Genomic DNA, 144,179 nt, shown 5'->3' on the forward strand with positions numbered 1-144,179 from the left:
CTTCGTGATACATTACCCGTGTTAAAATGGACCATTTACCAATTGCGGAAAAGGTCGGTATCGTGTTGATGTATGGCTATTGTGATCAAAATGCCCAACGGACTTGTGCTATGTATGCTGCTCGGTATCCTGGACGACATCATACAAGTGTCCGGACCGTTCACCGGACAGTTACTTTATTTAAGGAAAATGGAAGTGTTCAGCCACATGTTAAACGCCAACCACGGCCTACAACAAATGATGATGCCCAAGTTGGCGTTTTAGCTGCTCTCGCGGCCAATCCGCGCATCAGTAGCAGACAAATTGCGCTAGAATCGGTGTTGAGAGTGCTACATCAACATCGATTGCACCCGTACCATTTTTCTATGCACCAGGAATTACTTGGCGACGACTTTGGACGTCGTGTACAGTTCTGCCACTGGGCACAAGAGAAATTACTGGACGATGACAGATTTTTTGCACTCTTTCTATTTAGCTACGAAGCGTCATTCACCCACAGCGGTAACGTAAACCGGCATAATATGCACTATTGGGCAACGTAAAATCCACAATGACTGCGACAAGTGGAACAGCAGCGACCTTGGAGGGTTAATGTATGGTGTGGCATTATGGGAGGAAGTATAATTGGCCCCCACTTTATCGATGGCAATCTAATTGGTGCAGTGTAAGCTGATTTCCTACGTAATGTTCTACCGGTGTTACTACGAGATGTTTCACTGCATGACAGAATGACGATGTACTTCCCACAGCGGGCCTTTGTGGCCGAGCGGTTCTAGGCGCTTCAGTCTGGAACCGTGTGACCGCTACGGTCACAGGTTCGAATCCTGCCTCGGGCATGGATGTGTGTAATGTCCTTAGGTTACTTAGGTTTAAGTAGTTCTAAGTTCTAGGGGAATGATGAACACAGATGTTAAGTCCCATAGTGCTCAGAGCCATTTGAAACATTTGAACCTCCTACATGATGGATGTCCGACACATAGCTCGCGTGCGGTTGAAGCGGTATTGAATAGCATATTTCATGAGAGGTGATTTGGTCCGCACGTTCACCGGACCTGACGTTCCCGGATTTCTTTTTGTGGGAAAAGTTGAAGGATATTTTCTATCGTGATCCACCGACAACGGCTGACAACATAAGTCAGCGCATTGTCAATCCATGTGCAAACATTACGGAGGGCGAACTACTCGCTGTTGAGAGGAATGTCGTTACATGTATTTCCAAATGCATTGAGGTTGACGGACATTTTGAGCATTTATTGAATTAATGTGGTATTTACAGGTAATCATGCTGTAACAGCATGCGTTCTCAGAAATGATACGTACACAGGTACATGTATCACATTGGAACAACCGAAATAAAATGTTCAAACATACCTACGTTCTGTATTTTAACTTAAAAGCAACCTGTTACCAACTGTTCGTCTAAAATTGTGAGCCATATGTTTGTGTCTATTACAGCGCCATCTATCAAAAAAACCAAAAAAGTGGTCCAACAAAAACATTCATATTTATTTACGTACTACGCGATTATGTAATTAAAATGTGGCTTCCTATTTAAAAAAAAAAAAATGTTGTTGATATTCGTTTGACCTACGGCAGCGCCATCTAGCGGACCAACCGTAGCACCATCTGGTTTCCTCCTTCAAACTAGACAAGTTTCGTTTTTTGTAGTTTTTTCGTTTGACGCTTATTTCGTGAGATATTTGGTCCGGTCACGATCAACGGACCACCTTGGCATGGGCCTTGATTGGCCGCCGTATTCTCCGGATCTGAACACATGCTGAGCCATGTGCGGCTCTTGTTCATGCCGTTTATTGCTTGTCATCTTGTGTTTACGGTACTGGCAGCTTGTTTCTTATTCGATTAACTGATGTCATTAAGTTTCTGGCTTGCCTGCCCGTGAGTGGCAGCTTCAGCGCTTATCGATAAGAGCACTGTCGTATTATCTTTGGAGCGACTGCTAGTATCTTCGGGTCGCCGCGTGTCGTAGAATTGAGTTGGGACGGAGCAGCAGTGGGGTCCGGACAGCGGTGACTCTCCTGGTGGTTGCCGACACACATCACGTATGGTAGGACGACTCTGGTTGGTCGTTCGGTCGGTCGTCTCATCGGACGATGTGTATTTAGTCAGCGACCTTTTAATGCTGTCTGCATGCTGCATAGAGTCGGTCGGTTGGGACAGAGCAGCGAGGAAGTCTTTGCAGAGCAAGGGCAGCCAGGACCGCTGGCGGTGTGCACGCACGGTCGGATTTGTGAGGTGCTAGCTACTACGTTCGTCGCCCAACGAACCTGGACATTGAATTTGTATGATAAATTAACATGTTATGAAACCGCACTGCTGTGACATGTCTTCGTTCATTGCCCGTTGTTGCTTCCTGGGCCCTTCGCTCAAGTAGCAACGTAAGGTGTGTTGGAGTCGGCGAAATTTTGCAGCCGTCTTCTGTATGGTGTTTAACTTTTGAATTGTTTGTTACTTATTAGTGAAGTGCACCAGTGGTATTATCTGCCTTGTGGCCGTTAACGTTCCTGTTGCCTGCCCTGGTCGTTAGCGCAGTGTGTTACACCTCTCCATGTTGATGCTGATGCGTAGTTCGACAGCCTTGGTGTTGTTCATATTTTGAGTGGTTATTGTGTCTTGACTGTGTTTAGACACCAGTTTTCAAGATGTAGTGCTGCTGATATCTTCGTCCTCGCTGATATTTTGCGTTGTTGTGCCGTTGGTCGGGCGGAAGCGAAATGATTAGGTTGTTGGTTGGTCCTTGAGCTGTCCCTGGGTCGGGTTGCCACCCAATTCTTTAGTCTTACTCTTGGGTGACTGTCTCACCTAATCTTATATTAGACTTATCTCCTCAGGCTGACCCTTGGAACACTTCTTAGCACCCATTGTTCTGTTGTTTCTGGATTGTGATATTCTTATAGTCTCAAGTACTGTGCGAGACCTTCAGCCGTCTATTAATTTAGTTTGTTTCAATTTTAAAATAAGGCCTTTAGCCGACTTAAATAACGGTTTGAGGATTGATCTATTAAAACTTTTTTTTTAAAAAAAAAACAACGATATTTTGCTCTTTGAAATCCTTATTATCCAGGCCTTGAACCTTGAGTTGTTCTATGTTCAGTGTGTGGCCTCCAGCCAAACTTTTACATCAAATATTATAAGATAAGGCCTTTATCCGTGGCCGACCGTTGTGGCCAAGCGATTCTAGGCACTTCAGTCCGGAGCCGCGCGACTGCTACGGTCGCAGGTCCGAATCCTGCCTCGGGCATAGATATGTGTGGTGTCCTAAGGTTAGTTAGGTTTAAGTAGTTCTAAGTTCTCGGGGACTGATGACCTCAGATGTTAAGTCCCATAGTGCTCAGAGCCATTTGAACGATTTGAACCTTCAGCCGTCTCAAATTCAAATTTGAAATTTCACCTGTTTAAAACCATATAAAATTTTCTTTCTTATCCGAAATTCTTTTTATACAGGCCTTAAGTCCTTGGTTCTTCTGTTCACAGTGTGTGGCCTTCAGTCAAGTATTTATTTTCTCTTTTAAAGGCCTTCAGCTGTGTGTATTCTTTAAAGCAATTTTTAATAACTTCAGGCCTTCAGCCATTCTTGATTTTGGTGTGGTTTTGGGTCTTCAGACCAGAAGGTATCACAAATTTTCTTAACTAGGCCTTCAGCACTATTGCTTTAATTTGATCCTTTTAAGGCAATGTTTGATTAAGTCGTTCTTAGGAAAATAAAAGTTTGTGTGTTTGTGCAACTAACAGTAACTTATTACGGCCCCTTTCCACAGCCATAACCTGATCCGCTATACCCTGCGAAACCAGACTCCTTCTTGTGAGTGCTATATTAAAGACAAGGTGTACAGCAATACCCCAAAACCACTGCTGAACCATTCAGGAGGTCATCAACCTCATCGATGCTCTGACACTTCAGCGGGTCATGCAGAATTTCGCTATTCTCCAGCACCACACCATCGCCAATGACGGCAGGCATATCGAACATGTCATAACTTAAATCACAATATTTGTAGCGACGTTGACATGTTGAATAAAGTGTGTGCACGCGGTAGTTTGTAACTAATTTAGGTTTTTTTTCATGTAGTTCAATAATTGGCTACATATACTGAAGAGCCAAAGAAACTGGTACACCTGCCTAATATCCTGTACGACCCCCGCGAGCACGCAGAAATGCCGCATAACGACGTGTAAAGGACTAGAGCCGGCCGCGGTGGTCTCGCGGTTCTAGGCGCGCAGTCCGGAACCGTGCGACTGCTACGGTCGTAGGTTCGAATCCTGCCTCGGGCATGTATGTGTGTGATGTCCTTAGGTTAGTTAGGTTTAAGTAGTTCTAAGTTCTAGGGGACTGATGACCACAGCAGTTGAGTCCCATAGTGCTCAGAGCCATTTGAACCATTTTTGAAAGGACTAGACCAGGGGTGGGCGCTGGTTTTGGCCTGGGGGCCACATTATAGACACAGAGGTTAGCGGAGGGCCGCACCTTATAAACATTTCACTTCTAATGCCGTATATATACTGGCGGCATACACACACACACACACACACACACACACACACACACACACACATATATATATATATATATATATATATATATATATATATATATATATATATATATATATTTTTCGTAAACCACATCAAATACTGACGAACCGATTCCACAGACCGAACGTGAGGAGAGCGGCTAGTGTAATTGTTTAATACAAACCATACAAAAATGCACGGAAGTATCTTTTTAACACAAACCTACGGTTTTTTAAATGGAACAACGTTAGTTTTGTTAGCACATCTGAACATATAAACAAATACGTAATCAGTGCCGTTTGTTGCATTGTAAAATGTTAATTACATCCGGAGATATCGTAACCTAAAGTTGACGCTTGAAACCTCCGACGTTCAGTTGCGTGTTGTAACAAACATGGGCCACGGTCGGCGAGCAGCATCTGCGGGGACATGTTTACGATGACGACCGTGTTTACGAGTGTGGCTGTAGTGCACTGTTGTGGTTTGGTCTAGTTGTCGCAGAGTCCGCATGTAGCGCTTGCCGCTATTGTTATTCTGCATTCGTCTCCGCACGCAGATCAACTGTAGTACACCGTGTTACCAGACGTCTGTGATAGTGTAGTGTTGTAGGACCTGTAACCATGGTGTATTCGAACTCTGAAAAGGCGGAGATGATACTCATCTATGGCGATTGTCGACGAAATTCAGCTGAACCCTGCAGGGTGTATGCAGAACGGTACCCGGACAGAGAGCATCCAACGTGCCGCACATTGGAAAACATCTACCGCCAACTGTATGCAACAGGTATGGTCGTAGCACGCCAACGGGTCTGTAACAGGCCCGTCCCAGAAGAAGCGGGTGCAGTTGGTGTGTTAGCTGCTGTTGCCATGAAACCACACATGAGTACACGGGACATTGCGAGAGCCGGTGGACTGAGTCAAAGTACTGTCATGCGCATACTGCATCGTCACCGCTTTCACCCGTTTCATGTGTCGCTACATCAGCAATTACATGGTAATGACTTTAATCATCGAGTGCAATTCTGTCAATGGGCATTAACAGAGAATGCATTGCAGTTCTACCTGTTTACCGATGAAGCGGGTTTCACAAACTACGGGGCAATGAATATACGGAACATGCATTATTGGTCCGTGGACAATCCTCGCTAGCTCAGACAGGTAGAGCGACAACAACCGTGGACTGTAAATGTATGGTGCGGAATAATTAGCGACCACCTCATTGGTCCTCACTTCATTGCAGGGGCCCAAACAGCTGCAACATACATTGCGTTTCTACGGAATGATCTGCCAACGTTGCTCGAAAATGTCCCACTGGAAACGCGTTGACGTAAGTGGTATCAGCATGATGGTGCACTTGCACATTCCGCAATTAACACTAGGCTGACCCTTGACAGAATGTTCGACGGGCGTTTCATAGGATGTGGAGGACGCATAAATTGGCCAGCCCGTTCTCCTGATCTTACACCTCTGAACTTCTTTCTGTGGGGTACGTTAAAGGAGAATGTGTACCGTGATGTGCCTACAACCCCAGAGGATATGAAACAACGTATTGTGGCAGCCTGCGGCGACATTACACCCGATATACTGCGGCGTGTACGACATTCATTACGCCAGAGATTGCAATTGTGTGCAGCAAATGATGGCCACCACATCGAACATCTATTGGCCTGACATGTCGGGACACACTCTATTCCACTCCGTAATTGAAAACTGAAACCACGTGTGTACGTGTACCTCACTCCTCATGGTAATGTACATGTGCGTCAGTGAAAAAGACCAATAAAAAGATGTTAGCATTTGGACGTAATGTTCTGTTCCAGTCTCTTCTGTACCTAAGGTCCATCACAGTTCCATTTGGATCCCTACGTAATTCGGTGCTCTCCGATACACACGATCGAACAACGGAGGAGTGGTACTCAAGCGTCAACTTTAGGTTACAATATCTCCGGATGTAATTAACATTTTACAATGCAACAAACGGCACTGATTACGTATTTCTTTATATGTTCAAATGTGCTAGCAAAAATAATGGGTTTCCATTTAATAAAAAACGTAGGTTTGTGTTAAAAAACATACTTCCGTGCATTTTTTTATGGTTTGTGTTAACCAATTACACTAGCCCCTCTCCTCACGTTCGGTCTGTGGAATCGATTCGTCAGCATTTGATGTGGTTTACGAAATATATCCAGCGGTAATGTGAGGTGTGTGCAGTATTCCCAAATTTTTTATGAAAATGCAAGTTTTCTTTATCTCTAATCACATATCACGCACAGAGTTGCAATTTCGGGAGCAGCAGTGAAAGCGTTAAATGCATTGATTAGTTAGCTTCACATTTCATAAAAGGTATCATAAAAATCAATAGATATAAATGAAAGAGTGAGAAGCAAAGGGGTATAAGTATACTTCTTATAATTTTGATAAGACTAAAGTCACTTGTACCTCTTTCCTTCTGACATCCTCAAATAAGACAGTTGTATTGAATTTCATTTATTTTGCTAATTTAATAACATCTCCAAGTACATTAAATTTTAAAACAAGTTTAATGGAACAAATGCATCCTATCACAGTTTTGCACAATTTTTTTGAAATCAGGAGTCAGATTGCTAGTTGATATTTTCATCACAGCCTGCAAATTATTGTCGGTTAAACAGCTTCGGTATTTGCTCTTGTTAATTTTCAAGCAAGAAAAAACTTTGTTCACAAACATACGTCGATCCAAATATGGAGAACATTTTACCTGCAAATTTCTCGATACATGGAAATTTTTCAGCTGTCAAAGATTTATAAAATTCACCTAAAGCTAGAGCACTAAACATTTCTTTCTCTGCGTGATCTGCCCGCATGTCAATCAGTACAAGTTGCGGCTCCTGTGGTGCAGTGTCAGTATCAGCAGTGGTGGGATACGATAAAACATTAAATTGAGGCTCAATTTTCTTAAAATCCTAAAATTTTGTAGTAAACTCAGCCTCTGAACTCTGCAGATAATCCCTAATCTTAGCTGAAACATTTCCAGGTACTTTCTGCTTCCCTAGTAAAGGGAAATGACAAATTTTGCCTTCATTTGCTTGCCTTGCAAACGACCTAGTTTTGTTTTAAATGCTTTTACATGTGTCCACATTTCATGAGCAAACAACTCCTTTCCTGCAATGTCACATTCAGCTCCTTCAGGTTTTCAAAAATATCAGCTTCAAACATCATCTCATATCTCCACTCTTCACATCCTATTTTTGCAACAAAATCATGAGATATCACCTTAGTGTCCACAAATAAAACAATTTCATCCTGTAATGCCCAGGCTCTTTTTAATACTTTGCCCAAGCTCAACCACATCACACTGTTATGGTAAATTACATCTTCATGTTCTGCCCCCACCTCCTAAAGAGGAGATTGGAACTGTCTGTGATGGAGTGCCCTTGCTCTGATTGTGTTCACAACACCTACAACAGGATCTACCATATGCTTTAAGTCTTGTGCAGTCTTGCAGAGGCTTTCCTGGTGTAAAATACAATGAAAATCCAAAATGTCACTGTCTGTGTCTTCGGCTTGTAGCTTGTTTTTTAAAAGTTTCGCCATATCTATATTTGACCCACAGAAAGCTCTGGCCCCATCTGTTGTAATGCTTACTATTTTGTTCCAGGATAAGCCACTTGTTTCCACACAATTAACAACACATTCTAACAAGTCCTCAGCAGTGGTTCTATCTTTCATGGATACTATACCAAGTAATTCCTCGGTGATGACGAAATGTTCATTAATTCCACGGATAAAGATGAGTACTTGTGCAGTGTCTTCAATATCTGTGCTTTTGTCCATTGCCAGTGAAAACCAAACAAAATCTTCGGTCGGCTCTGGACTAGACCAACGTCTGAAGTAGTGCTGTAGGGAACTGACACTATGAATCCTACAGGGCAGTCCATAAATCGGCAAGAGTACGAGGGGGTATAGATTTCTTTTGAACAGCACATTGCAAGGCATCCCAGATATGCTCAATGATGTTAATTTCTGGGGAGTTTGGTGGCCATCGAAAGCTTTTAAACTTAGAAGAGTGTTCCTGGAGGCGCTCTGTAGCTATTCTCGACATGTGAGGTGTCGAATTGTCCTGCTGGAGTTGCCCAAGTCCGTCGGAATGCACGATGGACATGAATGGATGCAGGTGACCACACATGATGCTTATGTAAGTATCACCTGTCAGAGATGTGTCTAGACGTATCAGGAGTCGCATACCACCCCAACTGCACACGCCTCACTACAATGCCTCCACCAGCGAGAACAGTCCCCTGCTGACATGCAGGGTCTATGGATTCATGATCTTGTCTCGATACCCGTGCACGTACATCCGCTGGATACAATTTGAAAAGACACTTGTCCGACCAGGCAACATTTTTCGAGTCGTCAACAGTCCAAGAACGGTGTTGACGGGTGCAGGCGGGACGTAAGGCTTCGTGTGGTGGAGTCAGCAAGGGTACACGAGTGGGCCCTTGGCTCCGAAAGCCCATATCGAAGACGTTTCATTGAATGGTTCGCACGCTGACACTTTTTGATGGCCCAACACTGAAATTTGCTGCAATATGAGGAAGGCGTACACTTGTGTGACGTTGAACGATTCTCTTCAGTTGTCGTTGATCCCGTTCTTACAGGATCTGTTTTGGCTGTAACGATGACGGAGATTTGATGTTTGATATTAACGGTACACTTGTGAAATGGTCGTACGGGAAAATCCCCACTCCATCGCTACCTCGAGGATGCTGTGACCCATCGCTCGTGCGCCGACTATACCACCACGTTCAAACTCACTTAAATCTTGATAACGTGCCATTGTAGCAGCAGTAACCGATCTAACAACTGTGTCTAATACCTGTTGTCTTATACAGGCGTTGTCGATCGCAGCGCCGTATTCTGCCGGTTTACTTATCTCTGTATATGAATATGTATGTCTATACCAGTTTCTTTGGCGCTTCAGTGTATGTATTTCACATAATTTAAACAACAAAATTTTTCATTGGCATTCAGCGAAAGACTTCCCTCTACAGCGGATGTCGCTAACTCATGCCCGCGTGGTGGCACTCGTCTCGAAGGTAAGCCGGTTCAAATCCTGGTGGAGGATGAAATTTTCACTGCCGGTACCAGGCTGGGAAGGGGAGGAGAGGTGGTAGCTGAAATACCTGATTGCCAGTCTTAGCCCCAATGTCCTGGATGAAATTTCAAATCCCTTCGCAGTACCTCTTGAAGTGAAACTTCCTGGCGGATTAAAACTGTGTGCCGGACCGAGACTCGAACTCGGGACCTTTGCCTTTCGCGGGCAAGAGCACTTGCCCGCGAAAGGCAAAGGTCCCGAGTTCGAGTCTCGGTCCGGCACACAGTTTTAATCTGCCAGGAAGTTTCATATCAGAGCGCACTCTGCTGCACAGTGAAAATCTCATTCTGGAAATCTCTTGAAGTGTTGGGATGTAACACATTTGATAGTCATATGTACGTCGGATCGAGACTTTAAGCTCAGCTTTCTCCTTGGTGCTATTGGAGAGGTGTAGCCTATGTGCCGACATCTGTTTTCACCATCCCCGTTCCTTTCATCCACAACAACACAAACCCAACTCTACACACCACTCATCACAGTCATACAAAGGTCACAAATGCGTAGACTGATGTCAGAACATTAAGATCACCCACCTGCTATTGATATAAACCCTGCCGGCCGCGGTGGTCTCGCGGTTCTAGGCACGCAGTCCGGAACCGTGCGACTGCTACGGTCGCAGGTTCGATTCCTGCCTCGGGCATGGATGTGTGTGATGTCCTTAGGTTAGTTAGGTTTAAGTAGTTATAAGTTCTAGGGGACTAATGACCACAGCAGTTGAGTCCCATAGTGCTCAGAGCCATTTGAACCATTTTGATATAAACCCGTCCAGAAGGTAACAACGTCACCTGGCGATGAATAACTGCTAGTCAGACAATGACTGTCCTTGTAGAATCAGTGAGCGTGCTCTCTGAGTGGAATGGGGAAGGCGCAAGATCTACCTGAGTTTGACAGAGGGCAGACTGTGATGGCCCAGAGGCTCGGTACGAACAATTCGGAAACTACACGACTTGTCGGTTGTTGGAGGAGTGCTTGTGGTAAGTGTCTTCAAGACGTGGCGAAACCAAGGTGAAATCAAGTCCAGACGTCGGGGGTTCGGCGGCCTCCCCTCATTACAAACGTCGGACGTCGTATGCTGGGAAGACTGACAAAAATGGACAGGCGGCAAAGTGGGACGGAACTTGGTTCAAATGGCTCTGAGCAAACTGTGCAGTGGGAGAGCGTTCCATGGTCTGACGAATCCCGAGGCCTCCTTCATCATGCCGATGGGAGAGCCGAATCCGTTGTCTTTCAGGGGAACACCTCCTCGACACCTCTACTGCAGGACGGAGACAAGATGGCGGCGGCTACATTATGGATTGGGGAAGATACATAATGGATTTATGAGTAGAGTTGTAGGAACATGGTTGACGACAAATGGAAGCTTTTGTGTGGCCGTGAGTGGTGTTTGGATAGCCTAACGGTAAAGCGACCAGTCGCGATAAGCTGGAAATCTGGGTTCGAGTTCCGGTCCAGCACAAATTTTCACTGTCGTCACTCCATTGTACAGATGATGGTTGTTGTCAATTTTCGCAACTGCGAATAAATTTCTTGTATTGTAATTATTATCTTTTCTACATTTAGTCTCTTAAGAAAGACGTTTGCCAGTTGATACTAAGCGAATTTACTGACTATTCTCTTCAGGTCCCATATATTCCGGATGAGCCGTGGGGGAGTCGCTGGCGCCAGTGATTCACTTATCTAGTGGGGCCAGTAATCCCTCTCGTTCTGGCATGCGCGTTTTCTCTTTGGTTTTCCTCTTGTGGTCGCTATTTAAGCGCGGCGCTTACGGTTGTCTTGGTTTTCCGCTACGGGGCCCTAGTGTTCATTCTTACCCTTGCTTGGGCATACGTTGTGTTGACGAGTCTTGGAGTGACCGTAACGGAGTAGCGTTGGTTGCTCGTGGCGCTGTGTTATGATCTGAGGAGTGTGTCGGTTGCTGACTGGTGGTGATGGCCTCCAATGCACAAGCAAGAGTGTATATTTTACTACCTGATGCTGGATGCCTATGTACGCTATGCGGATTCTCGTCGTTTGCTGCTGTTAACGGTGGGCATCAGTTATTTCTTTGAAGTCGTGTTTGTGATCAAGCTGATCGTAATTTGTGTTCACAGCCGGAAACAGTGATTTGTATGTAATTATACCCGCCGTGGTGGGAATAAGGAATTCACTCTTGGTTCCGGTATATGTTGAGTACTGCTGTTAAGATTGTAAAAGACTGCTCAGTGACAGGAGAACTAAGTGTGAGTAGCGTGAAGGCTGCATGAGCCATTCTAGGATAGTGCGCAGGCCATGTTTAGTGTTAAGACAATGTGCTTGTAATGTTACTTGAGTACCTTATGATTTATTCTGTGGTCTCCGTCTGAAGGGGCCGTGACTTCGTAGTCTTGTATTATGGGTTTTTATACTCTTGGTTCGGCAGGCCCTTAACTTCTCCAGACTTTTGCTTGTTATTGGGGTCTGCCAGTAAGCGTACAGAATTAGGAGCTGTAAGCAGTGACTAGTTTTCCATGCTATTTGAGGTCTTGCATGTGTTAAGGGTATTAAATTTAAAGTTTTTTTTGTTGTGTCCTGGTTTCGTTTATGTCCTGTACTACGAGCGGCGGGCACCATCAGTTATGGATTGACCAGTACAGGGGGCGGCGCCTTGATCGAAATATATTCGGACGGCGTCAGCTCGGCCAGTTACGTCTTGGTGACACTCGACCCTGCTTGGCTTTATCCTATCAGAGTCGCTGATCGCTCCATTAGTTTAGTATTCTCTCGTAATTATTTGGAGATACCTATCTTTAATGTGTTGGGGTGCTCCAAGGTGCGTCCCCTGTTCCTAGTAGTTTGGTCACTCTTGTTTCAGGGTTGGTCATGCGTTGGGCTGTATCTCCTGTTGCATGGAGCTTAAACTGTTAAGATAACTGTCTTTTCTGCCATTACACTTCGGAGGGATTACATGAACGAGTGCAGTGAAATAATTCACTATATAATTAGTGGAATTCCGTTGTTCTATGATCTGTTGATTGGTCTAAGATTCCCGTTCGGGATTTTGCTCTTTTGCTTTAAATTTGTTATTTAATATTCTGTACTGTTGCTTATTTTACCAATGGGGATTTAGTTCCGGTAAAGGACTATTAAATTTGTGGGCAATTATGCTTGTCACCTGTATTTATCTGGAACTATTTGTTATTTAGTTAAAAGAAAGGATCTTTACTTAACTTGCTTCACTCCGTGTAATCTTACAAAGATTGATAAGGTTTTTAATAATATTTGTTATTGGTGGCTATTGGAAGTCCGGGTTGTAAAAGATTTTGTGCAACTATTTTTTGGGAAATGTGTAATAAAACTTTGTGAGCTACAGCGTGTGTTAGCGTTTTCTTGTGACTCACGTCCCACCGTACAAGATGTATATATACTGGCAGTTGCTGTTTTCACATAAAACTTTCTGCAAATTTTGTGTCGCGCCCATCATCTGCGGTACTACTGTACGAATGTATGGTTACTTTATGACGATAATGATCGCGAGCCTGCAAAAATCCATCAAGTGTTTATTGTAAATTTGTTTTTTTCTGCTCTTGGTAGTTCCGGTATTTTGCGCCCTTCTTCGGGTACGATAAGTAACGAAATACTGTGATGGGCCAAAATGAGTATAATGTGTCACATAAGAAAGGTGTGGCACTATCTTCGATAAATATTTGGCTAAATATAAGTCAAAGTTGTCCCATACTAAGGGAGCGAGAGCAAAGGAGACAGATGAAGAAGTCCCTCATCGTCGTTCCTTCCCCCGATCTGTAATGAAATGTCGTCTACACAGATCAGCCAGAACATTATGACCACCTATCAGCTAGCCAGTATGTACACCTTTGGTACGGGTAACAGCGGAGACAAGTCGTGGAATGGAAGCAATGAGGTCTTGGTAGGTCGATGGAGGGAATTGGCAAACACGAGTTACCTAACTTCCGTAAATTACGAGGAGGGAAGCGATGAGCTCTGACACCACGTTCAACCATAGATCAGACGTATTCGATCGGGTTCAGATCTGACGAACTGGCGGGTCAGCACATCAACTGGAACTCGGCACTGCGTTCTCGAACCACTCCCAGCCTTGTGATATGGCACGTTATCTTGCTGAAAATTGCCACAGCCGTCGGGAAAAATGATCGTCATGAAGGGTGCACGTGGTCTGCAACTAATGACGATACTCCTTGCCCTTTATGGCACCTTGCACGAGATCTACTGGACCCACGGATTCTCAAGTAAATGCACGTCCGAAGGGACATGGGAATATAATTCGAAATAACTCAGCCACAGCAAAATCTGAGAACAGTAACTGGTGCGTTCATCTTACCGCTTATTGTTCTACAACTGTGTTATTATCTTTGGAGAATCTAGAAACTGCTGTAGTTACAAGCATTCTGCCGCACAGAGATACGACGACCCTTGTAATCACTGTATTAACTCTAAGCTCTTCGCCGGGAGAGGCGTTGTGCCCCTCCAGCTAGACGAGAAGCGTACGGCTACTTAATTAGCTTTGTCGCTCCTTCGCCCGTAATATCTAATTTCTGGGCCTTAATATAACGTCGTTAACATGGATATCTGCTGGAGTAAGGCGATTTGCTGGCAGCAGGGCTGGAAGCGATTCTACAAAGGTGTCGTCCGTGAAATATAAAAGAAAAGCAGCATTTCGCTAATTAACAGAAACCACAAATGCTGTAACTATATTGCTGGACTCAATTCTGATATTTTTTTATTAGTCCTATTCTGCCGCCATATCCCCTATCTCATTAACGGGGAGAAAAGTTCACACGAATCAGTAACGAACCTACTAGGCACTGACACATCTTCCACCAGCACAAAGTTTCACTTCAGAATGTACGCTGGGGGAAACAACTTCACAACACCAAGGCGGAGTTGTGCAACGTAGACGAAAGATGGTATTTCTACATCTGAAACATGATGTATATTCAAATTTCGTGCCATTCGTATAAGAACGGCTCTAGTAGCGCTTCCAAGAGGATGCGAATCGACTTTAAGTACACGCTGTAACAGTCTTGAGCGTAAGTTACCTTTGAGATAGGACGTGGTGAGCCAATGTTACTCAAGAACGCCTGCAAGGCGACAAATTCGGCATTATCAATGCATCACTGAGTTTGAATGAGGTCGTCTAATAGGACGACGAGTAGCTGGGTGTTCCTTCTGCGAGATGCCTATAACAGTTTCCACAACGAAACTTTGTCTCGAAACCTGGCAGAAAATCCAGAAAGATTCTGGTAGTATGTGAAGCGTGTTACCGGCATGAAACAATCAATGCGCGATAGAAATGGAGATAATATTGCAGACAGTGCTGCCAAAACAGAGTTACTAAACACAGCCTTCCGAAATGCCTTCACAAAAGAAGACGAAATAAATATTCCAGAATTCGAATCGAGAACAGCTGCCAACATGAGTAACGTAGAAGTAAGTATCCTCGGAGTACTGAAGTAACTTAAATCACTTAATAAAAGCAAGTCTTCTGGTCCTGACCGTATACCAATTAGGTTCCTTTCGGAGTATGCTGATGCATTAGCTCCATACTTAACAATCATATACAACCGTTCGCTCGACGACAGATCCGTACCCAAAGACTGGAAAGTTGCACAGCTCACACCAATATTCAAGAAAGGTAGTAGCAGTAATCCACTAAATTATAGGCCCATATCGTTAATGTCGATATGCAGCAGGATTTTGGAACATATATTGTGTTCGAACATTATGAATTACCCAACCCGCATCTCGTAGTCGTGCGGTAGCGTTCTCGCATCCCACGCCCGGGTTCCCGGGTTCGATTCCTGGCGGGGTCAGGGATTTTCTCTGCCTCGTGATGGCTGCGTGTTGTGTGCTGTCCTTAGGTTAGTTAAGTTTAAGTAGTTCTAAGTTCTAGGGGACTGATGACCATATATGTTAAGTCCCATAGTTCTCAGAGCAATTTGAACCATTTGAATTACTTCGAAGAAAACAGTCTATTGACACACAGTCAACACGGGTTTAGAAAACATCGTTCCTGTGAAACACAACTAGCTCTTTATTCACATGAAGTGCTGAGTGCTATTGACAAGGGATTTCAGATCGATTCCGTATTTCTGGATTTCCGGAAGGATTTTGATATTGTAGCACACAAGCGGCTCGTAGTGAAATTGTGTGCTTATGGAATATCGTCTCAGTTATGTGACTAGATTTGTGATTTCCTGTCAGAGAGGTCACAGTTTGCAGTAATTGACGGAAAGTCATCGAGTAAAGCAGAAATGATTTCTGGCGTTCCCCAAGGTAGTGTTATAGGCCCTTTGCTGTTCCTCATCTATATAAAAGATTTTGGAGACAATCTGAGCAGCCGTGTTCGGTTGTTTGCAGATGGAGCTGTCGTTTATCGACTAATAAAGTTATCAGAAGATCAAACGAAAATGCAAAACTATTTAGAAAAAATAACTGAATGGTGCGAAAAGTGGCAGTTGACCCTAAATAACTAAAAGTATGAGGTCATCCACAAGAGTGTTAAAAGGAACTCGTCAAACTTCGGTTACACGACAAATCAGTCTCATCTAAAAGCCGTAAATTCGACTAAATACACACGTATTACAGTTACGAACAACTTAAATTGGAAGGAACACACAGAAAATGTTGTGGAGAAGGCTAGCCAAAGACTACGTTTTATTGGCAGGACACTTAGAAAATGTAACAGACCTACTAAGGAGGCTGACTACACTACGCTTGTCCGTCCTCTTTTAGAATATGGTGTGGGATCCTTACTAGTTATGACTGACCGAGTACAATGAGAAAGTTCGGAGAAGGGCAGTACGTTTTGTATTATCAGGAAATATGGAAGAGAGTGTCACAGGAATGATACAAGATTTGGGCTGGACATCATTAAAAGAAAGACGTTTTTCGATGCGACGGAATCTTCTCACGCAATTCCAGACACCAACTTTCTCCTCCGAATTCGAAAATATTTGGTTGACACCGACCTACATAGGGAGGAACGATCACTACGATAAAATAAGGGAAATCAGATCTCGTATGGAAAGATATAGGTTTTTATTCTTTCCGCGCGCTATACGAGATTGGAATAATAGAAATTGTGAAGGTGGTTCGATGAACCCTCTGCCAGGCACTTAAATGTGATTTGCAGAGTATCCATCTAGATGTAGATTGCAGAAAGAGTTGGCAGGAATGTGGCCATTGTGGTCATAAGAATGTACGGCAGCAACAATGCCGTGCTCCGGACGCTCACCAAGAGGGGAGACCGAAGTGTTCGGCGTATCACTCTGGCGCATCGTACTGCATCTGCAGCAGCAATTTGACCTGCAGTTGGCACCTCAGTGGCACAACGAACTGTTACAAATCGGTTAGTTCAAGGACAGCTGCGAAGCAGACGTCCTGTAGCGGGCAGTCCATTGACCCAAACCACCGCTATTCGCGACTTCAGAGGTGTCAAGCGTGAGCTCGTTGGAGAACAGCGTGGTATGTTGCTTTTTCTGATGAAAGCTGTTTCTGTTTCTGTGCAGGTCATTGCCGTTTGTGGATTAGGAGGAGGCCAGTTGAGGACTTGCAACCAACTTGTCTGCATGCTAGACACACTGGACCGACATCAGGAGCTATGACCCGGGATTCGTTTTTGCATGACAGCAGGAGCACTGTCGTGGCTATTCCACACACTCTGATTGCCAAATTGTACGTCAGTCTGGTGTTTCACCCTGTTGGCCTGCCATTCATGACCAGCATTCGAAGAAGTGTTTTCCAACAGGATAACCGTCGGCCACATACCTCTGTTGTAATCCAACATGTTTCCCAGAATGTCAAGATGTCAACTTGGCCGGCTTGACCACCAGATCTACTTTCAACCGAGCGCACACCGGGCACCGTTGGACGACAACTCTAGCGATATCCACGAACAGTATTAAATGTCGCTGTGCCGGTCGACCTAGTGCAAGGGACATTTAATTCCATCCCCCGGCACCTCTACAATGGAATACATGCACATTCTCCGGCTTAAAGTTAACATTATGGCGGTTCCATGGCTGTAGAGGCATTTCATATTTCCGGTGGGTTATTTCGCACTTTCATTAACCTGTGATCTTGCAATGTTAATACTTAAATATGTTACCTAGACAAATGTAATCCCGAAATTTCAATACTCTGCTGCGATTTTTGATCCGTTAGCATGTGAACACAAAATGTGGCCTGACTTCGAAGTGTTGTGGTGTACATTACTAATAAACCAAAAATGTGGCCTGATTGCGAAGTGTTGTGCTATACATTATTAATAAACACAGTTCGCGTGGAATGCTTTGTTGTTCGTACCATGCTCCCGTCCTGCAAGTACTTACGAGTATCTGAAAGAATGCGGAAAGGGAGGAATGAAATCATAGGCACTAGGTTTTGGCGGAACTGGCAAAAATATCGACATGGTATCTCTAAGGAGCATATAAACACATGATATTCGTGTGTTACACGTAAAATGGAAATAGGACATGTCTTCAAAACTGACTTCCGGGAATGTGGGTGGTGCACAAAGCAGTCCTGAGAATAATTTTATAAAATAAAGTTGTTGAAGATTTCGTGGCGATTTATTGAGGTACAGCCTGTTGGCTTTTGTCTTAAGATCTTCGGCCGACGTTCGGAGACTTCTGACGTTTCGAAAGTACTGATGACTCTCGTGGTCAAAGCTTCTCCCTCCATTGCTTGTGGCTGACCGGGAGTGGACCTTTGACAGTGTCAGACACCTGAACTGGCGAAAGCCAACAGGCAATACGTCAATTTTGTATAAAGTGATTCTGCTTCATTTTCACTTATGGTTCATTGACGTAACCCATTGCTATATAAAACTACACCATGGAATGCAATAGAAACTGATATTCTAGATATCAGAAATTTTTGCTTATGCATTATTCGTAAACTGAAATGTCCCAAGCCACGCAGATCCCTCTCTAATCAAGTTGATACAGTTATCCTTAACCGAAGAGGAATCTACGCAAGTACTATTTAAGAATAAAATGAAATTAACTTGACCAATTGCACGTAGTTCTCCTTCTAAAGCGAAGTACGTTTTTGCATGATAGTTTTCCAAAGAGGTGCATTGCCTACTGCCCTTTAGGTTGCTGAATAACGTATTTTTCTTAGTTTTGGCACCAACCATGATGAAGCGAAACCCTGTAGAAGCTAGAAATAGCTCTACGTAATGGGAAGTTTATACTGAAAATTGTCTGGAACGTAAAAGTAAATTTCTTTGAGTGCAAAGTTTTGTAACTATTTTTGGATCAACTTCGTACCGCAAAGTAACAAATTGAATCCTAAATACTGATTTACAACACCCTAAAGGAAACCTTACCAACCTTGCATGTTTTCAAGCAATTCTTTGGACTATGATATAGAAAATGCAATATCAGCTTCAAGAATGTTGCCTATAAAATTGAATAAGTGGGGGAGAGATTTCTACCTTGGAACTCTTTTCGGACTTTGTAACGTCTCCTCGCAAAACACACATTGTATGTGGTAAAAAAGGAGAAAATAATAATTGAACTGAATAATTGTAATTGCGTGGACAATGACTGTGTGAACTTTATGTAAAAGAGAAACCATTATGTGTGTACTTGTATAGAATTATGTACCGATTTTTTTAAAGGTATCTGCGTCGGCGAGTACTGAAACCGCCACAGACGATAATTATTAAATATCAAACAAAGATGAGAATATGTCATAACGAGTATAAATAGTCGTGACCGAACATTAATTTCTCTGTAGTCTTCTTGGAGTTACGTGAGTAGGAAGAGCCTGTGACGTTATAGTGTACGCTTCTGTAGCATTCTTTCTTCAAGATTGAGAGACGTGCGCCATTAGGTACTGATTTGTAAAGGTGTGTAATAATTTTATCTGTTTAAATGTTTTGAATGGAGTTACTTAATGAAAACTTGCATGATGATTTGTAATAAGCTTGCATGGTATTTTATCCCATCCTTTTAAGACATTTTCAGTTATTCAAATATTATTCGTAGTGCACAGCTGCGCGACGAACGAACGAACCGCTGCCGCGGCGCATTCAAACTGCATTAAATGAAACCAATCATATCGCAAAGAAGCGGACAGGTAATAGTGAACTAAAATTATTTCTTTGAGCTTCGGAATTGCAGGGCAGAGCAGCAGATTTTATGACGTGTTTTACGGGTGGACATGGGCTGTGGACGATATATTATTAACAGCGCCAAAAGATAATTTACCTTCATAACATAAAAGAAATCTTCCTATGCGTAATTCTGCTCTGGCTAACATTATAGTAAAAACATCTTTTTCTCTGATAATAGTCTCTTGTTTTCGTGTTAGTCGTGGTACTTACTGGTGTTTTACTGTTAACAAAAATCCACTGCAAAATTTTGATGTTGAACAAACATTGCGTACTGTAACATCAGTATTGATAACGAAATATTTTTCAGTAACCTTTTCAATAATTTTAAAGTAATGAAGATATGTTGAACTTTATGGCGAGTTACAGTAACGAAAAAATGTTCCTTTAATAGAAAGCCAGATCCAGAACAATAAGAACATAATATAATTTGTTTTGTTGAAATTTAATGATCCAAAGAAAGTTACAGCACAGCATCCCTAAAAAGTATTTCAGGGCTCTTTTGGTAGCAACGTATTTTATGTCATATATTAGTTATTACGCGAGCAATAATAAAACAAAGCAGAGAGCCAGCGAAACTTTCACGTTTGGCCAGTTCTGCAATAGAAGTGTAATATATTTTCTTATTGCAGCTTTAAACGATAGCATGCGATTTATTTATGCTACAGTCTTTCTCTGAAATTACAAAAATTACTCTGGAAAAATGAGGTTTCTTCTAAATATGAAAACCTGTTTCGAAGGAACAGCATGTTTAGGTAGCCAGGAGCAAATATTCTATTCAATCTTGTCAATATCGTGTTTAATAGTCTGTATGTTACATTATTACCCTAACGCACACCAGTATTCAGTAAACGAAATCAGGTTAAGAAGAAGTAGTATCAAAAACAAGATACTAGTTAAAAATGTTTTTAAACAGATGCTATTGGTAACTAACACAAATACCCGTTTTCAAGATATGGAAAATTGTTAAGCATGAGAGAAACTCAGTTCACTTGCAGATATCACGTGTTTCGTGGTAGAAGGCCGTGTATTCCTTCGAGGTACAAGGTGGTGCATGACCGATGAAGTATGGTTGAACAGTTCGCGCATGATGTAACTAGTTGTAAAAACAAAGAGAATTTTACCGGCCATAAAACCCTGTGACTGACGAATTAACAGTACCCTCCAAATAACTTTAATATGTTATGCAGCACTTAAACGTATAGAATTATTGATATTTACAAACGCTCCACAAAACAACTTCATATCTCACAACAACAACAAAAAAATGGCAGCGAAGTATCAGAAACTGCTGATGGTGGTTTCTAGCGTACATTCCTTCATGAGATTCTAAAATCAGTCAGTAGATTGAAACACCGACTAGGAAACAATGTTCCTGTGTACTCTATACTCCAAGTACAACACTCTCACCTACTTAATCATTTCTACAATGTACCAATCTTCCTGTTCTGACAGGTTTGCTAAAAGTAGTTTAGAACTTGTAGAGTTGCAGGACGAAAGAATAGTACAGCTGCACTCTCGTGGAAGACATTTTGTCGAAAGTGAGCAGAGAACCGTTTGTAATTTCTCATACTTCATTTCCGAAAATACAGCTGCCAATGATCACCTTTCTCCACAGTAATACCCACTTAAATGCGAAACTCAAAAATGTTTCAAATGGCTCTGAGGCAATGCGACTTAACTTCTGAGGTCATCAGTCACCTAGAACTTAGAACTAATTAACTGATGAGGCAATGAATATGTGAGTTGCATTTACTTGCAGTGGCTGTTTAGTAAATGTAGTGTGCTGTGCCATTTTCCTCTTCGACTTCTCTGCTGTACACTGTTGTGTGTGACTTCGTACATTACAGGAAGAAGAGGTGGGCTACAGAGTGGCGTGACAACTGTCATCTTAGGAAAGCTGGACAGGAGCAGAAATGGTCAGTCAACAAGTTAACACAACAAACAAAAGATTTATTTAAAAGTGCAAGTGGTCTGCCGTCGGCCGTCGTGTATTGCAGCGGCAGAGTGCGCTCGTATTCCAGAGCCACTGGAGGCGTGGCTGAGCGGGAGCGCACCATTGGTTCCGCCAGATCTGGCGCAACTGCTAAGGGCGTCTGACGTAAACTTCGAATTCCGTGCTTCGTGAGCAGTATCAATACGTAATACCAAATACGAATACCTCACAGAGTCATAACACCCTAGCTGAATCAAGTCTTACTTCACTTTATTTGCAGTCAATGTACCCCTCACGGGAATAACTCCGCCTTCCTTTCCGACCGAACGAATTGACGCAGTGATTAGAGCACTGGACTGTCGTTTGGGCAGAGGATGATTCAAACCTCCGTTCTTGTGATTCAGATCTAGGTTTTACGCGATTTCGCTACATCTCTCCAGACAAATTCCGGAATGGTTCCTCTGGAAGGGCACAGCCGATTTCCTTCTCCAGCCTTATTTAATCCGAGCTTGTGCTCCGTCTATAATAGCTTCGTTGTCGACAGTACGTTAAACTATAACCTCCCTTCTTTTCTTTGTTTTAGGGGAGCAACGGTATTGTATACTGTCTTTCAGATCATGAATTCCAACCTATTTTTGTTACAAAATTTCATTCACAATTTCCTGGATTAGCTCTGAAATAACTCATTTTCAAATTCTTCCTTTACGAAAAACGCCATGCTAACTGTGAAATCGTAGATTCCCTGGGAATGGGAGTATAACGTGTTGATTTTAAACATGGACACATAACAAATCAAATTTATTAATGAAAACAATGAGAAGATTGCATTCGCTGCATGAACTAAATTACAATCGGTAAAAGTGCCATAGATTAATAGTCAAATGTATTTAGATAAAATCAGTGACAAGAGAGATTAATCTTCGTTTCCAAAAGTACTAAAAGACATCTAAAATAAGTAACAATTAATTCCAAATGAGCTTCAAAACCAACTCCTCAAGCACCTAAAATTACGAGCATACGTTAATACCGTTAATTATACAGGATGCTCAGACACAGCCTGAAAACCTTGTAAAGGTGTTGCAAGGCTGGTTGAGCTGATAAACAACTTCCAATGGAAAAGTTCAATACGTTGCGCCGTTTCCGATTTAATTAACACTGAAGTTAGCCAATCAAGTAGTTGGGCATGCTAATTGGAGCAGCCTCCAAAGGCACAGTCGCCAGACGTGTTCTTCGTTTGGGTTCCTCACACCTGACAAACTTAGCTTTTGCTCTCCCGGTTTAAATTTATCACTTCCGAAAAGGCACGTTTTAACTGCTAATGAGCATTTGAACTAGTGGTAACTCACGGAGCCACAGCTGTCTGTGCACTGCTGCATCTTAACACGTTAAAGTGCCTGACATTAACGCGCCGAACGGCCTGATTGGCTGATATCAGTGCTAATGGAATCGGAAACTGTGCATCGCATTGGATTTTTTTCTTATCAATTATCTCTCAACGCAGTCTATCCTACAACTCTCTTACGAGCTTTTCAGGCTTTTTGAGACCAACCTGTACATGTATCTTCGACTACCTTTGGTAAAATCACGGCACCAACAGCACAATAAATGTGAGACTGGAGTTTCTTCCGGCGTGTAGAATCTGCTAAATGTCGACGTCTGTCGGCGACGTCACTCGGCTGCATTCCCATAAATTATCATAACAGCGTAATAAATATAAATAAATATTTAAAAACTGTGATGACCTCAACCCACAGGAAAACTAATTATCAAAATCTGAACTGTGAAGTCATCCAAAATTCTAGTTGGAAAACCGCACTCTTTGTTATACTTCTCAATTGGTCACGATCCCACTTTGTTTATGAACTGAAAACTCTAATATTCACGAGAAACTGCTCTGAAATTAACATGAACCGACAAAATTGTGTATATAGTCTCTGAAACTTCAAAGACATCTAAGACAATATCTGAAAGGTATTAGAAAAAGTGACAAAATTTCGTGAATCACACACAATACTGTTAATAATTGCATTAACATTTAGGGGGGAGGGGGGGGATTCACCATATATCTACCCACTTTTGAGTATAACCAGTGTCTCTTAAAACTACGACTCGTAGCAATAAAATATCAAAAACGTTTATTACTGGGTGAACAGTCCCTACATGATTTGACAGCTGACATTTATAAATCACTCACGTCAGGAAATGCACCAATACGGGAATAGCAGCTTTTACGTTATTGGTCAGAACGCAAGCAATTATGACGGTCACCGTAATTTTCGCGCTACGCCATATTTCCCGACAAAATAGTCACTGTCATATATCTAGTCTCATAAAAATACGTAAAATAACTACAATAATTTTGACATGCAAGGAGAATTAGCTCTAATGAGAGGAAGAAGTTTATATTTACTGGTGTTTCAACAATGACTACCAGGCAACTTTTAATTCACTGATTTTCCTACCCCAATGAACAATGGACCTTGAGGTTGGTGGGAAGGCTTGCGTGTCTCAGCGATACAGATGGCCGTACCATAGGTGCAACCACAACAGAGGGGTATCTGTTGAGAGGCCAGACAAACGTGTGGTTCCTGAAGAGGGGCAGCAGCCTTTTCAGTAGTTGCAGGGGCAACAGTCTGGATGATTGACTGATCTGGCCTTGCAACACTAACCAAAACGACCTTGCTGTTTTGGTACTGCGAACGGCTGAAAGCAAGGGGAAACTACAGTTGTAATTTTTCCCTTGGGCATGCAGCTTTACTGTATGGTTAAATGGTGATGGCGTTCTCTTGGGTAAAATATTCCGGAGGTAAAACAGTCCCCCATTCGGATCACCGGGCGGGGACTACTCAAGAGGACATCGTTATCAGGAGAAAGAAAACTGACGTTCTACGGATCGGAGCGTGGAATGTCAGATCCCTTAATCGGGCAGGTCGGTTAGCAAATTTAAAAAGGGAAATGGATAGGTTAAAGTTAGATATAGTGGGAATTAGTGAAGTTCGGTGGCAGGAGGAACAAGATTTCTGGTTAGGTGAATACAGGGTTATAAATACAAAATCAAATAGGGGTAATGCAGTAGTAGGTTTAATCATGAATACAAAAATAGGAGTGCGGGTAAGCTACTACAAACAGCATAGTGACCGCATTATTGTGGCCAAGATAGACACGAAGCCCACGCCTACTACAGTAGTACAAGTTTATATGCCAACTAGCTCTGCAGATGATGAAGAAATTAATGAAATGTACGATGAGATAAAAGAAATTATTCAGGTAGTGAAGGGAGATGAAAGTTTAATAGTCATGGGTGACTGGAATTCGTCAGTAGGAAAAGGGAGAGAAGGAAACATAGTAGGTGAACGTGGATTGGGGGTAAGAAACAAAAGAGGAAGCCGCCTGGTGGAATTTTGCACAGAGCGTAACTTAATTATAGCTAACACTTGGTTCAAGAATCATAAAAGAATGTTATATACGTGGAAGAATCCTGGAGATACTAGAAGGTATCGATAGATTATATATAATAGTAAGACAGAGATTTAGGAACCAGGTTTTAAATTGTAAGACATTTCCAGGGGCAGATGTGGACTCCGACCACAATCTATTGGTTAATAACTGTAGATTAAATCTGAAGAAACTGCAAAAAGGTAGGAATTTAAGGAGGTGGGACCTGGATAAACTGACTAAAGCAGAGGTTGTACAGAGTTTCAGGGAGAGCATAAGGGAACAATTGACAGGAATGGGGGAATGAAATACAGTAGAAGAAGAATGGATAGCTCTGAGGGATGAAGTAGTGAAGGCAGCAGATGATCAAATAGGTAAAAAGACGAGGGGTAGTAGAAATTCTTGGGTAACAGAAGAAATATTGAATTTAATTGATGAAAGGAGAAAATATAAAAACACAGTAAATGAAGCTGGCAAAAGGGAATACAAACGTCTCAAAAATGAGATCGACAGAAAGTGCAAAATGGCTAAGCAGGTATGGATAGAGGACAAATGTAAGGATGTAGAGACTTATCTCACTAGGGGTAAGATAGATACTGCCTACAGGAAAATTAAAGAGACCTTTGGAGAAAAGAGAGCTACTTGTATGAATATCAACAGCTCAGATGGAAACCCATCTCTAAGCAAAGAAGGGAAAGCAGAATGGTGGAAGGAGAATATGGAGGGTCTATACAAGGCCGATGTACTTGAGGACAAGATTATGGAAATGGAAGAGGATGTAGAAGAAGATGAAATGGGAGATACGATACTGCGTGAAGAGTTTGACAAAGCACTTAAGACCGTAGTCGAAACAAAGCCCCGGGGGTAGACAACTTTCCATTGGAACTACTGACAGCCTTGGGAGAGCCAGTCCTGATAAAACTCTACCATCTGGTGAGGAAGATGTATGAGACAGGCGAAATTGCCTCAGACGTCAAGAAGAATATAATAATTCCAAACCCAAAGAAAGCAGGTGTTGACGGATGTGAACATTACCGAACTATCAGTTTAATAAGTCACAGCTGCAAAATACTAACTCGTATTCTTTACAGACGAATGGAACAACTGGTAGAAGCCGACCTCGGCGAAGATCAGTTTGGATTCCGCAGAAATGTTGGAACACTTGGGGCAATACTGACCCTACGCCTTATCTTAGAAAATATATTAAGGAAATGCAAACCTACGTTTCTAGCATTTGTAGACCTAGAGAAAGCTTTTGACAATGTTGACTGGAATACTCTCTCTCAAATTCTTAAGGTGGCAGGAGTAAAATGCTAGGAGCGAAAGGCTATTTACAAATGGTACAGAAACCAGATGGCAGTTATAAGAGTCGAGGGGCATGAAAGGGAAGCAGCCGATGGGAAAGGAGTGAGACAGGGTTGTAGCCTGTCCCCGATGTTATTGAATCTGTATATTGAGCAAGCAGTAAACGAAACAAAAGAAGAATTCGGAGTAGATATTAAAATCCATGGAGAAGAAATAAAAATGTTGAGGTTCGCGGATGACATTGTAATTCTGTCAGAGACAGCAAAGGACTTGGAAGAGCAGTTGAATGGAATGGAAAGTGTCTTGAAAGGAGGATATAAGATGAACATCAACAAAAGGAAAACAAGGATAATGGAATGTAATCGAATTAAGTCGGGAGATGCTGAGGGAATTGGATTAGGAAATGAGACACTTAAAGTAGTAAAGGAACTTTGCTATTTGGGGAAGAAAATAACTGATGATGGTCGAAGTAGAGAGGATATAAAATGTAGACTGGCAATGGCAAGGAAAGCATTTCTGTAGAAGAGAAATTTGTTGACATCGAGAATAGATACGAGTGTCAGGAAGTCGTTTCTGAAAGTATTTGTATGGAGTGTAGCCATGTATGGAAGTGAAACATGGACAATAAATAGTTTGGACAAGAAGAGAATAGAAGCATTCAAAAAGTGGTGCTACAGAAGAACGCTGAAGATTAGATGGGATGATCACATAACTAATGAGGAGGTATTGAATAGAATTGGAGAGAAAAGAAATTTGTGGCACAACTTGACAAGAAGAAGGGACCGGTTGGTAGGACATGTTCTGAGGCATCAATGGATCACAAATTTAGTATTGGAGGGCAGCGTGGAGAGTAAAAATAGTAGAGGGAGACCAAGAGATGAATACACTAAGCAGATTAGCAGATTCAGAAGCATGTAGGTTGCAGTAAGTACTGGGAGATGAAGATGCTTGCACAGGATAGAGTAGCATGCAGAGCTGTATCAAACCAGTCTCAGGACTGAAGACAACAACAACAACAACAATTTTATTTTCGTTAGCAGAAAGCAAACATAAACTAAACAAAGAATTTACTTGAATTGAGTCTGTAATTCTTATACTTTTAATAGAGAAAGAAATTTCCTAGGTCAGGGGACAGAGTTCGGCGTAATCTCTTAACTTTTTGTTGTATACGAAACGTTGCGCTGAGCAGCACGATGTCGGCGGGTTACGATGATGAGAGCATAATACAGGCAGTTCCGCTGGTTAATCTTCTCCTGCGAAACGCAAATAAAGTTTGAGCACAGCTGTATCATTAACCCCGTGGTGATTAACAAACCACAAGACGCCAGTATACAACCGTTGTTGACATGTCTTCACTTTCAAATTACATTACGTAGACATCGCTCGTTTTTACACTTTATGCACTGTCTGTGACCGTATCGTCCATAATTACACAGTTCGTCACATTCATGTAGTCTTAGCCACAAATACACAGTTCATAGAATTGTGTGAAGCACACCGTAAACAAAGTCCACTCTGTTCTCGCATTTCAAACTTCGACAACGTCACTGAAAATCATTTATATTACAGAGTTAATTAAAATCTTCACTTTCACGGCTTGATAGAATGTGACAGACAACAGTTCCACCACCCTAAACCAGTACCGGCAAAGTTCATTCGTATAAAAGCACTATTCGCGTCGGCCACAACAAAGTATTGTTAGCGGCACTTTCAGAGTCCGGTTTATTTGCTCTTAAAGTTCGCTGGCGATGGCATTACATACAGCAGCGGTAAAGAGAATTAATAATCTGATAGTTCGGTATCACTGTCCATACAATTACGTATGCTTTTCATAAAACACCGTACTATTTTTCCGTGCACGCTTCACAGTCACATCATCCACCTTCCCTCTTCTACACAATAATCTTTCGACTATCGATATCACTATCGCTGTCCCCTGTCTATACATGTTATATCGTTATCCTAAATTACATAAATCTTTATAATTGTTATTGACTGAATTTTTCACAAGTAATAATATTCCAAAAGTTCTCTTTACTAACTTTACAACAGGTAGACATAGGTAGAAAGCAAGAAACATATTTATCCATTGGCAAACGAAATAATCACCATTACATCTTTACATTTTAAAAACCACAGTAGAATGCTAAATAATCACAATTAGAAATGCCCATATGAACAAAAGAAAAAGAATAGAAATCTAAAGAAAATCACGAAAAAATATTTATATGCGTAATTAGCAATGCCTTCCCAAAACGAATAGATGTGATAACTTTAAGAAAATGGGTTCCGGTACCAACAGTACACGGAAAATTTAAAACACTTTAAATGTATAATAATTTTGATAACATATTACACTCCTAACAACACAGTAGCAACGCGAGTAACCAGTATCAATCTTAATACTAATTCAGAGGTAAGGGGGGCGAGGAAGAATCTTCCTTTTTAGTAAAGCTAAAAAAAGTCCTCAACTTATACCAAACACGAATACATTGATCTGTACAGCTTGAAGATGCCCTACTTTATTCAGGCACGCAACGTCATATGAGACCAATGGCAGTGGCCACAATTAAGAAAACCAACGCAGTGAAGGAACCAAATGCTTGAAGAACATTGCCCCCTCCCTCCCCCCCCCCCCCCCCATTCCCCCTTCCTCGACCCCCCTAACTTCGATCAGGCACAGTACAACTTTCCGGTCACAGTACTACACTCCCACACCACTAATAAACATAGTGGACAGCGTGGTTACGAAGTATTTCGCGGCGGAGTTCTTGCATAACGAGTGTTCGGTTTAGCCTACTTGCCTCGTCACGACGTCTAATTTAAACTGCTTCCCTGATCACAGAGCCACAATAGGTCGATTCGTGAGCAAGAGTACTTGTTCTTTCAAAAGAAATCTCTTGCTGATTTAACAGACTGTGCAGTGCCATCGCTGATTTATCCCAATGACGCTGATGCTCGACGCAGAAATCGGCAACGGTCCGTATAGATTGGTCCACATAACTTTTTTCACACTCTCAAGGAAAGTTATAAATTCCCGGCACTTTCAGGCCTACGTTATCCTTGATTGGTCGCAATATTTCTTTAATTCTTCTAGATGGCCAGAAGACTGGTCCGATTCCATGTCTGCTTACGACTCTACCTATATTGCTAGTTGTTGCACCGCTAAACGGAAGCCGAGCTACGTGTCGGACCTCTTGGCTTGTTCGAACTGCGTCGCGTCTCGATTTCCTCGACAGCGTTGATCTTGGGGCGACTCCTTCCGTCGCCTCCACATGTAGCAGCAGACGTCGGAGAGCGTAGACCGAAAACCAGTGATCAGCGAAGCGCCTGCCAGTCAAGGTAGGCCGGCATCCCCCAACACCCACGCTGGGCACTTCCGCCGGAGGTACACCTTAAGCCGTCGGCACACGGACGGTGCTCTCGAAAGTCAACGTTGAGCGTGCTGAGTTCAACGTGCTGCTGAACGATGCTACTTGTGTACACTGTACGTGGGCCCCAACGTGGTATACGCGATCACAACGCACTCCAGCGGCAGTCGAGGAATGTTTCTAGTTCGTAAATCACACTGTTTACTGAACGGGCGCGCGTAAAATTCCCACGTTAGCTCTATTAAAACGCCAATATCCTCCATTGTCCATATGTTAGAGACGTTGTTCTATATGCAATAGCCGGCCGGAGTGGCCGAGCGGTTCTAGGCGCTACAGTCTGGAATCGCGCGACCGCTACGGTCGCAGGTTCGAATCCTGCCTCGGGCATGTATGTGTGTGATGTCCTTAGGTTAGTCAGGTTTAATTAGTTCTGAGTTCTAGGGGACTGATGACCTCAGCAGTTAAGTCCCATAGTGTTCAGAGCCATTTGAACCATTTTATATGCAATATACACAAATAAAAACTTCAGTATCAATGTACATCTTTCAAAAGGGAAAGGAAAGTATCAAATCCAGTCGATAAGGACACAGGCTTATAAAACTTAATTACGAACAGTGCAATACAAATTTGCAATGTTTCTCCACATAAGATACACATTATTTCATAATTTCCACTTTTTATTAAAAACCCAAGGTCATTCTTATTTGACCACTGTTCATACCCACTGCTGAAGTGCGAGGTCCATGGATTCATGAGATAGTCTTCATACCCGTACCCTTCCTTCCGCCCGATACAATTTGAAACGACACTCGTCCGTCCACGATACATGTTTCCAGTCAGCAACAGTCCATTGTCAGTGTTGAGCCCAAGCGAGGCGTAAAGTTTTGTGTTGTGCATTCATTAAGGGTACACGAGTGGGCCTTCAGCTCCGAAAACCCATATCGATGATGTTTCGTTGAATGGTTCGCTCGCTGACATCTGCAGCAATTTGAGGAAGGGTTGCACTACTGTCACACTGAAAGATTCTCTTCAGTTGTCATTGTCTCCGCTATTACAGGATATTTTTCAGGCCACGGCAATGTCGGAGATTTGATGTTATACCGGATTCCTGATATTCACGGTACACTCGTGAAATGGTCGTACGGGAAAATCCTCTCTTCATCGCTACCTCGGAGATGCTGTGTCCCATAGCTAGTGCGCCGACTATAACACCACGTTGAACTCATCTAAATCTAGATAACGTGCCATTGTAGTGGCAGTAACCGACCTAACAACTGAGCCAGACACTTGCTGTCTTACAGACGTGTTGCCCACCGGAACGCCGTATTTTGCCTGTTCACATATCTCTGTATTTGAATTCGCATGCCTATACCAGTTTCTCTGGCGCGGCGTGTCAATGTAATAGAGCTCTGTTTTGTTAGCAAAGAGGCAATAAACATATATATACAGGAGGGTGGTTGATGTAGCATTCTCAACACCGACGTTTTTGAGATTCCCGATTCTCGCACAATTTGTCTGCTACTGATTGCGAATTAGCCGCGACAGCAGCTGAAACACCTACTTGGGCATCATCATTTGTTGCAGGTAGTGGTAGACGTTTCACATGTGGCTGAACACTTCCTGTTTCCTTAAACAACATAACTATCCGGCGAACGGTCCGAACACTAGGATGATGTCGTCGAGGATACCGAGCAGCATACATAGCACACGTCCGTTGGGCATTTTGATCACAATAGCCGTACATCAACAGGATATCGACCTTTTCCGCAATTGGTAAACGGTCCATTTTAACATGGGTAATGTATCACAAAGCAAATACTGTCCGCACTGGCGGAATGTTACATGATACCACCATACGTTTGTGACTATTACAGCGCCATCTATCACAAAGCGAAAAAAATGGTCCAACTAAAACATTCATATTTCTTTACGTACTACACGAATAAGTAATAAGAAATGGGGGTTCCTATTTAAGAAAAACGCAGCTGATATCCGTTTGGTCAACCATAGCGCTATCTGGTTTCCCCCTTCAAGCTAGACAAGTTTCGTTCTTTGTAGTTTTTTGTTTGACGTTTGTTTCGTGAGGTATTTGGCCCAGTCACGATCAATGGACCACTGTTGAGAATATATGCTAGACCTAAGAAAAGATTTTCTTTAATAATTTTATAGACGGAAAACTCTTATTAAGAAGGACTTCCGAAAGCAAATTGTGTACATAAGATTAAGGAACAAATAAATCTGGTTTCCGAATAAATGAAAAGAAGAGAATTTTTAAGGTCCTCCTTAACAAACCAGACAGTCCCGTTGAGAAAATACTCGCTACGACCTTGGTACCAAAAATGTAGAAGCTATTGGCAGCGCCTAGTTTATTGAATGGGACAAATACGTCATATGGCGGTTCTAGGTATTTTTTAAATTATTTTCTCGAGAGAAGGAAAAAAGGAAGATTTAGTTTAACGTCTCGACGACGTACAGGTCGCTAGAGACAGAGTACAAGCTCAGATGTTGTCAATGATGGGGAAGAAAATCGGACATGCCCTTTCGAAGGAATCATTCCGGAATTTGCCGGAGCGATTTAGAGAAATCACGCTAATCCCCAAATCTGGATCGCCGGACGCGGGATCGAACTGCCGTCCTTCTGAACTGCACCATCTTGCCCAGTTATTTTTTCTCGGAAAAGTATTAAAGATTTTTGTTTCATCGCTCCATCCTGAGGCATTTCACCAGTATGTACAAAGTGCATTGCACTGACGTGACAAAAGCCACGCTTCACCTCCGAATATCATGTCGGGCTCCTTTTGCATTTTTAGTGTAGCATCTCGACTTACCGTGGACTCAACAAGTCGTTGCAAGTCCTCTCCAGAAATGGTGAGCCTCCACTGTAGCTATTAATAATTGCGAAATTGTCGCCGGTGCAGGATGTTGCGCACGAAATGATCTGTCGATTGCAGGCCGGTGTGGTCGAGCGTTTCTAGACGCTTCAGTCTGGAACCGCGCGACCACTACGGTCGCAGGTTAGGATCCTGCCTCGGGCATGGATGTGACTGTTGTCCTTAGGTTAGTTAGGTTTAAGTAGTTCTAAGTTCTAGGGGACTGATGACCTCAGATGTTAAGTCCGATAGTGCTCACAACCATTTGAACCATTTTGACCTGTCAATTATGTCTCACAAATGTTCGATAGTATTCATGTCGGGCGATTTGGGTGGCCAAATCATTCGCTGCAACTGTCCAGAATGTTTTCAAACCAGTTGCATACAATTGTGGCCAGGTGACATGGGACATTATCATCCACAAAAATTCCATTTTAGTTTGGGAACATAAAGTCCATGAATGGGTGCAAATTGTCTCCAAATAGTCGAAAATAACCATTTGCAGTCAATCATCAGTTCAGTTGGACCAGTGGGCACAGTCCATTCCGTGCAACCACAGCCCACACCACTATGGAGCCACCATCACTTGCACAGTGCCTTGTTGACAACTTGAGTCCATGGTTTCGTGGGGTCTGTTACACACTCTAACCCTACCATCAGATCTTACCAACTGAAATCGAACTCATCGGGCTACGTCAAAGTTTTCCAGTAGTCTAGGATCCAAACGATATCGTCTCGAGACCAGGAGAGTCGCTGCAAGCGATTTCGCGCTGTTAGCAAAGACGCTCGCACCGGTCATCTGTTGCCATAGCCCGTTAACGCCAAATTTCGTTGCATTGTCCTAACGGATACATTTTTCATACGTTCGACATTGGTTTCTGCGCTCATTTGATACAGTGTTGCTTCTGTGTTAGAATTGACAAACCTACGCAGAGGCCTCTGCTCTAGATCTACATCTACATCAATACTCCGCAAGCCACCTGACGGCGTATGACGGAGGGTACTTTGAGTACCTCTATCGGTTCGCCCTTCTATTCCAGTCTTGTATTGTTCGTGGAAAGAAAGATTGTCGGTATGCCTCTGTGTGGGCTCTAATCTCTCTGACTTTATTCTCATGGTCTCTTCGCGAGATATACACAGCAGGGAGCAATATACTGCTTGACTCCTCAGTGAAGGTATGTTCTTGAAACTTCAACAAAAGCCCGCACCGAGCTACTGAGCGTCGCTCTTGCAGAGTCTTCCATTGGAGTTTATATATCATCTCCGTAGCGCTTTCGCGATTACTAAATGAACCTGTAACGAAGCGCGCTCCTCTTCGTTGGATCTTCTCTATCTCTTCTATCAACTCTATCTGGTACGGATCCCACACTGCTGAGCAGTATTAAAGCAGTAGGTGAACAAGTGTACTGTAATCTACTTCGTTTGTTTACGGATTGTATTTCCTTAGGATTCTTCCAATGAATCTGTCAGGCATCTGCTTAACCGACGATCAACTTTATATTATCATTCCATTTTAAATCACTCCTAATATCTACTCCCAGATAATTTACAAACTCAACTGGTTGCAGTTGCTGACCTGCTATATTGTAGCTAAATTATAAAGGATCTTTCTATGTATTGGCAGCACATTACACTTGTCTACATTGAGATTCAGTTGCCATTCCCTGCGCCATGCGTCAATTCGTTGCAGATCCTCCTGCATTTCAGTACAATTTTCCCTTGTTACAACCTCTCGATATACCACAGTATCATACGCAAAAAGCCTCAGTGATCTTCCGATATTATCCACAAGGTCATTTACGTATATTGTGAATAGCAACAGTCCTACGACACTCCCCTGCGGCCCACCTGAAATCACTCTTACTTTGGGAGACTTCTCTCCATTGAGAATGACATGCTATGCTCTGTTATCTAGGAACTCGTCAGTCCAATCACACAATTGGTCTGATAGTCCATATGCTCTTACTTTGTTCATTAAACGACTGTGGGGAACTGTATCGAACGCCTTGCGGAATTAAAGAAACACGGCATCTACCTGAGAATCCGTGTCTATGAGCCTCTGAGTCTCGTGGACGAACAGCGAGAGCTGGGTTTCACACGATCGTCTTTCTCAAAACCCATGTTGATTCCTACAGAGTAGATTTCTAGTCTACAGAAAAGTCATTATACTCGAACATAATACGTGTTCCAAAGTTCTACAACTGATCGACGTTAGAGATCCTTAGGTGAAGGCTATCGAGCACTTTGCTGCCCGTGGTGAGATATAATGCCTGAACTTTGATATTCTCGGTACACTCTTGACACTGTTGATTTCGAAATATTGAATTCCCTAACTATTTCTGAAATGGAGTGTCCCATGCGTCTAGCTCAAACTACAGTACCTCGTTCAAAGTCTGTTAATTCCATTCGTGCTGCCCTAATCATGTCTGAAACCTTTTCACATCTCATCTGAGAGCAAATGGCAGTCCTACGACCGCACTGCCCTTTCATAACTTTCTAGGCGGTACTACCGCCATCTCTACATATGCACATCGCTATGCCATGAATTTTGTCACCTCAGTGTCTATCGGGCTATACGTGGCGGTTTGTGGCAGCTAGGTTTTTTCCGAGATGACTGTGAGACGTCCAACAGAAACGTGGAGATGACAGCAGCGGGAGAGAGCGCTGTAGTGGCAGCGTCGGCGTCGGCCGTGAGTGAGCCGCCATTACGGAAGCAGGTAATCAGGGGCTGCGCTTCGCTCGCGTGCACTTGCCGTGCCCTGCTCTGCCGTGCTCTGTGGGACGCTCCCGAATGCCGGCCGTTGTGTAACGAGCCGCTTTGTGCTCACAAACGCTACCAGACAGCCTGGGGGCCGCTTTTCAGCGCCAGCTCTTCAAACGCGTTCGCCGTCGCTTCCTCTTTAAAAACCGCCCCTACCACTGCTCGTCGTTTAAATGGACACTTCAGTTGCTGCGCATTGCTGTAAATTCACGGTAGTCCTTTTATATGGTTTTGCTTTATCAATAATAACTAGGGTTGCTCTCTACCGCAACTACGTTCGGTAGTTTTGGTACAGACGCAGTAAATGGTAGAATCACCGGTGGTGTTGGGAGTATAAGCAGGGACAGAAACATAAATGAAATTTCGAGAGAAGAGAGTCAACGATTTGTGATAGTTTTTCGTTTCTTTCTTTCTTTTGCACTTAATCAGAGCCGCATATCTTTCGTTGTAAGACCATTCAGTGTTTTATATCATTACAAACCATAAATTTTGCGTGTAATAAAAATTAGTTGCTTGCGTAACTTCTGTGCTTTTATGCAACCGAAGCAATTACTTCTGATGCAAGCACAGTTAACATGCTCAAACATAAAAATCTATATAAAGAAAAATCAATTGCCGCGTGTATGATACATCATCGCCTGAGAATGGCCTGAGCGATGTGGTTGATTTCTTTTTTGTGTTCATTATTGTCAGAACAGGGTCGTACAAAAGAAAATTTTTGGAAAATCCAATGAAAAAGTCGGAAATTAACATCAACTGCCGCGTGTATCAAATATCATTAGTTAAGAATGGCTCGACAGATTTGATTGATTTTTATCCTTGTTGTTTTCGTAATTGTCAGGACATAGTTTTTGCGAAACTAAATTTTTGAAAAACCAATCGGAAATGTCGGAAATTAAAATCAATTGTGAAAGATCATCACTCCATAACGACTCCACCGATTTGGTAGTTTTTTTCCTTTAGTTGTGTTCCTAATTGGGGATGGTAATAGCAGTTTTGGTATGAAAAAGAAAATTTAAAAAAAAGTGTTTGCGCTCAAATTCAAATGGCTCTAAGCACTATGGGACTTAACATCTGAGGTCATCAGTCCCCTTAGGACTACTTAAACCTAGGTAACCTAAGGACATCACACACGTCTATGCCCGAGGAAAGATTCAAACCTGCGACCGTAGCGCGGTAGCACGGTTCCGGACTGAAGCGCCTAGAACCGCTCGGCCACAGCGGCCGGCTTTTGCGCCCAGTTTGACAGTTTTACATCTACATCTACATCCATACTCCGCAAGCCACCTGACGGTGTGTGCTGTCACATGCTTGCATAACAAAAAAAAAAAAAAAAAAAAAAAAAAAAAAAAAAAAAAAAAAAACCGTTTGACGTATATACTAAGGTGTTTAAAAATTACGCTGAGAAACTTCGAGGCTATGTAAAAGGTACAAATTTTTAACATAATGCAGCGCTTCAACAACCGTGAATTGTTCAGAAAATAAGAAATTCAGCCTTCAGTTACAGGATAAAATTTTATTAGTTTACCTAGGTTTCTATGTATAAGATATCTTGGGGAACAAAATGAGGATTGGAACCTATTTTCTGAAACGTCATCCAACGACTCTACAGAGCGTCGAAGTAATTGGCACCAGCACCTGTGTATATCTTCTACAGTAAGCGTTTTGCTTTCCACATTTTGGGAGGAGGTTGTATGGACTAAAAGAAGAAAAAAGTATCCGGTAAACATTGGCTCTAAAATGCATAACTTAAGAGGACTTGTTCAATATAGGAGATGTGTCTAACAGTAGTAGAGACGAACAAGTGCTCAAATTTCTTAAGGTATGCATTTTAAATTACATGTTTTTTTTTTTTTTTTTTTTTTTTGGTCCACACTACCACCGCCGAAAGTTGCGTACCCTATAATCTTACCAATAACGGTACCGGTACATGTATTCCACTGTCAGAGGTTTTTCGCTTGTAACTTCCGACTCGTTCGTTTCCAGACCAGGGTCCCTTACCTCAAATTGATATATTTATCCTTCTCCATTATATCTGAAAGTCTGTAACATCATAACATCATCACGGAATCACACGTTATATCCACACACAGGCAACTTTGACATCCAGTAGTGTCGTTGGATAACATTTCCGGACACGGGTTGCTTTCCTCATTTTGTTTCTGAATACACAAAATATCATCTCGAAGTTTGCCGATGTAATAATGAAACACCCTGTACAATATATAAACACATATGTAATATACCGAAAATCTCGAGAAGTTCTTGACCACTTATTACACATTTTTACACTGCACTGTAATGATCGTTCCGATGGAAACGGGCTATATATTTTCGTAATATATATAATATTTACATATATGTGTAACATAAAATGGGGACATGTACTTGCCACAAATCTCGAAAAGGTCTTTACAATTTACTTCAAATTTTTACACGATACAATAACTATCATTCGGATGGTTATAAGCAGACAGGTTATAAGTTTTCGTAACATATGTAATACATACACATGAATGTAATATACAAAGTGGGAAGCGATGTTACCACAAATCTCAAAAAGTTTTTGATCCATTTACTTCCAGTTTATAAACGATACTCTAATGAACATTCTGACGGACATAGGCTATGTATTGTTATAATATATTAAATAAAAAAATATAAATGTAACATACAAAGGGGAAACGTTGCTACTCAAAATCTCTAAAAGATCTTGACGGATTTAATTCAAATTTTTAAACAATGCTCCAATGAACGTTCAGACGGAAATGGACATAGAGAAGGGATGTTAGAAGATGGGCAGAGAGAGAGGAGGTGGGGGCAAATAATTTAGGCTGTATGTGCAGTTCCCATACATCGTATTTAGCAGTTGCTAACCGTTGTCAGCTTCGCTAGTATCTATGTGATTATTGTTGTTTTTTTGTACTGAATACAACGTTCTTCGCCATAATCGAAGGTAAGAGTTTTTGTTATTACTGATAACTAGCGAAAGTTCTTTACGATAACGGAAATATGTTTTACGTAAGCTCGATGAAATATTGAACCAAAGTTTGATACGTTTTTCTTTTACGTGTATCTTTTTAACCTCTTTTTCGGTAGTAGCGTTTCCGCGGGCTATGTGATGAACCTGTATTTTTATTTTAAACTTTTACTACATCATCTCTCTGTTTCACGCTATAAACAATTTTGGAATAAAAACAGAATTAAGCAAGGATAATTTCGACTTTACTATGAATTTTGTTTATTTTTGTGTAATAGACAGGAGGATAACTATGTTAAAAAAAGTTCCCTAAATTATGCAGTCATTTATATCTCTTCTCTCGGTTTCTAAACGGTTCACCCCTTTCCGTTTCTAGGGGAACCTAGTGAGCGAATAATCACGTACGCAAGTGAAGCGATTGAAATGAGGTAACGCCCGATAGGTATGTAAAACATCTACCAAGCAGGTAACGCTGTTAGGGACTAAACTGCCCAAAGCTATTAGGAAATCTACCGTAGTCTAGGCTCAGTTATGTTAACCAACGGTAGTTTTACAGCTCTAGTCACAACACTTCAGAGAAGAAAAAAGTGTGTGGAGGGTTATACAAACACAGTATGTCCACAGAGTTAGCGTTAAAAACCATCAAATAGAAATTTAGAAAAAGAAAGTAAATTGAGGAGCAAATAAAAATTGTTAAAGCTTGGTGGTGACATCGTAATTCTGCCAGAGACTGCAAAACGCCTCAGAAGATTAGTTGAACCGAAAGGATAATGTCTTGAAAAGATATAGACAAAAAAGAACACGGATACTGGAATGCAGTAGAATTAAATGAAGTAATATTGTGCAAATTAGGTAAGGAAATAGAACACTAAAAATAGTAAATGAATTTTGTTAACGTCGAATGTAAATTTAAGCTACCATGTCTTTTCTGAAGGTGCTTCACGAGGAAGAAGCACCATGTGGATACGAAACGTGAACGATTAACAATTCAAACCAGTAGAGAGTATAAACTTTTGAAAAATATTCTTGGAGAACAATACTGGAAACTGAAGGGGTAGATCGGATAACTAAAGAAAAAGTACTGAACTGAGTCGGTGAGAAGAGAGCCCCTATTCCTTTCTGTTATGTCTCTCATGAACTGTTTTTCTTATCAGGCTCCAACAGGGGAATTGGCATTTTTTGATCTTTGATGTTGCTGTTACATCAGTATTTAACGTATTTTCTATAGCGGGTGATCAAAGAGCTTCCATCTGAGGGCGTTGCTGCACCGTATTTACAACCTAGCGCGACTTCGATGTGTTTATACACTGAAGCGCCAAAGAAACTGGTATAGGCATGTGTATTTATATACAGCCGGCCGGAGTGGCCGAGCGATTCTAGGCGCTTCAGTCTGGACACGCGTAACTTCTACGGTCGAAGGTTCGAATCCTGCCTCGGGCATGGATGTGTGTGCTGTCCTTAGGTTAGTTAGGTTTAAGTAGTTCTATGTTCTAGGGGACTGATGACCTCAGAAGTTAAGCCCCATAGTGCTCAGAGCCATTTGTATTGAAATACAGAGACATGTAAACAGGCAGAATACGGCGCTGCGGTCTGCAACGCCTGTATAACACACCAAGTGTCTGACGCAGTTGTTAGATCAGTTACTGCTGCGACAATGACAGGTTATCAAGAGTTAAGGGATTTCGAACATAGTGTTATAATCGGCATACAAGCGATGGAACACGGCATCTTCAAGGTAGCTATGGAGTAAGGATTTTCCCCGCATGGCCATTTCACAAGTGTACCATGAATATTAGGAATCCGGTGAAATGAAATAAAATGATCGTATGATATTGTTGACCGAGAGGCCACATTCGGGTTCGCCCGCTAAATGCAAGTCTTATTTCAACCGACGCCACATTGGGTGACTTGAGTGCTGATGATCAGGATGAAATGACGACGAGGACAACACAACACTCAGTCCACGAGCGGAGAATATATCCAACCCGGCCGGGAATCGAACCTGGGCCCGCTGCATAGGAGGCAAGCAAGTTACCATTCAGCTAAGCAGGAGGACAGGAATCCAGTAAAACATCAGGTCTCCGAAATCGCTGCCGCCGGGGAAAGATCCTGTAAGAACGGGACCTACGATGATTGAAGAGAATCGTTCAACGTGACAAAAGTGCAACCCTTCAGCAAATTGGTGCAGCGTCATCAACAAGTGTCGGCGTGCGAACCGTTTAACGAAGTGTAATCGATATGGGCTTTCAGAGCCGAAAGTCCACTCATGTGCCCTTGATGGCTGCATAACACAAAGCTTTACGACCCGCCTAGGCACGTCAACACCGACATTGGACTGTTTATGGCTGGAAACACATTGCTTGGTGGGACAAGTCTCGTTTCAAATTGTATCGAGTGAATGGATGTGTACGGGTATGGAGACAAAATCATGAATCCAAGTATCCTGCATGTCAGTAGGGGACTGTTCAGGCTGGTGGAGGCTCCGTAATGACCTGCTGCATATGCAGTTGGAGTGCTATGGAACCCCTGATACTACTAGATAGTACTCTGAAGGTGACACGTACATAAGCATCCTGTCTGATCATCTGCATCCGTTCACGTTCATCGTGCATTCCGATGGACTTGGACAATTCCAGAAGAACAACTCGACACCCCACATGTCCAGAATACCTACAGAGTGGCTCCAGGAACACTCTTCTGAGTTTAAACACTTCCGCTAGCCACCAAACTCCTCAGACATTAACATTATTGAGCATATCTGGGTATCTTGCAACGTGCTGTTCAGAAGAGAACTCCACCCGTCGTATTCTTATGGATTTATGGACAGCCCTGCAGGATTCATGGTGTCAATGCCCTCCAGCACTACTTCAGACATTAGTCGAATCCACGCCACGTCGTGCTGCGGTCCTACACGATATTAGGCCGGTGTACCAGTTTCCCTGGCTCTTCAGTGTATAAGGACCGACGTAGGCAAGGCAATATTCTGGCATTCGTGTCTTTCCAACGCGAATGTGGTAAATGCGGAAATATGAATTTTGGCGACATGCATGCAAATAGGATCAACGTGCTGTAATTTTTTCTTCGCTGTCGAAGGTCAATCATCGGTGGACATCCATCGGAGAATGAGGAACGTGTATGTGGCAGTACGTCTATCGGAAACCATTGTGGCTACAGGTTCCGTGCTGATCGCGATTCCACACAGGATGCCGGTCGATCTAGAAGGCCAGCCTCAAGTGAGAGACAGTCGAGCATTCACCCTACTGTTTTCATCTCTCAGCATGCTGTTATGACGCCTTCGGTCTCTTAAAAGAGGCCTTGAAGGGTCGACGATTGCTTTTAGACGAGGATGTGCAGCAGGCTGTTAGAGACTTCTTCATCTAGAAGGACATACTGTTTTACCAACCAGGCATATTCAACTTGGTGTGTCGGTGGATAATTGCCTCAATACCCAAGGCGATTTTACCTGATTGGCACACCGATTCTGGACTATACGGACTTACAGCGGAAACGCTCTTTTCACTCTTTATATACTGGGTGATTAAAAAGTCAGTATAAATTTGAAAACTCAATAAAATGGTTCAAATGGCTCTGAGCACTATGGGACTTAACATCTTAGGTCATCAGTCCCCTAGAACTTAGAACTACTTAAACCTAACTAACCCTAGGACATCACACACATCCATGCCCGAGGCAGGATTCGAACCTGCGACCGTAGCAGTCCCACGGTTCCGGACTGCAGCGTCTAGAACCGCACGGCCACCACGGTCGGCTGAAAACTTAATAAACCACGGAATAATGCAGATAGAGAGGTAAAAATTGACACACATGCTTGGAATGACATGAGGTTTTATTAGCACCAATAAAAGCACCCTATATTTCTAGAGGCGTGAAAGATCTCTTACGCGCGTCGTTTGGTGACGATCGTGTGCTCAGCCGCCACTTTCGTCACTTTCGTCATGGTTGGCCTCCCAGGTCCCCAGACCTCTGTCCTTGCGATTATTAGCTTTGGGGTTACCTGAAGTCGCAAGTGTATCGTGATCGACCGACATCTCTAGGGATGCTGAAAGACAACATCCGACGCCAATGCCTCACCATAACTCCAGACATCCTTTGCAGTGGTGTTCACAACATTATTCCTCGACTACAGCTATTGTTAAGGAATGATGGTGGACATATTGAGCATTTCCTGTAAAGAACATCATCTTTGCTTTGTCTTACTTTGTTATGCTAATTATTGCTATTCTGATCAGATGAAGCGCCATCTGTCGGACATTTTTTTAACGTGTGTATTTTTTTGGTTCTAATAAAAACCCATGTCATTCCAAGCATGTGTGTCAATTTGTACCTCTCTATCTACATTATTCCGTGATTTACTCAGTTTTCAAATTTATACTGGCTTTTTGATCACCCGGTATAAGCTTCTGTCAATCGAATTGCCAAAATTTTTATTTTGTAGAAGACCACGTAATATTTAATTGTGTTAGACATACACAGACACTCGATTACCGAAAATAAGCCAAATCTTCCAGGAAAAGAGCACTTGGTGCGATAGCTAAGCATTAAAAATAGAACTTTTATAAAAAAGTTCATGATAAAACGTTACTGAAAGAATATATAGGCTGTTAGGAAACGTGAAGTTTACAGGGAGACCAAGACTTCATTTCAGCTTAAGTGGGTGTAGGTTGCAGTAGCTAGGGCAGAGGTGAAGACACATGCTCAGTATTGACTAGCATGGAGAGCTGAGCGAAACCGTAACAACGATACAAAATTGCTGCATGTTGATGGTACTTAAATAATACCGAAGAAATATTAAAGGTAACAATGAATGCTACAAGTTTCTAACAGTATAACCTTTACGGATAATGTGTGAGTGCAGCTGTGTAAAACCGTACTATATATCCATGTTCCTTCGATATCATAGAACTGGGAGAGGACGTAGATGGAGATGAGACGGGAGATAGGACAATGCAAGAAGAATTTGATTTAGTGGTGAAGGACCTGAGTCGAAAAACATGGCCCTGTGAGTAGGCGATATTTTGTCAGAGCTACTGGTAGCCTTGGAACGGTCGGCGACGACAAAACTCTTTCATATGGTGTGCAAGATGTATGAGACAAGTAAAATACCCTCATATTTCAAGAAGACTATAACCATTCAATTGCAAAGAAAGCAGGTGCTTACAAGTGTGAGTATTACGCAATTATAAGTTTCTGATTGCAAAATACTAACACGAATTCTTTGCCGAAGAATGGAAAAATTGGTAGAAGCCATCCTTAGGACTTATGCTTCGCATGTCACGCCATCCTATCGCCGTCTATCACATTATAAGCCGCAGAATATTTATTGAGAAAACGATAAGTATGTCAAAAGAACTACTAATTGCTTTCATTGATTTCGATAATGTAAACTGGAATGACCTCTATCAAGCCCTCAAAAACCTTAAAGTAGACACAGATAGCCAGTACCAGTTCACCAGTTTAACAACAGAATCTAAAAAAAAAAAAAAAAAAAAAAATACAGACAAATAAAGTAATGCAAAGATAAGGAAAAGAGTAAGGCGATAACACGGGCTGTCACAGCTGCCATTCAGTTTCGACACAGAGAAAGAAGTTATAGAGTTCTCCGACACAAACACTTCACGTAATGAAAAATAAATGGAGTTAATGAGATTTGCGGCATTCCCGCTACAGATGGGACTGAAGCAGAAGTAGAAAACTCACTGAAGTGCTGTGTCAGTTGCTTCGAGTGGCATGGAAGACAGAAATAAACAAATACGAAATAAATATTCTGAAGTATTCTGAAGAAGGAGTTAAAGAAGCGCAAGTTGGAGATAAAAAAAACTCACCCAGGTAAAGGACTACAGATACTACACTCCTGGAAATTGAAATAAGAACACCGTGAATTCATTGTCCCAGAAAGGGGAAACTTTATTGACACATTCCTGGGGTCAGATACATCACATGATCACACTGACAGGACCACAGGCACATAGACACAGGCAACAGAGCATGCACAATGTCGGCACTAGTACAGTGTATATCCACCTTTCGCAGCAATGCAGGCTGCTATTCTCCCATGGAGACGATCGTAGAGATGCTGGATGTAGTCATGTGGAACGGCTTGCCATGCCATTTCCACCTGGCGCCTCAGTTGGACCAGTGTTCGTGCTGGACGTGCAGACCGCGTGAGACGACGCTTCATCCAGTCTCAAACAAGCTCAATGGGGGACAGATCCGGAGCAAGTATGGTGGGTCTGACACACCGGTGTCAATGTGTTCTTTTTTCCATTTCCAGGAGTGTATATCCATCGTCTCTGCTGACGAAAGATTTGCCAAAGCCATAGAAGCATTTAACAAGCAGAGACCTCTGTTAACATCCAACTCGACATTCTACTGGAATAAAGAGACGTTTATTAAAGTTTTGTATAGAGTATAGAACGCTACTACTCACAGACGTGGAACTAGAGGAAAATGAAACAGCTAATTGGAAACTTCTGAAATACCACGCTAGCGGCGTGCGCTACGAATGTCATCGACTGTCCGGATAACAAATAAAGAGGTTTTGGAAAATATGAAGGAAAATAAGTGTTGCGGAAATATATAACAGTAACGTAATGGAGGATTCCGTGAAATCAGGCGAAGCAACTCGGCTAGCACTCCTAACCTGGCGCAGATACTATTGTTCTAGGCTCACTGTGCGTTTAAAACTGAAAAGAGACGTGATGCGATCGACGGGAATACCAGAGACACGTCTGCGCGAGGCTTCATCGGATTCTCGCAGTGGTTTCCATCGTGACCAATCGTTCCTTACCTTACGAATAGCCCTCTGGGTGGAATCAACGAATGTTCTTAGTCTCTGAGACTATAAAGGTAAAATTGCATTACAGGTCACATCCTGAGGAATCAAGGAATAGTTAGTTTGATAACGTAGGGAAATATTGGGGATCAAAACTATAGGCAAACACCAGGGCTTGAGTACAGCGCAGTCGGCCATTCAGGTATGCCTCAGTGTGGGCTCCAGGTGTCCTCACTGTGCAGTACACAACCCTCTTCCGAGGGAATACATTGATTGTAGAGGCAAGCTTTAAACTATGGCTATGGAAACGGTGTCCAACAATGAAATTGTAGTAAACAAAACGGCCCACAATTTTGTTGCTGCCTCTGGGTATCCTTCAATCTTGTAGTTGTATTCAAAGCATATGAAATCTGTGTGAGAGTAGGCTTCCGCAGCTGCTGATAATTCCAATAAAATATTTCCTGGTATGTGACCAGGTGATCATCTATACTACTATATAAAGAGAAGTCATAGTTTAAAGTTGGTAGCAATAACCTCAAAAAGTTCCTGACCGTTTTTTTTCAGATTTTTGCACGATACTATAATAATCATTCAGGCTGAAATAGCTATATCTTTTTAATAAATACCATATGTAAATATATATACATATACCATATAAAGGGAAGAGGTTTTTACCAAAAATCTCGAAAATTTTTTGTCTATTTACGTTACGATACTCAAATAAACTTTCGGACAGATACAGGCTACAAATCCTTAAATATATACGGTATACTTTTATACAGAGTGTACATAAAGTCCGGGAACACTTTCAATTATTTATTGCACAGGAGCCAAACATTGTACAGATATCACACATGTGTCATTTTGAAGAGAAACTCTGAAAGATTTTTTTTCCATGTATACCGCCATAGTGTAGTTTGGTAATTTGCCGGTAGTCAGCGCTAGTCGCAAACATGGCGAGTTCAGGTGCGGAGCGAGTTTTCTGTGTGTTGGAGTTCGACAAAAACAAGAGTGCAACAGCTGTTCAACGGATGTTTAGAATCAAGTATGGTCAGAAGCCACCACCAAGGAAGGCCATTTACCACTGGCACAACAAATTCGTCACGACGGGTTTCTTGTGCCCGGCAAAGAGACGCGGACGTCCCAGTGTGAGTGAAGTGAATGTGGACCGCGTACCAGAGACATTCATACACTCCGTGTTACTTTTTTCTGTGGGACACATTAAAGATCTGGTGTATGTACCGGCTGATCACTAGATGTAGCAGAGCTTCGGGAGAGAGTACGGAAAGCGACTGTCACATTCGACGATGCCATGCTGGGACGGGTATGGCAAGAATTCGATTAGAGTAATGACGTCTGCCGGTGCACTCACGGTTCGCAAATCGAATGTTTGAAAAAAAAAAAAACTTTTAGAGTTTCTCTTCAAAATGCAATATGTATGACATCTGTACAATGTTTAGTTCTTGTGCAATAAATAATTAAAAGTCTTCCCACACTTTGTGTATATATACAAAACTTATACTTGTAAATGAACAGAAGTTGTAGTTTAAGGCTGTTACCAAAAATCTCAAGAAGTTCTAGACCTTCTTACTTCCAATTTTTACACGATATTCTAAGAAATCTGCTGACATAGGCTACACATTAGAATATATATGGTATATAGGTATATATGTACTACATAAATGGCAAAGGTTTGTGACCAATTTAGTTAAAATTTTTACAGGTACCTTAAATATTCAAACGGATATATACCACAGATTTTCAACATATGTGCTATATAAATAATAATGTACTATACAACTGGACAACGTTGATGGTAAAAACCTCGAAAATTTGACCGGTTTACTTCAGATTCTTACACGATATTACAATGAACATTCAGAAGGACGTAGGCTACACATTTTAGTATATAAATATGTATGTAATACAGAAAGAGGAAACACTGTTATCAAAAATCTCGAAAAGTTCTTGAGTGATTTACTTCAGTTTCTTACAAGATACTCTATTGAACTTTCGGACAGACAGATTATATATTTTTAAAATATATAATAGTACATTTAATTTATAAAGGGGAAACGTTACCAAAAACCTCGAAAGCTCTTGACCGATTTACTTCAGATTTTTACACAGTATTCTAATGAACAATTAGGTAAATATAGGACACATATTTTTTTAATATTTACAACGTATAAACATAACTGCGACTAATATATATATATATATATATATATATATATATATATATATATATATATATATATATATATATATATATATATATACTGTATGTATGCGACAAACAAATGGGAAAAGCTGTTACCAAAAGTCTCGTAAAGTTCTTTAACAGTTACTTCAAATTTTAACAGGATACTCTAATGAACATTTGGATGAAATAACGTATATATTTTCTAATATTTGAATGTATATGTAACACATAGAGGAAACTTTGCTACCAAAATTTTCGCAAAATTCTTGATCAATTTACTTTAAACATTTACACGATACTCTAATAGATGTCTGGATGGGCATGAACTACATATTTTTTAAACAATTAGATACAGGTTTTCTTTTAAAGCCTACTGTGAGAAAGAAAATCCAGTGCTGTGCTTTGCTGCGCTGTGCTCTAACGGTCAGACAAATAGTTTCTCACATGCATATTCTTTCTCATTATACGTATTTTAAATTGCGCCATTTTGTTTTCTTCCTTGCATTCGCTTTACACAGAAAACAGAACATTTATTGACATGGCTTATCGGCTTCTGATCAGAATAGTACTGCAGAATACAAGTTTGCAATAACAGTAGACAAGGCTCAATGTCAGACGGAGGAGGGAAGAGGAAATGGACAGAGAGGGGGAGGAAATATATACAGAGAGGGTGAAGGAGGAGATGGACAACGACAGGTGAGAGAGGAGACGGAGAGAGACGGAGGCAGGAAGAGGTAGACAGAGAGACACCAGAATAGGCGCTGTAGAGAGAGAGAGGGAAGAGAAGGCAATTGGGATGTATATCCGAATTCCGCACATATTTAGCAATTTCGAGGCATTAGGTTCCGCTAGTTTGGTTATAAACGTCAACAGTTCATTTTGCATGGCGACATGGTCGCAAACCAGAGAAGGTTTTACTGAGGCATCTGAAACACCTCGCTAAGTGACTTGCATCGTGACTTACTGTGGAGTACACGTAACCCTGGTTAGTTAGGATTGCGGCTGTACTTCAGTAAATTCTGTAAATAGCTTCAAATTTCCTGGATTGGTACCTTTTCCTCATTCAGAAGAAACAAAGACACAGAGATGTTTGATCTGACGCTGGGTGCGGCTACGTACAGAGTTTCTGACATCTTTTGGATCAAATTGAAACAGGTGATAGCGGGTCCACAGTCGATTATACTGAGATAGGGAACCAAAAGTCGGAAATGCGAATTTATTATTTTATAGACATACACAACATGCAGCACATAATGACAACATAATTCCTAGTAACTGTTCAAAGAGATAACAGCCAGTCAATGTATTGCAACAGAGCATACAGTTCTGCCAGGCTCTCGCCAAGATCCCAGGTGACTGTTGTATATGGGAACAAGCAGTGAGTGACAAATAGCGCACATCCCTGACCACCAAACATACCGTACACAACTCAGCACATGGCACACATGTCATGTGACGACCGTATGCGACACACTGGTGGATTAAACTGTCCTCCCCCCCTTTATCACACACACACACACACACACACACACACACACACACACACGCACACGCACACCACTATCCCTGACGTCTGTTGTCCATTACAAGAGACGCCTTGTGATGTGTCCATGGTGAGATGTGTTGTTGTGTACATATATGAAGTATAGACAAAGGTGAAGTGTTATTCGTCATGAGAGTTGGAGTCTTGCATTTAATATATGTTGTGGCAGCATATAGTACCTCTAAGGATCACGAGTGTACAGAGAACACTTTCCCAACAGGCATCATCCTAATTGGAAGAAGTTTGTCTCTATGGATATCAGCTTACGACAGATGGGGTTGTTCACGCCATAGACAACCGGCCAAGGTTCCCACCAAAGACATAGCCAAATACCAGACTTGGAGAAGATGGTGTTGGGTCATTTGGCCGACCACCTAACAACAAGCAACCGTCAGCTTACCGTGAAACACACACTTCGAAGGATACTGTGTGGAGAGTACTGGTGGAACAGGTATTCCATCCCTATCATAAGGAACGTATGCAAGCATTGGTACCAACGGATTCTGAGCCCCGCATTCACTTCTCCCCATGTATTATCCACTGCAGTACTCCAGTGTCGAACTTTGTACAGTTTTTATTGTTCATGGTTGAGGCCTAGGCCTCATTCGCCCATGATGGTGTTTCCAACAGCCTCAACAACCATGTCTGAGCTAAGGATAGTTCTCAAGTCACCCACGTCGGTGGGCACCAGCAACAGTTATCTGTCAGTGTATGGACGCACATTGTCCAAGAACATTTAGCAGAACCTCATATGCTGCCTTCCCGTTTGACTGGTCTACATTACCTGATGTTCCAGCGAGACATGATGCCACAGTTCTCGGAGACTGTACCGCTTGCTGTGATCGAAAGAATGTGGTTTGAGAACGATGGTGATCCGGCCCACTTCGATGTTAATGTCTGTAAGCACATGAATAACCTCATTTTTGGTTTGAAAGGGGAGGTCCTATTCCATGGCTAACATGATCGCCAGATTTAAAACCTCTGGACTTTTTCCCCTGGGACTATGTCAAGATGTTAATGTGCGAACCCTCTGTAGAAATGAAGACTGTACACTAGGGTCCATACTATCTGCCTCTTGGTACAACAGACGCCGGGGGACCTTGGAGAACTTCTTGCGCTGTTGCCATGCATGCATTGAGACTGGCGGTCGCCACTTCGAACAATTACCACGAGCTACGTTGTTGTTATGTGGTGTATGTTATATACGCGCTCGAGAACACTGTGAAAGTGAACATTAATAAAAATGTTTGTATTTCAGGCTCAAAAACAGACACGAATGCTCAAAAATACTCTTAAGTGCTCCTAAATTCACTTAAGTATTCAAAAATACAATAATCTGAAACAAAGTGCTCTCACTTATTCATTGCTTCATAGAACACCGAGAATACTCGTGAACGTTCTAGAACATCTTAAACTATTCATAACATTCGGTGACTTGTACATCGATGATTATAAAATAATGATAAAGACAGCGCACAAATCTAGACACGAACTGAAAAAAAAAAAAAACGACCGAGGCGGGAATTCTATCGGGGAATCCAAGATCCAGAAACAGCAACGCAAACCCCATGACACGAGCTGTTCATGCAAATTTGAACGGAGCATAGAATTTATAAGAAAGACATGACGCTGAGCGACTAAACTGTGATGGGTTTGTGAGTGATATTAGTATAGACATATGGATTGAACACGTAGAGGGTTGCATAAACATTGTATTCATTACGCTGAATGTAGAACTAACAGCAAAAGCATTTTCTCAAAATACGATGACGTTCAAAAGTCAAAAAATAAATAGCTTTTTTAGAGTAATTATTGTTCCACATTTCGCGTTATATTCTTCAAATCAATAAATACGTTGTACTACACACTTTCTAAAGTAGCCTATGTTATTCCTCAACGTTCAACATACGTCAATACCAAATTTTATCAAAATCGTTTCAGCGGTTTAGTCGTGAAAGAGTTACTTTCGCATTTATAATATTAGTATGGATCGGTATGGATTGACTAGCGCGGGGTAGGAGGATTTCATAACTGGAGTAATTAGAAGGAGACTGAAATTTCCAGTAGTTCTGTCATAACTATGGGTAATCTCCCCTGCAAAGCAACCCCCCCCCCCTTCTAAAGTAAAGGAAAGTCTATAATTTCTCCACCTCTACTGCTTCGTATCTTCAGAACTAAGGTTTCACATCGTCAACTCAACATGTTTTTTCAAGGTCAGAGAGAAAGCGGGAGAAAGAGAGAGGGGAAGTGAGAGAGAGAGATAGAGATAAAGAGGGACACAGAGAGACCGAGAGAGAGAAGAATATTTGAAGATGGTATCTGTTCTTTCGGACATGTCCGAAAGAACAGATACCATCTTCATATAGTTACGGCTAACCGGCCATTGACCTCCTTCTTCTGTGCTGGATGCACACGCATTGACCGAACTCTTACGCGACTCGGTAAGATTGTCCGCCGGGAGTAATGAGTGTAACGGGCAGGGGCACCACGAATGTAGTGTGTGGACATTAAGTTGAAAATGTGGGTCTCACGGGGAGCGTGCAAGGGATAAATCCCTGCAGCCGCACTATTCTCTGTGTCCTCGGTGGCTCAGATCGATAGAGTGTCTGCCATATAAGCAGGAGCTCATGGGTTCGAGTCCCGGTCGGGCCACACATTTTCAACTGTCCCCGTTGATGTATATCAACGCCTGTCGACAGCTTAGGGTCTTGACAATTATAATTTGAGAGAGAAGAATGGGGCTGCTAAGATCTGCCGTTTGTGAAAAGTGCAACACCGAGAAGGAATTAGCCGAATAGTGCCACACTTGGTGGAAGTGGCGACGGGTGTGCAAACAATACGCGATACGTTTTGCAGCGAGATGGGGTACACATAGGCCGAGCAGAGCCCTCTCGTGTCGGTCCGACAGGGTCGGTGTTGCGCCTAGTGTAGTCGGTGCAGAGCTGGAAACGATACACTGAGTGTCAGTATGCCTCATCGACGTCAAGGGGAACCAGATCGGCATGTGAGCGAGTTCGAACGGGGCAAGATGATCAGTCTCCGGGAAACAGGGTTGTCATACCGCGACATTTAGGCTCGCACAGGGCATGCTGCTATGTCAGTGATGCAAGTGTGGAAGCAGTGGATAGGGGAAGGTTGTACGCAGCGACGAGTGGGAACTGGACCACGGAACATGACCACAAAAAAATGTGTGTGAAATCTTATGGGACTTAACTGCTAAGGTCATCAGTCCCTAAGCTTACACACTACTTAACCTAAATTACCCTACGGACAAACACACACACCCATGCCCGAGGGAGGACTCGAGCCTCCGACGGGACCAGCCACAACATTCCGTGACGGCAGCGCCCCAGACCGCTCGGCTAATACCACGCGACCAACATGACCACAGCACGGGATGACCGTCACCTTGTTCGCATGGCAATTACGGACCGTACAGCAACATCCGCAGTGTTGGCTCGTCGCTGGAGCACTACAATAGGTGTGAACTTGTCTGCATCGACGGTTCGTTGCCGTCTGCTACAGGTTGGACTGGCTGCACGCATGCCATTACGTCGGCTTCAATTGTCTAGAAACCACAATCTCCTCCGACTGTAATGGGCACGTGAACAGCGTCCCTGGGTGTTTTCGGACGAGTCCCGCTTCAACGTGTCCTACTGTGATGGCCGCATACGTGTCCGGCGGTATGGTGGTGATCGCAACCTGGAGGGCTGCATTGTGGAGCGGCATAGCGGACAAACACCAGGTGTAACGGGTTGGGGCGCCATTGGTTACAACAAACGATCTCGCCTTGCACGTATTGCGGGCACTTTGAACAGCAACCGCTACCTAACGGAGGTTGCGGAGTCTGAGGTACTCCCCCTCCCTGCTTCAGGCGCCACATTTCAGCAGAACTATGTCCGGTCACTTATTGCGAGGACTGTAAAGGTCTTCTTCGAAGAGCGACGGGTACCATTGCTTCCCTGGCCAGCACGTTCGCCAGACACGTCACCCATCGAACATGTCTGGGATGTGGTTGGTCGGCACCTGGTGCGTCACGGTCGTCCATTAACTGGTGTCACGGATTTGTGGGCTCGGATACAAACTATGTGGATGGAAATCCCTCAGGAACCTATTCAGATCGTTACTGATTCAATGCCACGTCGTGTAGCAGCACTAATTGTAGTGCATGGTGGCCACACGAAATACTAAATAGTAGGGCTCAAAGGGCATGTACAGATCTGAAAAGGTAATCATTTGTTACTTGTCATGTACCTGACCTGCGGTATTAAATTAATTGAATTTATGCGTATCCTTCTTGGTGATGCAATTTTCACATACGGTAGTGTATTTCAGACCCAAAATGTAGGTCAGCTGACCTCAAACTTAGTGTTCACCTTCACACACTGAAGAGCCAAATAAACTGGAACACCTGCCTGATATAGTCTAGGGCCCCCGCGAGTATGCAGAAGTGCCGAAACACGACATGGCATTTGCCAGCCACTGTGGCCAAACGGTTCTGGGTGCTTCAGTCAGGAACCGCACTGCTGCTACGGTCGCAGGTTCGAATCTTACCTCGGGCATGGATGTGTGTGATGTCCTTAGGTTAGTTAGATTTAAGTAGTTCTAAGTCTAGGGGACTGATTTATTTATTTAATCGTATGGCTAGGGCTTTCGTCGGGCAGGCCGTTCGCCAGGTGCCGGTCTTTCAATTTGACGCCACTTCGGCGACCTGCAGTCGATGAGGATGATAGGATGATGATGAGGACAGCACAACACACAGTCCCTGGACGGAGAAAATTCCCCGACCCAGTCGGGAATCGAACCTGGGCCCAGAGGATTGACAATTCATCACGCTGACCATTCAGCTATCAGGGGCGAACAGGGGACTGATAGTGCTTAGAGCCATTTGAACCATTTTTGATGTGGAATTTACTCGACTAATATCTGCAGTAGTGCTAGAGGGAATTGACACCACGAATCCTGCAGGGCTGTCTACAAATCCGTAAGAGTAAATGGAGGTGTAGATCTCTTCTGGACAGCACTTTGGAAGGTATCACGGACATGCTGGTGAGTTTGGTGGCCAGCGGGAGTGTTTAAACTCAGAAGAGGGTTTATGGAGCCATTCTGTAGCAATTATGGACGTGTGGGGTGTCGCATTGTCCTGCTGAAATTGCCCAAGTCCGTCCGAATGCATAATGGATATGAATGGATGCAAGTGATCAGACAGGATGCCTACGTACGTGTCACCACTCAGAGTTATATCTAGACGTATCAAGGATCCCATATCACTCCAACTGCACACACTCCACCAGCTTGAACAGCCCCCTGCTGAAATGCAGTGTCCATGAATTAATGAGGTTGTCTCCATACTCGTACATCTCCATTCACTCGATACAATTTTAAAAGAGACTCGTCCGACCAAGCAACATGTTTCCAGTCATAAACAGTCCACTGTCGGTGTTGACGGGCCTAGACGAGGCGTAAAGCTTTGTGGGTGCAGTCATCAAAGGGTACGAGAGTGGACCTTCGACTTTGAAAGCCCATATCGATGATGTTACGTTGAATGGTTCGCAAGCTGACACTTGCATATGGCCCAGCAATCAAATCTACAACAATTTTCCGAAGAGTTGCACCTCTGCCACGTTGAAGTATTCTCTTCATTCGTCGTTGGTCCCGTTCTTGCAGTATCTTTTTCCGGCTGGAGCGATGTCAGAGATCTGATGTTTTACCGACTGCCTGATATTCACCGTACACTCGTGAAATGGTCGTGAGGGAAAATCTCAACTTCATCGCTACCTCGGAGATCCTTTGTCCCATCGCTCGTGCAAGCCGGCCGGAGGAGCCGAGCGGTTCTCGGCGCTACAATCGGGAACCGCGCGACCGCTACGGTCGCAGGTTCGAATCCTGCCTTGGGCATGGATGTGTGTGATGTCCTTAGGTTAGTTAGGCTGAAGTAGTTCTAAGTTCTAGGGGACTGATGACCTCAGAAGTTAAGTCCCATAGTGCTCAGAGCCATTTGAACCATCTGAACCATCGCTCGTGCGCCGACTATACTACCACGTTCAAACTCACTTAAATCTTGATAACCTTCCATTGTAGCAGCAGTAACAGATATAACAATTGCACCAGACGCTTTTTGCCTTATACAGGCGTTGACGACCACATGGCTGTATTGTGCCTGTTTACATATCTTTGGATTTGAATATTTATGCCTACACCAGTTTCTTAGGCACTTCAGTGTATTTGATAAGGTACGTTGGATGGGAACTCTTCAGAATATAAAAAAATGCGAGATTATGCACTTAAAAAAAGAGAAGGGCTGATGGGATCCAATTACTAGGTTATTTGGACATTTGCAGAATCTCAGACGCCACTTTTATATCTTACAGTGTCTAAGTGAAATGAGCGCGTAAAATTAGTAGTGACAGCTGGTAAATGGCTGATTGGTATCTGTAAGGCAAATTAAAAAGAAAATTTAGACCACTTGTTAAGATGGCATGTACTACGTTTCATTATATATTTCGTACTATTAGTCCATTGTTCGATATCTGTAAGAAGCTTGACTGATTAAAGACGTCGAATGTACTCAGAACGTTAAGCTTGGACTGTAACAAGTTGTTGTAGCCAATACGAAAGCAGAACAGACATTTAGGGTATTAAATGGTTTAGAGTAGTGGTATTCGAAGTAGAGTGGACAGTAATTCTGCAGCAACCGTCGAGTATCAGGCACTCCATCGAATGATACAGAGGCAGTCTATATTGCTGGAAAGTACTCTATGCCATGGTTTGTACAATAGCTTGATGAGTGCATAAGTACGAGATAAGGATGAAAAGTTTGTAAGGTAAAGTAACTGTTTCAACATATCTGTTGAACACGACCTTGACTTTTTAAAGCTACAGCGGAATGCAGTCTGCCAGAGGTCGGAGCATGCTGATCAAAAGTTGAAACGTCGGAAGCGATATGAGGTCCTATTATCTCAGAGGATCCGCTGTAAATAACGACAATCTGTCATGTTTTCTGCTCTCAGCTGATATTTCCGTTATTTATGTGACTGGAAGTTACGTAAAACGAGTGTTGTGACGCAAATGCTGGGTCGTGGCCCCTGATGTAAGCCATAATCGCAAACATCGGCCAATGTTGCCGCACCGCACACAGCTTCTTCCAGCCTGACAGAACAGGCAAGAGACAATTCCCTTGCAGGTGACGGGAAAGGAGTCAAATGTCTAGTGCGTGGTACCTTACGGAATCCATCATACAACGGAACTCGAAATCAGCTCGACAAATGGACGAACTTGCTGTGCTTCATGCCTCACATCTCATTGCTATGTGGCCTAATGCCACTTGACACCCATTGCTGTTCACACCAAATATGGCAGACCCGTAATTAATATAGTGTGGAACTTCTGTTTGCTACTACACGACTGACCAAATTGCAACACTGGAAAGCAAAGCAAAAAACGAAATTTTACGTGCTACATCTACGTACATACTGTGCAAGCTACAACGCGGTGCATGAGGGAGGGTACCTTGTACCACTTTCCCTTTCCAGTTCCCCTCCCAAATAGAGCGAGGGAGAAACGACTCGCTATTGCTTCCGTCGAAGCCCTGACTTTTCTTATCATGTCTTCGCTGTCCTTACGCAAAATGTACGTTGGTGGCAGTAGAATTAATATGCAGTTAGCCGCAAATGCCGCTTCTGTAAATTTTCTCAGTAATGTTTCCCGAAAAGAATGTCGTTTTTACTCGAGGGATTCCAATTTTTCACGAAGCATTTATATGGCATTCTCTTGCTGATCGTATCTTCCGGTAACAGATCTAGAAGCGCTCGTCTGAAATGCTTCGATGTCTCCTTTAATCCCAAACACTGGAACAGTGCTCAAGAATGGGTCGCACTAGTGTTATAGACGAGGTTTCCTTCATAGATAAGCTACGCTTTCGTACACTTCTCCCATAAACCGAAGTCTAGCACTCGCCTACCCGCTTTGCAACGCTACACATAGATATTTAACCGAATTTACTGTGTCCAGCAGCGCACCACTAATACCGTATAGTAATATTACAGGACTGATTCTCCTATTCATCTGCATTAACTTAAATTTGTCTATGAAAGATCCGTACCCAAAGACTGGAAAGCAGCACAGGTCACACCAATATTCAAGAAAGGTAGTAGAAGTAATCCACTATATTACAGACCCATATCGTTAACGTCGATATGCAGCAGGATTTTGGAACATATATTGTGTTCGAACATTATGAATTACCTTGAAGAAAGCGGTCTAGCCGGCCGGAGTGGTCGAGCGGTTCTAGGCGCTACAATCTGGAACTGCGCGACCGCTACGGTCGCAGGTTCGAATTCTGCCTCGTTCTTGGATGTGTGTGATTTCCTTAGGTTAGTTAGGTATAAGTAGTTCTAAGTTCTAGGGGACTGATGACCTCAGAAGTTAAGTCCCATAGTGCTCAGAGCCAAAGCGGTCTATTGACACACAGTCAACATAGGTTTAGAAAACATCGTTCCTGTGAAATACAACTAGCTCTTTATTCAGATGAAGTGTTGAGTGCTATTGACAAGGGATTTCAGATCCATTCCGTATTTCTGGATTTCCGGAAGGATTTTGATACTGTAGCACACAAGCGGCTCGTAGTGAAATTGTGTGCTTATGGAATATCGTCTCAGTTATGTGACTAGATTTGTGATTTCCTGTCAGAGAGGTCACAGTTTGCAGTAATTGACGGAAAGTCATCGAGTAAAACAGAAATGATTTCTGGCGTTCCCCGAGGTAGTGTTATAGGCCCTTTGCTGTTCCTTATCTATATAAACGATTTTGGTGACAATCTGAGCAGCCGTCTTCGGTTGTTTGCAGATGAAGCTGTCGTTTATCGACTAACAAAGTCATCAGAAGATCAAAACAAACTGCAAAACGATTTAGAAAAAAACCCTGAATGGTGCGAAAAGTGGCATTTGACCCTAAATAACGAAAAGTGTGAGGTCATCCACAAGAGGGTTAAAACGAACTCGTTTAACTTCGATTACACGATACATCACTAATCTAAAAGCCGTAAATTCAACTAAATACCTAGGTGTTAAAATTACGGACTACTTAAATTGGAAGGAACACATAGAAAGTGTTGTGGAGAAGGCTAATCAATGACTGCGTTTTATTGGCAGTACTGCCTGCATTACGCTTGTCCATCCTCTTTTAGAATACTGCTGCGTGGAGTGGGATCCTTACCAGATAGAACTGACGGAGTACATCGAAAAAGTTCAAAGAAAGGCAGCATATTTTGTATTATCGCGCAATATGGAGAGAGAGTGTCACAGAAATGATACAGGATTTGGGCTGGACATAATTAAAAGAAAGGAGTTTTTCGTTGCGATGGAATCTTCTCACGAATTTCCAATCACCATCTTTCTCCTCCGAAAATGTTTTGTTGACACCGACCTACATAGGGAGAAACGATCACCACAATAAACTAAGGGAAATCAGAGCTCGTACTGAGAGATATAAGTGTTCGTTCTTTCCGCGCGCTATACGAGATTGGAATAACAGATAATTGTGAAGGTGGTTCGATGAATCTCCTACTAGCCACTTAAATGTGATTTGCAGAGTATCCATGTAGATGTAAATGTAGATGTGATACACTTAGAGCACCTGTTGTGTGTATGCACTTGCGATACTTCTACCTGTGACCACTTTCACGAACTTCCATCACCTGCAGACAAGGACGAGGAGAAAGTTGGTCCCCATTCAACGCTCAGGAGAGACGCGCAAGTGGAGGCGTCCATAGCCACGCAGGTCGTAGGTTGCCGTATGTCCTCACCTAGCTTAAGAATGGACGTCTCGTGAAGAGCCTTCAGGCAATAAGAAGCCGTGCAGATAACTGTGAACACCTGCAGGGACTAAGGAAAAGCCGAGACAAAAAAGCATTAAGAATTCACACGTGTAGGCGTATTAACCTTCTAGCCAGCAGCAGCCGTTTCTACCTGTCGTAGAAAACCGCGAACGCTTCGAGCGTTCAACCATTCCAACAAGCACTGAGATGGCGTACAGACACAGAGCGCCAAGAATTTGCACGGGTAGTCGTATGACACAAAATAAATGTGGAAGAAATCAGCCTACTAAAAGAAAAAAAAACTCTGGATAGTAAGGAGGTTGCTCATAAATCACGAACACCAGCAGATTCTTAGACGAAGCACAAACATGAGACAGTGGAGCCCTGACGCGTAGGTAGCGGTTACAAACAAGTGTTGTGTGGCTGCTTGCACGGCAATTTAGGAATGCAGAACGATACGGGGAGAGCGTGCAACCAATGCTTGAGAGTGAAAACGTGAGAAAGACGCCCGTCCTCGAGTCACACACCAGCTCGTGCAAGATACAAAAGTTTTACCCTGTACTGAGAGGCGTGGTCATGAAACGGCGATCAGTCATTGGGCGTCATTGCAAACGTATTCCGCCAATGACAACGCCGAGAGGGGGAGTAGGCGGTGAGCTTAGCGGAGTAATAGTAGTTGACAAGACGGTCGGTGAGACAGGGAGGAAGCAAGACGATGTGGGGGCTCTTCCATCCATCGCGGACGTCCGTCTCCCGACACGGCGATGTAGCAGCTTCGGCCACGCAATCCATAACAGGTAGTCATGGAGACCGGTCCGGGCCTCGCCGCAAAATCGGAACACCGAGAAGAGGTGCCGACTCGCCACCGCACAGCTAAGAGGCGACGCGCCATTCCGAGCCAGCACCTGTCGCCGCCAACACCACAGGACGAATGGCTATGAAGAATGGCGAGATGATTCATTTCTCCTCCTTGTACTTCATAACTGAATCGTGTACACGTCCAGTTAAATCGGCCATGATATTGAAAGGTGGCTACACTGAGTCACAGCGACAGGAGATTGCGCCAAAGAGTATTATTCAGCCGCCTCTACTGTATGTTGAATCACACTTCCACACAGAACAGTTACATTTGTACTTTGTTGTTTCTTATCTTTTATAGTTGCTGGGGACTTAATTAATTAATTGTGTTAACGGAAATTTCCTTTCATTCCTTGTTGTTATTCTATGCAGTCAGATTGCGGAGCAATACTAATATTATTCAGGGCCAACCGGTTACGAGACTGCGTAACCGCACAAACAGCGACCAAAATTAAAATTATTACCATTTTATTTAATTAAGCCCCCATGTAATATTTGTAAATATTTGTGAGTGAAAACGGTATTGAAATGAATACAGTCATTTCATGTTTTATTTGTCTAAACAGTCTGTTCCAATAGCTTATCAATCCATTAATCTTATAACATTTTGCTGTTTGATTTCACTTAATGATTGATGTCCCTTAATTACTGGCTCCCAACGTGGGGCAAAATAATTAATTAACTGTACGTCAATTTATGCAAGAGGTCAAAGAATTCTGAGTTCATTACATTTTGGCGCCCAGCGTGAGACATTATAATTAGTAATCTGCATGTTAACTTACGCAAGAGATCAAAGAATTCTCGATTTATTACACAGTATAATAGCAAGGAATAATGATTAAATTTATAGGATTTTGGGCCATAAAAAGAGCAAAATTTACTTCAAAGAACAGTCTCATCTGCCAGCTATAATGACTCTGACCTACGTGGGCATCAAATGGCAGTGAGGTTAGATGACAGGTACGTCGTTCGATGCTGCTACAGTTCTATGCGAGAGTTCATCAGCCGAAATGGTTGTCGAGTGGTGGCGCGTCAGACTCTTGGCAACCAAGAGACATGCCGGCCGCGGTGGTCTCGCGGTTCTAGGCGCGCAGTCCGGAACCGTGCGACTGCTACGGTCGCAGGTTCGAATCCTGCCTCGGGCATGGATGTGTGTGATGTCCTTAGGTTAGTTAGGTTTAAGTAGTTCTAAGTTCTAGGGGACTAATGACCACAGCAGTTGAGTCCCATAGTGCTCAGAGCCATTTGAACCATTTGAACCAAGAGACAGGTGTTTTCAATGAGTAAGAGATCCGAAGTGGCATCGAGCGGGCAACAACGGATTTTGTATTGTCTTATTGAAAATAATAATCATAGAGAACTCGGAGAAAGAGCAGAACCACCGGCCTCAACATACGACAGAAATGTAGTAGTTTCTGTCCTACTTTACACTTCTGAGAACAAGAGATGAATAAGAGTAGTTGACAATGGTACCCCATACCATCACGCTAGATACTGGACTTGTGTGATGATGGCGAATGCACTCTGGCAACATTCATTCTCCTAGGATCTTCACAGAAGGGTAAATCCATCACGATTTTGTATACAGAAGTGGAGTCGTACCACCCACTGCAACCAGTGTTTTTCTTGGGTTCACCGTGGTGGCCGTGCTAACAGTCCGAGGTGCTCAGTATTATCCTTATGGATAATTCCATCGCTGAAAAGAAGCCCATTCGTGATTAGTTGGGTGCACTTACATTCTGCATGGCCGCGGGTGTGGCCCTCCTGAGCCCATGGATTCCACATGCGCAAGACAGTATTGGGATCGCGACCAATGCGATCAACAATGTCGTGAAACGATAAACCGTAGTGTCGATAGGCAACGACTCTGCGTTGTCGAATTCTAACATGCGGTGGTAAATGTTTCTCATTCTTACGCGAGGCATAAGATGGACGATCATCTCATGAATAACGATATTCAAAAGTTATTTCGGAAGGAAAGACCCCTGGGTAAGCTTCACTTGTCAAGCAGAATGTAGATGGCGCTACTCATACGTACTTTTTACGAGGCGTATTCGGAAAGTAAGGTCCGAGAAGACGCGAAACGGAAACCACTGTCAGAATCCGATGGAACTTTGCATAGATGTGTTGGGCAGTGTCTTTAGTGTGCCTGTTGATGGTTTCACGTCGCACTTTTCAGATCAGAGTGCAAAGTGATCAAGTTGAAATGCCTAAAACAACAGTGTCTCCCGCCAAGTATGTGGATCTGGTGAGAGACTTCGCCTCAAGCTATGCAGCCCACATACCATAACTGTCATGTTTCTCTTTCTTCAAGACAATTTTCAGACGCATTCCGCAGGGGCAATGAAAATGTTCCTGCAGCGCTTTCGAAGGGAATGATCACCCACAATACAGCCCTTAACTGTCTCCCTCCGTTGTACATCTCTGTCCAAATGAACCGCTGGCTACGAAGACAACATTTTGGCACAAACTACGGAAGGCAGACCAGCGCAGAGAATTGGCGAAAAGCACAGGCGGCTGCATTCTGAAACGAGGGTATTAGAAAGTTTGTACAACGCCACGAAAAAAGTCTAAGTCGGTGCGGCGACTATTTAAAGAGGTAGCTGGAAGGTGTGGCTAACTGTCGCGAATAAAAAAAAAAATATTTTCTGTGTGGTTTTCATTTCGCAACCGATCGGATCTTACTTTCAGCCCAAGTATTTTGTGCAGTTGCGCTGAAATGCTAACTGTATGAATATCAAAGCAAGTAGTACTTTTCATGACAATTTGAGATTCCTCGCACGCCGTCTTAACAATGCTATGGACACAAACATTTATTACTCCGATACGAAGAGGACAGATTCCAAATCGTAGCGGCAGTATGGGTGGCACGTTGCTGTCCAAAACATTTTCATAAAAATGTGTGTTCATTTTATGATCGAACAGTATTAACGGGTCAAGTATAAGTGAGGAAACCCTCACCATATCTTCAAGCCACCTTATCTGAAATTTTCTATGTATGCAAGACAGAGAAGTGCATGCCTTTCACCAAGAATCAGCCAGTGTCGGCAGCACATCTCTGAGTGTTGCGTCAGATTCGACCTTCTACCTTTCTTTGAGAAAGGGAAGAGATTACTCTCCTAACTGGTTTAGTGTGGCAATCATGTATGTAGTAATGATTGATGTTACAAAACATAAATGTGAAGAGATATTACATTAACGTCAAGCTGACAGACGAGTAATTATGCAAAAGGTAAGTAAATTAGATAGGATCGCTCCAGCTCACGAAACAGTCGCGAACACAATGGGGTCTTCCCATAATGTACAACAGCCGACTGTATAATGCCGGCCGCGGTGGACGAGCGCTTCTAGGTGCTTCAGTCCGAAACCACGCGGCTGCTACGGTCGCAGATTCGAATCCTGCCTCGGGAATGGATGTGTGTGATGTCCTTAGGTTAGTTAGGTTTAAGTAGTTCTAAGTTTAGTGGACTCATGACCTCAGCTCTTAAGTCCCATAGTGCTTAGAGCCATTTGACTCAACTGAATAATAACGAGCGTTCGCTTCACCCAAACAGGACAGAATTTAGTAACGCCATCTGACAGCGTCAACGACATATGCTATCTCCGGGTCGTTTTCAAAAGCAGAATAAAAAAAAGTTTTGAGGACCAGTGGGATTCTACTACACTAATACGGAAAAATACCATTTCTGTGGTAGCCTGCTGATATGCATTTCACGGTTCATATCTTACCTCGAAGATGGACTTCTTAGGAAGCCAGACATCGTGAAAAAGGACCAGTGAAGAATATTACTATACTTTAAAAATTCTTCCAATCCATATGTGTCATAGAGCAAACCAGTGCTTAACAGTATTGGTTAAAAACAGTTTTGGTTGCAATTCTAGTTTTTTTATTTTTCAACGAAGCGTTTCGCCTTATTTAGGCATCTTCAGGTTATCTTTTCTAGATGGACGTGAGAGGCACCAAGATCTGCATAACGCATTCCCGTTCACAGTCTCGTCCTCTTTGTTTCCTTAGAGCAAGTAAGGAATGTGCTTGTAAATAAATAGCACGGTATGTGTAAAATTGTACGAATATTAGTTGTAAGTAAGCTGGAAAACAGAATGCTAGTCAAAGCGATAGACAAGTTTAGTACCTTCTTCGAGCCCATGTTCCCTACCTCAAACTGTTCAGAAGATCAGAAGAGCATTCTCTATGTCCTGCTACATTTTTGCACGCTCTTACGGAAGCACTCCGTAAATTGAGCAGTAGGGGTGAAACACTATATCCCTGTCTCACACTCTTTGTCATATCCGAACATTTCATTTTTATTCTACCATTTCACTTTTTCCCTCGTGGTTTTTGCAAATATTGTGTATTATCGGTCTTTCCCTACTGCTTACACATTTTTCCCTGAGAATTTCGAAAGTCTTACACCATTTTACATTGTCGAATGCTTCTCAGCCGACAATTCCTACGAAAGGGTCAATCGTAACATCAGAACTGCCTGTCAGAATTCTTTCCGAAACCCAGATTGATAATCGTCTAACAGATCCAGAAATTTCTTTCCCGTTGTGTGCCGACAACGCTGATAAAGATATTTAAAACTGATAACGTCAGAGAGTCACCGGCTTCTCTACGTGGCATCACAGCACAGTACACCATCTCTATATATTGATGGATACCAGAAATGCACAGTGCATGGAACAACCAGCTTTCGAGGGCGCCACTGAATCACACTCGCTGTTAAGGGTCAATTCTCCTCAGGCAGCCTATAAAGAAAGCGATATTTATGATGTTTTTGGAAAAAATAATGAAACAATCAACTTAAATCTTTACGTACATTAGTTAATGATTTTCGGACAAATTTTTTTTATTTCATTTTTTTAATTTAGTCATCATTAAGCCTCTCGTCCAGGGAATTACATTTGCTCTGTCCAGAACGAGGTGTGTCCATGACGGAAAACCCGCAGTCCACAGATCGTATCTGAAATCAACAAACAAACACTACTAAATCTGTAGGATTTTGTGACGGAGTGATTATACGGTTTTAGAAATTTGAAAAAAATAATGAAACTGCGGATGTTTGAAACAAAGGTTTTTGTTTTGTGTATTTCAAGCTGATGCAGTGGATTACGTACATATTAATAAAGATAACTTTCTGAAATTTGGCAGAATTACTCATCGGGCATGTCCGCAAGGGGAAACAGGCTATTTTTTTATTTGAATTTATTCAATGGTTATTGCAGGAAATGTGACCAAAAACCCACGACAAAACTACATCTTTCTTTCAAACATCTGGCATTTAATTATTTTTTCAAATTTCAAAAAACTGCACTATTTCTCGGTGCAAAAATCCTATAGGTTAAGAATTTTTTTTTTTAATTGCAGATGAGATTAACGCACTTCCCCCATGGTCACACCTCATTTCGGACGAATCTTCCTAGATAGGGGCCTTAACCATGACTGAATTTCTTTTTAAGAAATCATGAAGTGTGGTCCGAGAAGCAATAAATATTGTGGGAAAAGATTTACGTTGATTGCTTCATTAGGTTTTTCCAAAGAAATTCTTAAATGACGCTTATGTTACAGCCTGCCTGAGGAGAATGCACCCGTAACCGCTATACTACAAGTACGCAGCGTCTCTCGCTGTAGTTGAATCATGCAATCCCCCAACGAGTGCTTATGTCGTAGTCACCAGAGAGAATACTGGTGACGAGAACTAATGTTCTTTTCTTTTTTTTCGTGTTCAGTAATCAACATTTTGCAGTTTTTGTCCCAGTACAGATCTACATGACTGAAACATTTATTTGCTCTCCACAGGTCTTCTAGAGTACAGTCGAACCGACTAACCAAGCGCCCCAAAATATGCTGCGTGTCTTGGACCTGAAAGCGAAACGTCTGTTGACCTTACCCTGCAGGCCATATTTAGCTAGATAGATCTCCTCCGAATCGATAAATGCTCGTAGCAGATTGAGCTATCCTCAGAGTCTTCCACGAAAGTTTAATGCCAGTAAGCTCACACTCCGAAAGTGATGAGCAGCTTGGACATTCTGTGCTAAAGGACTAAACTGCCCCATTAGAACTTGCGTTCTCGACATACGAAATATCAGACGATGTGAAAAATATCTTATACTTTTTCATTTCTTGAAAGAATAGTACGAGAAATAATACCGCCAGGTAACAGAAGAAGTGGTGCAACGTTACCAGCGATAGAAATTACACCCGTTGAAGAAGCTCTTACAGTAACAACAACCATCAACTTATATTTTGGACGACTTTAGCAACATTTCACTTTCAGGTAACTGATCCACAGAGCCAGAATACCTTTTTTCAAATGGTTAAAACCTGAGGCCTTAAGAATTTTGCATAAATTTGTTCCCTCATTTGATTCTCATAATTGTTTTCATTAGGATAAATATGGATTGACATCGTCTATACTTTTATATCCAAACACACATTGTGTCTCGTGACCAATATTTCAAGTCCATTGGTAAGTTCAATGCCACGTCAAAGCTGTTTAACCGACAGCAAGTGAATTAAATTTACAGAAATAAAGTGACTGGAGTCAGCGGGATCGGAAGCAGTAAAGGTGCTGAAAAATATTCAGTGATCATTGTAAATAATACGTCATGACTAACTAAAATTATTAGCAAGTGCGGGTTTAGAATCAAGATCTCCTGACAAATGAAAATTTTTGCGGAGCGGATTTAGAACAGAGATCTCCTGGTTATCGGAAACAGTTACCTTAACCTACCTCTCTCGTGATAAAGAGATTCTGGTTCTACGTCTGCTTCGGAAAAAAATTTCGTTTATCTCGAAGTAGTCACAAAGGCTTTAGCATAAAGTTGCTTCGGGGAAAATAAAGCGTCAGTTTTCATGGCGAACATACATACAACGCAATAAACATAAAACTGGCACGTACCACGATGTCACCTCTACATACATCGGCACCAAATTTATACGCCTTTTGTCTCATTCTTCGCCTGTCAGCTTACATTCTTTAACGATAATGTAGTATTTATTGACATTTCAGTTTCGTTATATTGATCATTCTTACGTATATGAATAATATTAAAAACAGGAAAGAGAAATAATCTATGTAACTAAGAAGGAATCTCCGTCTATAGATTGTATATAGCGTCAACGAGGTAAATGGTAACTGCGGCGCTCTAAATTCAATGACATGGAAAAACAATAAATAATAAAATATCTCGACGAAACTGAAAAAAAGTGGAGGTCAAAGTTAGTAGGCATTTTACTGTATTTATAAAGAATATTAAATTCTGGGTCTGTACTCGTGGCCGATTATTCCAGATCGCATTCAAAAGGACATTCAGGTATGTGACGTACAGATAAAATACTGTTCTAAATAAAACACTCATACTATAGTTGTTTTTTAAATATTAAAAGGAACAAAGTGATATCGCTTCTTGGCTATGTATTGGTTCGGCTAATGAAAGTCAATATTTGCGCAGGCTGTACCTTTAATTAGTTCATGTTGCTCGTAAACCACTACAGACGTATTTTTAATTGTAATCACTGTTGTTAATGACTCATCAGATAAATGCGTCGAATTAATTTCAGTTCAGATTAAAAATGCTTCGTGTTGACGAGAAGAATAACTAAACGGAAATGAAAACAGTAGCAGTATTTCTAAAGGAAACTGATTTTTGTTTTTACCACCGAAACAAAAGTATGCCTTTGTGTAATTATTTTCTTTTACCGTTTTAGTAACTAATACTATTTTTTTCTCATTTAATATCCGCAAGGATTTTAATTATTTACGGCTTCTCAAAACTTTTTATTCATGAACTAAATCATTAATTATTTTCACATTATTACCGGTTTCGACAAAGCAATGGTAATTTTCAGGGTTAATAACAAAGAAAAAAAAGAAAGAAACGTGACAGGAAAGCAATATACACAAAAATACAGCAGTCATCTCATAAAAACTGATATTGTAGCGGCATGTTCAACATGTACGTTGCGAAAGTAGACAAAATGAGTTCTTCCTCCTTGTGTTTATTAGGTGCCGTTATCAACCACTTGTTCCTTTCTATAGTGTAGTCTTTAAGGAGACGCTGCTTACCACAATTGTTTCCTTTCCTTAAGAAAAACGCAGACCAGCTACATACACTCATATATAATGTTTACATACGGTTTTAGCTATTTGTCTTTCATTTATACGAGATAAGTGAAAAACTGGAACTCCAAGTATAATGTTGAACTTGTACATTAGAAAAAAAATTGCGCTTTACTTCAGTTATCATTAATAATGTGAAAAAAATTTTACGACGATGTATCAAAAATTTTTACACGTCTTATGACAAAAGAGCGACCATTTGGTAGAACATGAAAAATGTAAAGTGAAATAAAACTAATTTATAAGCTAATTAGAACAAATAACAGCGGAATGTAAATCGTTACGAAATGAAATGAGGTCTAGGCGGTGGTCTGCTTTCCTGCTGACCGTTTTGTGCCGTTCCGTCTTCTCATCAAACATGTCGCTAACACACAATTGACAAGGCTGCATGTGATATGTAAACAATAGGTGACGATTAGTGGTGGAGAGCATTAAATATTAGAATATGAATCTCTGTAAAACTCATATTATTCGTTTAGCATTTTCTGTGGATTTTCCCTTTTCTTAGAATAAATCCGTAAGTTCATCAGAATATCCAAATACCTATCTTTATTTGCTATGGGTAAAATTTTTACGTCTTCGCTTATATCTACCGCTCTGTGTTTTGTGGTTGAAGATAAAAACGCAAAACCACTTTCTTATTTATGTATGTGTGCTTGTATATAATTCATCACAATTGATATATACAATCTTATTCTAGTTCATGGTTCAAGCTTCGATATTGTAAGACTTAAAAATGACATTAATTTTTGTACTATAGATTATAGAAGACAAATTTAATTTTGTCTAACTGTGCGACATCATACATTATACTAACACTTCTTTTTCCATCAAGGAATTAGCATAGGGTTTTGTTTTCCGTACTTTTACTTTAGTTTTTTTCTTCTAAATCTGCTTCATTGTATCTGGATGGAAGCCATTGGCATTTGCGATCAGTTTCAGTATACAAATTTCTTTTTGTAGAGTTTTTAACCGAAAACGAAGTGCTTTATTTGATGTTCAGTAAAACCATGCTATTACTATACGTTAATCATTACGTCGTTTATGTAGGTTTCCTATACATCCCGAAGATATATTTATCATTTGCTCTGCACACCGTTTAATTAAAAAATGTATGGATTCTTCAACCTCAAATTCAACTGCGATTTCTGGCTTTGCGTGTAGTATGTTCATTTCTAAGCTGTTATTTTTATATAGTCTTCATTGTCTTGATGTAGGATCGAATGATCCATGTACCCCTTGTACTGTAAAGTTACATTTCTGGTTGTTGTTTCTCTTCAAAAAGTGTTGTTTCAAGGTGGTTAAGGAAGATATCTATAGTCGTTCCTGCCAAGATGTTGTCCCATCACCAAAATTCTTACTGATAATAGCATTTCTCACTTACCGTTTTCACATCCACCAAAAATGTTGAACACACTATTAATGACATAGCTTAGGAGAGGCAGTTAACATGTGAATAATGATAACTGAACATAGCTATTCGCTCGCATGTCACATGTCTTTAGCAACGAATTCCGTTGTAGATGAGAAGTTTGTAGTTTGCGATCGAGAGGTGTGATTTTTTTAAAAGGAGAGGGAGAGACTTGTAGCTTTTAATAAAAGATAGTAGCTCATTGCAGCCAATATTTTGTGAACTGCAATACACTACGCAGATATTTTTGTAACAGCTGGTGCCATCAACTACAGAGAAAAAATTATCTGTACTTCTTAGTTTTTATCTTCACATTCTAGGCAACGTTGACGTTTCTTTTGTCACTGATGTTACGTATTTTTCTTGGACAGATCAGCACGTATTACTTCTTCTTTCCAGATGACCTCTCCTATAGTGCTGAGGGTCAAGAGAAACTTCACGGAGCAGGAGATGACACAATCTAGCCATGTCAGTCACAGTAGCCGCGCCTGCGGCGGACGAGCTCCCAACTGTGCGGGGGCGTTCCCGTCAAACTGCCCGGAAAGGAAAACCAAGACGGGGTGCGGGGGTGGCGACGGGCGGGGTGGCCATTAATGGAGGGCGTGGTGCAGATACCCGTCTCCCGGACAACGGCCTGCTCTCAGCCAGCGCGGAACAACCCATCTCCCGCCGACGATATTACACGTCCGCTGCCACCAGCAGAGGCAGCCTCACTCAAAGTCACAAGACAGCGGATGACCTTTTCAGTGAATCAATGCCATTAACCGTTGAAGCGTACACCAGGGTCACTGTTACCCTAGAGTTTTCTGTTTCATAGTCTGGATGCGCCACTGCTCATACACAGACCAATGTAAATTCATAACTGAGTGAGACCTAGTGGAAGACGGACGTTCGAAGTTGTGAGAAACTGCTGTGTAATTAATCTGACAGAAGTATAGTTTGAATGGTCACTGTGATCCAGGAGTACACTTTGTGTAACTGTTTTGTCGCTGAGCGTGAATTTCAGTAGTCTGAAAATGACATTTTACTAACGGAAGGTGCTACACATGAAGAAGTGTTAAGAAAACTTAATCGTGAAAGTGACTTTCGTGATGAATGTGATTCTGAAACTGATGCTCCTGCATCAGCTATGGACAATGGTGGAACTTATCAGTCTGCCGAATCTTCTGACAGCGATGAAGAAAATACAGTCGTCTTTGGTAATGGTCATTTTTGAAATACAGCTGTCTCTAAAAGAAATGGTCTGCGAGCTGCCAACAACACCGTAGTCCATGTTTCAAGAGTGTGAATGAACGGACTGAAGAATAATTGAGAACGCCTGAAAATATTCGTATAATATGTATATTTCATTAAACAAATAGTGAACGGTATGTGCTAAAGTCTGATCAGGATAGATCCAGAAAATAAAGTCGGTAGTTGCCAACCGCAAGGTGGAACGAGTATAATATCTTTGAGTAGGAGGATCTTAGATGGTTAAGAGAGCCAGGCGCGCACAGTAAAAAACCGGAGGAAGCAGACGTGTGGTGACAGCTTTAAGGTAGGTCGCACTCGCTGCCCCTGACCAAACTTTAGCACGTAAATGAAAGAAGATAATGATTTCAAAACGGTTTTTGTTAGATAATGTTCAGAGTTAGGATTTGTATGTCCACGGTTTGACACAGTAAGCGTTTTCTAAAATTTCTTGTAAGAGTGATACGGGCTACAAAAATGTTGGAAATGGTAGGTTTTGTGTATGAATTAAAATTTTAACAATATATATATATATATATATATTGCAATCAACATTCTGTTTAAACCTAACAGCCTGAATCATAATCCACATCCTTTGCTTGTATTGAATATGAAAATGAGTAGTAAAGTAAAGTTACCCACCAATGAAAGAACGTAAAGAAAATGAGGCTTCTATGTAATGTATATGTGCAGTACATGGTCTGAAATCAGTTTCGGTGTAACTAATGTTATCAGAGCAAAGTTATTTCAAATAACTAATTTTATGCCATTTGCACAACTGGCATTATTCAAGTCAAGATATAATTTCCTTAAGTAAATATCAGGGCCAAAAGTAATTTTTGCAGTATCATCTTAATGCCATTGCACAAACAACATTATTCTTTTAAACTTGATCACTGAATCAAATACATGTTGCATTTCTGGCAAAATGGAGGAGTGCAAGAAACAAGTTCGCAGACACAGTCAGATGCAGGTTTGTTGAATAATTAATTTGGAACCATCTTATCACTGATACTTTCACAAATAAAAAAGGATACAATTTTATCTAAGATACTTTCAATAGCATTTTCATGTAATTAAAGTGACTGTTCTATTTGCAACCAATTTCTCCAGCAAATAATTGGGATGTCTGTAACCCTGTGTACACTTCGTGTGGCAAGTTCAGAGGTGAACACTATTAGTGTTAAGGGTGCTTTCCGTGCGCTAGAGCACTATGGACAATGTTACAACTCGACAGAATGCCTACAACCAACTTGTGTAAAAGAACGCAAACATGTCGAATTTTAAGAAAACGCAAGACATAGGCTAATACGAGTGAAATGAGTGAACACAGGTCCATCGTTTCAATAATGTGTAACCAAGGAGTGTTTCAACTATAAAATCTTCTCGGACAACGCCACTCGGGTGATAGCCCGAGAAGATTTCAAACCGAGAAGTGTAAGCTAGGAATTATTTTACAGCAAATTACTCAGTAAACTTGGTCACAATAATAAGTTTTTTTGACAGACTTTTCTTGCTAACTGATAAATTTCTACACTAGTTACGCCTCTGGCGTGGCAATACATATGTATTAATTGACTTCATACTCTCATTCCGAACGAGACGCTCAAGGATATGAATATACCTATATTAGCATGCGAGAGCTTGTTGTAAACATTACTGTAATTACAACGGAAGTCCGATTTGGATCTCAACTGTTCTTAGTAATCACTGCTCCCCTCTATGTGTCAGACGCTATTAGAAACAGCAATAGAGCTCACAAAGCGATGAATAACTCCCTTAAATGCGCCTGGGAAACGAACACCAATGGATAATAACTTAAAGTTTTCTGTTCATTCGACAGTTTCATTTCTTCTGATTACATTTCGCTTTTAACACCAGAGGTGTTTAATAAGTGATTGAACACATTTTTATCCGGTAGAATATGCCCCTATAGGTTTCCGATAGGTGGCTTCACTGAATGAAGCCTCCAGAATGGCATCTTTAACGGAGATGCGTTCCAAGTACAGAGATGTCATGAATTTCTGTTGGTGGGAAACCAGAGCTTCGCAGTATTCATAGGCGCTTGTGACATGTCTTCGGATACCTGGCAGTGCACAAAAGCACTTTGAGTCGTTTGGTGAGGCGTCGGCCTTCAGCGCAACCTATCCTATCTCATGTGTACTGGCTGGCAGCATACAGCAGTGACTCCTGTAATGTTGGGACGTGCAGACACACTCACTTGAAGTGATCAACAGATCGCAATCAAACACCTCATTGCACAACTGGACATCTCTGTTGGCAGTGCTGACACACTCGAACACCAGCTGAGGTACCCAACGGTGTGCGCCCACTCGGTTCCTCGGTGCCTAACAGAGGACCGTAACGATCAACGAAGGACCATCTGTGTGGAGTTGCTTGCGCGTTAAGAGGCTGTTCGTGATAGTTTTTTGTCCAACATTGTCAAAGGTAATGGAACGTGGGTTCATCACTTTGAACTGGAAGCCAAATGGCAGCCACTGGAGTGATACCGAGGTGTAGTGTCTTACATCGCCCTTATGTAAGTAAGTGACTAAAGCGAGCAGATAGATACAATGAGTCACGAGTATGGCATAACGGATGCATTCTGATCCAGTAGCTAGCTGCAAATAGGTACAACTGTGGCAGGAATGTGTCTGCATCTTACAGACAATGAAGTAATGCATAGTTAAAATGTGTTTTGCAAACAAAAATGAGCTATTTTGACTATTACGATTTATGTTAATTATTGGTAATTTAATTCGTTTATTAGTGTGAGTGATGTTGTGAATGGAAAGTAAGAAAATGAATGCATATTTCTATGTCTATTAACTGAATATACGTTAGCGTTAGTACCGAGTACAGACAGAGTGAATCATACTCAGGTAAAATTGACTAACCAATTTATGGGACTGGGGAAACAAGAAACATTTGGAGATAATTCTGTTACTTAAACACAGAGTTATTTCTATAATTGTGGATTTTCTAAATTTGTTCATTTTGTAAACTATTCATAAAATCTATTAAGTTATGATTGGTCAAAGGTAGAAGAAGTAGGTTTACATGATTTAATACTAATATTCCACTGGCTATGATGTGTATTAGTCCATCAGAGAACATCACGTTCGCGCGTATTTTGTGAGCTAAATAACTGTTTCGAGAAGTCTAAAGCAGCAGTTTGATGACCATACTTTAAAATGTTTGGATGTGGATATAAGAAGCTCTGAAGAAATGTGATACTTTTGTAGAATAATGTTTAAGACTTGACCGAGGAGTGTCGCAAAGTGCATACCAATGTGTGAGAAAAGCGAACAAGTGAAATTTCGAATTTAATATGTAAACTGTCACTTTTGAATAACCAAAATCCATGTGGAATGTTATAAAAACGATGACTGCAAGCTTAACATGCGTGTCAGTCAAATTGTGTAATATTTGAGATAGTATTCTGTCACAGATAATCCGTTTTGTAATCCTTTCTGGTATTAGGTTTGCCGGCTGGTGTGGCCGAGCGGTTCTAGGCGCTACAGTCTGAAACCGCCCGACCGCCACGGCCGCAGGTTCGAATCCTGCCTCGGTCATGGATGTGAGTGATGTCCTTAGGTTAGTTAGGTATAAGTAGTTCTAAGTGCTAGGGGACTGATGACCTCAGATATTAAGTCTCATAGAGTTCAGAGCCACTTGGTATTAGGTTTGGTTCGGTATCACAACTTGTCTATTACGAGTGACTACGATTGCGCGTCTGTGTTGAAACTAGATTTGGATATTAGCTCGGGCTTGGCAGTGCTTTGTACCAAACAAATGCCAATATATCAAAGTTTTCACTCATAAACTACTTTTCAATCATTCGCTCAGTTAACTCGGTACTCAAATATTGTTGCACCCGTTGGATTTCTTTAATGCTATTGGTTCTACTACAGCTATTCCAGTAGAAAATGTGTCGTTTTCAACAAGGAAGGCGTGCTGATACGACTGCAGAAGAAGAAATTCACCACAAGGGGAGTGGACTCTTGTTGTAGGACGACCACAAATTAACCGTGCTGGTACAACCACACATCACCTCTCCCTCGAAGAAAAATTTCAAAACTGTCGTCACAGAAATGCAAACAAAAATTTCCTCTTCATGATAACGCCAGGTGTGGCGGATCAGGTGTGGGCACAAAAAACTGTAAGAGGGAACACAGGAAGTGTAAGATAGCATGGGATTGTGCACGCGAAAGTCAAAAAAAGGGTCACTGCCAAGACAGCGGGAACTTTACGATGGCACAAGAAAAGTAAGGGCGCAGCGAAGAACTGGACAAGGCAGCGGCAGATACTGCAGCTAACGGCTGGTAGAGCAAGCAGCGCTGACAATACGCAGCAAATGAGGACACTAAAACGGGTATAGGTGAAGGCAGATATCGAAACCGAACAAACAACGCGCTGCATCTGCAGCAGACAGTTGGAGATAAGTTTTAACATTTTAATGTTCGGATAATAAGTTGCCGTCTCTTTAATCTAACAACAGATGATTAATGCAGCTAGCCGCTATCTCTGTGTAAGTCCCGTCTGCATAGACGTATATCTGTTGTCTTTAAGATCCCTTCACCTTCACACATAAATCTATACACTAAAGTAAGGCCCTCCCAGTTCTTGGCTGATCCGTGATAAGACAGGCGAAAAATTATACTAATGGAGGATTATTAGTATTATCTCTATTTTCATTCGCTCTCTCTCTTTCTCTCCTTTATCTATGTATAGTTTTTAATATAAGATTCCATTACATGATATAGTGATAAAAGGAATCAGCCAAATAGAATCTTTGGTGGAGTGGCAGGCAGCGAAAGGCGTCCCCGGAGGCTGATCAGAAAGCCTCCCCGGTGCATCTGACAAACCGGTTTCAGGCACTGTCTCTGGTTGAGCCAGATGCAGCTGCCTGTCCTGTTTCAGAGGATCATTCTCAGCCTTCAAGGTCCGGGCAATCGCAGAGGGTGGGCTTACTGGTAGTTGGGAGCTCCAATGTTAGGCGCGTAATGGGGCCCCTTAGGGATACGGCGGCTAAGGAGGGGAAGAAATCCAGTGTGCACTCCGTGTGCATTCCGGGAGGAGTCATTCCTGATGTGGAAAGGGTCCTTCCGGATGCCATGAAGAGCACAGGGTGCAGCCAGCTGCAGGTGGTGGCACATGTCGGCACTAATGACGTGTGTCGCTTTGGATCTGAGGAAATTCTCTCTGGATTCCAGCGGCTATCTGATTTGGTGAAGGCTGCCGGTCTTGCTTACGAGATGAAGGCAGAGCTCACCATCTGCAGCATCGTTGACAGAACCGACTGCGGACCTTTGGTGCAGAGCCGGGTGGAGGGTCTGAATCAGAGGCTCAGACGGTTTTGCGACCGTATTGGCTGCAGATTCCTTGACTTGCGCCATAGGGTGGTGGGGTTTCGAGTTCCGCTGAATAGGTCAGGAGTTCACTACACTCAGCTGGCGGCTACACGGGTAGCGGAGGCTGTGTGGCGTGGACTGGGCGGTTTTTTAGGTTAGAAGGCCTCGGGAAAGTGCGGGATGGGCTGCAATGTCAAAGGGTGCTGGGCAATTACAGGACGTGCTTGGATCAAGGAACAGTCGGAATTATAGTTGTAAATTGTTGTAGTTGCGCTGGAAAAGTCCCTGAGCTTCAAGCGCTAATAGAAAGCACAGAAGCTGATATCGTTATAGGTACAGAAAGCTGGCTAAAGCCTGAAATAAGTTCTGCAGAAATTTTTACGAAGTCTCAAACGGTGTTCAGGAAAGATAGATCTACATCTACATCTACATCTACATGACTACTCTGCAATTCACATTTAAGTGCTTGGCAGAGGGTTCATCGAACCACAATCATACTATCTCTCTACTATTCCACTCCCGAACAGCGAGCGGGAAAAACGAACACCTAAACCTTTCTGTTCGAGCTCTGATTTCTCTTATTTTATTTTGATGATCATTCCTACCTATGTAGGTTGGGCTCAACAAAATATTTTCGCATTCGGAAGAGAAAGTTGGTGACTGAAATTTCGTAAAAAGGTCTCGCCACGACGAAAAACGTCTATGCTGTAATGACTTCCATCCCAACTCGTGTATCATATCTGCCACACTCTCTCCTCTATAACGCGATAATACAAAACGAGCTGCCCTTCTTTGCACCCTTTCGATGTCCTCCGTCAATCCCACCTGGTAAGGATCCCACACCGCGCAGCAATATTCTAACAGAGGACGAACGAGTGTAGTGTAAGCTGTCTCTTTAGTGGACTTGTTGCATCTTCTAAGTGTCCTGCCAATGAAACGCAACCTTTGGCTCGCCTTCCCGACAATATGATCTATGTGGTCCTTCCAACTGAAGTTGTTCGTAATTTTAACACCCAGGTACTTAGTTGAATTGACAGCCTTGAGAATTGTACTATTTATCGAGTAATCGAATTCCAACGGAGTTCTTTTGGAACTCATGTGGATCATCTCACACTTTTCATTATTTAGCGTCAACTGCCACCTGACACACCATACAGCAATCTTTTCTAAATCACTTTGCAGCTGATACTGGTCTTCGGATGACCTTACTAGACGGTAAATTACAGCATCATCTGCGAACAGTCTAAGAGAACTGCTCAGATTGTCACCCAGGTCATTTATATAGATCAGGAACAGTAGAGGTCCCAGGACGCTTCCCTGGGGAACACCTGATATCACTTCAGTTTTACTCGATGATTTGCCGTCTATTACTACGAACTGCGACCTTCCTGACAGGAAATCACGAATCCAGTCGCACAACTGAGACGATACCCCATAGCTCTGCAGCTTGATTAGAAGTCGCTTGTGAGGAACGGTGTCAAAAGCTTTCCGGAAATCTAGGAATACGGAATCAACTTGAGATCCCCTGTCGATAGCGGCCATTACTTCGTGCGAATAAAGAGCTAGCTGCGTTGCACAAGAGCGATGTTTTCTGAAGCCATGCTGATTACGTGTCAATAGATCGTTCCCTTCGAGGTGATTCATAATGTTTGAATGCAGTATATGCTCCAAAACCCTACTGCAAACCGACGTCAATGATATAGGTCTGTAGTTAAATGGATTACTCCTACTACCCTTCTTGAACACTGGTGCGACCTGCGCAATTTTCCAATCTGTAGGTACAGATCTATCGGTGAGCGAGCGGTTGTATATGAGTGCTAAGTAGGGAGCTATAGTATCAGCGTATTCTGAAAGGAACCTAATCGGTATACAATCTGGACCTGAAGACTTGCCCGTATCAAGCGATTTGAGTTGCTTCGCAACCCCTAAGGTATCTACTTCTAAGAAACTCATGCTAGCAGATGTTCGTGTTTCAAATTCTGGAATATTCCATTCGTCTTCCCTGGTGAAGGAATTTCGGAAAACTGCGTTCAATAACTCCGCTTTAGCGGCACAGTCGTCGATAACAGTACCATCGGCACTGCGCAGCGAAGGTATTGACTGCGTCTTGCCGCTTGTGTACTTTACATACGACCAGAATTTCTTCGGATTTTCTACCAAATTTCGAGACAATGTTTCGTTGTGGAACCTATTAAAGGCATCTCGCATCGAAGTACGTGCCAAATTTCGCGCGTCTGTATATTTTAGCCCATCTTCGGGATTTCCCGTTCTTCTGAACTTAGCATGCTTTTTCCGTTGCCTCTGCAACAGCGTTCGGACCTTTTTTGTGTACCAGGGGGGATCCGTTCCATCTCTTACCAATTTATGAGGTATGAATCTCTCAATTGCTGTTGCTACTATATCTTTGAATTTGAGCCATATCTCGTCTACATTCGCATAGTCAGTTCGGAAGGAATGGAAATTGTCTTTTAGGAAGGCTTCTAGTGGCACTTTATCCGCTTTTTTAAATAAAATTATTTTGCGTTTGTTTCTGATGTATTTGGAAGAAATGGTTTTGAGCCTAGCTACAATGACCTTGTGATCACTAATCCCTGTATCAGTCATGATGCTCTCTATCAGCTCTGGATTGTTTGTGGCCAAGAGGTCAAGTGTGTTTTCGCAACCATTTACAATTCGCGTGGGTTCGTGGACTAACTGCTCGAAATAATTTTCGGAGAATGCATTTAGGACAATCTCGGAAGACGTTTTCTGCCTACCACCGGTTTTGAACAAGTATTTTTGCCAACATACCGAGGGTAGGTTGAAGTCCCCACCAACTATAACCGTATGAGTGGCGTATTTATTTTTTACGAGACTCAAACTTTCTCTGAACTGTTCCGCAACTGTATCATCGGAGTCTGGGGGTCGGTAGAAGGAGCCAATTATTAACTTAATTTGGCTGTTAAGTATAACCTCCACCCATACCAATTCACACGGAGTATCTACTTCCGACTTCACTACAAGATAAACCACTACTCACAGACACAAACACTCCACCACCAATTCTGCCTAATCTATCTTTCCTGAACACCGTCTGAGACTTCGTAAAAATTTCTGCAGAACTTATTTCAGGCTTTAGCCAGCTTTCTGTACCTATAACGATATCAGCTTCTGTGCTTTCTATTAGCGCTTGAAGCTCAGGGACTTTTCCAGCGCAACTACAACAATTTACAGCTATAATTCCGACTGTTCCTTGATCCAAGCACGTCCTGTAATTGCCAAGCACCCTTTGACATTGCAGCCCATCCCGCACTTTCCCGAGGCCTTCTAACCTAAAAAACCGCCCAGTCCACGCCACACAGCCTCCGCTACCCGTGTAGCCGCCATATGAGTGTAGTGAACTCCTGACCTATTCAGCGGAACCCGAAACCCCACCACCCTATGGCGCAAGTCAAGGAATCTGCAGCCAATACGGTCGCAAAACCGTCTGAGCCTCTGATTCAGACCCTCCACCCGGCTCTGCACCAAAGGTCCGCAGTCGGTTCTGTCAACGATGCTGCAGATGGTGAGCTCTGCCTTCATCTCGTAAGCAAGACCGGCAGCCTTCACCAAATCAGATAGCCGCTGGAATCCAGAGAGAATTTCCTCAGATCCAAAGCGACACACGTCATTAGTGCCGACATGTGCCACCACCTGCAGCTGGCTGCACCCTGTGCTCTTCATGGCATCCGGAAGGACCCTTTCCACATCAGGAATGACTCCTCCCGGAATGCACACGGAGTGCACACTGGATTTCTTCCCCTCCTTAGCCGCCATATCCCTAAGGGGCCCCATTACGCGCCTAACATTGGAGCTCCCAACTACCAGTAAGCCCACCCTCTGCGATTGCCCGGACCTTGAAGGCTGAGAATGATCCTCTGAAACAGGGCAGGCGGCTGCATCTGGCTCAACCAGAGACAGTGCCTGAAACCGGTTTGTCAGACGCACCGGGGAGGCTTTCTGATCAGCCTCCGGGGACGCCTTTCGCTGCCTGCCACGCCTTGGAACGACCTCCCAATCAACCACAGGCGAGGGCTCAGCCCCACTGCGGGCAGCAACCGGGGCAACCACAGCGGCAGACCGATCTGGGGACAGACGGGATGAGGTTGACATCCCCGTGATACCCGAGTCCGGCTCCCCACAGTGGTGCCCATTGGCAACAGCCTCAAGCTGCGCGACCGAAGTCAGCGCCGATTGCAGCTGTGAGTGAAGGGATGCCAAGTCAGCCCTCATCCGAACACAGCAATCGCACTCCCTGTCCATTCTAATTGATGTTTAACAACAGTTACTGAAACACGAGTCCGTGCCTAGATAACGCAAGCGGAACACACAAAGAATGTATCAACTAACCTGTACAAATGCCTAACGACTGCGCTACAATCTGCTGAATTTACGATTACAGTAACTAAAACTCGAAATTGCACCTCCTATACGAAACTCACACGCAATTTAAATAAGAATCTACGAAGTAAACACTAAAGCGCGATGCTACAACTGTCAAATACTATAATACGCCCGAAATATATGAATTAAACAATGCAAGTACCCAAAAACACGCAAAGAAATTAATTAAACTATCTAACAAATAAGTAAGCTAGGGTTATACGACTTGCTGCAGCGGCTGCTTATCCAACGGCGGCAGGGAGCACACTGACTGGCCAACCGACACTGGCCGTTCACAACAAAAACAGAAGACAGACGACTACGCGAATTTGCACTATTCAGGTACTAAGGCGCGATGCTACAAGCCTCAAATACTATAATACGCCCGAAATATATAAATTAAACAATGCAAGTACCCAAAAACACGCAAAGAAATTAATTAAACTATCTAACAAATAAGTAAGCTAGGGTTATACGACTTGCTGCAGCGGCTGCTTATCCAACGGCGGCAGGGAGCACACTGACTGGCCAACCGACACTGGCCGTTCACAACAAAAACAGAAGACAGACGACTACGCGATTAGGCAGAATTGGTGGTGGAGTGTTTGTGTCTGTCAGTAGTGGTTTATCTTGTAGTGAAGTCGAAGTAGATACTCTGTGCGAATTGGTGTGGGTGGAGGTTATACTTAACAGCCGAATTAAGTTAATTATTGGCTCCTTCTACCGACCCCCAGACTCCGATGGTACAGCTGCGGAACAGTTCAGAGAAAGTTTGAGTCTCGTAAGAAATAAATACCCCACTCATACGGTTATAGTTGGTGGGGACTTCAACCTACCCTCGGTATGTTGGCAAAAATACTTGTTCAAAACCGGTGGTAGGCAGAAAACGTCTTCCGAGATTGTCCTAAATGCATTCTCCGAAAATTATTTCGAGCAGTTAGTCCACGAATCCACGAGAATTGTAAATGGTTGCGAAAACACACTTGACCTCTTGGCCACAAACAATCCAGAGCTGATAGAGAGCATCATGACTGATACAGGGATTAGTGATCACAAGGTCATTGTAGCTAGGCTCAAAACCATTTCTTCCAAATACATCAGAAACAAACGCAAAATAATTTTATTTAAAAAAGCGGATAAAGTGCCACTAGAAGCCTTCCTAAAAGACAATTTCCATTCCTTCCGAACTGACTATGCGAATGTAGACGAGATATGGCTCAAATTCAAAGATATAGTAGCAACAGCAATTGAGAGATTCATACCTCATAAATTGGTAAGAGATGGAACGGATCCCCCCTGGTACACAAAAAAGGTCCGAACGCTGTTGCAGAGGCAACGGAAAAAGCATGCTAAGTTCAGAAGAACGGGAAATCCCGAAGATGGGCTAAAATATACAGACGCGCGAAATTTGGCACGTACTTCGATGCGAGATGCCTTTAATAGGTTCCACAACGAAACATTGTCTCGAAATTTGGTAGAAAATCCGAAGAAATTCTGGTCGTATGTAAAGTACACAAGCGGCAAGATGCAGTCAATACCTTCGCTGCGCAGTGCCGATGGTACTGTTATCGACGACTGTGCCGCTAAAGCGGAGTTATTGAACGCAGTTTTCCGAAATTCCTTCACCGGGGAAGACGAATGGAATATTCCAGAATTTGAAACACGAACATCTGCTAGCATGAGTTTCTTAGAAGTAGATACCTTAGGGGTTGCGAAGCAACTCAAATCGCTTGATACGGGCAAGTCTTCAGGTCCAGATTGTATACCGATTAGGTTCCTTTCAGATTACGCTGATACTATAGCTCCCTACTTAGCACTCATATACAACCGCTCGCTCACCGATAGATCTGTACCTACAGATTGGAAAATTGCGCAGGTCGCACCAGTGTTCAAGAAGGGTAGTAGGAGTAATCCATTTAACTACAGACCTATATCATTGACGTCGGTTTGCAGTAGGGTTTTGGAGCATATACTGTATTCAAACATTATGAATCACCTCGAAGGGAACGATCTACTGACACGTAATCAGCATGGCTTCAGAAAACATCGCTCTTGGCAACGCAGCTAGCTCTTTATTCGCACGAAGTAATGGCCGCTATCGACAGGGGATCTCAAGTTGATTCCGTATTTCTAGATTTCCGGAAAGCTTTTGACACCGTTCCTCACAAGCGACTTCTAATCAAGCTGCGGAGCTATGGGGTATCGTCTCAGTTGTGCGACTGGATTCGTGATTTCCTGTCAGGAAGGTCGCAGTTCGTAGTAATAGACGGCAAATCATCGAGTAAAACTGAAGTGATATCAGGTGTTCCCCAGGGAAGCGTCCTGGGACCTCTACTGTTCCTGATCTATATAAATGACCTGGGTGACAATCTGAGCAGTTCTCTTAGACTGTTCGCAGATGATGCTGTAATTTACCGTCTAGTAAGGTAATCCGAAGACCAGTATCAGCTGCAAAGTGATTTAGAAAAGATTGCTGTATGGTGTGTCAGGTGGCAGTTGACGCTAAATAACGAAAAGTGTGAGATGATCCACATGAGTTCCAAAAGAAATCCGTTGGAATTCGATTACTCGATAAATAGTACAATTCTCAAGGCTGTCAATTCAACTAAGTACCTGGGTGTTAAAATTACGAACAACTTCAGTTGGAAGGACCACATAGATCATATTATCGGGAAGGCGAGCCAAAGGTTGCGTTTCATTGGCAGGACACTTAGAAGATGCAACAAGTCCACTAAAGAGACAGCTTACACTACACTCGTTCGTCCTCTGTTAGAATATTGCTGCGCGGTGTAGGATCCTTACCAGGTGGGATTGACGGAGGACATCGAAAGGGTGCAAAAAAGGGCAGCTCGTTTTGTATTATCGCGTTATAGGGGAGAGAGTGTGGCAGATATGATCCATGATTTGGGATGGAAGTCATTACAGCATAGACGTTTTTCGTCGTGGCGAGACCTTTTTACGAAATTTCAGTCACCAACTTTCTCTTCCGAATGCGAAAATATTTTGTTGAGCCCAACTTACATAGGTAGGAATGATCATCAAAATAAAATAAGAGAAATCAGAGCTCGAACAGAAAGGTTTAGGTGTTCGTTTTTCCCGCTCGCTGTTCGGGAGTGGAATAGTAGAGAGATAGTATGATTGTGGTTCGATGAACCCTCTGCCAAGCACTTAAATGTGAATTGCAGAGTAGTCATGTAGATGTAGATGTAGATGTAGATGTCCTTCGTCTTGGTAATCAGCGGCTGGCTTGCTGTAAGAGATCTTTACATTTATTATTACTGTTAAACACTGCTGTCAGTCGGGAGAATCAATCGTTTGTACAATTTGTTCCTTTTACGAAAGATTGCGAATTCCAGATGTGTACGAGGCCTTTTTGGACGATTTAACACAGACTCAGTGATTGCAGGCTCTCTTCGACACAGCTGAAACTTCCCCACTAATTACAGGGCCAACGTGATCACCGAATGATTGAGAAAAAACTCATTCGCTCATTCACTCCAGAACAAAAAAGTCACAAACATTATTTATCTCCATTACATGTTCAGATCTCCGGTGATTCCACGCCTTAATTATTTTCCTTTTACAATCTCTTTCTCTTCAAAACAAACCGCTAGCGGCACAAATGTTAATTGGCTCGCTTTAGCGAGAAGAAAAGCAGAATATGTATCTCTCAGAAACACATCAATCCCTCAACAGATACTCCAGAAGCTGTCGTCGTTACCACTCCAACAACCATGGAGAATGAATATATGCATCTCTGTTATTTCAAAGAATAAATACACTAGAAAATACTTTTGCATCGACGAGCTGTCGCCGCATATAGTACGAGAAAATCAGATCAGACAACTTTTCCAAAGTGAATGAATGTGGATGGTTTGAGTGAAAATGATTAATTAGTGCGTGGCAGAGGGTATTTGCTGTGGGGACATCACAATGCCCCTCGCAGCGAGCGAAGTTTGTGAGCCTCATTTTGATTTACCGAACACACTTCGCGAGCTATCTATTAGTGTGGGTAGTCCGGAAGTGATGAGTGTCAGTCCTCCGACTGAAAAAAAAATTATTTGTAGACAGACGAAGAAAAGAAACATTGAAAACAGAAGAAATAAAGAGACAGGTACCGCGGCTGTATTGCTTTTACGTGCATCAAGGTGTTATGTCTGTGGGTCTACCCAGTCTGGAACTTTCTTAGGTAGGGAAACCTTGGAAAACCACTTAAGCCTAGACCCCCAGCCTACGGTACATAGAAGATAGGAAAGCCTACAGAAGAGAAAAAATAATTTTGAAATTGATTTCTAAAGGAAAGATAGGGATAGATTTATATAACGATTTGGAGAAGAAAAATTTGTGCCTCTAGCTAAAAAAAAAATTGCAATCAATAACTCAAGTGGTTTTTTTTCCCGGATCTTGCATGTCCCCGACGTCCATATTTGTAGTCTGTCTTCTACGCGGCCCACGATGGGAAGAGTAGAAGAGACAGAGATACCAGATTTTACATGCAACATTCATTTCAAGGGATTAGCAATGACCGAAAGGAAAACTCTTCCTGTAAAAGAACTGGTTAGGTTGCACCGTCCAAGATTCTCCTTTTGGAAAACAAAATCCCTATGGCTCCATGCATCCTTTTTATTACGATGTACTGCAAGGAATTTAGCCATTGACTTAAGGTTTCCATTTATCCATTGACTAATGTTGTTGCCGAAAACATCATAATATTTATTCTAGTTTGAATTTTCTTTTGGACTTCGCATACCACTTAATCACCACTTGGGCTTATAAGTCCAAAAATTCTAACACATTTTCTGTCAATGATTTACTCTTTATAATTTAAAGGATTCCTGCAACTTGCAGTAGATTTTGTATTCAAATCATCTAATAATGGAAAGTGTGGTTCATTTTATACAGAGACATAATCCATCATTTCCTTGAAAAGTCATATCATTTATCTATGCTCATAAAAATTTTATCCTAAATACATATATTGCTCCGCTTGATTGCTGAAATGTAAAAGTTATTAGTGGCGAGTAATGTGGATTCACTTCTTTCATTTATTCTCTGATTCATCCGGCATTCATACATGTACATATATGGAAATGGATTTTCAAACAAAATTCCAAAGTGAACAAGACCCATTAAATAACTACTAATTCTATGAATATTAACTTGTTTTGACATTCAACTATAAGTCAAGTACTCTTAACCTCTAATTATGACACTTTTTTGAAGTTGAACATCAATCCGTTCCCCTCGCGTTTGATGCGAGTCTCTTACAAAGCATATCTGTGTCGTCTATATCGATACTGACTCTCGCGCCGACATCAATTGTTTTGCGCGGGAAATTATCTTTGCGTCGTTAACCGTCACTCATGATTCACTGCCTAAACGCATCACTTTACTTCACACCTTTACACATCTAAGCGTGCACTTGAAATTATATATGAACATTCACTGGGAACATCTTTTGATTATGCAGCGTAATTTTCGGGAAATATTTCTTTCTTCTTGAAGGTCATTCAGATCCTTTTATAATTCTTGATGACATTAGCAATGCTTAAGTTCTATGTTTACCCAAACACAGGTGAAGCCTATCTCCACTATCTTCTTTACAGCACTCGATATTTATAGTTATTCAATATTTCTATAATCTGTGTCACTGATTAATTATTTCAGTTTAAAGTTTTCTAACACTAAACACACACAGTATATTGTTATGTTTTTACGAGCGTTGCATCTCTGTCACCCGCAACACCATTTATCCCTATCTTCTAATCTTCATAAAAAATTTTCAAGTCGTTATGGGAAAATAACCTTTTAATTTTGTTAGATCCCGGCGATGCTAACAGATAAGCCCCAGGGTTCGGAATTTGTAGAATGATGTATGAGCCAGTATATAATAACCCCCATTTCTTTATACTCTTCTTTATTAAGGATGATTTGGTACGTCTTTTGACTAGTACCTTCTCTCCGGCTTGGTACGCCTGTCCCCTCTTGATTAATTTTTCATATTGTTGTTTTCTTTGATTTATGATGGCTTGTCTTACTTTTTCTTCCCACGGTATCTCAGTGTCGTGAGTTTGTTCAGTCCAGAAGTTTTCTTCTTTTGCCTCGAACATCAATTCATGAGGTGTATCACCAGTGGAGGAGTGGGGCATGTTGTTGTGTATCTGCTCAAATTCTTCCACATAATTTGCCAACGCTGTCTGCTTATTATGGCAATAGGTAGTCATAAAGCGATTGACCTCTCTAAAAATTCTCTCAATCAAATTGCCTTGTGGGTGGTAAAATGATGTTAGTATGTGTTTCACACCGACTTGAGACAAAGCCTGTTTCCATCGGAGTCCCGTGAATATCTTAGCATTGTCTTTTATTATCGCCTTAGGAAGATGATTTCCTTGTCAATCTTATTACAGTTACTTTGGTTGTAGCCGCCTCTATCGGGTATAGCTTTACGTATTTCGTACACACATCAAGAAATGCCAGCACATATCTAACACCACACGCTCCACACAGATCGCAGGAAATAAATTCTTTTTGTTCTCGGACTAATATAGAGCATAATGGGTGCTTACTCCCTTTTGAATCCGGGTTTGCTTTTTGACAGATTATGCATTTCTTCAAGACCTCATGCACTGTGCGCTTTATGTTGGGAAAATAGCAGTGCACACTTATCTTGTCTGCACATTTCTGTCGCACCGAAAAGTCCCCATGTTAAATGGGTGAACCATACGAGTTTCTCTATTTGAGCCTCAGGTATACACACACACCAACGGACTTTGTTTGGCCTTCCACAGCGGAAAAATACTACGCCATTTACCAGCTTGTAATAATTTGCCATCTGATTCGAAGTTTGCTGTTGTAACCTTTGAATGACACTTCCCCATTGAGCATCTCTTTTCTGTAACTTTACCATATGCGCACACAAATTGACGTAGTACGTCTTACATGGATTTTACTGCAGCAGCAATACAGGGAATTCTGAGTTATTATTTACTTCAATCTCTTTAGTCAAACCCTGTGGTGACCTTGATAGAGCGTCAGCAATAATGTTTTGCTGTCCTGAGACATGCACGATCTTAAATGGGTATTGCTGCAGATCGAGAGTCCATCTAGCCAGTCTGGGGTGTAACAGTTTACACATTTGTAAAAACGTTAATGATTGATGATGGCAATATACGACAGTCTATGGCCCATACAGATAATAATGAATTTTTTTAAATCCACAGATGACCGCAAGAGCCCCTAATTTTGTCGTCGTGTAAGTTCGATCACAGCTGGACAAAACACGACAAGCAAACGCAATAGGACAGAAGGTGAGTTGTCCATTTATCTTACGTACTTTGAAAAGGCACGCTCCAATACCCACATTCGAAGAATCTGTTGACAAGTAAAATTCTTCTTGCATGTCCGGATGGTACAAAAGCGGTGCATTTACTAATTGCTTCTTTATCTCTTCGAATGCTTCTTGACACTCTAATGTCCAGAGCCAGGGCACATCCTTCTTCAACAGACTATTTAGAGCTGCTGCGTTCATCGCCTGATGTGTTATGAATCTTCTAAAAAATGAGGCAAGGCCCATAAATCCTTTTAATTACCTCCTATTCCTGGGTGTTGGAAACTTGCTAGTTGCAATTAGCTTCTCCTTGGTTGGTAAAATTCCCTTTGCGTCAATTAGATGCCCCAAGAACTTGATTCTGTTTACTGCAAAATGGGATTTCTGTAGGTTAGCAGTTATTCCCGTGGTTTTGAACAGGTCCAACACTCCGTTCAGTGGTAATATGCTCCTCCCAAGTTTTCGGTGCAATAAGCAAATCATCAACAAACACTGTTATCCTGCTTCTCAGTTCTGGGCCTAGTGCATAATCTAGAGCTACTAGAAAGGTTCCAGCACTAATGTTGAGTACTGAAGGAACTACGGTGAATTGCTAATTTCTTCCGGAATAAATGAAAACCGTATACTTCCTTGATGACTCATCCAGCTTGACTTGCCAATAAGAGCTCCGCAAATCAATGCTCGTTAAATATTTGACATCCTGAAACCGTTGTATAAGTTCGTCTATGTTTTCCAGATGTGTTCTCACTGGAATTATGATTTTATTTATTTGTCTGGCGTCGAGTACCAGTCTAACAGTCCCAATTGCTTTTGGCACGACTAACAATGGGCAGCAGTATGGGCTTGTAGAGGGTTCCATCAAACCCCATTTCAACATGCGATCTATTTCCTTTTGAACTTGAGCCTTTAGCCTCCAGGGAACAGGATAGAAAGTTCTACAATACCTTTCGTGCGGCTTAACGTAGAGATGGCATATGTATCCCTTAATAACTCCTGGCCTTTCATCAAAAACTTTTTCATACGTTAATAACAATTCATTGAGCTGCTTCTTCTGATCTTCAATAATGCAGTCGGATTCGTTGACTTGGAATTCATTAATTACGTGCTGTTTATAATCTTGGGTCATCCTGATTACTTGCACACTAATCCCACAATTATATTTTCTCGTAAGGCTTTTTTTTAACAACTCCAACTCAATTTCTTGTTTATTAAAATTCAACCAAATTTTTCCTGTTTTGAAATCTATTCTGTATCCGTATTGACGTAATCTGTCGACTCCGATAATGCAATCTACCACCAAATTTTTTACAACAAGGAATATGCTTGATATTGCTACATTTCCGAATTCCACACCAAGTAGTGACTGAATCTTTACATTAGCCGATCGAGTCCCAACGGCGCCTATTATTCTGAAATTTTGATCTTGAAAAACTGGTACTCGTCTTATATTTCTGATCCTGTTGAATAGTGCCTCCGAAATAACATTTGTGGTTGCAGCTGTGTCTAAAACCGTCACTATAGGTACGGTCTCCATAATTAATTGCACTTCGGCTACTGCCACCTGTTCCTTATCCTCATCTTGTGGTTCTAAGTCCTCGGTCAGTTCATCTGCCAGGAATCGTCCATCATTGTACGTTAGCATGGGTACACATGTCCTGTTGCCCCTCAACCAATTGTTGACCGCTGCTCCGGGGCACGAGAGGGTCCTTACGAGTTTGTTGGATTTTGATTTGTCTGCTGGTTGACATCATCCGTCACTTCGGTAATTACCTGTTGATTCAGAGATGTCCGTCCCCACTGATGTTGGATATTTCAATTTATTCCTCCCGGTTGATTCCAATTTCTATTACTGTTATTATTCCAGGCTTGGGGTCTGAAATTTCTTTCGTTCCCCCACACTGGGTTGTATCTTTTCCCATTCCTGTTGTTCCTTTAATAGCCCCTCGCAAGACCATTGCCGGGATGACTATTGAGATTTTGAGTGGTTCCTCCATTATTTAACGATCTCTGTTCATTCCTACTAAGTGTCGCCATTGGTATAACCCATACTTCCACTTTGCCTACTGTTTGGCGGAGGTTCTATCGCCCTATATTGAAATCTGTTATTACGGGCTTTCTGGTTGATCTCTTCGATAATGTCTGTATGGTGTAACGTCGTGAGCAACGACTCCAAGTCTTTGTAGTCGCCGTAAATCAATTGATTTCGAATGCTAGTTGGTAGTCTTGCCTTAAGTATGTTTATTATATCTGGCAAGGGCATAGGTCTGTCCCAGTATCTCGTTTTATTTATATTTTTTTCTAAGTACCTTCTAAGGCTTTCTTTCGACAAGGAGAAAGGCTCTGGATAGAGCACCTCCTGCCTTAGGCGTTCCTGTACCCCTTCTGACCAGAACTTTGCTAAAAACGCCTTCTCAAAATCGTCATATGTCGGGCAAACAGAAGTCATGTCCGAGGCCCAGATCGCCCCCGAACCTTGTATATATCCTGTAACAAAACTGATCTTCTGCCACTCCGACCAATTTCTGGGTAGCACTCCTCTGAAACTTCGAATAAAAACAATTGGATGGACCCCCTTTTGTCAGGGTTAAAAATCTGGAATTGCCGATGCTTTATCATTTTTTCTTCGGCATGGCAAAGGCTTTCGTAATCTCCGGTAGATAAGAATTCACGCGAACAACCAGCTTGTGGCAATTTAATGTTTGAATTACTTGCACAAGTCGGTATCGTGTGCGAATGGGCAGTAACTGGCTCCATAGTCGTTGCCAACATCTGCTGCTGCCCTGTATTCATTTGTTCTGGGCTCTGTTATGAAGCGCCCATGCCGGCCGCGGTGGTCTAGCGGTTCTAGGCGCTCAGTCCGGAATCGCGCGACTGCTACGCTCGCAGATTCCAGTTTTGCCTCGGGCATGGATGTGTGTGACGTCCTTAGGTTAGTTAGGTTTAAGTAGTTCTAAGTTCTAGGGGACTGATGACGACAGATGTTAAGTCACATAGTGCTCAGAGCCATTTGAACCATTTTTTGAAGCGCGCATCGACTCTTCTATCGTTTGTTTCCAATGCTGTCGCACCTCCTCAAGTCCTTTCGCAAACGAATTCTCTTCCTGTTTGCCAGATAAATTCTGGAATGCTGCCTTAACATTTTGCTCAACGTTTTCACACATTAGCCTTCTGTTTTCTAATGTGATTTCGGATAATTTACCCGTTATTACGTTAATTTGGTGGTCCATAACGTCTTGACGCTCTGTCAGATGTTCAACGCTTTCCTTTAGGTTTGTCTATGTGCCAATTCAGGAAGTTTTGCAATTGCGCATGCCATGGCGTCTTGCTTTTCTACTAATTGCGGAAACATTTCCACTTGTTCCCGTACGGTATCTATCTTAATAGCCACATACTCCTTCATTTCGATACGTACGCGCTGAGTAGACTCCTCACATTGTGCTTTCACCAATTCCATTTGTGCAGTTAATTTTCGTTCCGTCTCTTCGGCCTGATCTTTGAGATCCTTGTTCTTCGCCTCTATCCGCTGATCTAATTCGGAAAAACTGTCTTGTAACTGCTGCTTCATCTCTTCATGAGTTTGAGTGACTGTCACTAATTGTGCTTTAATATCGGTTTTCAGATTTTCCTGCCCTTCAGTAAATGAGGCAAATTTCGCATTAATGTCGGTTTTCAAAGTATTTATGCTCTCGGTTATCATCTGCATCTGTCTCATGATAATTACCAATGGATCGAATCCCTGCTGCGTACTCGCTGTTACACCCGCAGCCGTGTTGTAAGTAGGCTGTTTAGGTTTCTTTTATTGGTAACGCCGCCGCCACGTAGCGCTCTGTATGAAAATCACTGGCTGTCCGGTGTGCAGTCTCTGGCTGGTTGGCATTGTAATACTCGCCATTGTAGTGTTGGGCAGCGGCAGCTGGATGCTAACAGAGCGTAGCGTTGCGCAGTTGGAGGTGAGCCGCCAGCAGTGGTGGAGAGAGATGGCGGAGTTTTGAAATTTGTAAGAATTGGTGTCATGAACTGCTATATATATTATGACTATTAAGGTAAATACATTGTTTGTTCTCTATTAAAATCTTTCATTTGCTAACTGTGCCTATCAGTAGTTAGTGACTTCCGTAGTTTGAATCTTTTAGTTAGCTGGCAGTAGTGGCGCTCGCTGTATTTCAGTAGTTCGAGTAACGAAGATTTTTGTGAGGTAAGTGATTTGTGAAACATATAGATTAATGTTAGTCAGGGCCATTCTCTTGTAGGGATTACTGAAAGTCAGATTGCGTTGCGCAAAAAAAAAAAAAAAAAAAAAAAAAAAAAAAAAAAAAAATATATATATATATATATATATATATATATATATATATATATATATATATATATGTGTGTCAGTTTAAGCACAGTCGTGTACAATTATTCTAAGGGGAGGTTTCGGTGTCTACAGGGCGTTCTGTTGCGCTATCTCTAGCCATCGGTCCTACAGCACTTCTTACTGCTTCGTTATTATCAGTGCTAACGGCTGAAGGCTGATGCGTGCTGCTTTGCTCTGCTTGACTCATCCTAAACATTGCCCTAGTTAAAACCATATAAATGTTCTACTGTCACTAAATGTAACTTCCTTCAAACGAGAGTAGTTCTGTGCCTAATTTCTTAAAATACACATACAGATAAATGCAACTGGGTCAGGTCAATCGAAACACTTCCTATATCTAGCCTTAACACAAATAATCATTGTTAAAATATCATACAACACTTAACAAATACGCGTATGCTTCAATTGTACTAGCAAGCTTCTTTAATATAAATATTAATATGGCCTTTTCCCTGAGCCCAGCGTGCTGTCTTTCGGCTTTATTTGTGGATCCAATTATATCACGTGCGAGTCTTTCTTCTCTTTTCCAAGCATCAGTTAGGTTACCTCGTCGTAGTTGACACGAAGCAGAGAGAAAAATTATTTTAGCAACGTCCAAACACGTGTCCTGTCACGTATTTCCCATTTTAACATTTTTTATGTTCGGATAATAGGTTGCCGTCTCTTTAATCTAACAACATATGATTAATGCAGCTAGCCGCTATCTCTGTGTAAGTCTTGCCTGCATAGACGTGTATCTGTTGTCTTTAAGATCCCTTCACCTTCACACATAAATCTATACACTAAAGTAAGGCCCTCCCAGTTCTTGGCTGATCCGTCATAAGACAGGCGAAAAATTATACCAATGGAGGATTATTAGTACTGTCTCTATTTTCATTCGCTCTCTCTCTATTCTCTCCTTTATATATGTATAGTTTTTAATATAAGATTTCATTACATGATATAGTGATAAAAGGAATCAGCCAAATAGAATCTTTGGTGGAGTCCTTGGTCTTGGTAATCAGCGGCTGGCTTGCTGTAAGAGATCTTTACATTTATTATTACTGTTAAACACTGCAGTCAGTTGGGAGAATCAATCGTTTGGACAATTTGTTCCTTTTACGAAAGATTGCGGATTCCAGATGTGTACGAAGCCTTTTTCGACCATTTAACACAGACTCAATGATTGTAGGCTCTCTTCGACACAGCTGAAACTTCCCCACTAATTACAGGGCCAACGTGATCAACAAATGATTCAGAAAAAATTCATTCGTTCATTCACTCCAGAACAAAAAAGTCACAAAGCTTATTTATGGAGGAAATCGTGTATTAAATCCATCTCCATTACATGTCCAGATCTCCGGTGATTCCACGACTTAATTATTTTCCTTTTACAATCTCTTTCTCTTCAAAACAAACCGCTAGCGGCACAAATGTTAATTGGCTCGCTTTAGCGAGAAGAAAAGCAGAATATTTATCTCTCAGAAACAGTCAGTCCCTCAACAGATACTCCAGAAGCTGTCCTCGTTACCACTCCAACAACCATGGAGAATGCATATATGCATCTCTGTTATTTCAAAGAATAAATGCATTAGAAAATACTTTTGCGTCGACGAGCTGTCGCCGCACATATTACGAGAAAATCAGATCAGTAAACTTTTCCAAAGTGAATGAATGTGGATGGTTTGATTGAAAATGATTAATCTTAGCGAGCTATCTATTAGTGTGGGTAATCCGGAAATGATGAGTGTCAGTCCTCCGACTGAAAAAAAAAATTATTTATTAGACAGACGAAGAAAAGAAACATTGAAAACAGAAGAAACGAAGAGACAGGTACCGTGGCTGTATTGCTTTTACGTGCATCAAGGTGTTACGTCTGCTGTGCACCACCAATGAAACTGTTATCGGGATCTACCCATTCGGGAACTTACTTAAGCAGGGAAACCTTGGGAAACCTCTTAAGCCTAGACCCCCAGCCAATGAATAAAAATGTAAATAATTCAAATGGCTCTGAGCACTATGGAACTTAACATCTATGGTCATCAGTCCCCTAGAACTTTGAACTACTTAATCCTAACTAACCTAAGGACATCACACAACACCCAGTCATCACGAGGTAGAGAAAATCCCTGACTTTATTGACACATTCCTGGGGTCAGATACATCACATGATCACACTGACAGAACCACAGGCACATAGACACAGGCAACAGAGCATGCACAATGTCGCCACTAGTACAGTGTATATCCACCTTTCGCAGCAATGCAGGCTGCTATTCTCCCATGGAGACGATCGTAGAGATGCTGGATGTAGTCCTGTGGAACGGCTTGCCATGCCATTTCCACCTGGCGCCTCAGTTGGACCAGCGTTCGTGCTGCACGTGCAGACCGCGTGAGACGACGCTTCATCCAGTCCCAAACATGCTCAATGGGGGACAGATCCGGAGATCTTGCTGGCCAGGGTAGTTGACTTACACCTTCTAGAGCACGTTGGGTGGCACGGGATACATGCGGACGTGCATTGTCCTGTTGGAACAGCAAGTTCCCTTGCCGGTCTTGGAATGGTAGAACGATAGGTTCGATGACGGTTTGGATGTACCGTGCACTATTCAGTGTCCCCTCGACGATCACCAGAGGTGTACGGCCAGTGTAGGAGATCGCTCCCCACACCATGATACCGGGTGTTGGCCCTGTGTGCCTCGGTCGTATGCAGGCCTGATTGTGGCGCTCACCTGCACGGCGCCAAACACGCATACGACCATCATTGGCACCAAGGCAGAAGCGACTCTCATCGCTGAAGACGACACGTCTCCATTCGTCCCTCCATTCACGCCTGTCGCGACACCACTGGAGGCGGGCTGCACGATGTTTGGGCGTGAGCGGAAGACGGCCTAACGGTGTGCGGGACCGTAGCCCAGCTTCATGGAGACGGTTGCGAATGGTCCTCGCCGATACCCAAGGAGCAACAGTGTCCCTAATTTGCTGGGAAGTGGCGGTGCGGTCCCCTACGGCACTGTGTAGGATCCTACGGTCTTGGCGTGCATCTGTGCGTCGCTGCGGTCCGGTCCCAGGTCGACGGGCACGTGCACCTTCCGCCGACCACTGGCGACAACATCGATGTACTGTGGAGACCTCACGCCCCACGTGTTGAGCAATTCGGCGGTCCGTCCACCCGGCCTCCCGCATGCCCACTATATGCCCTCGCTCAAAGTCCGTCAACTGCATATACGGTTCACGTCCACGCTGTCGTGGCATGCTACCAGTGTTAAAGACTGCGATGGAGCTCCGTATGCCACGGCAAACTGGCTGACACTGACTGCGACGGTGCACAGATGCTGCGCAGCTAGCGGTATTCGACGGCCAACACCGCGGTTCCTGGTGTGTCCGCTGTGCTGTGCGTGTGATCATTGCTTATACAGCCCTCTCGCAGTGTCCGGAGCAAGTATGGTGGGTCTGAGACACCTGTGTCAATGTGTTCTTTTTCCATTTCCAGGCGTGTAGCTTTTCTGAATTTAGTTTAAATGTGAAATTAATGTGAAACTCGAAACCTGCCGCTGAATTAAAGAAAATATATGAAAAAGGTTTCTATTTGTTTGGTACTAACGTTGACGAATTAATTTCTCATGTTGAGAAACAGTAAAGGAATCCTCAGAAAATGTTAAAAGTCAGTTAATGGAGGTTATTAAAAATGTAGGTATTGGAAACAAGTAAAGTATACATCCACTGAGGAGGATGTACATAATATTGCCTAAACAACTGCTGCCGTAGAATTTGCTTCTGAAAATGACCACAAAACTTTATAAATTAAAATTAAAACTTTAAGTGTAAATTGTTTAAAGTCTGTGAAGGATCGTGTGGAAGTGATAGACTCTGATACAGACCAGTTGACTAATCAAGCGAAGCAACACAAACTCAGCTGCGTGAGCATGACAATAGATTGTCTAAAGTGCAACATTCATTTAGAACTGGTACTAACGGTGAGGGCTGTCGTTTGTGACACTATCATCTGAAGTTGCTTATATTACAAACAGACAGTTTTCACGTTTTGGTCCTTCGGGAAATGTGCACTCAAAAGAAATTTGGAATGACTGAAATTGTTTTCGTAATTTGATCACAGAGAGACAAAATATTAGTTTTCTGATGTCGACATTTTTGAGGGAAGGTAGGACGTGGAGTCTCACCATAACTGAACAATATACCATGCTAGAAAAATTTAAAGAAGCCTTTTTCAAAGAATATTAGGCTAAATGGAAGCAACTGGTGTTGCAAAGTAGTTTCTGGGCAAGTGAAAAATTTAATCCCAGGCAGGAATGTGTAAAAAAAGTTTATTAATTACTTCTAAAGAGTCTTATTACAGGAAGAGGAGCAAGCAGATAGGAAATTTAGGCCCCAAGGAAACGCATAAACAGACGAAAACTTTAATGTGAGCAGAATGAGTGTGTCTTGTAACGATAACAGGAGAGGAGCCAGGAGATGGCGCCATACTACGGCAAACAGATCAATTAAAAGAAAGCACAAATCTCTGTACAGGTCACGTTCTCCGAGTCGTGATAGTGAAATTTCCAAAACAGAAAACAGGTTAGAAAAGAGTAAGAAATGAACCAAAATATCAGAGTATATTAACTAGATCCTGTTTGGGAAGTGGCTAGAATTTGCAGAACGAGTAAAAGCAATTTGGACCCACTAGCCATGCTTTTAGTAGAGTGTAACAACCAAATAATGGAATTTAAAAATATGGAAAGGCGTGATACAGCTGAAGTTAGTTAGTTTGGAAGGGAAGGGAATAGACGAGGTACTGACAGTATTGAAACTGTGAGGACGGGTCGTGAGTCGTACTTGGGTAGCTCAGTTGATGGAGCACTTGCCTGTGAAAGGCAAAGGTCCCGGCTTCGACTCTCGGTCCGGCACACAGTTTTAATCTGCCAGGATGTGTCGAGAATAATGAAGTTGGAATATGCATGTTTATTGGTGACTTAGAAGAGTGTCTTAATACGAAAGTACGAAGTAAACACTGCAATGCAGAGAATATGGTAGATGGTTCTAAGGAAAATGACAGATCATTTTATTTACAGGAAAACACGTTAAATGAAACCGATGACGAATCTTGTGCTGGAAAAAAAGGGAACACAGATAATGAGAGGTTACAGGAAAAGGCGAGAAAAGGGTCAAGGAAACCCTGAAGGCAATTCATGAAGATTTGTTTGGAGTAATGGGAGAATTGCAGGCAGGTGATGACCATAATGATGGTCAATCTGTCTCTGAAATTTAGGGGAGGACGAAGGTGATAGTGAACACGAAGAATTAGCGAAAAAAAATAATTACTGTGAAAAGAGAGGAGACGGATATGTAGAAGTATTTTGATATTTATTAGTAGACAGATTGAGAAATGTTAAGAGGCTGAATGGTAGGGAAATCCTGTAAATACGTCTGTAATCTCCAGATAAAGAGAAGGAAAACTGTGCACAGTTTAGTGGAAGAAGATGAAGTAAACAATATTAGATGAAAAGACACGGGAGTCAATAACTTGTTAGAGGTTCAAATGGCTCTAAGCACTATGGGACTTAATATCTGAGGTCATCATTCCCCTAAACGTAAACTACTTAAACCTAACTAACCTAAGGACATCACACACAGCCATGCCTGAGGCAGGATTCGAACCTGCGACCGATGCGGCAGTGCGGTTCTTGACTGAAGCTCCTAGAACCGCTCGGCCACAAGGCCGGTCTTGTTTGAGGATTCAAGTTGAAGACGTGCGGTGTTTAGCTGACAGTGGCGCTGATTTCTGTTCTGTTACTCATAAATTGTTAGATTGTTCACTTAACAAGGAGGAATTGGTAATAATAATGCCTGTCATGGATTCCCAAATAATTGTAGCCACTGGAATAGTAAAGAAGCCTGTTAAATATGAAGTGATGTTACCTATTAACATAAATGGGATCCAGTTCTATTAAAAATTTCTAATAATTTCCGGGTGAGCTTTGACATGTTTACTGGGATAGAATTCTTTAATAAATACAATGAGAACTTCGATTTCAGTGCTGACTCTGTGGTTTTGGAAGTAAAGGGAGAACAATTAGTATACAATTTTACAGGAAAAAGAAACTGAAAACTGAGGAAAGGGACAGTATTCCTATAAAATGCTGTAGGAAATAGGAAGAATTAGACGGATATAACGAATTTAATGAAGGAGTGGGGGTGGATCCAGAGGAATTAGAAACGGTCCACTATAAAATGGAGGTGAAGGTGGAGTATTTACGTAAATTAGATAAGATCTTGGGTAAGGACCATCAGAGAGCACTGATGGAATATCAGGTGACACATGATCACCAGGTACTAGAGTTATTGCTAATATTATTTCATCCTCCTTTCATATTGACAGTCTTCGTCTTCTGTCATTTTGATTTTGGCCTAATATATTTTATCTCCTTTACTTTCATGAGAAAAGTAGAGGTATTAGGGGTGCTGATGTATTAGGAGATGCTAAAGTGTTAGGGAGTGTTGTTGAGCTGAAGTTAATTACTAGAAGTGTAAAGAAATTCAGAGTAAAGAAAAGTATTAGGGAATGTGGATGAGTAATAATCAGGCCATGATTAGCAAAGAAAGTAATTAATGCGGAAATAAAGTGATTTGTTGCTGAGAAGTGTGTGTTGTTGTGTAGAAAAATGGGCGATAGGTACTGGAATAGTGGTCTAAAGATTACAGGAGGTGACACGTGGATGAACGGATCACTGCAAGGTGGTAGAAGTGAGTGTTATTGTATTGGAAAATAGGCAGGATGTTGCGGCACTGTGATGTAAATGAGACCTGATGTGATTCATCAGGAAACTAACTTCTGTATATAAACTAACTAGTTGTGGGATAAATTGCCAATTGTTGACGAGTGTGTTGTCAGGAAGAACAGTGTTTAACAGGTGTTGGAATAGTGATGAAACACTTACTAGGTGTGACTAAAACATGCTGAGTAGTATGATAAAGTAGAGTGTTACAGAAAATATTGAATAGTTATCCTAATATGACTAAACCCAACTGTGAGAGAGAAAGGCTGAAAAGAGTGAAAAGAATTTTGTATATGATTTCATTATTTTGGATATGATCTCTTTCTGTTTTAGGTCAAATATTTGATTGTGATGATTTCGAGAGACGACGTGGCCTTCCTAAAATATGTATGACTGAATATAAAGTGTGAAGAGAACATGGTAAAAAAAAGTGGTAACAATAGTAACTATAAAACGTTGTAAAAGAATTATTTCTGCTAGTTTTCAGTTTATTGAAAGATTTTGCAAAACCTAGTTAAGTTAAATTTACTAAATTAATCAAGTATATCTTGCTTTCATAATCAATCCGTTTTACTAAAGTTATTGATGTTTCTCACTTTGGGAAGTAATGCTTTACAAGTAGTTTCATTTTTGTGCCGTTTGAGAGCACCAACTAAAAATTCTCTGTTAATTTACTTTCAATGAGGAGAATCAGTTAAACAATTTAAAGTTAATAATATAAGGAACAGGAACAATTTTAGGGAAAATTTATCATTACTATTATTTATATTTCAGGAAAATACAGTGTGAAATTGTAGTCTTAGACGAAACTATGTCTTCAGGTAAACAGCTTTCTATGGAAAGCCTGGGATGTATTTTAGGCAGAGATGGAGTGTTGCAGACGCCACACAAATAAGGTGCCGTGACGATGTAAGAAAAGCGATTACAAACGTAGGACACTAGAGAAGCGCCGTATCTAAGGCAGGAGTGGAAATGCAATTATACACAGATAGAACTGAGAGTGACTTTTAGGGTGAAGCGAAAGAATAAATTGCAGAGATTATAAATAAACGAAAATTCTGAAGTTAAAATAAAACGTAAGTTCAGCATTTAACTAAAATACCACAAGTAATCTGAAGTTATCTCAAAATATAAGTTAATTTGTTGTTTGAAAAAGGACTTGTATAATTCTTAATTTTGTGAAGAGTATCGGAGAAAAATTATTTTTTGTAAAACAATAGTCTAGGTTAGCTTCAGAGGTGCCAAATCCGGATTAAGAATTATATATTCCAATTTATTAAGTTTGTTGTTGGAAAACTATTAAAAGTAGAAAAATAGCTAAGATGCAGTATAATTTTTGGTATGAGACGTAGTGCTTGCAATCACACCTATGTAGGTAAGAGAGGCAAGCGAGCAGGTTATCCCATAACAGATGCTTTCTGATCTAGTAGCTAGCTGAAAGTAGTTAAAACTGTGGCTGAAAGGTGTTTGCATCTTACGGACAATGAAATAATACGTAGTTAGAATGTGTTTTGCAACAAAAATGACCTATTGTGACTGTTACGACTTACCTTAATTATTGGTAATTTAATCTGTTTATTACTATGATTGATGGTCGGAACGGATAATAAGATAATGAATGAATATTGTTATGCCTATTAACTGAGTACGTTATCGTGAGTACTGTGTGCAGGGGGAGTGAATCATACTCAGGTGAAATTGTAAAGTGCAATTAGCCAGTTTATGGGACTGAGGAAACGAAACATTTGGCGATAATTCTGCTATTTAAAGAGCGAGTTATTTCTATAACTATGGATTTTCTAAATTTGTTCATTTTGTTAACTGTTCATAAAAGCTGTTAAGTTATGATTGTTCAACGGTAGAAGAAGTGGGTTGGCGCGATTTAGTGCCATATTGGATTGGCTATGATGTGTATTAGCCCATCAGAGGACAGTACGTTCGCGCGTATTTTGTGAGCTAACTAACTGCTTTGTGAAGTCTAAAGCAGTAGTTTGAAACCCAGACATCAAAATGTTTGGATGCGGGTATAACAAGCTCTGAAGAGATGTGATACTGTTGCAGAATAATGATTGATACTTGACCGTGGAATGTCGCAAAGTGCATGTGAACGTGTGAGAAAAACGAACAAATGAAATTCCGACACACATCACCTCTTGCCCGAAGAAAAAGTTCAAATCCGCACTCTAATCTGGTGGTCATGGTGATGGTCTTTTGTGACTTTGAAAGGGTTATTCTCTTGTACGTCGTCCCATGTGCTGCAATGAGCAATTCTGAAGTGTATTTCATTACCGTCGGGAATTTGGAAAACGACTTTAGCACGTTCGTTGCCACAAAAATGCAGAAGAAAATTTCCTATTCATGATAACGCCAGGTGTCACACGAGTCCCCGCACCTGAGAGGAGCTCACAAAACGTTATTGGACTGCTATTCCTGATGCACCCTACCGCCCGGATCTCGCACCTTCCCGTTCTGGACTCTCGAACAAAACCAAACTGCTTTCAGAAAGGAAAATTGTTCAGTTAAATACTGAACGCACCTTGCATACAGCGGCAGTTATTTTTGCAGCACTTCGTACATATCTATTATGATCAGTGTTGGCAATCGACATAAGCACTGTGAACAGCCTCTTTGCGTGTTTACTCCAGCGATCTAATATCTTGGGGGTCAGTCTGTTTGCCGATCAGTTTCCAAAGGACCTTTCACACGCACCCACCAGACGACCGACTGACAAATTGCACGTGTGTAGGTGCTTTGGCCAACCGATCGACCAAATTGCCTTGTTGTTCAGTACGTTGAGTACGACCATCCGACAGCTCTCCTGCCGCCATTTCACCCAGACTCCACAACCACTTCACCTTTGCCACGCCCACTGCCCGACAACAGTTCGTCTTCTGTCAGTGGCCGGCCGCTGGTGGCCGAGAGGTTCTGGCGCTACAGTCAGGAACCGCGCGACCGCTACGGTCGCAGGTTCGAATCCTGCCTCGGGCATGGATGTGTCTAATTTCATTAGGTTAGTTAGGTTTAAGTAGTTCTAAGTTCTAGGGGACTTATGACCTCAGCAGTTGAGTCCCATAGTGCTCAGAGCCATTTGAACCATTTTTCTGTCAGTGCTCCCAGAATTAAAGGCTTGTCTAATATACATGGCTGAGTGGGAAGCTGGCGAAATCTTAATGGCAGAGTTTCTGGAGAAATTTCAAGACTGCAGACGTTTGTGGGACAGGTTGTGCGAGGAGTATTACAATAGATACGCCAGAGATGAAGCACTTGTTTTACTTTTTAACGAATCGGTAATGGTTTCATGTCGCACATAGAGTAAAAGGTATGTATTTTATGAACTAGTTGTTATCTACAGCTAGATTCACTGTAGTTCTTTTGTGATGATTGATGGTAAGTAAGTTAATGCATGTGCAATAACGTCAGCTGCTCTCACGTGTTTGCCTGTTCGGGTAAGCACAGCACGAAGCGTAGGTTGCCCCCCCCCCCCCCCCCCCACCTGCATCCCCTCCAACAAACCCAACGGATGACGACATGACGCATATACAGCATTGCTGCTGAGCGGTGCGTGCATCTATGCACCACGCTGTTAAATTAGCTGTACATATACAATGTGTACGCCAAGCAACAAATTTAATATTTTTTTAACATGGCTTATATTCACTGATGCAAAAAAGAGTGCTCTATCCTCTACTTCACACTTCCAAATCTCAAATTTACTTTTTTTATCAGTTTCTAAAGTAGCCTCTATTCTTCCTCAGATTTAAAGCTATATCCATACGAGATTTAATAGAAAATGTTCAGAGGTTTAGTCATGAAAATGTAAGGGAGTCACTTTTACATGTATTATATTACAGTATGAAAGTATGTATCAAACACTTTGAGGATTGTGTGAACATTGTATTCATTATGTTGAATCGTATTACGTAGGACATATTACTCAAAAAAAGCATTTTCCCAAATACAATGAAATTCGAAAGTTAAATAATATATAGCTTTTACAGACAATAAACATGTTTTCCTAATATGCATATCATTATTCAGATCAATACATATCTTGTTCTACACAATTTCTAAAGTGCCGTAAGTTCTTCCCCAGTATTCAGGGTAGCTCCACGTCATATTTCATCAAAATCAGTTCAGTGGTTTAGTCCTGAAAAGGTAACACATACTTTTGACTTTATAGAATTTCCGATTACGACTTATTTTTTCGCTGCTCGTATTTTAATTAACTAAAGCCTTTATGTTGCCCCAAGCTACGCTCACAATACCTGTGAAAACGTCAAGTAGGTTTTGAGATCAGCGTGTTCAAACACACAAACATGACGGTTGTGCAGTTTTGTTATTAGTATAGCTGAAAGTCCGTCGACATTCTGTATTTCGACTTTTAGGTTTTATTTCCTATAGTTATCATACATGTAGTTTAAAAACCGAAATACGGACGGAGTAGATCTGAGATTTCACTTCCGACATGTGTCACATATAAAACTCAAAATCCAAAACACAAAGTCAAGAGTTAAAAAATTCCAACTTATACTCACCAAGCCTTCTTCTATGAAAAGGAAAGAGGAAATCTTTTTTTTTACAGGTCTAACAGTTGCAAAATGCTTCATTTCTTTCGTTATTAGATGATGTGAGCCACCACCATTTATACTCTCCCTTCTTCTAATTTAAATGAGTTTTTAATCTCACAAGGGACATCTTTTATCCTACATACATCAATAAAGTATTAAAATTGAAATGAACATCTTTTGTTTCGTTCATTTTGCTTTACCAAGATGTATTTCCTCAGGCAACTTTAAGTCACGTTGCAAGTTTCAAGAATCATTTTATATGCTTTTTCTGGGAGGGAGGGAGGGAGGGGGGAGGGGGAGGAGGTCTGCACTGAATATGGATTTAAATGTGCACTGAATATGTATGAGGTCCTCGTAACTTCAGCCAGTGGCTAGAACTCATGATGAGATAATAGCTTCTAATCAGAGCTTATAGCTTCTCTTATGACTGTATACTTTTATTTATTATTAAGAATGGTTTGATGATGTTCAGCAGCTCCAAAAATTAGGCTTCATCAATTCTCAGATAATACAAAAACATCGGCTCCCAACTGTTTTAGTAACAGAGCATGGGTGAATTTCTGTCTCTGCATTACACTCGTGTAGGCATACTGCTTCCTCTGGGCGTTTTTGGGCGCTGTTACCTGTAAAACAGCAAACGCAAATTCCAGTTTTTATTTCTGTGTAAAACCAAGCGTGATGTCGTCGAAGGTAACTTCAGTGAACGTACTATAAACAGTTCACAATCAGCGATAGGAACAGAGAGGCGCTGTGATCGCTGCGTAATGTCGGTCGGGAAGTGTGTAGGCTGCACACGAAATTGGTAAGTCGGTCGTTCTGTCGGTTGGGAAGTGCGTGTGTAAGACCTTCAAGCTTCCCGGGTTGCAAACCATAAGTGTAGTCTTGTCTGAAAGCCTGTTCGCTATTCGGTATTCTGTGCTGTATTGTTTCGGTTGCTAGTTCGTGGAGCCGTGCTTGGTGAGAACACTGTCTGGTGCCGAGCCGTGCTGGTATAGAGGTTGTACAATGTATACGGAATGAGTCTGACCATTTCAATTACATTCCGTGGCGTGGTGACGCTTAGCTAGCTGAAGTGCTTGCGTTACAATGAAATCGCTTGGTCGCGGTTACTCCGCGATTAGGAACGAGGTGTTGTGCTTGCACGTTGTATAACTAGTACGTTCCTAATGCATGACTGAACGGAAGCTGGTTACAAAACATTATATTTTCTTCTCAGCTCGTCGTGTTATAAATCGAAAGTTATTACATTCTCCTGAATTATGAAATAGTTTTTTGCTTTTTTCAAAATCGTGAACTGAAACGCAGTGTTTCAATTACCTGTCATGAATCTGAATTTTGTACCTGTTGTTTTGAGTAGTAGTCGGGTATTGTAAATCACATACTTTTCTTCAGTAACGATACAGTCGATTAGAAATCAGTCTGCTTCTTTCGGAACTATTTCGGTGTGTACCTCATTAGTCTTTGTTATTAACACATAATATGGTGTCAGGTGGCACGGCCGCATCTTCTTGTATGTTGTGAATTTGCTTCACGACCCATGAGTAATCTCGTCCATCAGAATTCATTTATGGAGATGCAGTCACAAGGCATTAATAATAAGTAGTTTTTCTTTGCATCCTGTAGGTTTAAGGTGCAAATAAGATAGATCAACGGGTACTGTTTCCTTGATTGCTGTTTGTCAATCATCGCGGAGGGTGCTCTGGTACATTACTATGATGTTACGAAAAAATTTCAGAATTTATATGTCCTTTCAGATAGTTTAATTATTATTTACACTTAAAGCCTAAATCGTTCCAGGCAAATGCCGGGATGGTTGCTTTGGAAGGGCACGGCCGACTTCCTTCCCCATCCGTCCCTAATCCGATGAGACCGATGACCTCGCTGTTTGGTCGCTTATCCCAAACAACCCAACATTTATAGGCAATGAGTACAAAACTGAGAGGCGCAACTGGCCGCTATAAGCTGACAGCTAGGACCTGTTCGACGTAGTTCACCGCCTTTATGAGTCGGTGCTCACTGAATAGCATTCACATTTTCACTCTACAAGCCCGTATCTTATTTGCGTGGGATTATGGAAGTGCGTGTGTACGTGTGACTCTTTCCTTTAAACTTTATGGCTCAGACAGCGATTACAAATTATTTTCTGTGGGTTAACATCTATGCTTCTTGTACAGCCTTGAGGTTTCAGGGCGTAACTATTACTACTCTTGGAAGTATTTATCGGTTTATATCACAAAACAACATTTGCACAGTCAAACCACTTTGCACCGAATCCAGAGCGCCAAGGCCGGACCTATTTTTTGAAACTAATCAATGAGTTACGTTCCATGTGGTACTATTAGTCTCAAGACATAAAGGCAAACAAATGAAAACACGACATATGAAAAACGTAAGCTGTTTCATTATTTCAAAAGCAATCACCGTTGCTATTAATATATCTATAGCATTGTAACACAAGAGAGTCAACGCCTTCATGGAAAAGTGTTCACAGTTGCCTAATAACCCGGCGTGCACCGCTTCGTCCGAATGTGTTTCTTCAGGATTCCAAACACACGGGAATTAGTTAATGAAAGATCGTGAATGTATGGAGGATGTGTAAGAGCTTTACAGCGAAACTTCAGCAGCACGGTCGAAAGGTGTGTTTGCGCCCGTATGTTTACCAAGTTCTTTCGGCGTCTCTGCAGAAGTGTCGCTGGGAAGTTCCGCGTAATTCAGCTATGTGTGTGTTTACAACAAAATAACGTCAATATTCTACCCACACAGCAATCAATGTACTCACATGACGTTTAGCGCTGGCTTCGACACTTAGTGTTATGTGCGTTGACGTATAGAAGAAGTATGGTTTGTAGATACCCTGACTGGGCTGGGACTCTGTATCACAGCTGGATGGTAAAAATAGCAACCTAAACCTGGTTACGTAAGCAATTAGAGCATATATAAACTTGTACATTTACATATAGTACATGGAAAAATATATATAGCAATATTAGTAATGTAAGCAATACGAGGAATATACACTCCTGGAAATTGAAATAAGAACACCGTGAATTCATTGTCCCAGGAAGGGGAAACTTTATTGACACATTCCTGGGGTCAGATACATCACATGATCACACTGACAGAACCACAGGCACATACACACAGGCAACAGAGCATGCACAATGTCGGCACTAGTACAGTGTATATCCACCTTTCGCAGCAATGCAGGCTGCTATTCTCCCACGGAGACGATCGTAGAGATGCTGGATGTAGTCCTGTGGAATGGCTTGCCATGCCATTTCCACCTGGCGCCTCAGTTGGACCAGCGTTCGTGCTGGACGTGCAGACCGCGTGAGACGACGCTTCATCCAGTCCCAAACATGCTCAATGGGGGACAGATCCGGAGATCTTGCTGGCCAGGGTAGTTGACTTACACCTTCTAGAGCACGTTGGGTGGCACGGGATACATGCGGACGTGCATTGTCCTGTTGGAACAGCAAGTTCTCTAGCCGGTCTAGGAATGGTAGAACGATGGGTTCGATGACGGTTTGGATGTACCGTGCACTATTCAGTGTCCCCTCGACGATCACCAGAGGTGTACGGCCAGTGTAGGAGATCGCTCCCCACACCATGATGCCGGGTATTGGCCCTGTGTGCCTCGGTCGTATGCAGTCCTGATTGTGGTGCTCACCTGCAAGGCGCCAAACACGCATATGACCATCATTGGCACCAAGGCAGAAGCGACTATCATCGCCGAAGACGACACGTCTCCATTCGTCCCTCCATTCACGCCTGTCGCGACACCACTGGAGGCGGGCTGCACGATGTTTGGGCGTGAGCGGAAGACGGCCTAACGGTGTGCGGGACCGTAGCCCAGCTTCATGGAGACGGTTGCGAATGGTCTTCGCCGATACCCCAGGAGCAACAGTGTCCCTAATTTGCTGGGAAGTGGTGGTGCGGTCCCCTACGGCACTGCGTAGGATCCTACGGTCTTGGCGTGCATCCGTGCGTCGCTGCGGTCCGGTCCCAGGTCGACGGGCACGTGCACCTTTCGTCGACCACTGGCGACAACATCGATGTACTGTGGAGACCTCACGCCCCACGTGTTGAGCAATTCGGCGGTACGTCCACCCGGCCTCCCGCATGCCCACTATACGCCCTCGCTCAAAGTCTGTCAACTGCACATACGGTTCACGTCCACGCTGTCGCGGCATGCTACCAGTGTTAAAGACTGCGATGGAGCTCCGTATGCCACGGCAAACTGGCTGACACTGACGGCGGCGGTGCACAAATGCTGCGCAGCTAGCGCCATTCGACGGCCAACACCGCGGTTCCTGGTGTGTCCGCTGTGCCGTGCGTGTGATCATTGCTTGTACAGCCCTCTCGCAGTGTCCGGAGCAAGTATGGTTGGTCTGACACGCCGGTTTCAATGTGTTCTTTTTTCCATTTCCAGGAGTGCATACGAGGTGCGACAATAAAGTAATGGGACTGATTTTCTTTGCAAGATGTAGCAACCTTGCAGGCTTGCGTTGGGACAATACCTTTGAACATGCTTCTAGTTCAAGCAGCACATCGATGCAACTTGTCAGTCGTGAATTCTGCTGTAAAAAGTTAACACGTGTTTGAGTCTCTTGTCATGGAAATGGAACCCAATAATATTGAGCAACGTTATGCCATTTCTTTTTGCGTTAAACTGGGTGAAAACGCGACGCCAGCTTATGGTAAGCGTCTGAAGGCTTTTGGTTCAAATGGTTCAAATAGCTCTGGGCACTATGCGACTTAACTTCTGAGGTCATCAGTCCCCTAGAACTTAGAACTACTTAAACCTAACTAACCTAAGGACATCACACACATCCATACCCGAGACAAGATTCGAACCTGCGACCGTAGCGGTCGCGAGGTTCCAGACTGTAGCGCCTAGAACCGCTCGGCCACGCCGGCCGGCAAAGACTTTTGGAGAGGAGGTTATGGCAAAGTTCGCAATGGTGCTCGAAGGGATCACCAAGACCAAAAAAAGCTCGCATGTCAAAGTCAAACGTGGAATGCATGCTTCTATGCTTCTTTGATTCCAAGGAAATTGTTCATAAAGAGTGGGTGCCTCCTGAATAAACAGTTAACCAATATTACTACAAAGAAATTTTAGAAAAGAGTTCTTCATGTCTATACCAACATTGCTGATAATTGGATTCTGAATCACGATAAAGTGCCATCCCATACTGCTGTGTCACTACAGCAATTTTTTACCCTCAAAACAAATTTCAGTTCTACCACAACCATCTTATTCACCAGATATCGCTCCGTGCCACTTTTTTTTCTATTTTCAAGAATCAATAAGGAGGTAAGGGACACCATTTTCAAATTACAGAGATTTCGAAAAAGCTGTGACGAGGGTCTTGGAGGATATTACCGAAGATGAGTTCCAGAAATGTTACCATAAATGGAAGAAGCGCTGGAAAAAGTGTGTGCAATCAGAAGGGAAGTACTTTGAAGGAGACTAAACTTGACTAAAACGGTGAGCAACATTTTTTTCCACATAAGTCTCATTACTTTGTTGTTGCACTTCGTACACTTGCACATTTAAATATCTACACACGGTCCGGTCACATGGTCACATTAATGTGACCAGCGCCTAAGTTCGACGTCAACGTGCAATAAACATTCACAGACAGCAGGTAGCAGCATTAGCAATGGAAAGTGTATAAAGCACGTCGAGGGAAAGCGGAAAACGCTCGAGTTTTTGTCATAATGCGGAAACAGAGCAATTTATCTGACGTCCAAGAGGGCATGATCATTGGGTTTCGCGTCAAGGGTGGAAGCATTTCCCAAACGGCTAAGTTTGTGATCAGTTTGCACGCCGCCAAGGTGAAAGTATACCGTGCGTGGCAAAGTAGCGCTGTCCAAAACCGTCACAGAGGGAACTGTTGTGCACCACGGGCCGCAGATGACAAATGTGAACGACTGCTGCGGAGATGTCCAACTGATCACCCAGAGGAACCAAGCGGCTACCTACAGCCTCTCTTCAACGACAGTTCGGTGAAAGTTGTTGCGTCTGGGCCTCCGCAGCAGGCACCTGTTTCATACAGCCATGCTAATGGGTCTTCAACGGCTACGAAGGCTCGAACTGGCACGCCAGTACCGCAAATGCACGTCCACTGATTGGGGGCAGGCGGCCTTATGAGATGAATCATGTTTTATCCTCCATCAAACAGATGACTGTTGGCGTGTACGGCGTGACACGTCTTGAAACGAACACCCTGCAAGGGTCCAGACCGGAGGAGGGAGTATCACAGTCTACGGAATGTTTTTGTGCGATCCCCTGGGTACTCTCGTCATTCTGGAGAATACAGTGGATCAACATAAGTATGCATCTATTCTTGGGAACCATGTCCACCCTTACATGCAGTTTCATTTTCCTCACCTTAATGTTCTCTATTCAAATTTCGCGCCAGGCATTAATAGCACACACAGAAAATGTTGTGGGGAAAGCTAACCAAAGACTGCGCTACGCTGGCAGGACACTTAGAAAATGTAACAGATCTACTAAGGAAACTGCTTGCACTACCTTTGTCCGTCCTCGTTTAGAATACTGTTGCACGGTGTGGGATCCTTATCAGACAGGACTGACGGAGTACGTCTAAAAACTTCAAAGAAGGGCAGCACGTTATGTATTATCGCGAAATATGGGAGAGAGTATCACTGAAATGATACAGGATTTGGGCTGGGCATCATTAAAAGAAAGGCGTTTTTCGTTCGACGGAATCTTCTCACGAAATTCCAATCACCAACTTTGTCCTCCGAATGAGAAAATATTTTGTTGACTCCGATCTACATAGGGAGAAACGATCACAACTATAAAATAAGGGAAATTAGTGCTCGTACGGAAAGACATAGGTGATCGTTCTTTCCGCGCGCTATACGAGATTGGAATAATAGAGAATTGTGAAGTTGGTTCCATGAACCCTCTGCCAGGCACTTAAATGTGATTTGCTAAGTATCCACTTAGATGTAACTGCAGATGCACATCAGTTTTACTTTAAACACTCGCTATAACGGTCGCGACCATTAGTTATCTTTGAGATTGCGCATAGTGAGCTGATGTTAGTCAAGGCTGCCTTTAAGGCAGGGCCGGCCAAACGCTGCACAGTGTGCAGACGTGCGGAAGTTCTGCACATGTACGCACGTGTGCGATAGCGACTTCTGTTATTAGACATGTGTCCTAAATGAACGGCGGAGGCTCCACTTCCCTGTGGTACAAGCAAGAGCGCAACATATCCAGTCTCGTTTACCCCTGGTGACCGTAACCTTAACAGAGAAGTACTGAGAAATGGCAAGTACTGTGAAAAAGGAAAGGATGGGAGTCCTATGTTCTCAGTCGTTTAAAAATGACTGGGAACTGCAATTTTTTTTGTAGGCGTTGGTGAAAACTCACAGTGTCTGCTGTGCCTCAGAATAATAGGCAGCCAGCGTAAGTTTTCAATTGAAAGACATTACAATATATATGACAAAGACGAGTGTAGTGTACTCAACAGTGAAGAACGGCAAGCAAAATTAAATGTCCTTTAGAAAATAGATCAGACACATCAACTAGATTTTACTGAACGTCAAAGTAACTGATACTCATTGAACGCTTAGTTTCTTGTGTTACATTTGTCTGTTTTACTTTACGCTGTGCAATGTTCTGTTTGCAAATTTTTCAGAATGACAACCACACTAAAGCTTCACTGCGAGCAAATTTTAAAATAGCATTAAGAATTGCACAATCGGGGAAACCTTTTTGCAAAGGGGAGTTCGTGAAAGGTTGTCTGATTAATGCTGCAGAACTTGTGTGTCCCACGAACGTTAGCAGGTTTCAAGAAATCAGTCTATCCAAACAGTGACAAGACGTATCAGTGCTATGGCGGGCGATCTGCACAGGCAGCTAATAAATAAGGCTAAATACTTTGTTGATTTCTCTGTTGCGCTCAATGAAGCAACAGATCTTAGAGATACAGTCCAGGTTGTAATTTACATACGAGGTGTCGATGACGCACTTTGTGTAACAGAGGAGCGACATCTGTGCGTAGAAACATGCAGTACATGAACGCTGACGGCTGTGGCGTGCACGCTGTGACCCGGAAGTTGCACATGTGCAAGAGCACCGCACGCGTGCAGAATTTCTGGCCGGCCCTGCTTTGAAGCGACAAAGACGCCATTATCAACACCTCACTCAGTTTGAAGGAGGTCGTGTAAAAGAAATACGATAAGGTGGATGTTTCTTTCCGATATTGCATAAATGTAGCCACTGCACGTTATTGCCGGCAGCGGTGGTCACGAGAATATATAGTCCCCAGAAGACCAGGCCCCGGAGGCCATCAGGCAGTACCGAAAGGGAAGACCATCGTGTTCGGCGTATGGCTCTGGCTCATCGTATTGCATCTGCAGCAACAGTTGGCACCACTGTTACACAACGAACTGTTACAAGTCGGTTACTTCAAGGACAGCTCCAAGCCTGACGCCATGTAGATGCACTGCACTGACCCCAAAGCACAGCCATTTGGAACTTCAGTGGTGTCAAGCGAGAGCTTATTGGAGGGCGGGATGCAGGTCTTTTGTGTTTCCCGATGAAAGCTAGTTCTGCTTCAGAGCCAGTGATGGCCGTGTGTTGGTTAGGAGAGGCCAGTTGAGAACCTGCAACCAACCTGTCTGCGTGCTCTTTTTCGAAGAGAATCACACCAAGAATATCATTCCACTTTTATGTTTCATGCATGCCTCTCTTCATAAACTTGCTGAGACAATGCATCAGGAGGTAATGAGTATCAGCAGAGCAGGATATCGTGGTAATGAAAAGATTCATCTTGTGGTGAAGAATATGAACATGAATACTTAGATTCAATAGAGATGTTCCATGAAATCACTTTACCTGACATAACCGTATTTTCCAGAAAACTAATAGGCACTGTTAAAATGGATGTGGAGTATGAGCATGTGGAGAATGTTTGGCCGGAGTTACACGTCCCTAATTTAGGAGAATATGCAAGATTATACATGAACAACGATGTCCAGTTGCTCGTGGACATTTTCGAGAAACTCCAGAGTGTAGGCCTAGGTACATACCACCTTCCTGCCTTCTATTTCACACCTGTCAGCCTCTAACTCTTGACTGGTGTAGGCATGCTGCTCTTCTTCAAACGGGGAATTTTCAGGGGAATTTGCCAATTTCTGCATGGGTCTGCATAGCAAATAACTAATGAAGGAGTGAGGAAGAGAACAGACTGTCCATCGATTGAAGCTATATCCTTTACTTGGATGTAAGCAACCTCTGCATCCGTGCCATGCTACAAAGTCTACCGTCTGGAGGGTTCTGATGGCTGTTAATAGTGGAAATTGTGAGACTGAAGGAGAAGACCCATGACTCTGGATGCACGTGAGAGATATATTCTGGAAGTAGGACTGGAATATCCCGCCCATTTGCATGACGATCAAAGCGAGTTGGCGCTGTGCCTGGAGCCCCAACTCCCCCGAAATGCTACTGTCCCGAAGCTGTTGACAATGCAGTGGAACAAGCAGCGATATATTCTACGCTGCAGAAACATCCAGGAATGTCTCAGGTTCGGAATCAGACTTTTTCGAGTCACCCATGATATCTCCTTCAAGCAATGTTTTTGATTGAAGGATTGCGTTGGTATGAACACTGAACAGATGGCACTTGTGACGTGTAATTTTGAAAAACATTATTACAAGTTAATGAATAATTCAGTTTTCGGAAAAAATTGAAAATGTTAGAGAATATTGCGAAATTCACTTAGTTTACTGGTGGGATGGGTGTTATGGGAAGAAATTACATTGTCAGGCTAAATCTCAGGTGTGCCACCGTCTTTAGAGAAGAGTGCAGTTCAAGAAGCTTGTTTACATCGGCATGTGTGTTCTGGACCTCTTCAGATCACACATGTACCGATTCCACTACCAGGCTGCAAAGCCAGACTTTGCAGATCCCAGGTTACTGACAGTTTCATCTCCTGGGTGAAAGGCTGTCATCCATACGAAGTTATTAGGTACAATCACGAAGAATCTGACACGTCTGGAATACTTTTGGAATAACTCCAAGAAGAAGGTTATCGGCCTGATGAAAGACGAGATGAACGGTTCGCAGATTGTAAAATACACTCCTGGAAATTGAAATAAGAACACCGTGAATTCATTGTCCCAGGAAGGGGAAACTTTATTGACACATTCCTGGGGTCAGATACATCACATGATCACACTGACAGAACCACAGGCACATACACACAGGCAACAGAGCATGCACAATGTCGGCACTAGTACAGTGTATATCCACCTTTCGCAGCACTGCAGGCTGCTATTCTCCCATGGAGACGATCGTAGAGATGCTGGATGTAGTCCTGTGGAACGGCTTGCCATGCCATTTCCACCTGGCGCCTCAGTTGGACCAGCGTTCGTGCTGCACGTGCAGACCGCGTGAGACGACGCTTCATCCAGTCCCAAACATGCTCAATGGGGGACAGATCCGGAGATCTTGCTGGCCAGGGTAGTTGACTTACACCTTCTAGAGCACGTTGGGTGGCACGGGATACATGCGGACGTGCATTGTCCTGTTGGAACAGCAAGTTCCCTTGCCGGTCTAGGAATGGTAGAACGATGGGTTCGATGACGGTTTGGATGTACCGTGCACTATTCAGTGTCCCCTCGACGATCACCAGAGGTGTACGGCCAGTGTAGGAGATCGCTCCCCACACCATGATGCCGGGTGTTGGCCCTGTGTGCCTCGGTCGTATGCAGGCCTGATTGTGGCGCTCACCTGCACGGCGCCAAACACGCATACGACCATCATTGGCACCAAGGCAGAAGCGACTCTCATCGCTGAAGACGACACGTCTCCATTCGTCCCTCCATTCACGCCTGTCGCGACACCACTGGAGGCGGGCTGCACGATGTTGGGGCGTGAGCGGAAGACGGCCTAACGGTATCCGGGACCGTAGCCCAGCTTCATGGAAACGGTTGCGAATGGTCCTCGCCGATACCCCAGGAGCAACAGTGTCCCTAATTTGCTGGGAAGTGGCGGTGCGGTCCCCTACGGCACTGCGTAGGATCCTACGGTCTTGGCGTGCATCCGTGCGTCGCTGCGGTTCAGTCCCAGGTCGACGGGCACGTGCACCTCCTGCCGACCACTGGCGACAACATCGATGTACTGTGGAGACCTCATGCCCCACGTGTTGAACAATTCGGCGGTACGTCCACCCGGCCTCCCACATGCCCACTATACGCCCTCGCTCAAAGTCCGTCAACTGCACATACGGTTCACGTCCACGCTGTCGCGGCATACTACCAGTGTTAAAGACTGCGATGGAGCTCCGTATGCCACGGAAAACTGGCTGACACTGACGGCGGCGGTGCACAAACGCTGCGCAGCTAGCGCCATTTGACGGCCAACACCGCGGTTCCTGGTGTGTCCACTGTGCCGTGCGTGTGATCATTGCTTGTACAGCCCTCTTGCAGTGTCCGGAGCAAGTATGGTGGGTCTGACAACCCGGTGTCAATGTGTTCTTTTTTCCATTTCCAGGAGTGTATATTGAGTCAGGTCAAAAATGTCCTCATACTGCATGTATGCAAGTGCCATCCAGTGGCGATTTAAGATGCGCTTCATTCTGCCTCATTGGGCTGTCTTGGCAGAGCATTACAAGAGGTGACTACTCGAGGGCGTTGACACTTTGCCGTTAATGATGCACCAAGATGACATCCTGTTGAGAAGTGGTAAGGTATGTATTATTCTGCAACTCTGAAAGAAGGGCTCTTGTCTTTAGAAGACAGTGTTTCATCTGTTGGGATGGCAACAGTAGTCCCCCGCCACCCCGTACTCACACTATTCACTGAATTTGTGGTTGGTTAATTTGTTTGTAAATAGCGTATGTGTGTGAGTGGAATAGTTATATGAGCCACTTGTCGTAGTTGTGTTTGTGTTTCGTAAGTTTGCAAGTCTGATTACACACTATGTGTGCATGTAAATACTGTACATACTAATAAATTATTTTACACTAGATGTTACTCGAGCCTGTCAGAGATCTGAGTAAGTAAGCTACTGTATGTAGAACAGCATTAGTTGCTCTCATATGTCTACCTGTTTTTTTCATTATTTTCAATCGAATGAAGTAGCACATATCAATCAATAAAAGCATTTTTGGGCATATTAAAGTTCAGTAGCCAAAGAGTAAATACCTGCTTCAAAGGGTAAATATTTTTATGTAATTCACGTAAAATTCTTCAAATCAATAACTATCTTGTTTTATGAGGTCTTGAAGAGAAAGTACTGTATGTTACAAATTACCAGGCAAAAAAATTTCACCATTTCCTTCTGGACATGTGCGCTTGCCAATTTTAAACAATAAATCATTTTCATTTCCATGCAGTTCAATGTTTATGACGTCATATCCCCTGAAGTATACGTCAACAGTGATACAATAGTGCAAGTACATTAACTTGAGAGTACAGTTATTAGTAAAGAAGCAATCAATTAAAAACATTTTAACTGGTGCGGCAGTGTTATTGCATAAACAGCGAAAATGCAGTAAGCGATAAATGTTTTAGGTTTCATCATTTTAAGGGTTTTATTATTCGAGAAATAGTGTCACGAAAGTTTGAAAATATAATTAGCATATACAATTAGTATATACAAAAAACTTTGCTTTGTAAAAAAAAGGGAAAAGCACTCTGCGTGTATGTCATTAGAAACAAATAACAGTGTCAATAAAAAAATGTTAATAAAACAACAAATTAGTGTACAAAATGTATTGTAAAAAACAAAATTGTTGATAATAAACTATTAGTTAATTAGTTTTATCATCTTTATTATTTCCAAAGCCTGCCGCTATAAAATTATTGTTTACAATAAATCTGAACCTCTCCCCATAATGCACAGACGTTGAATGATAAGGCCTATGCAGTTGAACTAGTTATAAAGAACGATCAGGGGGAGGGAGACTTCAATTCTTACTGGTCCAGGGGGAGAGGAGGCGCTTCCCGCCATTCTGATGTACTCCCATTGGTCGAGGAGTTTCCCACCAATTTCATTTCACGTGACCAGTATCGAGTTACGTCACAACCTAGTACTCTTGCCTAAGGTGCAGGGCTCCCCTGGATGACCCTGAATACAGCTCACACACTTCCTTAAGGTGTTTGGGTATTGCAGGTGTTCCTCTCGATAATTTTTACCATTTCTCTGGGGAAGGGAGTGATGGTGGCCTTGCATATATATTTAACCTAAGTATGTAACCTCACACTAGAAGTGAGATAAGATTGATATCTTGGCTTGTACTATAACTGATAAAATACTGCTTATCACTGGAGTGTGCCCCTTTAAATCACGCTTCTTTAAATTGTGTCCCTTTAAATCGTGTCCCTTTAAAACGTGTCCCTTTAAATCTGTAGTTGAAGTTTCCGTTGCAAATGTTTTCTCGTTAGAAGCGTGCTGTGCGGTATCCTTGCAATTAGTCGTACCCACATTGGTGAAGTCTTCCGATGACTGCAACGAAATCAGACTCTTTGGGATGTCGCTGTGATCCTGCTCTTTGATGTGGTAACATAAAATATCAGTCTTCTGCACAAATCATCGCCCTTGATCGTCTTTGCCTGAGCGTATGGTTGTTGAAACTGTGATTAGAAATGGTTGTCATGTATGAACGTAAGAAGTTGATACTTAATCACAAGGCCATGTTTTCCTGTGATCCACCTCTAATCCGAAAGCTGTTCTTCGACGTAGTTCGTTCAACAAAGCACTTCTTTCTGCATCATACGGCCACACCAGAGCGTTTTAACGCGAGTAAAGCAAGTAAGGTTTAAAATATTGAAAGAAAGAGCATTTCTCGTGGGTTAATATACAAAAATTGACAGTAGCACTGCGCAAGACAATTGTTCCTGTGCTGTCTGGTTGTCCATGTAATAATCTGTATTTTCAAGTCGCGCGGGGTAACCGCGCGGTCTAGGGAGCCTTGTCACGGTCCGCGCGGCTCCCCCGTCGGAGGTTCGAGTCCTCCCTCGGGCATGGGCGTGTGTGTGTCGTCCTTAGCGTAAGTTAGTTTAAGTAACACTAAAATAACAACATAGTATAGCATAGTAGAGTAACCCCATAGTGGTAAAGGATCACCATAGACACCTGTAGTGTTTAACATAATAGCTGCAGATAGAATATTGTAATAGTTAAAAGTAGGACCTACTAATGTATTTAGGTAGTAGGTTAAATTGTATCATTATAATAATTGGTCAATAAAGATTAAAAAAAAAAGTAGTGTGTAAGCTTAGGGACCGATGACCTCAGCAGTTTAGGGCCATAATACATTACCACAAATTTCAACTTTTTTTTGTATTTTAAAGACCAAATGTAAACTCACTTATTTTAAACACTCTAACGCTGTCAAAACAGCAGGAAAATTTACTGAAAGGTGCACAACTGTTGGATTGCTTCAGTTATGGTCCCGTAGGGCACTGCATTTCGGACAAAATGGACGTCTACTCATGCCATAGTCACACTGTTGAGTACCCGTTCGCTGCTATATACGGTATTCACCTAACCACCGTGAAGTAGACCATCTCATCAAAAGCATCTGGAGGCTGTTAGTGGACATTAATATGAGGTGTGTGTACCCTTCGCTTTTATGAAGGCTTGGACTCTGCTGAGTATACTTGGAATGAGGTGACTGAATGTCTGTGAAGGAAAGGCAGCCCATATTTCCTCAAATACCAAAACTAGAGAAGGTATTGATGTTGGACGTTGGGATCTGGAGCGAAGTTAACGATCTGACTCATCCCAAAGGTGTTCCATGCAGTTCAGGTCGGGAGCTTGGTAAAGCAGTCCAGGCACTGGCAATCTAAACCCTTGCCACAGGGTATAGCGCGATTCGTTATTCCAAATAACTCGTTTCAAGTCATCCCTCTTTATACCAACCCAGTCGTCGTTTAGCGTTGTCCACAGAAATGTGTATCGTATGGGGAACTGTTCGACCAGTGAACCTCATTCCTGGCGGATTCTCGATGGTCCCTATCTATTAGTACATAAAGTCTGCCTGATATTTTTTAGCTGTGGTTGTTCTTTCCCGTTTCCACTTGACAATGACGTTACCAACAGTCGACTTGGCCAGATCTAGAGGAGTCGAAATGTCCCTTGTGGCTTTTTACTCAGATGAAGTATAATGACCAGTCCACATTCTAAGTTACTGAGCTCTTCTGACCGACCCATTCTGCTGCCACTGCTGCTGTGCTGACAGTATTCTCCGCCTATACCGGCAAGTCCACCTCTCGAGGCATTTAGTGGTCGATTCAACATTACATCGGCGTGTCTGGATTGTGTATCCGACATCGACATCGAAAGTGAGGAATGCAATGATATTTTATTGAACACAGTCACAGTGCAACGAGAGAAACAATTCGTAGTCGGTCCACCAGAAGATCCAGGAGTTCAAAGGCATTATACGCAGTATCGAAGACTTCCAATGTACACTCATGCTGATAAATTAAGAATAATTGCAGAATGTTGTGCCACACAACGTGGCACTACACAAAACTGGCGCTAATAGCATAGGCACATAGGGAACAAACACGACACTGATCTGTAAGTCCACGGTATTGGTGACAAGTTGAGAATACCGTCCCGAAACACGTGCGCTGTTTCCTGCGCATGGACCCCGACATCAATATGGGATATGATCACCATGCACACGTACACAGGCCGCACAACGGGTTGGAATACTCTGGATCACGTGGTGGAACAGCTGTTAGGTTATAGCCTCCCATTCTTGCACTAGTGCCTGTCGGAGCTCCTGATGTGTCCTAGGGATTTGAAGACGTGCAGCGATACGTCGGCCTAGAGAATTCCAGTCCTGCTCGATGGGGCTCAGGTCTGGAGAACAGGCAGGCCACTCCATTCGCCTGATGTATTCTGTTTCAAGGTACTCCTCCACGATGGCAGCTCGGTGGGGCCGTGCGTTATCATCCATCAGGAGAAAGGTGGAACCCACTGCACTCTTGAAAAGGTGGACATACTGATAAAAAATGACGTCCCAATGCACCTGACCTGTTACAGTTCCTCTGTCAAAGACATGCAGGGGTGAAAGTGCACTAATCATAACCTCACCCCACACCATCAAACGACGACCTCCATACAAGTCCCTTTCAAGGACATTAATGGGTTGGTATGTGGTTCCTGGTTCACGCCAGATGAAAACCCGGCGAGAATCACTGTTCGGACTATTCCTGGACTCGTCCGTTAACATAACCTGGAATCATTGTTCCAATGATTATGTACTGTGTTCTTGACACTAGGCTTTACGGGATCTCCTGTGACCAGGGGTCAGTGGAATGCACGTTGCAGGTCTCCGCGCGAATAAACCATGTCTGTTCAGTCGTCTGTAGACCGTGTGTCTGGAGACAACTGTTTCAGTGGCTGCGGTAAGGTTCCGAGTAAGGCTACCTGCAGCACTCCGTGGCTGTCTTCTGGCACTGATGGTAAGATATCGGTCTTCTTGTGGTGTTGTACACTGTGGATGTCTAGTACTGTAGCTGCCATAATCTTGAGATCTCACTTTGTAGCACACGGAGGGGCTGTGCTACAACCTGATGCGTTTGACCAGCCTCCAGTTAGCCTAGTATTCTACCCCTCATAACGTCATCAATACGTGTTCTTTGAGTCATTTTCAATACACAGTCACCATTAGCACGTCTGAAAACATCTGCACACTTAATCGCTGCACCGTACTCTGACATGCACCAACTCACCTCTGCGTATGTGGCCTGCTGCCAGCACCACGGTGCAACGACCGCAGGTCAAACGCAATGCATGGTCATACCCCGAGGTGATTTAAACCAGCAAACCGCACCCTGAGCGCTGTTTCACCACGTATCAGCATTTCTGGTGGCGTCTCTAGCTGCTTGATAATTCGAAGTCTGCTTACACGGCCGATGTCGGTCACCACATAATAGCCACACGACAAAGTTGGTGCACCCCTTGACCTATTACCTACTAACGCGACCACGGCATATGTCAGCGATCGTGCTGTTTCAATATCGACGCACTTCGAACACAGTAAGGAGGTTCGAAGGGATTTAGGTTGCAGCTGTTATGCAGAGACGATGAAACTTGCACAGGACAGACTAACGGGAGGGCCGCACCAAACTACTCTTCGTACTGAAAACCACAAAAACAGTAAGAGACGTATAAAATGGGACGGAAACCAGGGCCTGAGTTGCTGTGAGGACAGATACAAACCATCACTGTCGTAGCGGTATGTTCCATAAGAAATGGAATGTCACTATATAACAAACCGGTTTCACAGGGACCGATCACTGAGCCCCGTTCAAGCTACACACACGCTGGTATTGCGCACTTTGACATCGACGAGGCATGATTTCCGCGTTTCCATTTCGTCTGAGGGCTCATCATTGACTTTTCCGTCACTTATAAGACGGCGCTGCTGGGTCTGCGTATGCCAGCTCTGTGCAGTCATAAGCATTTACAGTCGGTACACTTTATCAAAGGTTTGATTTATTTGGAACTGTCTTCCTTAGTGTTGTCAAGTCGTCGTGTGTAATGTAGTAATGGGAAATTCAGTGTGAATCAGCATACTGTGGGCAGCAGTTGAATTTGGTAAAAATAGGAAACAGTCGCCTTATATTTAATTTTAGTAGTTGGAACCGTTAAGATGGACAACCAGACAACACAGGAACAAAAACCTTTTACAACGCTACTGCTTTTATTTTCCACTTCTACATCTGTCATTCCAGGAACGTGGGACGGATAATAATAGGAACATTGTAGTGACGTTCTATAAAGGAATTTCTGAAAACGGAATTTCTTTCTTAATTTCGCCATCTTGTAGGTACGTTGCCATCATGATCAATACGAGTAGTATATCGACTAATTTTACGTAATACCAAAACTTTAGATTTCGTTTTTTTCCAATGGAAAAAACAAAATCTATAGTTTTGGTATTACGTAAAATTCTCTGACAACAATCTTGATACTTGTTTTAGCTATAATTACTTTTTGTTTGGATCAATTTGGATCTATTTTCGTAGCAACTTCCTAATGTTGTTATTCCTGTCCCTTCTAATCTACATCTACATAAATATTCCGCAAGTGACTTCTCAATGCATGTCAGAAGCTACATCGTACTATTATTATCAGTTTTCTTTCCTGTTACATTCACGTAATGGGCGAAGGAAAAAAGTCTAAATGCCTCTGGTTGCGTCCTGATCTCTCTTATGTTATTCTCATGGCCCCTACCGGAGGTATACGTTGGTGTTAGCATAAAGGTCGCAGAGTCACCTTTCAGCACAGGTTATTTCATTTTATACAGCTGGGTTTCGGGAAAACTATGAGGACATGCCGAAAAGTAAAGCCCCTGGAATTTTTATGTGAAAACTGTTAAGTACTGATGCTAAGCTGTGTTCGCATCGACCCTCTGTCCATAATTATGTTGTATAAATGGAGATGATGTTTTAACTACTGACGACGTCTTTGGCACAATTGTTCTATGATTCTCCATTGCAGGATGTGATTTTAGTGTATTTTACTTCTGCTGAAGATATATTTAGATATACGGAAACCGTGGTCAAGAATTTAAATAAATCTTTATACTGCAACTGTTTTGGCTTTCATCATTTACCGTGAAAAAAAAAACCCGTTAAGGCTTCATAAATAAACCGAACCTTATTAACGGCCCACACCTTTGTTCCTCATGTCTACGTATTTATTTCTCAACGTAGCTACCCTTATGACGAACACATTTCTCCCAGCGAGAGACGAGTTTGTTGATACCTTCACTGTAGAAAGTTGTTTGGCTTTGTCGACGCAGACGCAACCTCACCTCTGTTTGCACCACTACGTCACTGTCAAAATGAAGCCCTCGAAGGCGTTCCTTAAGTTTTGGAGACAGATGAAAATCGGATGGGGTCAAGTTGTGACTACTGAAGGAGAGGGTGCTTCATATCTGTATGAACTCTTCGAATTCGAAACTCGATTACAGCAGGCTGTTTCTCTCGCTCTGACATTGTGACATCACACACCGCCATGTTTCACACTATAATTCGGAGCCCTCTAGCAGCAGAGGGCTGCAAATATGTAGTCATGAAAAACAAAGATGTAGAACATTTATAGCTTTTGTTTTATTCAAAAAGCTTTAATAGTTTTCACATAAAAATTCTGAGACAAGTACATGTTCCATGTACCGAAGGTTCCCATCAAAGTTCCCTGGGCATTTCTGGTACACTTTCATAAGTACTGTGTCGATATTTTACAATCCTAGCAAATGCGTCTCTGAAATCAGTCGATGTCTGTTGCCATGCCTCCTTGATAAAGAATCCCAAAACTGGAAAAATTTTCGTCACTCTAGCATCTTGTATGGTATTTCTTTTGTAGATGCACAGTGCTTTCTCAAGAACCCTTTCAATACGCCTGAGAGTTCCATTCGCCCTGCCTGATATTCATTTTACGTGATGTTACCATTTCATATCGGTTTTAGTATTACCCCTAAATACTTCCTCGACATGATGCGCTAGAAATGCTTACCACTAATCTTGTAATCGGATAACATTAGGTCTTCGTTTTTGCTATACGCATTATCTTAGATTTATCCACATTTAAAGAGAGCTGCCGTTCATTGCACCGAGAGGAAATTTTGTCTTAGTCTTTTTGCAATTTCTGGCGATCATCCAACGGTGAAACTTTCCTGTACACAGTTGAATCGTCAGTCTTAGAGTGCTGCTGATCGTAGTTGCTAAATTGTTCCCCTACATTAAAAACATCCTTGCAGTACACCCTAAGTTATTTTAATTCTGCGGATCATTCGCTGTGCAGTATAACGTATAAGAGAGTGGATTATCTAAGAATTTAATAAATAAAGGTAATGGTTTTAATTTGACCAAGGCATGGAATCTGGCTCTTGATATAATGAAACTGCAGAGAAGTTGTCACGGGGTCATCGCCGCCGAACGTACATCGATAAGTGAATCAAGTGTCTGTACGCCTTCGCCACAGGCGGCGCGTGTGTAAGCGTATCTCTTTGCTGCCGACCAGCGTCTGTGGCTCGCAGGCGCTTACCGCTGCGGTGGAGTATATTAAGCCGCGTTTGGCGTAGAGAGAAATTATATGGGGAAGATATTTTGTGTGGCAGAAAGTCAACAGTCAATGCAATACGCCGTAGGAAGGTTAAATTGAGCATACTGTAACATCGTTTGGTAAATGTGTTTGGTTAAATTATGAACAGTGCTAATACTTGGTACTAAACTGTCTTATTACTTTGGTGGCTATTTAGTTTTGTTTGAGTGTTTGATTTGTTACTACTGGAACGTTGATACGATCCTTGTTTGTTTTGCTACTGCTTACTTTCTTGATTCGATCCCTGTTTCTTTTGCTACTGCTTCCTCTCAATAGAAATCCTTCGAGAGACGAAAAACATCCAGTACCTTTGCATTGTACACAGTCGCGGTGAAAATGAAAATCCTTCCACAGTGGTAGCATTATCGGGATATTGTTAATTTAGTAGTAGCCAGGTATGTTACAAATCGCTTTCCCCGTGACAGGACTAACAGCACTGTTAGGGGGACGTGTTGTACTTGGCTTTCCCATGAGCGCACTGATATTGCTTTTGGGGAAAAAGGTTTATTCTTGTTGCTAAGTAACTGGGCAGTTTTTGGGATTGTGAAAATCCAAAACACAAATTGCAGCGTAACTACTACGGGCGAAAGAAAAGTAGGAACACTGAATGTGCAGCAGCACGAACTTGCAGTGAATTCAATAAATCATATAATTGTAAATATTATGGAATTCTATAAGGAAAACTGTAACTTCTAATGAGTATTTCATTGGGTATATACACAGCAGTAGAGCAAAGCGAGCAAAATGAGAGAGTGCAGGGCATACGGAGAAACATCGTGGAGGTCGATAGCAGTTACCGAAATGAATAGAAACGTAGAGCCACAGAAAGGCAATTGACTTACGTGGAGTACCACGAGTATGTAAATGATCGAATTCAGCTAATGATCCCATCACAAATAAAACAGGAGCCAACGGACGGAACAAATGAAAAAGATTACTTGGAAGGTAGAGGTTACAGTAACGAATCGGTTGTTATGTTCAGTTCGCCACAGACAGAGAAAGAGCTTATCGAAACACATGAGACGGACTCAGAGCAGGAGAATATGATAGAACAAGACAGATAATCGCTATTGATCATGAACGAACTGTTAAAAATCTTCATCACCCAGATTAAGGCGCAAGGTACTAGCATCAAGCCAAAAAATAGAAGCCTTGAGAATCAACTGAAAACACAGGGTCTAAGAATGGAAAATCAAATAAAGATATGTTGTTGTTGTTGTTGTCTTCAGTCCTGAGACTGGTTTGATGCAGCTCTCCATGCTACCCTATCCTGTGCAAGCTGCTTCATCTCCCAGTACCTACTGCAACCTACATCCTTCTGAATCTGCTTAGTGTACTCATCTCTCGGTCTCCCTCTACGATTTTTATCCTCCACGCTGCCCTCCAATGCTAAATTTGTGATCCCTTGGTGCCTCAAAACATGTCCTACCAACCGATCCCTTCTTCTAGTCAAGTTGTGCCACAAACTTCTCTTCTCCCCAATCCTATTCAATACCTCCTCATTAGTTACGTGATCTATCCACCTTATCTTCAGTATTCTTCTGTAGCACCACATTTCGAAAGCTTCTATTCTCTTCTTGCCCAAACTAGTTATCGTCCATGTTTCACTTCCATACATGGCTACACTCCAAACAAATACTTTCAGAAACGACTTCCTGATACATAAATCTATATTCGATGTTAACAAATTTCTCTTCTTCAGAAACGCTTTCCTTGCCATTGCCAGTCTACATTTTATATCCTCTCTACTTCGACCATCATCAGTTATTTTACTTCCTAAATAGCAAAACTCCTTTATTACTTTAAGTGTCTCATTTCCTAATCTAATTCCCTCAGCATCACCCGATTTAATTTGACTACATTCCATTATCCTCGTTTTGCTTTTGTTAATGTTCATCTTATATCCTCCTTTCAAGATACTGTCCATTCCGTTCAACTGCTCTTCCAAGTCCTTTGCCGTCTCTGACAGAATTACAATGTCATCGGCGAACCTCAAAGTTTTTACTTCGTCTCCATGAATTTTAATACCTACTCCAAATTTTTCTTTTGTTTCCTTTACTGCTTGCTCAATATACAGATTGAATAACATCGGGGAGAGGCTACAACCCTGTCTCACTCCTTTCCCAACCACTGCTTCCCTTTCATGCCCCTCGACTCTTATAACTGCCATCTGGTTTCTGTACAAATTGTAAATTGCCTTTCGCTCCCTGTATTTTACCCCTGCCACCTTTAGAAATTGAAAGAGAGTATTCCAGTCAACATTGTCAAAAGCTTTCTCTAAGTCTACAAATGCTAGAAACGTAGGTTTGCCTTTTCTTAATCTTTCTTCTAAGATAAGTCGTAAGGTCAGTATTGCCTCACGTGTTCCAACATTTCGACGGAATCCAAACTGATCCTCCCCGAGGTCTGCATCTACCAGTTTTTCCATTCGTCTGTAAAGAATTCGCGTTAGTATTTTGCAGCCGTGGCTTATTAAACTGATAGTTCGGTAATTTTCACATCTGTCAGCACCTGCTTTCTTTGGGATTGGAATTATTATATTCTTCTTGAAGTCTGAGGGTATTTCGCCTGTCTCATACATCTTGCTCACCAGCTGGTAGAGTTTGTCATGACTGGCTCTCCCAAGGCCGTCAGTAGTTCTAATGGAATGTTGTCTACTCCGGGGGCCTTGTTTCGACTCAGGTCTTTCAGTGCTCTGTCAAACTCTTCACACAGTATCGTATCTCCCATTTCGTCTTCATCTACATCCTCTTCTCTTTCAATAATATTGTCCTCAAGTACATCGCCCTTGTATAAACCTTCTATATACTCCTTCCACCTTTCTGCCTTCCCTTCTTTGCTTAGAACTGGGCTGCCATCTGAGCTCTTGATATTCATACACGTGGTTCTCTTCTCTCCAAAGGTCTCTTTAATTTTCCTGTAGGCAGTATCTATCTTACCCCTAGTGAGATAAGCTTCTACATCCTTACATTTGTCCTCTAGCCATCCCTGTTTAGCCATTTTGCACTTCCTGTCGATCTCATTTTTGAGACGTTTGTATTCCTTTTTGCCTGCTTCATTTACTGCATTTTTATATTTTCTCCTTTCATCAATTAAATTCAATATTTCTTCTGTTACCCAAGGATTTCTAGCAGCCCTCGTCTTTGTACCTACTTTATCCTCTGCTGCCTTCACTACTACATCCCTCAGAGCTACCCATTCTTCTTCTACTGTATTTCTTTCCCCTATTCCTGTCAATTGTTCCCTTATGCTCTCTCTGAAACTCTGTACAACCTCTGGTTCTTTCAGTTTATCCAGGTCCCATCTCCTTAATTTCCCACATTTTTGCAGTTTCTTCAGTTTTAATCTACAGGTCATAACCAATAGATTGTGGTCAGAGTCCACATCTGCCCCTGGAAATGTCTTACAACTTAAAACCTGGTTCCTAAATCTCTGTCTTACCATTATATAATCTATCTGATACCTTTTAGTATCTCCAGGGTTCTTCCACGTATACAACCTTCTTTCATGATTCTTAAACCAAGTGTTAGCTATGATTAAGTTGTGCTCTGTGCAAAATTCTACTAGGCGGCTTCCTCTTTCATTTCTTAGCCCCAATCCATATTCACCTACTATGTTTCCTTCTCTCCCTTTTCCTACACTCGAATTCCAGTCACCCATTACTATTAAATTTTCGTCTCCCTTCACTATCTGAATAATTTCTTTTATTTCATCGTACATTTCTTCAATTTCTTCATCATCTGCAGAGCTAGTTGGCATATAAACTTGTACTACTGTAGTAGGTGTGGGCTTCGTATCCATCTTGGCCACAATAATGCGTTCACTATGCTGTTTGTAGTAGCTTACCCGCATTCCTATTTTCCTATTCATTATTAAACCTACTCCTGCATTACCCCTATTTGATTTTGTGTTTATAACCCTGTAGTCACCTGACCAGAAGTCTTGTTCCTCCTGCCACCGAACTTCACTAATTCCCACTATATCTAACTTTAACCTATTCATTTCCCTTTTTAAATTTTCTAACCTACCTGCCCGATTAAGGGATCTGACATTCCACGCTCCGATCCGTAGAACGCCAGTTTTCTTTCTCCTGATAACGACATCCTCCTGAGTAGTCCCCGCCCGGAGATCCGAATGGGGGACTATTTTACCTCCGGAATATTTTACCCAAGAGGATGCCATCATCATTTAATCATACAGTAAAGCTGCATGTCCTCGGGAAAAATTACGGCTGTAGTTTCCCCTTGCTTTCAGCCGTTCGCAGTACCAGCACAGCAAGAAGATATAGAGTGTTAAATTGAGTCAACAAAGTGACAAGGAAGATAAAAAAGTAGGCGTTCTGAGTAACAGTATTGAGGATATGAAAACTGAAAAAGACAACCCAAACAGTACTGGCGTGGACATAATAAACTTCGTACATAAGCGACTGCGAAGCAATGCAGACCGCTCTTTTTGTTTGGTTGGTTGGAATAACAGTGCAGAAGTCATATACAATATAGCTCGATTGTGTTTGTTTGTTTGTTTCGAGTATCAAGTACAGGTTGATGATGACTAACAACGAACAGGAATTTTAAGATTTTTCTGTGATTCAACACCACACCATCCAGTATGTGAATTTCGAATAATACTCGTAAACGAAGAACACTGGTCCAGTATCCTAGTATGTTAATTTTACTTGCATTTAAAGAGAGAAGTAACTATAATGATTATTTTTTAATTAATAACTGAATATTAGAATCTAAAATAAATGACTAAAGTAACTAATGAAAAAGTATCGTTACTGCCTCTAGATACTTTAATATGGAAGTCATTTGTAATGAGGGAGAGTTTTTACTTTGTTGAGTGGTACTTAAGACAGGTAAATAAATTAGTGAAATCCATCTGAAGTGAAGTAGAAATTATAAAATAAATGAAAAACTTAGATTAGTTTAGGAGAGTTACACACTGGTAAACAGCGGGCAGAGCAGTCCTGGCAACAGCCGGCGCTTGGAAGTCAGCATGTTCAGGAGAAGACATCGCCCTCCCCACATAAGTGGAAGCTGTCGATTCAGCCGTCAGGGCATCGCCCGACCGGCTCATGTGTTTCTCAATTGTCACATGTGATCAAAGGCCCTCACCTACATTCCAAGAGTCAATGACCAACGTTAAGAAGATTCTTTGAGAAGCTTTTCAAAGTGACAGAAGAGGCACTGACCGTGAAGTCATTCACCTCCAGTGAACTGAAGTAAATAAATACACGAGACACAGTGGCCCCGACAGTAGTCTTCAGTTCAGTTTTGGTTCGAGTTCAGTTCCAATACAGTTCAGTCGGTGCTGAAGACCGTCATGCAGGAAGAGACTACATGGTACACAGAAGCCCCAAGTCCGCCACTGTAATGGAACAGCAAGCGTCAGCCTCACCGCCAGAAGAGAGAAGTTAGAACACAACACACTGACACATGCGGCCGCATAAAGAAGAGAAACACTGGGACGCCATATCCAAGGTATCACCATCCGATTCACGACTTCGTTCTGAATAATTAAACGGGCTCCCCCACGATGTGCGTCTCCATTCAACTGGGCGAAACGGCGACGCGGCGACGCGAGATACACACCGCCAGGCGTAATCAGACGCCGCCACCCATGCAGCAGAAGGCTTCGCAAACGACACAGCTGCCGCTCTCCCAGCCAGAACAATCCAGTAAGGAAACCATTGTACAAATCTTTTAATAAAAGTTATCTTATGTAAAAATGCTGTTTCATTATACCTCATACCCGAGCCAAGGAAGAACCCACCCTGCCCACATGCTGTTAAGAGAGAAAAAGTAAAGTATTTAGTGTTTTTCGCCCTGACATAATGCTTTAGAATCAAATGCCCTTTGCAGTAATGCTCATCCTGGCAATTGACCAGTATCAAAAGAGGTTACCCAGTTGCAACTTAATATCTACTGAAATTATATCGACAAATGGCTTTGATTTTATGGAGCACTAAGTATTTATGTTGGTGTTTCAGTGACAATCAGGATTTATGACCTAAGTCCACGACAGAAATTTTGCGTCGTTCTTGCACTGAAGAACCACAAGTGTTAGAGAATCATTATGGTATTTTAAAACTTCACTTTAAGGTAATTGACAGTAACATTATAACTTTGAGGTTCTTACAAGTAAATTCTTCTACGCTGATAGAAAGGACAGCTGTAGCAGTCTAGAAGATATAAATGAATAATATTTCTCTTTTGACAATGAGACGAGCAGAGTTCAGTTAGTCATGCTACACATTTTTTCTGAATGGAGGCTGATTTTAGTCAGGATCCCAATACATCAAATTGTTTCCCACTCTTTTGGCTACAAAACTTTATTTTTCACGTCGTCTTCGTTCAGTGCGACGGCCTAACACTGCTTTACTTGGAGGGCCTATATGCCCCCATGGTCCCACTCTACTGGTCAACGTCGGAGCCGACGTCATGCTGCATCAATAATCTCCCCATCACTCGTGTACTGCTTCCCTCCTAGAGCATCCTTCATTGGGCCAAGCAGATGGAAGTAGCAAGGTGCGAGGTCCGAGGTGTAGGGTGGATGAAGAAGAACAATTGAACGAAGTGTTATGGGCTCCTCTTGGGCGCGCAGACTTGTATGAGGCCTTGCGTTGTCATGAGGAAGGAGTTCTTCTGCATTTTTGTGGCGACGAACACACTAAAGTCGAACAATGCAGGAGTGACAGTTGTGTGCAGCCGTTCGGCACACGGGAAATCCGACAGATTTGCGCGACTTCGTTGCAACTGTCATAGACGACTCGCCGTGCTTTTGTTCACTGCCAGGCCTCCGTATACATTCAGTAAGTGTCTAGGAAAGTCTGCGATACTCTGGTTTTCATTCGAAACTGGCAGAGAAGAAAATGTATAACACTTACTTACATAATTTTTGTATACACTTCGAAAAACCGTGTAAGAGACATATTACTACCAAAGAATTACTGGATGTGTGCTATTCATTATGTTACTTCAAAAGCAGACAGAAAATCTGTGGTGTCAGTTCGTGAGAAACAACAAAGTCAATGATCCCTCTACCTCAAGAAAATTACAATACCACGAGTGTCACAACAGAACAAAATATGAATGTATGGTGCCTGTTCTTTCGGACATGATCGAAGGTCAGGGGCTGCGGATACGTGGATCTCGATGGGAGTGTGGAGCGGCCCTGAGGCGACACGAGACAGTCCGTGCAGTTGCGCAACACTTTGTCCCGGATGGTGCTATGGTTACCACACTTTCCTAGTAAGCAGAAGATCCCAGTTCGACTCCCGATCTGGTGCACATTTTTATTCGTCGCCGCCGATTCCTCGTAATGTCGCAGTGCATTTAACAGCAGTGATCTCTCTCCTTTCCTTTCTTCCCCTCACCACCCCCAATTTACATAGAAGAACATCTGGAACTAGAGACAGACATTGTGTCTAGAAAGAAATGTTTCGGATCACCAAATGACACGAAATATTATCTAACACGTTCTCTTAGGAGAAATAAGTACATGCAAAAGAGTTTCCATTATATTCATGTACATTTCTATGATTCTGTTATTAGAAAGCTGTATTTGGAAACGAAAAACTTGCTGATTTGTTGTTGGCGATAACAGCCCCAAGAGAGTGAAATAGTGAGCGGAAAAAGGATAATACTATAATTTCAGATTACAACTGTCCAAGATGGGAAATAGTTTCAGTTTAACCTTTCATTTATAACCAGTTAAAGAGAATAGCAAAGAATACTTTTTTACTGTAGTTCACGTACCGGTGTTCCTCCACGTTTTATTCATCGATGTAAAATTTGGAATATTGCCTATATCCCTACGTAAGAGATATTGTTAGTGTACTTATCTCCTCACGGTCGGGGTGGGGGGGGGGGGGAGGGGGAGCTAAGGAATTTTCATAAACTGTTCCCTGAATATTGGTTCTTGGAACCCCTAACATGGACTGGCACGAGAAAGCTTTAGCCTGTCAGCTGAGATTTTGCAAAACTGCAGTCTCACAGTCCTGAGAGGAAAACAAGCCTGTGATCAGTCCGAACTGATATGGATTTCACACACCTAAGTAATATTCTAGTATATGTCTTTTGAAAATATGCATATTAACTAGCTGTAAATGAAAGGCTATCATTTGCTTTACATAAAGCTGACGCTAATAATATTCTTCCTGACAGCTCTCGTTCTCTCTCTTTCTCTCTCTCTCTCTCTCTCTCTCTCTCTCTTCTCTCTCTCTCCCTCTCCCCCTCTCCCTCCTCTCTCTCTCTCTCTCTCTCTCTCTCTCTCTCTCTCTCTCTCTCTCTCTCCAGCTGGTGGCGTTGCGAGCACGTGACGTAGTATCAAAAGTATGTGAGCGGAACAGACACCGAGGGTGAATCACCAGTGCAAAGACATGGGCTGCAAATGGGGAAATCTATTGAGATAAGCGACTTTGACAAAGGGCACGTTATTATTACGCAGAGCTGTGAACGAGTAATTCGAAAACGGAGAAGCTGGTCTAACTTTTACGTGTTACTGTTGTGAACATCTACGGAAAGAGGTAGAAGGACAGGAAACTACCACTAGCCACTAAATAGTTGAACGTCCACGACTACTCACAGAACGTGAGGTTCTAAGGCATGTATAGTCTGTAAAGTAGAACAGATGACCTGTGGCATCTCTGCCGAAAGAGCACAATGCTGGTGTACGCTCAAGTGTTCCGGAGCACACCGTTCATCGCACACTGTTGAGCATAGAGCTTCGCACCACACCACCACTACTTGTTCACCTGTTGACCCAACGACATAGACAGTTACGATAGCAGTCGGCATTGGACCATCGGGATTCGATCATTGATCAATGGAAACATGTCGGTCCTTCGGATGAATCACATTTTTGCTACACTAGGTCGACGATCGTCTCCACAAACGCCGCCATCGAGGAGAACGTCTGCTCGAAAGGTGCAGCGCACCTAGGTGCAGTCTGGTTTGGAGTATGAAAGGACCAAAGTGCAGCGCTATCAGTCCCTTTTTCCTCATGCAAAAAAGGCACAAGTTAGAACAATTTCCAAAAGGAGTCGGGGAGAAGGGAAGGGCGGAAAACTAACGGGGAACCACACGGAGAGAGAAAACGAAAGAAGCTAACCAAAAAGGGAAAATGTACACCAAAAGGAAAAGTAGTGGAGGGTGTTAAAATAATACAGCAGATGGCCGAGGCTGGCTGACCACAATAATAAAAAAGGATGAGCCAGCCACGCTGCAACACACTAAAATCTCCAGTCTAAAAGATAAGACGTTATAAACGCACATAGGGACAAAAGGATCACCAAGACAAACAAATAGCAAAAAAGAGTGAGAAACACTTAAAATGGATGGAGGATGGAGGCCTGGGAGAGATGCCCAGATGCCCACCCTTAGACTGTGCGCTAAAAACTCCCCTTACGAATAAAACGTAAAACAACACCAGCCATTGAAGCATTGTCACCCAACACCGGAGACAGAGTGCTGGCAAGGTTAAAAATCCGCTGCAGTGAGGCTAACATTGGCCAGCCCAACAAGGTGTGGACGACAGTCATGTGGGAGCGAGAGCGACACCGAGGTGGATCCTCGAGATGAAGGAGATGACCATGTGTTAGCCAAGTATGGCCGATGCCGATCCGCCAACGGACAATGGATTCCCTGCGAGTGGCTTGCATAGATGACCGCCACAAATTCGTTGACTCCTTGATAACACATAGTTTATTTGGCGTACTGAGGGTGCGCCATTCAGTATATGGGATCACGAAAACTTTGCGGCGGAAGACCGGTCGAAGATCAATCTCCGGCAAGCCAGTCTCCAGAGTTGGTTTACTGGTAGCCTGTTTGGCCAGGTGGTCAGCACGTTCATCGCCCGGTATTCTGACATGTTCTGGGTTCCAAATGAAGGTTACTGAATGTCCACTGTTGCCGATGGTATAAAGAGACTCCTGGATAGTCAGTATCAAAGGATTGCGAGGGAAACACTGGTCGAGAGCTCGTAGGTTGCTTAAGGAGTCACTACACATGAAGGGACTACCGGTATAGAAGCGGGTATGCTCAAGAGCACGACAGATGGCTGCCAAGTCTGCAGGGAAAACACTGCAGCCAGCCGAAAAGAGAGCTGCTCAGTATGTCCAACGTGAGCGTAAGTGAAACCAACAAGACCGTCGACCATTGATCCATCGCTGTAGACTACTTCTGAGTCCTGCAAACCGCTGAGAATAGAGAAAAATTGCCGGCGGAGGGCATGAGGTGGAACTGAGCCTTTTGGGTTTTGAGATAGGTCCAGACGAAACTGTGGCCGAGACATGGACCATGGCGGTGTACGCAAGTGGAGGGAAAGTGTGAAGTTCAGAAAGAAGCGACCAGACGTGGACTGCAAGGGGATGCCTTTTCCTGGGCTGCTGTTGTGAGAGATGGATTGTCATGTTAGGCAAAAGGAGACCGTAACTGGGACGGTGAACTGAAGTATGAATGTGGTCTGTATAATTTGGAAGCCGTAGTTTCTGCCGAAGCCGCAGTGGAGGAACATCAGCTTCCACGAGGAGGCTGCTCCCTGGACTCGTTAGCAAAACTCCCATCGCAAGCCGAACTCCACTGTGGTGGACAGGGCCAAGCAGCTGCAGCGTGGAGGGCGATGCTGAACCATACACCAGGCTCCCGTAATCAATACGGGACTACAGCAGTGTAGGATTATTAGTACTCCAGTCAGTGTGGCTCAGGCATCGAATAGTATTAAGATGCCGTCAGCACTTTTCCTTAAGCTGGGATAGATGGAGAAGCCAAGTTAAGTGGGCATCGAATACCAGTCCCAAAAAGCGATAAGTCTCCACTATATCAAGTAGTTGGTAACTGAGGTAAAATTCTGGTTGGGGGTGGACTGTACGACGTCGATAGAAGTGCATGACGCATCTTGGCGGCCGAAAACTGAAAGCCGTGAGTGAGGGCCCACAACTGCACCTTTCGTATGGCTCCCCGCGACCGGCGTTCAGCCACACCAATAGAAGAGCAGCAGAAGGAAATACAAAAGTAGTCATAATTTAGGAGGGGAGATACTTGAGGACCCTACTGCTAGTGCAAGACCATTAAGAGCAATTAAAAACAGTGGGACACTCAGGACAGAGTCCTGCGGAACCCCATTCTCTTGGATATGCGGCGAACTGTGGGAAGCACCGACGCGAACTCAGAAAGCGCGGAGCGACAAGAAGTTCCGTATGAAACTCGTCAGCGTGCCCTGGAGATTCCACTCATGCAGAATAGCGAGGATGTGATGTCTCCAAGTGGTATCGTAGGCCTTTGTCAGGTCAAAATTGACGACAATAAGACGTTGTCGCCAGGAAAAGGCCGATCGAATGGCAGTCTCCAGGTGGACCAAGTTGACGGTGATGGAGCGCCATTGGCGAAATCCACCCTGGGATGGAGCCAGAAGGCTCCGAGACTCGAGGAGCCAACACAACTTCTGGCTCACCATATGTTCGAGCAGCTTGCACAGAAACTTTGTGAGGCTGGTAGGACGATAGATATCCACATGTAGCTTGTTCTTACAGGCTTTAGCATTGGAACGATGATATTTTCCTGGCATTGCAACAGGAATTCGCCATCACTTCAGATGCGGTTGAAGACGGAAAGGAAGTGGCGCTGGTAATCCTTTGACAGATGCTTAATCATTGGGAATGGACACGATATGGTCCAGGTGATGCTTCAGGACGGTCAGCAAGAGCACTGAGAAATTTCCACTCACTATAGGTAGCATTACATGGCTCAGGGTGGTATGGAGCAAAAGATAGGTGTTGTCATTCCAGCCGATATTTGAGGAGACGAAATGCAGAGTAGTATTTCTCAGAGGCGGAGAGACTCTGCGATTTCGTCTGGCTCAACAGACACAGCTCTATGTGTGAAAATTCAAGGTACACCTGCAGGGGTCTGACAGCTGTCAAGTCATCGGAGCGTGGTCCAAACCTGGGAAGGAGAGGTTCCTGCTCCAACAGTGGAGATGCATCATTCCAAACACTCCTGCTTTCGTCGTTTGAGGAGTAGGTGGACTTGGGCACAGAGTCGTTTGATTGCAATGAGGTTCTCCAGGGACAGGTGGCACTTATGACGTTGGAGGGCCAACCTATGGCAGCAGCAATTTCTGGCGATCACCAGGCCACTGACTTCCACCGCAGGCAACCTGAGGAACGAGGGATTGTCGATTCAGCTGCAGTGACGCTGTGGATCACTTCGTCGATGTTACCATGCAACAGAGATTAAACAGTGGTGGCGGCGGTGAGAACGGCCCAATCAGCCTTCGTAAGAGCACATCTGGGCAAGGGTCCAGATGAGTGATACTGGGGAGGGACAGAAAGAGCAGAAAGTGATCACTGCCATACAAGTCGTGAGCTCTACAGAGGATATACGATAGAATGCCAGTATTGCAAATCGAGAGATCAGTGGCCGAGTATGTGCCATGTGCCACACTGAATTGTGAGGGGACAGCAGGTCGCAAAGGTTGAGTTGAGTTAGCAGGCCCTCGACATCTTTGCCATGGCCAGTAATCTTGGTGTTGCACATATTAAAATCACGCAGAAGTAGAAAAGGTATGGGTAAATGGGAACGTAGTGCAGCCAATACATTGTGCAGCGCTTCACCATCTGGAGAGAGGTAGATGTTACAGCGTTGTCCTAACCCTGACAGCCACAGGTTCTAAAGATGTTTGAAGATGCACAGATTCGCTACAGACAGATGTAAGGACATAGATACAAAGGCCACATGACAATCTGTCACATCAGTACGATTTTTGTAGTACCCCTGATAGCCACCAATGGTGGGGGTACGCTTGTGAGAAACCGGCCTTCCTGAAGGCAAACCAACAAAGCAGATGCAACTCTTGTTTTAACTCAGCCAGATGAGAGAAAAAACCGCCACGGTTTCATTGGAGAATGGCGCTTCCTGTCGTCTGGGATGGCATGAAGGGACCCAGAAGGAAGATTACGCCTCAGGGTCACCTGCCACCACCAGCTGAGCGTTCGCAGCCAGTACCATTGCATATGAGGCGTCAGCGAGATCTAGGTCATCAGGAGATACCAGAATCTCCACTTCGTCCTCGGACGCAGAACTGTTAAGGAGTGGTAGTTACAGATGGGTCATTCGCGAAATATCGGGTCCAAAGGAACAGTTCACCAAGGTGAACGGCACGAGCGAGGAACTAATTCTAAGGAACGGTTTTCATTCACTACTGGAAATGGAAAAAAGAACACATTGACACCGGTGTGTCAGACCCACCAAGCTTGCTCCGGACACTGCGAGAGGGCTGTACAAGCAATGATCACACTCACGGCACAGCGGACACACCAGGAACCGCGGTGTTGGCCGTCGAATGGCGCTAGCTGCGCAGCATTTGTGCACCGCCGCCGTCAGTGTCAGCCAGTTTGCCGTGGCATACGGAGCTCCATCGCAGTCTTTAACACTGGTAGCAAGCCGCGACAGCGTGGACGTGAACCGTATGTGCAGTTGACGGACTTTGAGCGAGGGCGTATAGTGGGTATGCGGGAGGCCGGGTGGACGTACCGCCGAATTGCTCAACACGTGGGGCGTGAGGTCTCCACAGTACATCGATGTTGTCGCCAGTGGTCGGCGGAAGGTGCACGTGCCCGTCGACCTGGGACCGGACCGCAGCGACGCACGGATGCACGCCAAGACCGTAGGATCCTACGCAGTGCCGTAGGGGACCGCACCGCCACTTCCCAGCAAATTAGGGACAATGTTGCTCCTGGGGTATCGACGAGGACCATTCGCAACCGTCTCCATGAAGCTGGGCTACGGTCCCGCACACCGTTAGGCCGTCTTCCGCTCACGCCCCAACATCGTGCAGCCCGCCTCCAGTGGTGTTGCGACAGGCGTGAATGGAGGGACGAATGGAGACGTGTCGTCTTCAGCGATGAGAGTCGCTTCTGCCTTGGTGCCAATGATGGTCGTATGCGTGTTTGGCGCCGTGCAGGTGAGCGCCACAATCAAGACTGCATACGACCGAGGCACACAGGGCCAACACCCGGCATCATGGTGTGGGGAGCGATCTCCTACACTGGCCGTACACCTCTGGTGATCGTCGAGGGGACACTGAATAGTGCACAGTACATCCAAACCGTCATCGAACCCATCGTTCAACCATTCCTAGACCGGCAAGGGATCTTGCTGTTCCAACAGGACAATGCACGTCCGCATGTATCCCTTGCCACCCAACGTGCTCTAGAAGGTGTAAGTCAACTACCCTCGCCAGCAAGATCTCCGGATCTGTCCCCCATTGAGCATGTTTGGGACTGGATGAAGCGTCGTCTCACGCGGTCTGTACGTCCAGCACGAACGCTGGTCCAACTGAGGCGCCAGGTAGAAATGGCATGGCAAGCCGTTACACAGGACTACTTCCAGCATCTCTACGATCGTCTCCATGGGAGAATAGCAGCCTGCATTGCTGCGAAAGGTGGATATACACTGTACTAGTGCCGACATTGTGCATGCTCTGTTGCCTGTGTCTATGTGCCTGTGGTTCTTTCAATGTGTTGATGTGATGTATCTGACCCCAGGAATGTGTCAATAAAGTTTCCCCTTCCTGGAACAATGAATTCACGGTGTTCTTATTTCAATTTCCAGGAGTGTAGTTCACTTCGGTCTCGGCTTTCTACTTGTATTTCTCGGGAACGGGAAACGGTCGGTCTCGTTCCGGAACGACACGTCGGCCGGTCTCGTTCCACCCTCGGTCCCGTCCCCGTCTGTCTCGGTCTCGGTATCGCTCTTCCGGACTCGTCCTTCGCGTGGCTACTCGTCGCAGTTCCACTGCTGACTGCTCTTAGTTAGTTCAGTATCGAGTTGTTGTTCGTTTCGTTCGCTTCGCACACTCATTCTTGATCTGTTTCAAACCCTTTTTTGAACTCTGAACTTCTCGTTCTTTTCGTATTCTATTCAGCGTCCACGACTGGTAATTAAAATGTATTTTATGATTACGATGGTATGTAATACATACATCTTTTCAGGTAACAAAACGGTTTATCAGCTTACATCACTATTTCGATAAACAGCAGAAGAAATACTTGTAAAACAGCAAGATTGTCTGTTATTACACATGCAAAGGAAGTCGGCATGGTACACAATAGTGGCCATTTTCCGTCTTCTTTTTATCCAAGGTAAAAGAGAATGTTCGTTCTTATGGAAGGCAGACCGACTTACAACCGAATGAAGCCCGCTCTTCGCAATGGAGTGTATGTTCTCACATATTGTAAAGAGAATGTGATAACTCCTACAGTATTATTTCAGTGGTACAGGGTGGCACACGAAAAATCGGCCCCGAGTTCTAAACTGCTCATTGTCGCCTACTAATCGTCATCTATTGTTCCGAAGTTGTTTGCATTAACTTACTTGTTATTTCTTCACTGCCTAATTACTACATGTTTATCTATTCTGCTCGTAGCGGTCAATAAATCGTGCGTAACAGGCGAGTAGTCTGTACTCGCAGCCGGTCTTTCGTGCACCAACTTGTACCACTGAAATAATACTGCAGGAGTTATCACATTCTCTTCTTATTTCACTGTGATCAGCCACATAACGCTATAGTTGGCTAAACAAGATGTTTTGCAGAATCACGAAAATTACAAGTGTGTGAGAATTCTGTTATGAATAAAAACTCTGTACTCCAGGGGGGAGGCAAGTGCCCCCCCCCCCCCATCCTTCCTAGCGCCTTCCATCTTCAGTCACCTATGCTACTAATTTTCAGTTTTTCGTAAGAACCATATAACAAGCTCAATGAACGGTGAACGAGTGAAAATGAACGGTTCCCGAAAAAGAGCGATCACCAGTGATCTAGTTCCCAAGGATGAACGACTTAGCCCATCTCTAGTAGAGATGTGGCGGCTACCAGAGTCTCCTGTTTCCTATCAGAATTATTCTTTGTTTGTTTTCCCTCTCGTCACTTCTTAGGGGCTTTCTGGCAGGACTTCTCACAAGTAGCTTCAGGAACAGAGGACGGCCATGAAGCCATTCGGTCAGCAGATAGTGGCTCTTTCAACCACTTTCAACTACTTCACCACAGGGTCTGACTGTGGAAGGTAGAGTCCCAAGGGACTCCTTCCGTACGAGACGAGCCAGAGGAGGCTGTTGCTTCTCTGGCTGGGGGGAGGGAACCGATATCCTGGATGGTTGGGGGGCAATGCTCTCTGAGTACAAGCTTTGGGAGCAACAGAAGAAGACGTGACTCCAGCCAGCAGAAGGAGGGATGAAGATTGACGGCTCTGAGGGTCCATTGGAGTAAGCTTAGATGAGAGGCGTAATGTGATTATGGAGGGCGACGCCGTCATAGCGGCAGCATAAGAAGGAAGCATTCGAACGGGGTTCAGCCTTTCATATTTTAGTTTAGCCTCGCGGTAAGACAGCCCGTCCAGGGTCTTGTACTCAGGGCAGTCCAAGCGAGTGGGAGAAGTGGTTCTCTCCACAGCTGACACATGTGGGTGGAGGCGCATATGGAATATTCGGATGCAGCGACCATCTGCCGTCTCTACATGTGGCGTTGGAATTGCACTGGGATTACATGTTTCTGAACTTCCAGCACTTAAGTACTGCATAGGGAGAGGGATGTCACATCGGTATACCATCATCTTGATATTTCCAAGCAACGAATCAGTCTTAAAGGCCAAGATGAAGGCACTGGTGACAACCCGATTGTCTTTAGGCCCCTTATAGACGCGCCGGGAGATGTGAACACCCTGTCGTTCTAAATTGGCACGTAGCTCGTCGTCGGACTAGAACAGAAGATCGATATGAAAATTAATTCCCCGGACCATGGAGAGTGACCGAAACAGTAATACCACCCAGCTTGTCACAGGTAAGTAACGCCTGGGACTGGGCTGAGGATGCCGTCTGAACCAGGTCTGATCCATTGCGCACTGTCACTTCCCCAAAATTATCCTCCAGGTGCTCAACAAACAACAGAAGGAGATCCCATCAGTTCTGATGCACGCTAAATAACGAGGCGAATATGGCTCTCATCGTTCCATAACCGTAAATTCTTCGCACTGTGTTTCTAGGCAGGGGACCGACTGGGGTCATATGGCGCAGCATTGTATTCTACCTTCGTTTCTTAGAGACTGCTGGGGCCATTCAGTCCCTAGCAAAAGGTGACTTTGTCCGCTTCATTGCAGAACATCCACCCTGATGCAACCTACTCCGATCAGGAGCTCTCCGCACGGGAGCCACAGAGCCACAGCAAAAGCCACCTGGCACAATGGGCGTTACTGTGAGTCCTGATGCCCCAAGAACACGGGCATCTATTCCTTTGCATACGTGGGGAGTTTGCAGCTCAGGCAATAGCAGTGCGATCCCTGTGTTGTCAGGAGGCTACCGCCAAATGGGTACATGACGGTCCCATCGCAACAAAGTGGCAACGATGCTGGATATTGGGCGTGGAGAAATCCAATATTGTCATGGGGTGCAAGAGGACAATAGACAACGGACGAAGACGACGTACCCCAGAAGATGTCCTTTCTCAAATAGCTGAATTGAAGGCGGAGGTGCAGAGCTATGACAAAAGAAGTGCTGGAGATCTAATCTAATGGCATTATGAATGACTAGTACACCACGTAAGGCGCCCTTCCACAAATGGCCCACATTTCTTAGAGTTTTGAAAGTGGGAGGTCAAACCATGAAATGGGACCTGAACTTATCGGGCCAAAACATGTGAGAGTCCTTTTAGTCGCCTCGTATGACAGGCAGGAATACGTCAGGCCTGTTTTAACCCCAGAATCTGCAGGAAGTATGCAGGATGGTGGGAGCATTATTATGCTATGGGAGACATTCTTCTGAGCTTGCATGGCACCTCTGGTAATAGTCGATGACGAACGGACAGCTGCGACCCACCTGCATCACTTCATACTTGATGTCTTTCTCGACGGCGATGTCATCTTTCAGCAGTATAATTTTCTGTGTCCCGGATCCAGAACTGTACTACAGCAGTTTAAAGTGCATTATAGTTAACTCATGTTGATGCCTCGGCGACCAAATTCTCCTGATTTAAAGCTTATGGAATCCATCTAGGTTGCTATCGGTTGCCATCACCAAGTAAGTTAAATAACGGCCCGTTATTTACACGAATTACATGACCTGTGCACAGACATCTAATGCCATATACCTACTTACAAACTGTTGGATCTATGATATGCAGCATCAGTGATGCATTTCGTTCCAAAGACGGACAAACAAGCTGTTAATCAAGTGGTCATAATGTTTTGGCTCATCACTGTAAGTGTGTGTGTGTGTGTGTGTGTGTGAGAGAGAGAGAGAGAGAGAGAGAGAGAGAGAGAGAGAGAGAGAGAGAGGGAGGGAGAGGGAGGGAGGGAAAGAGAAAGAGAAAGAGAGAGAGAGAGAGAAACAAGCTAAAAATCTTGTAAGGATCCTTAGGATAGATTGTGCTGTGAAATAACTGTTAAGAAACAATTCGATAAATTGCTCCATTTACGATTTAACTATTAACCAGCAATGAAGTTAGCCAATCAGGTCACTGCTCGTACAAATTGTTGGATAAATCCGCTACAGAAACATGTACTTATTTGGTTTCCTAAAACCGAACAAGAGAGGGATACAAAAATTGGACATGCGACTTTAGTGAGGGCCGAAACCGAACCGTGCGGTATCATCTACGCTATGAGAATAACCGACACTAGTTGTATCTGGCGGGCGCTTGAATTTTCTCGCACAGCGGCCTGAGTGGCTAAGTTCAATGCTAATTAACTTGGAAACGGCACAGCGTATCAAAGTTTTCGTTAACAATTATTTCTCAGTGCAACCCAACCTGCAACACCTTTACAAGCCTTTCAGACTGTTTCTGACCACGCTGTATATCTACAATCGACGATATATCTCTAAACGGTGATATATAGAATTAGCTGAAAGTTGTTTCGTTGGATGACTGGTTACCGCGAGTCTCATATTTCTTCAGACTTTGTAGGCTCCAGCATTCGAACGGCGACTGTAGCGATCGCAGAGGCGGACGGGCGGAACAACGAATGTCGCCGTCCGTTATGGTGTGGTGCACGTGGACTGTGGCCGCATTTTTCAGAGGAAAGCCACGTATGTTACGTGTTCCGAGCAGCCAGGAAATTTACCGCGCCCATTACGGGAGGAAACCTACACGGCTTGCGTCAGCCCAGGTGCAGTACAGAGCTACAACTAGCGCCACTGCAGATAGGCAACGGGTAACGGACGGGCGACTGCTGCTGGCAATATTTGAGTCTTCAAAACAAAACAAACGAGTTCGTTGAAGCTCGAACTCCCTTTAATGACGGTGAAAAGACGAGACTGATGCACACTGCAAACATAAATACAAAGAGCACAGTAGAAAGTTTCCTCAGTTCTGATAGCTTTCATTCCAGCAATGGGTCAAGGCCAATTATTTTGTGAGAAAAAGTGGCTGCAGTTCGTAAAGCGGTTCACTTCGCGACCTCGCTCTTTACCTCGTATTCTCTCCGCCTGTCAAGAACGTAATTTTCTTTTTTTTTCCTTTTTTTATTTGTGGTCTTGGCAACTAAAGAGTTCGTATAAGAAGATATAAACGTTTATTTTTTAAAAGGTGGTTTCTTTGATAACATTTAACACATTGCTTTCTCATAAGGTGAAGCTTGATAAATCTGCTAAATTTCTACAAAATGTTAGACATTTTGTTTAATATAGACGAGTGTTACACCGTAACAGTATTTGGTATCCAAAAGTTCCCCAAATTTGAATTTTTGCCCTAAATGGGTTTCAGATCACAGAAACACCGCAATGTATCGTTATTCAATCATTCTGGCTAGTGGCTGAGATCTGAGTGGTTTGGTAGTTGTTGGTGAGATAATTGTCACTGACGTGTTTCCGTGAGTTTGCGTTTTGCGATGGCTGATCCCAAAGAGCTGTGTGTATGTACAAAATTTCATTAAAGCTAGGGAAAACCGCTGCGGTAAAATTTTAAATAAGCTTTTGGAGGCAACGCTTTAGACGTAGCCATACGACTAGTAGAAGGGTCTCAAAAACATCTGAACATTGGCATACGAGGACCGTTCCGATCGGCCGTCAATTGACGTCACACCATAAAAATTTCAGAAAGTGGGAAGTTTGATTCTACAAGGCCGCAGACAAACACCCAAGACCTCTGGAACACCTTGGGAGTAGGTTATGCTACAGCTGAAAGCACGCTGTTAAAATAATTGAACACGAAAACGAATGCGACGAGGTTTATGTCACGACTGCTTGAAATCGATCAGTAGCAACTGGTGACGAAGTCTGATTTATGGCTATGAACCTGAAATTGAGCAGCAGTCGTCTCAACTAAATACTCCTTCACCATCTCCGAAAAAGAAGCTCGGTAAGAGTAACATCAAGTCCTCTTTGACCTGTTTCTTAGTTTGTATTGACAGGATTGTTAATACTGAGATCGTCTCTCTGTTGGTAGTGGTGGCAAGTTCCTATGGGACCAAACTGCTGAGGTCATCGTTCCCTAGGCTTACATACTACTTAAACTAACTTACGCTAAGGACAACACACACACACACACGTGCCCGAGGGAGGACTCGAAACTCCGACGAGGGGAGCAGCGCGAACCGTGGGAAGGCGCCTGAGACCACACGGCTACACTGTGCGGCTCTCCTCTTCTGATTAATGCCACATAAAGCGCCCTATAGCGGTGTTCTAAGGTGTTCTGGGGAAGACATAAGGAGAAACTGTCTGCGGGTGTGCCGTATGAACCCTGGGTTCCACGCCATGACAACAACACTGGTTGAAATGGGTCTGAGCACTATAGGACTTAACATCTGAGGTCATCAGTCCCCTAGAACTTAGAACTACTTAAACCTAACCAACCTAAGGACATCACACACATCTATGCCCGAGGCAGGAGTCGAA

This window comes from Schistocerca gregaria, chromosome 1, assembly GCF_023897955.1.
Source record: "Schistocerca gregaria isolate iqSchGreg1 chromosome 1, iqSchGreg1.2, whole genome shotgun sequence".
Lineage (NCBI taxonomy): Eukaryota > Metazoa > Arthropoda > Insecta > Orthoptera > Acrididae > Schistocerca > Schistocerca gregaria.